The sequence below is a fragment of the Periophthalmus magnuspinnatus genome, chromosome 11 (genome assembly GCF_009829125.3).
Source record: "Periophthalmus magnuspinnatus isolate fPerMag1 chromosome 11, fPerMag1.2.pri, whole genome shotgun sequence".
Lineage (NCBI taxonomy): Eukaryota > Metazoa > Chordata > Actinopteri > Gobiiformes > Gobiidae > Periophthalmus > Periophthalmus magnuspinnatus.
The window spans coordinates 11534781-11662117 of NC_047136.2; the positions used below are offsets into that span (position 1 = coordinate 11534781).

The 127337-nt window shown below is 39.2% G+C and overlaps 8 protein-coding genes, 1 long non-coding RNA gene and 1 other non-coding gene across 13 annotated transcripts; 3 read left to right on the forward strand and 7 right to left on the reverse strand.

The window, feature by feature from the left end:
- The first annotated feature begins 3660 nt into the window (after nucleotides 1-3660).
- On the forward strand, nucleotides 3661-28560 carry LOC117378521 (small conductance calcium-activated potassium channel protein 1-like). Of its 3 annotated transcripts, XM_055225462.1 has the most exons (11): nucleotides 3661-3852; nucleotides 4886-5088; nucleotides 15909-16723; nucleotides 19312-19407; nucleotides 22933-23220; nucleotides 23953-24074; nucleotides 24611-24752; nucleotides 25561-25671; nucleotides 26228-26355; nucleotides 27544-27613; nucleotides 27724-28560. In XM_055225462.1, exons 3-11 carry the CDS (start codon nucleotides 15926-15928, stop codon nucleotides 27952-27954), a joined length of 1986 nt encoding a protein of 661 aa, XP_055081437.1. In that variant the 5' UTR covers nucleotides 3661-3852; nucleotides 4886-5088; nucleotides 15909-15925; the 3' UTR covers nucleotides 27955-28560. The 3 variants fall into 3 exon arrangements, with proteins under 3 accessions (XP_055081437.1, XP_033831025.2, XP_055081436.1); XM_033975134.2 differs by lacking the exon at nucleotides 4886-5088 and having other exon boundaries at nucleotides 3833-3852; nucleotides 27724-28137; XM_055225461.1 differs by lacking the exons at nucleotides 3661-3852; nucleotides 4886-5088 and adding an exon at nucleotides 14754-14827.
- A 323-nt stretch (nucleotides 28561-28883) lies between these two features.
- rps27.1 (ribosomal protein S27, isoform 1) lies at nucleotides 28884-31219 on the reverse strand. Its single transcript, XM_033975433.2, has 4 exons — nucleotides 31120-31219; nucleotides 30437-30545; nucleotides 29904-30014; nucleotides 28884-29081 (listed from the first exon to the last, which is right to left on the reverse strand). The coding sequence occupies exons 1-4, from the start codon at nucleotides 31123-31125 to the stop codon at nucleotides 29053-29055; spliced, it is 255 nt and encodes an 84-aa protein (XP_033831324.1). The 5' UTR covers nucleotides 31126-31219; the 3' UTR covers nucleotides 28884-29052.
- On the reverse strand, nucleotides 29310-29439 carry LOC117379170 (small nucleolar RNA SNORA35). The gene has a single exon (XR_004542052.1). It is a non-coding gene; the product is annotated as a small nucleolar RNA SNORA35 (small nucleolar RNA).
- Nucleotides 31220-37479: 6260 nt separating the features above from the next.
- On the forward strand, nucleotides 37480-38278 carry pacrg (PARK2 co-regulated). Its single transcript, XM_033975455.2, has one exon. It carries the CDS (start codon nucleotides 37480-37482, stop codon nucleotides 38164-38166), a length of 687 nt encoding a protein of 228 aa, XP_033831346.1. The 3' UTR covers nucleotides 38167-38278.
- Nucleotides 38279-38373: 95 nt separating this feature from the next.
- On the reverse strand, nucleotides 38374-86617 carry ash1l (ash1 (absent, small, or homeotic)-like (Drosophila)). Of its 2 annotated transcripts, XM_033975372.2 has the most exons (26): nucleotides 86318-86617; nucleotides 85362-85452; nucleotides 81962-82668; nucleotides 76624-80854; nucleotides 68230-68842; nucleotides 67153-67326; nucleotides 64650-64744; nucleotides 63874-63947; nucleotides 63665-63710; nucleotides 63392-63500; nucleotides 61133-61339; nucleotides 60850-60996; nucleotides 49380-49488; nucleotides 49137-49286; nucleotides 48667-48734; nucleotides 48384-48550; nucleotides 47772-47924; nucleotides 47210-47264; nucleotides 46142-46274; nucleotides 45104-45355; nucleotides 44441-44527; nucleotides 44241-44331; nucleotides 43878-44016; nucleotides 43151-43323; nucleotides 41693-41859; nucleotides 38374-41303 (listed from the first exon to the last, which is right to left on the reverse strand). In XM_033975372.2, exons 3-26 carry the CDS (start codon nucleotides 82520-82522, stop codon nucleotides 40824-40826), a joined length of 8481 nt encoding a protein of 2826 aa, XP_033831263.1. In that variant the 5' UTR covers nucleotides 82523-82668; nucleotides 85362-85452; nucleotides 86318-86617; the 3' UTR covers nucleotides 38374-40823. The 2 variants fall into 2 exon arrangements, with proteins under 2 accessions (XP_033831263.1, XP_055081435.1); XM_055225460.1 differs by lacking the exon at nucleotides 86318-86617 and having other exon boundaries at nucleotides 85362-85468.
- A 1678-nt stretch (nucleotides 86618-88295) lies between these two features.
- On the reverse strand, nucleotides 88296-93905 carry rnf115b (ring finger protein 115b). Its single transcript, XM_033975801.2, has 9 exons — nucleotides 93752-93905; nucleotides 91246-91304; nucleotides 91112-91169; nucleotides 90652-90875; nucleotides 89867-89941; nucleotides 89706-89790; nucleotides 89511-89604; nucleotides 88642-88757; nucleotides 88296-88452 (listed from the first exon to the last, which is right to left on the reverse strand). Exons 1-9 carry the CDS (start codon nucleotides 93824-93826, stop codon nucleotides 88315-88317), a joined length of 924 nt encoding a protein of 307 aa, XP_033831692.1. The 5' UTR covers nucleotides 93827-93905; the 3' UTR covers nucleotides 88296-88314.
- A 1588-nt stretch (nucleotides 93906-95493) lies between these two features.
- LOC117378772 (uncharacterized) lies at nucleotides 95494-96984 on the reverse strand. The gene is made up of 5 exons (XR_004542020.2): nucleotides 96915-96984; nucleotides 96754-96838; nucleotides 96559-96652; nucleotides 95731-95846; nucleotides 95494-95540 (listed from the first exon to the last, which is right to left on the reverse strand). It is a non-coding gene; the product is annotated as an uncharacterized LOC117378772 (long non-coding RNA).
- Nucleotides 96985-100010: 3026 nt separating this feature from the next.
- On the reverse strand, nucleotides 100011-104919 carry scamp3 (secretory carrier membrane protein 3). Its single transcript, XM_033975439.2, has 9 exons — nucleotides 104529-104919; nucleotides 104262-104345; nucleotides 103559-103678; nucleotides 103063-103183; nucleotides 102815-102943; nucleotides 101920-102079; nucleotides 101745-101846; nucleotides 101560-101677; nucleotides 100011-100299 (listed from the first exon to the last, which is right to left on the reverse strand). The coding sequence occupies exons 1-9, from the start codon at nucleotides 104547-104549 to the stop codon at nucleotides 100138-100140; spliced, it is 1017 nt and encodes a 338-aa protein (XP_033831330.1). The 5' UTR covers nucleotides 104550-104919; the 3' UTR covers nucleotides 100011-100137.
- Nucleotides 104920-110077: 5158 nt separating this feature from the next.
- On the reverse strand, nucleotides 110078-120446 carry crabp2b (cellular retinoic acid binding protein 2, b). Its single transcript, XM_033975088.2, has 4 exons — nucleotides 120239-120446; nucleotides 116686-116864; nucleotides 112166-112282; nucleotides 110078-111472 (listed from the first exon to the last, which is right to left on the reverse strand). Exons 1-4 carry the CDS (start codon nucleotides 120318-120320, stop codon nucleotides 111422-111424), a joined length of 429 nt encoding a protein of 142 aa, XP_033830979.1. The 5' UTR covers nucleotides 120321-120446; the 3' UTR covers nucleotides 110078-111421.
- A 3541-nt stretch (nucleotides 120447-123987) lies between these two features.
- mrps21 (mitochondrial ribosomal protein S21) lies at nucleotides 123988-125239 on the forward strand. Its single transcript, XM_033975089.2, has 2 exons — nucleotides 123988-124105; nucleotides 124912-125239. The coding sequence occupies exons 1-2, from the start codon at nucleotides 124023-124025 to the stop codon at nucleotides 125090-125092; spliced, it is 264 nt and encodes an 87-aa protein (XP_033830980.1). The 5' UTR covers nucleotides 123988-124022; the 3' UTR covers nucleotides 125093-125239.
- Nucleotides 125240-127337: the final 2098 nt, after the last annotated feature.

Here is a 127337-nt window from a genome sequence, read left to right on the forward strand (position 1 = left end):
GATCTAGAAGAGAACACTGTAGTTTTTTTCTGCACATTCTGATGGTGTGGTGATAGTATTATTGATAATTGCATTCTTTCACATTCTCCCAAACAAAATCACATAATGTAAATATTTTACTAAATGATTTCTTTATTTTAACAGCAAACTCTCTCACTTTCAAGAGCCTGCAGTTAACAATTCAATGCAGAAACAATATTACACACTACAATAAGACAAATTAACTCCTTATGTACTTTACTTGTAAGATCTATGAAGAAGCAAGAGAGAATTCTTTTTTCAGGGTATTTTTGAAGTATAAAAATACCTCTAATTAATAATAAATGGAAGGCAGATTCATTTAATGCCATACTGTGAAACATTCCATGCAAAGAAATAACATCTCCATGGAGACAAATAGCGGACCCTCTACCTTAGAAGTTACATAGTGTACCTTTTATTAATGACAACATTTCACTAGTTCACTAAATAGGTTCATTTCAACCTGATAAATTACTTCATAAACTAATTTGAAGTTTTAATTAACTTCATGCTTTGGATTATATATTAAATATAACTATTTATCTATGGTTTGATTCAAAATAAAATCCAATTAAACTGTTTTCCCTGAATGGCTTCACTGAGCAGCATCTCTAGAGTGTCTCATGTTTTCCTCAAAAACTGTGCAGTTCTTTGATTAAAAGATTAATATTATTTGCAAACCACATGCTGTGAAAAGTGACTCTGTTAGCTTAATAATTAAAATTCTGCACTTGTATCACGAGAAACAATTCATGGGTTTGAAATTGATGAAATAATAGCACCGCTGCCACAGCAATCAACAGTTCAAAACAAAATATTATATCTTTTGAATGGTGAAATGTCCTCAAAATGTCACTATTACTGTAACAGGAGCTGCAGCAATAATAAATCCTCTGCCTCAATCTAACTCTAACCTCTACATCCTCCTCGCTCAGATCTGAGATCAGGGCCATATTTTACAATGCAGTTCTAGCCAGCATAGTGAGATAATGGCATGGCAGCCTGGTATGGCTCCCTTACAGCCCAGTGCAAAGCCAAACTGCTCAGATTTGTAACTACAGCTCTAAAGCTGACAAAGAAACCTGTCCAAAAGCCTCTACAATCCATATATCAGGAAGTTCTAGTCAGTCAGGCCAAGATTTTGTGTGCCGCATCTCATGTTATATTTTCAGAATATGAAACGTTACCCTCTGAAAGGTGCTACAGAGCCAGCAGATACAAGTGCAATTGCTTCAAGCAGTCCTTCATTCTCACTTCAATCTCCCTCCTCAACAAGCAAACAAGCCTGGTCGGGTCCCTGGTCCCTTCACTTCCCTCCTAGGGTAATGGGGAGACCCTCAGCTTTGGATCCACTACACTAGACCCCCTCAGCCCTCCCAGTGGGGATGGTTCTGGGTGCTGTGGATGGTGCTGTGGGGGGGTGCTGTGGGTGGTGCTGTGGAGGGTGTTGTGGGGGAAACTGTCTAGCTCCTTCAGACCAACACGCTCCCAATAATAACCTCCATCTACCAGCTCCGCCCTCACAGACCTTACATCTAGGTTACCAGTGCATATGCCACTTTACTTTACTGTTTTATATTCTGTCCTGATGAATTTTATAAACTGCACTCATTGTACAAGTAACTGCAATGTATTCATTTCTATTTTTATTCTGTTATCTATATTGTATCAGTCTGTTTGATGTCTATGCACCTTGAAATTCCTGCCCAAGACAAATTTCTCCTGCTGGGGCAATAAAGTTTACCTTATCTCTCACACTTGCACACCACATTAAAATTGGGACTAAACTCTGAACAAAACCTAGATTAGACAAGGACCAAACCAGGATCAAACCATTTCAAGTGTGAATACAGTCTATGTAACTACATACTGCTTCTTCACTACATCCTCAATCTTTTTTTTTGTCTTCTTCTAAGGCTCCTGAACAAACCAGCATCCTTTTATCCAGATATCCACTCTTTCTCTGCTCGGTGCATGTTTAAGGTATTAGTATCACAGTCTTATTACCAAATATTTTCCTTAAATAATAAGGATCTGATAAGCCTGTTGTGCAAAGATTCTCTATTTCAAAAAATTACTGCAAAATTTACACTGCATGAAGCTCACCATGGAGATGTTATTTCATGGCTGAGAATGTTCCATGTTATAGTATTGCATTAAACTTGTATATCTCCATGGAGACAAGCAGGTGGTGTGTACCAAAAAATAAGGCATTTCAGCCCCAGGGACTTTGTGAAAGTCTTCAATATTATAGTGAGATTTCTTGATCATATTATGGCCTGGACTGTTACATATTTGGTACATGACATTCATTTGTGAGGCTGTTCACAGTCTTTGACCTATCTCCCTCTCTCTCTCGTTAGCTTGTCGCATGTGGCACTTACCTGACAGCTGCAGTGGTCACGGCTACGCACTGGTGACATTGAGTCTAATGTGTGTGTTTGGCTTAAGGTGGATCTTTGTCAGGGCCAAGGGGAAGACGTGTGTGTGACCAGGTGAGGAGGCATGTACTACCTACAGGGAACAAATAGCACAGGTTAGAAGACAGATAAAAAATATAAATATACACATTATTTTAAGATGTGGGTCAGTAAATGTTAGCAAAATCCAAACTAACATGAATCATTTGACTTTTCATTCAAGCTAGGCATTATGTTTATATCAGATGCCCCCCCAAAAGCTGAATCTTGTACTTAACCTGGCTTGGAGCTGGGGAATGTAAATTAACAAATAATAGCACAATTTTAATCATTTTGTAGCTCCACTTAGAATGCTTAAAAAACAAATATATTAAAAGATAAGACCTGCTGCTTAAACATAAAAATGGAAACATTGAAACAAGTAGTCTATTAACCCTTCTACTATCTTTAAAATAATGTAGGCTTTGTTTGTAACTGAAAATCTTGACCACCATATTTTTTTTCCTTCGCAAAAAATATGCATGCGTGCATCTTAATTTATTACAGTAAATTGATGTTGAAAGCTGTGCATTCAATTAATAACTAGATCTATAATATGATCCATCACTGGGCCAAGTAGGCAATTTGTGGTCCATTTGTAAGAGGTCTCGTGAGTTTCCGGGACATTCATGTTTCTGCATCGAGTTTAATTGAGAAAATGCTTGTCTGCAGGAGTCCCACGGCGAATGTGCACAGTTAAACTCGACTTCTCATTTGTCCTCACGAAATGCTGACGCAAAGACAGTGGCAGCGCACAAGACGTAGGTACGAGGAGAGAGAGAGAGATAGAGGGCAAGGGAGGGAGAGTGAGAGTTGGACTGTATAATAGATTACCCTATTACTCGTGCTGCCCTTCGGTATAAGAACCAGCAAACTGCCAGACATCCACAGGAGTGCTCCCCCCCGAGATGTGCATTCATGGTCGGGTGCGCACACGCCACACAGCGGCCCTCGGAGGCGCCAAGAAGGATGACCCAGTCACCGGATACACCAAGGAAAAGCCACGGCCAATGGATCACTATGAAATTGCTTCCCATCTATGGAAAAACACACACTTTGAGTCAATACTGAAAATATATATATACTTAAAAATGGGAAACTGTATGTGCGTGACGGTAATTGCGCCAATATCTGTCGCGTGGAGCGGAAAACTATCATAAAATGGGGCGCACTGAGGCGTGGGTGACATCTGGTGGTTGGCTCCAGTAACTGCAGTTTGTAATGACAGGCAACAGCACTGGGATTTTGGTTTTAGTGAGGCAAGTTTGTGGGTTAATTAACGAGAAATGAAGAGCAGCGATATGCAATCCTGAGCGGGACACGCAGACTGCGAAATTTAGATAATTAGAAAGCAACAGTGAAGCTACGGGCGGTGAGTGCATTTATCAGGAGGCCTAGCGGATAATAAGGCACTGAGGAAAATGGATTAAAAAGATTATGACTGTACGCTAAACGACACAAACCGACATTTTATCATCGAAATTAATCGTCTACTAAAAAGATTGTGTACTCTCAAAATGATTAGGCCTAATTGTACTTAGTTTCAGTAGTTTACGTTACTTAGCACGCGACCTTTGACCTACCTGCTCCACTTCCGCCATTAAATATTCGTTAATCAACAATTAGAAAAAGTTAAGTTTGAGTTTGGCACTGAATGAAAGGTGATCAATATAGATTTTGTTTGATAATCAGCTTTCTCCGAAGTAAGAAATAATTGAATTTGTAATGACCAGCCGGAAACCACAAGTAGAATGTCCAGACCCATAGCAGAGTAATGCTTTGTGACAAGGAGAATAATGTACAGGCCCACAGGTTTAAGGGCCATTAAAAACCCAATTGTGTGTGTCTGACAAAGGATGTGCTTCCAGTTCAACAATTACAGTACTTACTTTTTAAAATTTGAAATGGTTTGCTCTCTGCTGTGGTGAAAATTGTGCTGTGAGCTAGGAATGGACAATATTGACAAAAATTTAAATCTATATATGTTTTTTTTTTTTAAATTCTCGATAATGATATTCAGACAGTATTTTAACAGTGCATCAGGAAAATATGCCTGTAAATGTCTTGGTTGAGGATCGAGAAGGATTGCAAGAAACGTGAATGGACCATAAAATTAAGTGCCAAAATATCAATTTGTATCCTTGTCTGTAAGATTACACTTGATGTGTCTGCTCATTTTATTTTTACTCAGCAGTTTTTTGTTGTAATTTTTAATAGATAGACAATAGATATTGTTGCATATCTTCAAAACAATTATCATATTACATTTTTTTTTATATAATGCACACCTCCATGTTGAGCTGAAACAAAAGCCATAGTTCTCATTGTAATAGTTAGGCCTATTTTTTTTGCTGTATTCACTTAATGAACAAAAGCAACAAGTAACAAATGCATTTTCTCCACAGGGTGCCATTTGAGATCAGTGCAGCTCAGTGTAGAGCCGCTGCTCCCCCACATGAAGAGGAGTCAGTTACAAAGAGGAGGGCCTGGGGAAGAAAGAAGCTGTTCTGGGGAACAGCTTTAAATTTCTCCAGAGGAACTGGAGTTTTTTGTGAGGAGAAACTGAGCATCTGGAACAGCCGCATGTCTAGATAAGTGTTTCATTTAGGTAACATTTTCTTTCCCTTTTCTCACATTGTTAGTCAACTTCACACATAATAATTTAAAGATTACTGAAAGAACCCTCAAAGGTGCACTTTGTAACTTTTCAGGTGGATAGTCTGCTACCTGCTTCTTTCCCTGGAAATTTTACTACTTTCCTGGAATGTTCCTGTAGTATGACATTAAAACTCTGTTGCTATAGAGACAGCAGGTAATGCCAACAGGCCAAATTAGAGGTTACATCTGTTGAGAGACAGCTTTACTCACAGTAACAATTTCTGTTTTTGTTCTTTTTCTTTATGCACAACAGATAAGTGTAATGCCATGCTGCATACCCTCCACCAGGAAAGTTACATAGTGCAACTTTAAAATTATATTGCTGTACCATATTTAAACACTAAAAGTATCTGATTAGTTGAAGATCTTAACTTTTCTTTTCATTCGTAGATTTTTGATTTCATAATCATGCTTTTCCTCCCTCTTCTTACTTGCTTTTTCCTCTGTGTCACCTCTAATTGCTGAACTGCTGTAATGGCCCTGGCCTGAGCTGGCAGACTGAGCTAAAGCCCTCCATGTTAAACGCTGAATGCCACAGTTGGACAGCAGCAGTCATCAGGACTCTGTTTAATTACTGCCCTGATTGGATTAGGCTGCTTCCACGCTGACACACGTCCCCTCCACTCACTGGCCTGCCTATTGACCCACGCCCATTCATCCACTCAGCACAGAGACAGAAGGACTAGATAGTTTTAATGTACTTAAGCAAAGATGAGCAGAGAATTGGTGGAAACAACTGATTCTCAGTTATAAAGAAATGCTTTAGGGATGGTCTAATTATATGGATTTTTTAAGATGATAAGATATGAAAAAAGACGCGATATTCAACCTAGTTTGTTTTGGAGTATATTATATAGATGTTTTAATACACTTTTTGTCAGAATGGAATACTAGCTAAATTATTAGTCAGTAAACTAAAATACATTTCAGTCAAATTGAATACTTTTTGTTGCTGTAATATAGTTATTCTGTTATTATACCAGTATACCAATGCCAATACCATTACTATACCAAAATCAATCTTTTGCAATACATCGGGCGGCCCTCCAGAAGCAATATCAGTATTTTAAAACCCATGGCAAGACTCGCAAACTGAGGTAAATCTGTAGTTAAGATCACAAATCATGATATATCAGAAAATTTTACTAAAATCATTATGAACCCGCTACCTATACTGGTATCAATATATTGCCCATTTCTAAATGCTTTATCCTGTATATCAGTGTGAGGGGTCAGTGGAGACATGGGGGTAAGCACTCTTGCCTCACAGCCAGAAGCTTTTGGGTTGGATTCTTAGATTGGAAAGGCTGGGTCTCTGTATGAAGTTTAATGTACTCCACATGTCTATGGGTAGATTAAATAGTAACATAAGTAAAATAAGGCATTTATGGTTTTACCGTATTTTCCGCACTATAAGGCGCATCGAAATATAAGGCGCACCTTCAGTGAATGGCCTATTTTAAAACAAATTTCATATATAGGGCGTACCGCATTATAAGGCGCATAGAATAGAAACTACTGTAGTAGCTGGGGTTGTGTTACGCATCCACGAGATGGAGCTGCGCTGAAGGGAATGTCAATAAAACAGTCAGATAAGTCAGTCAAACTTTATTAATAGAATAAAAAAAACGTTCTGAAAACTTTGTTCACTCACAAAACAAGTATAGTAACTCTCAAAATAGTGCAACGCAATAACAATAACTCAACGTTGTTCAAACGTTAATGTCCATATTCACAATATCTCCCAGCCTTGTTTAGTTGTAAACACGTGAAAGAAACACGTAAAGCTCACTTTTTCAGTTCATTCCTCATTCACGAATCCGTCGAGTTCTTCCTCTTCAGTGTCTGAGTTGAACAGTTGGGTGAGCTCATTCAAAGTGCCCGATTCCGTCTCGTCAAAATCGCCATTATCCGTGTCGCTGCTGTTGTCTAACAGTTCAGTGACAATTCCTGCCTTCGTGAAACTCGGACCACAGTTGAGACTGATATCTCAGCCCAGGCATCCGCAATCCATTGGCAGATTGTGGCGTATGTCGCCCGGCGCTGTCTCCCCGTTATCCCTATAGCATCGGATCCTATCGTCGCCGTTAGACTCGCGGTTGCGGACTTTCCAGCAGCGTAACTCTGCGCCCAGTCTGCTCTCATGTAAATTCAAACAGCGTCTCAAAGCGGAGGCACGGGGCTATCTAAATATTTTACCATCATTACGGTAATCAGCCTCCGTTGTCCCTCGAAGGTGACGAATGAGAGCGTGGGGCTGCGGGGATTTTCACTCATTTATTCGATGCGTAAAAGAAAAAATACGGATGGATGTGTAAAATAGAAGTACCGTATTTTCCGCACTATAAGGCGCACCTAAAAGCCTTTAATTTTCTCAAAAACCCACAGTGCGCCTTATAATCCGATGCGCCTTATATATGGATCAATATTGGTCAATTATGACACCCGTAGTCAGGAGGCGTCTCCGAAGTAATAGCGGTAATAACCCTTTAAGGACTGAGCACACTATGGGCCAGTATAGCTCACCTAGACCTACACTTTTATTATTTTTTAGCCATAAAAATCATGTTAAACGAAGTATCAGAATTTACTGCATTTTTTCACACAACTACTTCTATTTTACACATCCATCCGTATTTTTTTTCTTTTACGCATGGAATAAAGGACAACAGAGGCAGATTACCGTAATGACGGTAAAATATTTAATAGCCCCATGTCTCCGCTTTGAGACGCCGTTTGAATTTACATGAGAGCACGACCGGGCGCGGAGTTACGCTGCTGGAAAGTCCACAACCGCGAGTCTAACGGCGACGATAGGATCCGACGCTATAGGGATAACGGGGAGACGGGGAGACAGCGCCGGGCGACATACGCCACAATCTGCCAATGGATTGCGGATGCCTGGGCTGATATATCAGTCTCAACTGTGGTTCGAGCTTTCACGAAGGCAGGAATTGTCACTGAACTGTTAGACAACAGCAGCGACACGGATAATGGCGATTTTGACGAGACGGAATCGGGCACTTTGAATGAGCTCGACCAACTGTTCAACTAAAGACACTGAAGAGGAAGAACTCGACGGATTCGTGAATGAGGAATGAACTGAAAAAGTGAGCTTTACGTGTTTCTTTCACGTGTTTACAACTAAACAAGGCTGGGAGATATTGTGAATATGGACATTAACGTTTGAACAACGTTGAGTTATTGTTATTGCGTTGCACTATTTCGAGAGTTACTATATTGTGATGCATTAACTTGTTTTGTGAGTGAACAAAGTTTTCAGAACGTTTTTTTTTATTCTATTAATAAAGTTTGACTGACTTATCTGACTGTTTTGTTGACATTCCCTTTAGCGCAGCTCCATCTCGTGGATGCGTAACACAACCCCAGATACTACAGTAGTTTATATTCTATGCGCCTTACAATGCGGTGCGCCCTATATATGAAATTTGTTTTAAAATAGGCCATTCATTGAAGGTGCGCCTTATATTCCGATGCGCCTTATAGTGCGGAAAATACGGTAGTTGTGTGAAAAAATGCAGTAAATTCTGATACTTCGTTTAACATGATTTTTATGGCTAAAAAATAATAAAAGTGTAGGTCTAGGTGAGCTATACTGGCCCATAGTGTGCTCAGTCCTTAAAGGGTTATTACCGCTATTACTTCGGAGATGCCTCCTGACTACGGGTGTCATAATTGACCAATATTGATCCATATATAAGGCACATCGGATTATAAGGCGCACTGTGGGTTTTTGAGAAAATTAAAGGCTTTTAGGTGCACTTTATAGTGCGGAAAATACGGTAATTTAAATTAACTTGTTGTGTCAGAAAGTAAAATAAAAATTCTTAATAATGTGATATTGCAAATACTTCACACCCATACTGCATATCACCACTGTTTCCAATATTGTTTAGCCTTATACAATTGTAGTGAAATTTGATGATATTGTGTACTCAATACACAATACTTACTTTTTATTCTCAAGTAAAAAACTTATACTTACTGACTTTTACCCCTGCACTTGTACTCTTTGTTGAGCTCAAATTGAGTGTTAAGTTTGCTGATTTTCTAAAGTCTGTTCTGTGCAGTAACAGTTTATGATGTGAAGTGTTGAAAGCCATCAACATTTTAGGGCTTATACACTTATTATGGTCAAAATTTGGCAAGGAGGTGTCAAGATCAATATCTCACATGCTTTTACACTGAATATGAAAGTAGAAGATAAAACTTGATGTAAAGTTGCAAGCTGTCACAAAATAGCCTGGTCTGGATGCCAAATAACTTTACGTCAGTGCACACCAAGTATCACAATTAAGATGCACTTGGCAGAATCATATGTTTGGACTAATTTTATAATGGAGTTAGGGACAAACTGTTCTGGCATACCACCCGTCAGCTCAAACTGCATTTTATTTTGCTGAAGTCAAAACTTGACAAATTCATTATCACAAACTTTTGGCTTCCAGATAAAGTTTAGCATAAACTTCAAGGTTAGAAGTGTGGTATTCTTAAAGTTTGTCCAAAAAATGCTAATGCTAAAATGCTAATTGATACTGAAATTAGTATATAAAATAGATACTCATTTAGGCTAAGGTTATTGATATGATAAGTAAGTTAGTAAGTAGCGTATTGGCCTTTAGTCGTTTAGTAGATTAATCGTTGATGGTGCCGTAGTCAACCAAATTTATCTCAGTTGACTAATTATTTTATTTATGGACGAGGTATTTATATGGGACAACAGCAGAAATTTTAAGTGAGTCAAGTCTTTATATAATATTATAAATACATAGTTTCCTTGTACTTTTTCTGTATACATTGTTGCTCCCATGCAAAATATATGGTCAGATCATATTAGTTTTTGCACCTCCCTCTTCCTCTTTAGTCGACAGATCGGCAGGACATTCAATGCAGTTCAATTCAATTTTAATTATATAGCACACTTAAAATATAAGCTGCCCAAAGTGCTTCACACAAACAACAATAAACAAGCAGATATACATGAAATACAACACATAGGCAAAGAACAGTAAAATAATAATAAAACACCAAGGTATCCTGTCTGGCTGGAACCACATGCTAAGAAGAAGTACACGTCTTTAGTCGACCAAGAATAAATTTCATTGACTCCTGCTCTAGTAGTAAGTAACTTTATTTATATAGCACATTCACAGATAAAATCACAAAGTGGGTAGTGAGATTAATCGTTTTAGAATAGTCTTGGTTTATTAGAACTTAACTAAGACTACAATAGTTACAGTAGTTTTTCAAAATCTGTCAATGTATTTTATTCACTGTCTTTGGAAGTTAGGGTTGAATTTTGATTTGTAGTTCACCCTGACAACCAACACGCTACAAAACTACATAATTTACAATAACAAAATCATATTCATTTGTACATATTGTTAATAGAGGGTAATGATGCTATCCTAGTCTAACTACGCAATGGATATCTTGGCCAGTGGTTGTCGACATACAGATTGACAATATATTCAAGAATGTTTTACACAAATATCAGTATTCAGTGAGCAGTGATGATTTTTCTTTCAATGATTCATCCCATAGTGGAAGCTGTAGAAAGCTAAAATGTAATCTGTTTTTCCAAATAGACACAGTGGGGCTTGTTAGATTGAATTATATTGAACAGAAAGGAAAAAACTCTCCAGTGCTGGCAAACAAAACAATTGGCAAACAGCAATTGCCTGTGATCCAAGATGTAACAGACAAGAGATAAAATATAAGTATCTGAACAGACAGATCCTACTATTATGCTAATTTGAACTCCTGAACTCATATGGCCTATGTTTGCTATGTAACGGGCAAGTCAAAGGCATTGGTCAAACAGGACTGATCTGGTATATGGTGAGTTAATACCACAACCAAGGCAGTACTAGTCCCTTTGCCTGGGATCCAGAATACACACTTCTTCAATACTTCACGATTTCTGCAGAATCAATGATTAAAGCAGTAAACTCTGTTAATCTGAGGTGAGAGACGTGTGATTTTGTTTGTAAATGATGAGTGGCCAATGAGCTCCTTCGTTTTACAAATGTCACTGACAAAAAACAAAACTAATCTGATTGCAACAATCATGTTTGATTCAGGCTCGATACACGACAGTGGGAGTGGTGACCAGACTGATAACCCTATGTATAAATAATAAATAGAAATTTTTAGAAATAGAAATTGCCAAGTAGCTCCTATCTTCAATAGGTAAATACATTTTTGCCCTCACCTGTACATGGGCTCTAATATCCCTATATTTTATACTAAAAACTAATTATTCTTGGTGCATTGACCTCTAGTTGTTGTTTTTTACTCATATATCTCAAAATAATCTAGAATTACTTGAACCCTTTGCTATACAATTTTCATCTCAAGCCTCCAGGTGAATTGACCCAAATAATCAAACTATGGCAAAAGTTGTTTTTTTTTTTTTTACTAGAAGTTTGAAATGTTCTACTTTCACAATGCCAAAAAGTTAGATCCAGATCTTAAAGGTTTGAAGGTAAATAAACTCATTTGAATAATTCACTGTACTGATCACCAGTTTAGGGCCCACAATGCAATTATTACAAAATGTGACCCTCAATAAAGTTACTCAGCATCTCATTTCCACATTGCACTGTCTGCAGTCAGTGTAACCCTAAATTTCATCAATCTCCCATTTTTATTTCAGGCACTTATAAATGTCTACCACCGCTTATCTTGTTTATTTCCTAAGGTTTATTCAAATTAACTGACAGAAAATATACAGCATAATAGTCACCTCTGGCTTGTATCGTATAAAATTGACTTAGCACAGTGTTTCCCCCTTTGAGAAAAACACTTTATCTTTTAATAAATGCCTCCATGTAGCTGAGACGCCTGCAATTAATATCACTACCACAAGATGAACTGGCAGAAAGACTTGCTCCTAGCTTATAAGCGCCATTTGCCAGCCCACTGCAATTAGTACGCTGAAAATATCCCCCGGTTTAATTTCAGCTTCTTAGCCGTCAACGGGATGATTTGCAATAGAAAAGACTAATTGCGAGACAGGGCTGGCTCGGGCCCCACATGCATAAGAAGAATTGACATACTTAGACTACTTGCTACTGCCATGGTAGGATTTACTGGGTCTGGCGCAGTGCGTGAATTAATTTGAAGTCTTGCAGATGTGCATATATCCGGGTGACGTTGGGGTATTAAAAGGGGACAACATAATTTAAGGAAGCCGCAGTGATATAGGGGAAGATGGTTGCTGCTGCAGAGATGGATCTAAGCCAAAGAAGCTATAACTAAATATTGTACAGTACATGCATTTTGAGGACCGGACACTATGAGTTTGTGTTAATAGGATTATGGGTGGATTGGTTATTTTAAAATGGGAAGTAATCCAATTTGAAAGATGTCATTTTGGCCTAGGGCTACAGCAGGCGTGAGGAATTCATAGCGTTTTGGACCAGAAAGATTGATAGGGTTGAGATGGGCTGCTTTAAATAAAGACACATGTCCTCTCTGTAGTACTATGTACATATCTTGCCCTCTTTTTGCCATGTAAAAGTTAAACGGTTCCACTTTTAAATAACTACAACTTAATTAGCGTTAATAAAGACTGAATGAACAGAGACTTAATAACAAAATCAGGCTTAGTCATTACTTAGTTAAGCGATCAGGGTTAAATTGTTTATAAAGTAGTTACTAAGTCTGAATTAATCTTTTTTGATTAATTAAATTTGTTCATTAAGAATTAAGCCTTTGGTCATGCTTCATTAAGGCTAATCAAAGTGTTGTTATTATGTGTACTACTGTGTCAGTTAAAGCTATATTTACTAAACTCAAACCCCAGCTGAACCTATCCTATTGTAGCCATAGTATCTGGCAACCCAAAATGATCAGGTCATTCAGCTTTCTGATTGGATCATTGGCTTGGGAACCATAACAAAAATGTAAGCAAACTACTTTAAGTTATAGTTATAGTTGTACCTATTTGTCTGTCAATGCTCTTTGACCAACATGTATCCCACCAAAGACCCTTATTTGCAGGAATAGGTTACAGCGTGGTTTCAGTCAACAATATTGAATACAGATGGGGGCAGCTAAAATCAGTATTGTTAAAATGCAGATTTTTGTTGTAATACAGTGAGTTCTAGGATGAAGTCACCAATAGAAATTATCCAGTTCAACATTTGTGAATGACCTTTTTAGATATTATTATTAAAATATGAAACATTAACCTTGCTTCCCATCTGGAAATATGACATCAACCAACAATATTGACGATACAGGACTCTCATTATGGCCAAGACTCAGTTGAGGTTTATACATTTATTCATTATGCTTGTTGGTACTTAATGAGCAGTTGACATGCTGACAATTTAGTTTGACATCTTTTGTTAACATTTGGAGTTAACATTTAATTAAACTAAAGGAAATATACACTTTTGGATAGATAAATTTAAAAACTGTCTGTTGTAAAATAGTGAGTACTTCCTGCAGTTTTACGTAAACGCTCCATAATTTTGTTCCTGTTGATATGACCCCCAGCGACCCGGCCGGCTCTCGACATCTGTATTTACCAGTTTGTGTTAAAAGCTAAAATCCTCCTCTCTTCCCTCACTCTCCTCCCTCAGTTCCTTTCACAACATCTGTCCCAAACCAGGGTCTATTACTCTGCCACAAAAAACACATGGACATCAAATTCTCACACCCGTACCCCATTGTTCCTCTCTCGATGTCTTCCCATAGACATCTTCAGATTAGATAATGCCTTCTTCTTTATCCTGCTACAACCGCCCCCCTAGTCCCCTTCTACCCCCCTCTCTTGTCCCGTCGAATCCTATTCCATTTACTTTCTGAGCTCTATTATCTGCACACCCATCTGTCGCCCGGATTTAGATAAATAATGATACCGCTCAATGTCATTGTTATGACTTTAAACCTTAATACTTAGAGACGCACTGTTTGGCCCATATTGTTTGGTTAACAGGTTTTGATTTTTCCATATCACATATCCTCTTCATTATTAATCTGACAAACTAATCTCTGGAATTGATATCAAACATTGTGCTATTCATATTATATTCCCAGTTCTTGTTACCCAGTTGAGGAAAAACTGCATTGATTGATACAAATTGTAAGTGACATCTTCCTCAGACTTATTTGGGCCACCCGCTTGCATCTGCCAATCCTTTAGCTAAAAAAAACTCCGAACAGATGAGTGGGTCTTGGACTTTGGCTCTATGCAACATCTGTAACTTAGAGTATTTGCCGTCATTAAGCCGTGAAGCTTTAAGGAGGACGGAGACAGATATGAAAGACATGTCTGACAGAGCACGAAGAGGCAAAACAACGGCAGAAAATACTGGAAAACGCATAGGCTCTCCACTGGTCTGCACAATGCCGTCATAGGCGTAACCTTGAACTTGTGGGAGGAGCTTAAAGACGCTGTTAATGGACTGATTCTGGTTCATCACACAGAGACTGACTTTGGAGTGTAATCTTTTTTTATTTTTGCCCCGTAGGCTTGAACATTATTTTTGTCATTTGTGGAATTTTTTTGGAAGTTTTGCAAAAGGATTTGACTTGGAGCATCTCCGCGAGGCAGATGTGACCTTCCTAACCACTGGAGGACTGAGCAGAGATTTGAACTGGGTTATTTGGATTATAACGTTTATGTGATTTTGTTTCAGACAGGATACTTGAGGGTAGGAATTCAACTATTTTTACTTAACTGAAAGTATAAATATAGTCTCATCTTAAGTTCTGACACTATGAAGAACTATGCACTATGAACTCAATTCAATTTAATATTTTAAATCGGCCTTAAGTGAGAATGGGAGGGGTTAGACAAGTATCTCATTGCTCATGAAGTTAATCTGGATGTGCAGGCTAAGTATTGTGCTGCTAGAGAAATTTGTGCATATTTTAAAAGTTTATATTCTGAAATAGAAAAAAGAGGTACGGTTATTGCTACAATAATTTTATCAAAGTATGTTTTAGTTTGTCAGAAACTCAGATAAGAGTCTTTACTACTGATATTCTCTAGATCTCACTCATTCACCTTTTCATTATGGGATTAGTGGTAGCTGGGTTGTATCCAATAGTTGTGAACTGCAACTCCATAAATACAGTCACAAGTCCTACTTTTTTGCTGGCCCCAAACCTGGATAAATGTACAGTCTCATTAAGGGCATCATAGCCTGATTTTAGTTCTGCTCTATGTAGATGCTCTATGGAGGGTCTGGTCGGTTACTTGCTTTTGTCCATGGAAATGTTCTTGCTTTGCCTGTTCCACAGCATGATATTAAACTTATTTCTTCATGGAGACAAGAAGATAACGCCACTAGGCAAAGCTGTTAGCTCGTTTGCTACCAGTGGAGACAATAGGCTATGTTACTTCCAGTAAAAGCTTTTAGAGGCCAGGTTCTGTGGTATTGTGCTTCAAACATTACAAGTACAGTTGCAGGTTTGTTGCAGTAGGGTCACAATTTCATTTGTTTTGTGAAAAATTGCATTTGCCCCTCCCCTCTGCTTCGGGACTGGTTCAGCAAAAACACATAAGAGGAAAGCAAATCTATTATGGAGCAATAACAGGCACTCTTTATTCAGAATTCATGGAGAAAGCTAGATGGCTTGCCAGGCTATACGCGTCATAAATCCTAGAACCTAAAATTTAACATCAAAACCACTGCACAATATATAGGAGATGTCAACAACCCAAGTGCTGTCTTATACTTTTTATTATGTGCTTGATCTAAGGTCTCCTTTTTCTCCATAATTCAACAGGTGAATAGTCTATTGCCATGGAGCACTCTCCCTCTCTGAACCTGTCTGGCCCTGACGGTGAGGAAGCAGAGGACCCACTACGCCCTCTACTGCCCCCGAGAATAATACTACAACCTCAAGCCTGCTCTTCCCAATGTGGCATCCATCATACAGTCCAACCTCCACTTGATCCTACTGTGTGGATGGACAGGACCCAAGTTATGGCCACTACACCCCTTTACAATGGACATCTGTATTTACCATCATCCCCCCACCCGAGTAAGAAAATAAGAGGCAAAGACAAGAAGCATGACAGGAGATCAAAAAGTGTTAGCCACAAAAGTAAAAATAAAAACACAATTAGTGGACATAGGCTGCAAGAAAGGGTAACTTCTTTTACAGATGTCCCACTATCGCAGACTGGGTCACCGTACATGGGACACTGCAGGCCGCTCATGGAACCTAAAGATGGTGAGAGCCGAGTTTGTAGCATTTCTGAAAACGTTGAAATGCATGAACGCCAGACGCTGCCGGAAATCATCATCACAAGCAAAGATGATGAACCGCAAGAGGAGGCACAACATCCACCCCAGGAAGTGAAGACCCTACTGCCTATAGGCCAACGACCCAAACCAAACCCGCTCAATCTCAGCTCGAAAACGAAAGCCAATGACGACCCATACTGGAGGACCCATAACATTGGGTGGAGGTTGGTGCGGAGGAGGAGCCTGTTTTTGAGGCGACAGAGGCTGAATGACTGTGCTCTGGCTGTGGGGATATTTGGGGTGGTGCTGATGGTGATGGAAACCGAACTGTCCTGGAGCGTCTACAGCAAGGTTAGTTCACAGTTTTGGGATCTTGGTGATCTAGATTAGAATGAAAATTGGCACCTTTGCTATAATTGGGCAAATTTACACTGCAGTTACAGATGGTTGTATGCACTGTCCCTATTATATAAATAAATACAAAAATATATAAATAAATCCCTGCCTCAAGTGGAGGAGTTCAAGTATCTTAACATTGACAGGTGGATCGGTGCAGCATCCGTAGGGATGCGGTCGCTGCATCGGACTGTTGAGGATCTAAGTTGAAAGATTTAATTTTACAGGTCAATCTACATCCCACCTATGGTTATGAGCTCTGCAGGGTGGCTGAGCACTCCCTTAAAGATAGGGTGAGGAGCTCAGTCACATGTTGAGAGGAGCCAGTTGAGGTGGCTCAGGCATTTATGCCAGATGTCTCCTGGACGCCTCCCTGGAAAGGGAGGACACGCTGGAGGGACTATGTCTCTCGGCTTGCCTGGGAATGCTTCGGGATTCCCCCAGAAGAGGTGGTGGAAGTGTGTGTGGAGAGGGAAGTCTGGACCTCACTGTTGAAACCGCTGCCTCCGTGACCCAGCCCTGGATAAAGCGGAAGAAAATGAATGGATGCGTGGATATGTTCCTACTGTCTATTTAAAGTCTGTAATGACTAACTTCTCCTTTTTGTTACTGTCCCATATAAATCCTTACAATCTACATAAAACTGTTAGATGACTTAAGGCTGTCAGCCCTTCTTGAGTCACTTGTGTTAAGTTGTGTCGAATTCCCTGTTTTATTAGAATTAACTCAATAGGAGGTCCAAAATTAGGCTCTTTATAACTTGGTGCTTTGGTATATTTACACTATAAATACTGATGGTCATTGATATGCACTGTTCCATTATATGAATAAACAACACACTGACTCAACTACACAAAATTTCCACTACACTACTTCTACTGTCTGTTTCAAATCAGGAAGCCTGAAGCCTGTTTTTCGGTCAGTGTGTGATTCAAATTGCTTTTATCAGTTACTTTTCTTCATACACAGATAAGCCACTATTTTTGTTTTGACAAAATAAGTTATTTATATGGACTAAGAAAAGACTCTTTACTGTCTAGAATACTTTAGATTTTTACATGTTAAGCTTGTAGAAGGTCCCAGTGAAGCATGTGAAAATGATAAAACATAACCCCCTTTATTATGAACATGGTGCTAACAGATTCACTTGTTTCATAGTCGGGTTAATGTAAGTGTTGATATCAGGACAGTATTTAGTTTTTAGTTCTTAGAAATGATTTCTAAAACTTGCCTCAATTATAAAGAACATCCACTCTTCTCCAAGTTATATAATATAAATATAGCATTATTTTTTGCACCATCCTCTGATTGATTTTGGTTTTAAATAACCTAGAGTTTGCCCTGCTGTCTCAGTCCTGACATTTCAGTGAAGGAAATAAAGATCTAATTTGTTATGAATGAAAAACAGACCTGAATTATGAAGGTCTTCTTCTCCTTCTTCTCATCGTTCAGTTTTTCTTTTTTTTTTTTTCCTCAAGTGTTGTCAGTGTGTGTAAATGGCTGCTGTAATTTTCCATAAAACATCTGTTCTCTCAACTGCCAGCTGTTTCTCTGAAGAGGCTGATGATTTGGGATAATTACTCCTTTTTAGTGAGACAAATATGGACGCACAAGAGGGTATTGAAATCACAAGAGGTTTTTGTCTCATTTTTTATGGCAATCCTATTCAGGGATTTTAACTTCCGGTACATTTTGACGACTATATAAAATTTTGTTTCAAATTGTTAATCGTTATAACAACTGTTCTAATTTCAAATCATTCTGAAACCCATGGATAACTGTCACAAGCCAGACTAGTTTAATTCCAAAGCCCTGTTAAATGAAGTTGGTTACATATGGAAGCCCAGGTTCTATGTGCTTCTGCAAACTTGGAAAGGAAAAGTCAAAAGGAAAAAAATATACCTACAACTTCTCTCAAATTATCAAACAAACACAACAGTTTCCTATCTAGTATATAGAAACTCACAAAAGTATAGACCTATTAAAGAAAAGTGCAATTCCAATGCTATGAATTTGTATACAAGTTAACAATATTAAAGTGAACAAAATAACAGATTTTGGTCTTTGCTAATAATAAAGGTCTATGTGATACAAAAATCAATCAGTCTTGAACAATACCAATTTTAATTAGAGCCATTTGATACAAAACTTATCCAATATCTATCTTCAGTCTGAACTCTATGTGCGATGATTGGCTGTAGACTGCTCATTTAAAAAGACCCAAGCTGATCTAAGCTGACTAACAATTAGAAATGACTGAATCTTGATTAAAATTGTATTAATTACACAGCCGTAATACTATACATCCAATTTACGCTTTAAAATGACCCACTAAAGGAGATCATGGACTCCATATCTAGTTTTCTGTACAAAGATTAAATTATCATTCCTTTTATACATGCCTTCTGTATCTATAACTTCCACAAACAAATTATATAATGCAGCTTTTCCGTTTACAATATGTCACTGACCCTTTAAGTATTATTGCATATTAGATTATGGTGTTATTCTGTGCAGTAATGTATCTATACTTTGTTTGGCAGAGCTCTTTGTACTCTCTGGCCCTGAAGTCCATCATCAGCATCACCACAGTTATTCTGGTGGGGCTCATCATCGCATACCACTGCTGTGAAGTTCAGGTAAAAGTGTAGTTTTGCATAATACTGCATCAGATGGTGGATTAGGGCTTAAGGACCGTGTATGAAAGAACTGACTCCCAAAATGTTTCCAGACTTGATGTCCATTTATCATAATACTGAAATTCCCAACTCGATTTTGATGCTACAGAAAAGGCTCAATATAGGCCTGCCATTATAACAAACTTTGAAGTGTGATATATTGTTGAAGAAAATACAGCAGGAAAATTAAGAAAAGTTGCCGACTAGTACAAAGAAAAAGTATATATGATAAATATTGACTCCTAAAAACAATTGTTCTATTATATTATTATTATATATTGGACAGTAAGGCAATATAGCAATTATTGTGAAAGGGCTAGACTAAAGACCAGGAATGGGACAAGATCTCGTACCAAAGGATCTCGCAGGGTAAAATAGGCACGACCGGTGTGATTCCAGCTTTCACAAATGAATACTGTCATTGTGTCCTTGGGCAAGACACTTAACCCACCTCACCCCCAGTGTCTGCGTACATTGGTGTATGAAAGTGTGTGTGGAGTGTTAAAAGCACTCTGAAGGTGGAATATATATAAAAATGTGACGATTTAACAAAAGCAGCATTAGAATGACAGAAAAAAGTGTGAAAGAAATTAAATTAAAAATAGTGAAGCCACATTAAACTGAATCGCACAACTGTAAAACATTTTTTACCTTTTTTGACAAAATAAAAGTGTTGTATTTATTATTTCCATATGGTCCTATACCAGACCATTCAAAAACTATGCCAGGGTTCAACTGATACCTCAAATCAGTATGTATAGTTTTTATATCAGTTTACGAGTTTGACCAACTATAAAATGCATGCCTAAGTTTGATCTCATTTGTCTCAGTTTTAAAATGTCCAAAATAACGTGGATTTAATTGGAAAATGTATTCAGATCCTAATGAACATTTCTTTCTTTAAATTCTTTGCATACCTCCTAATTTGTTCTGCATATCCCCAGGTGTACGTGCACCAGAGTTTGGGAGCCACTGGTGTAGGAAAACATAAAACTGTTAACTTGAATGTGAATTGTGAATTTGCCTCCAATATAAATGATCAAGTTCAGAATTCTTGGACTATTTTAATTTTTGTGATGGTTAACAGTTAATCTGATCTTGAAAACAAATCAGCTTAACTATGAAGCCCACCTAGGCATCGATTGAGTCTGTTGATCAGTCAAAGATAGAGGAAAAGCTACTTAAAGTAGGCCATTTATCAAGATCAGGCTTAATTATATTTTCCAAGGCTTGTCCGAGTTGACCTTGTCCAGTCAGTTCAATACAGTGCCACGGTTTGGTTACAATTCATTGGACCTTGGACCTGTTGTAGCCACTCCTCCAGTTTGGGGGTCACTGCCCCGAGTGCTCCAATGACCGCAAGTACCACTGATGCTTTCACTTTCCAGGCCTTCTCCAGCTCTTCTTTGAGCCCTTGGTATTTCTCTAGTTTCTCATGTTCCTTTTTCTTGATGTTCCCATCATTTGGTACTGCAATGTCCACCACTACGGCTTTGCTCTGTTCTTTATCAACCACCACAATGTCTGGTTGGTTCGCCATCAACATTCTGTCTGTATCTGGAAGTTCCACAGGATCTTGGCTCGATCGTTCTCCAGTCCGTACTCTGCACAGATGTTTCTGTACACTGTGCCCGCCACTTGGTTATGCCGCTCCATGTATGCTTTCCCTGCCAGCATCTTACACCTTGCAGTTATGTGTTGGATTGTCTCAGGGGTCTCTTTACTACACCAGACAAGACCCAAGGTGTAGACTGTGCAGAGCTGGGCCTCTGTTGCTCTAATGCTCAAGGCCTGCTCTTGTACAGCCAGCAGAAGTGTCTCTGTGCTGTACATCAAGCCATCTATCTCAAGGAATTTTTGATATCAGCCACTTCAGTTATGTTCCGGTGGTACATCCCATGCAGGGGCTTATCCTCTCATGATGTTACCTCCAGCACCTCTTCCTCTCCACTGTCTGAGGCATTCGTTGAGCACATCATCTGTTGGGGCCTTGTCCTTGATGTACTTATGGATCTTGGATGTTTCATCCTGGACAGTGGCTCTCACACCCACTAGTCCTCGGCCTCCTTCCTTACGGCTCAAGGTCAATCCTGTCTTTTCATCTTTTATCTTTGATTTCCTGAAAGTAAACTATGTAGACTCTTTATCATTGAAATTTAACAAAATACAAAAAAACAAAAACAAAAATATTGAAAAAAAAATCTTCCTCCAAAGTCCGACATCTGCTCCAAACCGCATGCTTTTACTGACAGACAGGCTGTGGACCTCTTCATGCAAAAAAAGAAAAAAGAAAAAAGCAATACCAGAATCTTGATTAAAATGTAATTAATTGCACAGCCCTACGTTTTAGGGTCAAATCATGCTGCATGAATAAATTGTATGAAAATGTATTGTGAGCACGTCTGTCTCAGTCTGATTAATGGTATTAAATTGCCCATTAAAGGGGCTTTTGGGTGGATTTTTATCATGACAAAGCCAATGTCTAAGGAGCATTTAAGAGCTGCAGCGTAATTCTCATTAATCATCCCACAACCCCCTCAGTGTCCATTATAAAACACATATCTCATATATTCTCTTACATTACATACACACTAGTGTGGTAGATTAAAACATGACAGTATTTATCTATTAAAGTAAAGGACTGAAGATGGTGGTTCAATTCCCTCTAACAGTAGGCTTATTGCACACTGTCATTGTGTCCTTGAGCAAGCCTCTTCACCGACTGCCCACACTGCCTGTGGTAGTTGTCTATCATTGTCTTCAGATGCGCTCACTCTTGCACATTCACCTTATCAAAAGTAAGACAAAACCAGGACTAAAACTGAAACTAAACCTGGACTAGACCAGGACTAAATAAGGACTAGAAGAGGACCAAACCAAGTCTACATTAGGACTGAAAGGATAAAATTAGGGCCAAATAGGAACAAGTGTGAATGTACCCTTATTTGATTGTTTTGGATCACAGTCTATTGGACCAAAATGACTGCCACATCCCTGCTAGTCTGCCCCAGGACAGGAGTAGTATCATAAATGTTTGATGTTAAAACTTTTGAAATTTGCTGAGTGTAAAATGGAAATATCTATCTATATATCTATATCTATATATCTATCTATGTATGTATATGTATATGTGTGTATATATATATATATATATATATATATATATATATATATATATATATATATATATATATATATATATATATATATATATATATATATATATATATATATATATATATATATATATATCAACGCTTTTTCCCATCCATTTGTCTAATTGGTTAACCTCTGTAAGGCTCTGAATGAGTGACGGGTGGATTTAACCAATCACAGTGAAGTGGGAATCAGATGCCTTTATTTACCTCTTAAAGACAAAAGAAAAATACAAAGTCTGCATGATTGTCTGATTCCATGAAAATTGTGATACACATTTTTTTCCATATCATCCACCACTATTTTAAGTCATACCTGGTCTGTCTGTAGTTATACGTCCACGATATCGGAGCGGAGGACTGGCGTATCGCTATGACAACAGAACGTGTGACCCTCATTGTGTTGGAGCTGGTTGCCGTGGCGATCCATCCGTACCCTGTTGGTCTGGCTGCGTACTTCCAGCAGAACAAGCCTCAGCCATCGCTCTCTGAGACGGAGCTGGAGATCGTGTTGGCACTGCCCATGTTCCTGCGGCTGTACCTTTTAGGGCGTGCCATGATGCTCCACAGTCGCCTCTTCACCGACACAGCGTCACGGAGCATCGGGGCCCTTAACAAGGTGACTGCACACAAACATGGACTCAGGAGGCATCAAACCCACTAACAAAGACCCAAAATACAGATGGACCAATTACATTAACTAAATGACTAACCCACTAACAAACTATTTAAGTCAACTACGTATAGTGTTCAATTTGGTATTCTGTACTGTGGTATTCTGTGTTAGATTATGTTGGGGAAGAATTTTTTTAGATTTTTTTTTTACAGTCTCCTGACAAAATTCACTTCAACATAATAAATAGTTCACTTAGAGCATATTGCTGTACACAAGGCATTTGATTTGATCACACACTGAATATAGTTATACATTTAAAGTCATATCAGCTGAAGATCTTGTCTGCTCTCTAAACCATTTATGCAGCTTCCTGTGTTTGTGTGTGCCTTTAGGTGGGCCGAGAGGTCTGTAGACAAGTCACTATTGAGGTGTGACCATTGCTGCGCTGAGTCCCGATCCTCAAAGCTTTAGCTCTCCTTCGCTTCTGCGCTTGCCCTGATAATACTTCCCCCCACGATAATCCCCCCACCCCCCATTCAAAACTCCATTCAAAAGTGACAAAAAACGACCTCCATGTGTCCTGCCAATGCAAAACCCGCTGTCCTTGCTTTGAGCTAGATTAGGAACATCCTTTATCTGCTTTTTGTTATATAATTGTAATCAGATTGGTGCTTTCCAAAATAGACCCCCTATGTTGAAATTGTGAAATATTAAATGGAAGTTTGTCCTTTCCAGATTCACTTCAACACAAGGTTTGTGGGGAAAACACTGATGACGAATTATCCCGGGACAGTGCTCATGATCTTCAGCGTCTCTCTGTGGATAGTGGCAGCCTGGGGTTTGCACGTCTGTGAGAGGTATGGGGCTATAATGGCCATACAAAGTGAGATTTGAGCCAAAGCTTTTTAACATATTGTTTGTTTGTATATGATATGGCTATTGGCTAATTACACTTGTCTCAATTAAACACAGCAATGTAATATTAAGTAACATTACCTTGTAAGTTTGTTCATTGTTAGAACAAAATTGAATTAAAATATTGGTTAGTGGTTGGTGGTTAGATTTGCAGTTCAGCACAATGCACTTTTTAAAAATATACATGCAAAATTTACTTCAACCCATGTGATTATAGTTTGCCTCACCTTTATATTCTCAAAGTTATATTTTGAGTGATTCTATGAATATTCAAGTAATCCTGTATTGTACTGAATTGAAGTACTCATAAATGTTCTTTTTTCACCTACCCCCTGTCTCTGCCCAAAGTACTGTTTTTAAAAAATAACTATCAGTCATCAATTGCAGCCTTGTCAGAAACCCATCTGTATAGTATTAGTTAGAGTATTAGAGTACAAAAATGTGGCTTTGGTTAGAGTTGTTTACTGGCCTCTTGCAGACATCATAACTACCGGGACTTGAGCAGTAACTACATGGAGGCACTGTGGATGGTGTCTGTCACTTTTCTGTCGATCGGATACGGAGACGTGGTGCCGCACACATACTGCGGCCGGAGCATCTGTCTGCTCACTGGGATCATGGTAAAAACTACAAATACTGTTGCCTTAATCACTATTGTGTTTCTATATTTTGGTCCTGTATATTTTATTATGCTAAATCTACTTTTTAAACCATGTTATAACATTATTTCCCTCACCAAAACTTGTTTAGGATAATTCTGCATTTTAGGCTGTCTCCTCATTTTCTGTTTTCAGTTTTTCAAGGTAAAACATTAGGAGTCATTCTGAACATGTCTGTGCTCTAATACCCTACTCTGAAAAGCATATTAACTTTAGAGCTATTATTTTACCATCTTTTGAAATGCTTTACTCCTTAGAGCACTAACAGCGGCCATAGTCTTGCACCCTCTGCTAGTGATGTAATCTGTAAGACATGAATTTTCAAGACTATCATTAAGCCTGAATACCAATAGGACTTAAAGATGCACTATGTAACTTCTTGGTGGGGGGTCCGTCACCAAGGAGATGATATTGTGTGATCAACAGTATAGCATTAAACGTGTCTATCTTACATTTTTTTTGTTTACACCAGGTTTTTATTGGTAAGAAAATACCTTAATTATCTCACCATTCATCACTCTTGTTGCCTCTCCACATGACCTGTAACTTGGCCTTGACCTGTTTATATCCATGGAGATAGATAAGTTTAATGCTATTTTGTGGAAAACTTCAGTGACATCTTCATGAAAGCAAGATGGTGGCAGAGTAGAGCACGAACCTTTAAACCACACTACCAAGTAACATATCAGAAGATGAAAAGTCTAAACTAGGACTAGGTCTCTTATAGACCATAAATGATGATGTAACTGTGCTTGTCCCGTGTGCACAGGGGGCGGGCTGCACGGTGCTGGTGGTTGCGGTGGTTGCCAGGAAACTGGAGTTGACTCGAGCCGAAAAACATGTCCACAACTTCATGATGGACTCCCACATCACCAAAAGGGTAAAGGTCGCCATGGGTCAGACAGGGCACTGTAATGTACCAAAGTTTACTTATATAATATAAAGTAGTGGTATGTAGTTTTATAAAAACACAGAGACTAGAATTGACCTTTAACATGATGATAGTAAATAATAGTTTACACATTTTTATCTCTACTCATTTTGAGCTTTGAAAATGTAGACAGACTAATGTGTGAATGGACACAATTCCAGATATGTTTTTGAGGAGGTAACAGTATTATAACATGGCTTAAAGCTCACAAGAATCAATTTAGCATAATATACGACCTTTAACCTTCAAAAAGTAAACAAAAGTCAAAGTTTATTTAAGTTCATGAAGTCAGGTTTGATTATGTGTTGGCTACTATCTGACTGCTATCTTGCTTCAATCTTCACAATTAGACATAAAATCACTTAAGCATTACCACTGCATCTTGAGCTCGATATATTTTCTAATATTAATGCTTGAATCGATGAAGTTGTCCAGTAAATAACTCTTGGCTCTTGAAAATAAACATAAAATATCTCCCGTGTGTCGAACTGTGTGTTTGTCGTAGATAAAAATTGCTGCGGCAAATGTGCTGAGGGAGACTTGGCTGATCTACAAACATGCAAAGCTCAAGAGTCAAAAAGACCAGACCCGAGTCCGAGATCACCAGAGAAAACTGCTGCTCGCCATCCACCAGTAAGACCCCCCTGCACCCAGAAATCACAGAGGAATATGACAGCTATATAAGACAAACCTAGAGCCTAATTTAATCTCTTAAAAGGTGCATTATGTAACTTTTCTGGTGAAAGGTCCAGCCTCATGTCTTAATGGAGATATTGTTGCTTTGCCTGGAATATTCCACAGTACTGCTTTAAATTTATTTCTATCCTTATGGGGGAAAATAAGTGACACTACTACAGGTGGATCCAAGCACATGGTGGATCACTCACCAGCACAGTAACTAATGCACTTTTGATAAATTAATTTACCCTAAACCCTTCAATCACCATAAAATGTGAGAGAATGAATGAATGAAATATACTTAATAATCAGCTCAGAATTTCCCACATGTCTGAGAGGAATTATTTAACACTAGTGGAGGTTAGACTCGAAAATGTATGAATTTTTCAATAGAGACCTAAGGACCCAAGGATTTATAATGTCCTTTACAGACTTGACTACTTTCACAAAACAGTGGCCCAACTTAAATTTACTTCTGCGGCCACAGCTGCCCTGGGTCTGACTGAGGGAAATGTGCCAGTGCTGAATGTATTCATCATTTAATTTGTGTTATAATTTCATAAACCTGGTTGAATACTCTTCAAATGACTAGTCACCACTGCTTTTAGTCTTTGCAGTTTCATTTAAAGTTAAACTATGTAACATTTCTTGTAGAGGGTGTGTCATCTGCTTGTCTCCATGGAAGTTATTACTTTTCTTGGAATGCTCGACAGTATGGCATTAAACATATCTATCGAGAAGTGGATGACGTCACAGAGCACAGAAGTTACTGGTTAGATCTGTGGAGAAGAGACCCCTTCACAGCAGAATGCAAGTTTTTAAAAGGTTTCAATCAATAAACCACATATATAATATAATCGAATAAAGACAAGAAAATGCCATACTGTGGAGCATTTCAGGCAAGTCAATGGCATCTCAATGGACACAAGCAAGTGGCAGACCCTCCATCAGAAAAGTTACATGGTATACCTTTAACACAGTGTTTATTATTGTTATGTAGGAAACCCCTTTACTTCAATACAGTGGGAAATGTTAAATTGGTTTGGTCTGTTATGGTATAAACCATATAAAATGATACATTTTTTATGACGAGGCTTTAACTACCAAAACCAAACGTGTGTGTTAAGTAAATTGTTTGTGTAGACTTCGAAGGGTGAAAATGGAAAAGCGGTGTCTGGCTGATCAGGGAAATTCTCTGGTTGATATAATGAAGGTAAGAGAGGCAAGTGTATCCACATTCTTTTCTGACAGTGTTACAAACCACAGCGGCATCTAATATTTATGATCTGGTCTTCTCTTTTACACTACATTCACAACACGCAGATGCAGACTTTGATGTACGACGTGTTAGCGGAGGTCCAGGGCTGCCGAGAGGACATGGACAATCATATCCTAAGTTTGGAGAAGAACGTGGAGGAGCTTCGGGAGGGTTTTAGGATCCTCATGCCCCTCCTCTCCAGCACTCTGTCTACCCAAAATTCCTCCATCAGACACTTGCTCCGAGAGAGAGAGGGCAGAATGGAGGAGACGGGGGGAGGCCAAGGGGACAGGTAGAAGAGGAGGTGGGCAAACAGACTGGAACAAGTGCAGTGACGAGGAGATTCTCTGAGATTCAGCATGAACTGCTGTTTGACAGGCTGTACACAAATCTGTATTAAAGTAGCAATAATAGGATTTATTTTATTTTATGACCCACAAAAAACAACCAAAGCTTTTTTCTGAATTGTTTTACACGTGTTTAAGGTCAGTTTCATTGGTTTATGTAATTAAATTACGTAAGCCGTCAAGTTTAGTCACTGTACTGCAGCGCGGTGGCCTTGACCACTGTGATGACTTTGCACGAGTAGCTTTACCATTTGAAATGTAGTGCCCGCTTTTGAGTTTAAATATTCTATTACTGTGGATAAGATGTAAGCTTTCAGTTACCCATTTTAGTTGAACATCGTATTAAGTAAAAGACTGGAGTGGAGATTGCAAAGTCAATGATATGGTATATGGTTACATGTATGATGTACCGGTATAATCTGGAGAATGCTTTTACTATAGCATAGACCGTCTCAATCTGCAAATACTATTATCCCCACTTAGCATTTTGTAGAATACATTTCATTGTCAATAACAGCACACCCGCTTATTTCTAATAAAGAGCTTTTTGTATGAGACTGGTGATCAATATAACAAATAAAAGGCGTTTCTCAGATTGCATTAGAACTCCCATAACTAAACATTAAAGTAAAAAGGTGGCAAACGTTTGGAATGGTTTATATATGTTGAATGTATTTGACAAACAAAGCTTTAATCTAAATGCAACTAATTGCAATCAATTAATTTGGCATAATCAAAGTAATTTTCTAATAAGGTCATGTTCATTGCAAGTCTAAAGGAAATCTGTCTCATACCATCATTCTATATCTACTATCATGGCTGGACATATTAACAAATAAAATTTTAAAAAGAGTCTTAAAAAGCAGGCCAAGCAAATGTTATTTAGCGAAAACAACATTTTATTAGAGAGAAAGGGTCGGAGGGTGGAATTACAGCTGACATTTTGCATAAACTGTTACAATTCATACAGTCTTCAGATCTGTCTCCTGATGCTTTTGCTGATATCCACCGGTCCATCCCCCTCTCTCGGCCACTGGGGGAGGGAAACTAGTGCTGCTTCCTCCTGAATGAGCACCCTGTTGAGAGAAAAGGACCCAACATGAGAGCTGACAAAGAGCGGCTTACTGTACAGAAATACTGCAACACTGCACATTGTCCCTGCTGATGGTGAAGTCATTACATGTGACAAATGAGGGCTACATCTCTTCCCCTTTAAATCACATTACACTGCAGCCTTAAGAGCGGACAGAGCAGCTTGTACAGCACATAAAACTACAACTTTAACTGTCAGGATTTTGAGTTAGGTTTGTTCTCAGCCTTCGAAAGGGGGGAGCCAATGGTTTAGCTCAACCCTTCTGCAAACTGAGGTCGCTCTGGCACTGAGATGAGATTGGAAAACCACAAACAAGGAAGTCCAGCCAATTTTCAGTGCTCTTAGAAAAGTGCCATTTGGCTACATCCCATGATCTTTTATTTGATTGCATGCTGCCATAATTCAAACCAATATCTGAAGATGATTACATAATTCACTACCACTCTGAAATTCTTGGAACCAGATAACAATTATCCAAATGTCTCCAATTGTAGATCTTACAAGCCATCAAAGATACAGCAATTTCACAGTCTGGTAAGCATAAGGAGTCAACGCAAGCCAAAATCCATTTTTGTATATATTTAGTGAGCCACTAGTCCAATAAATAATGTTAACTAGAAGCAAATCTGGTAGAATATTTTGGCTCATTTGTAATTTTTACTTTTAAAGTCTGTAAAACTACAAAAAAAGAATTCAGTAGCCCTAGATGGCCCTGAAATGCTTTATATGCATAATTCAAGACTAATCTTTGTGTGATTGCAACAGCAAAAGTATTGGGTGAATGACAGTTTTCCAAAATACTGACCCTCTGTAAGACGGGCTTTGCCTCCAGTTGGCTGACACAGGACGGTGGAGCAGCCCACACAAAGCACGACTGTCTGAGCATGGCTGAACACCGTTGTGATCTTGTAGCATCCTGGAAAACAATAGAAACCTCCAAGTCAGTAACTACAAAACCACATCACCCTCCTTAAGGCTCCACTATGTACGCTGTCTGGTGGATGGTCCGTCATCTATTGGTTTCATTGAAATGTTCTTGCTGTGCATGGAATGTCCCACAGTATGACATTAAACATATCCATCTCCACAGAAACAAGGAGGTAACATCACTAGTTACAAATGAGGTCTGAATCTGCAACCCCAGTGAGAATGCATTTTTTTCAATCCATCTTAAAACAATAAACACACATGTAATTGATCAAATGCAAGATGGAAACACTTAATGTCATCCCGGGAATGTACCTCACTATGCCATTAACATCTCAGGGTGGCTCCCACTAGAAGGTTATAAAATTGGCCTTTAAGTGACAATGGCATCAGACGGTAATAGATACGCACCTGGGCATTTAACATCCATAAAATAAGAGTTAGGGCTCTGAACAAGACGCTTCTTCTTGTGCCTCCTCTTCTCCTCCTCAGGGGATGGGTGCAACAAGTCTTTTGCGAGCTGCGCAACAAAGAAAACGACAAAAATGAACACAACGACCAACAGCTAGTGGGTAACAATTTCTAAACACGATCAAATCAAACAAACGCAACATTTATCTCACAATCTGATCGCAATCAATAGCCCTATGATCTGTACATTTTTCATTATAGCTCTGAAGCTGCTTGATGTACTGGTCTGCAGCGTGGCCTACTTCCCTGGCTTAGATAATTAACCCCAGTGTGTTACTCATCTTTGCACAAATCACTGGAATTATAAACAATCAGAACATGGTGTGAATAAATGTTAAAATTATAGCAAGTGATGATAATATAACGATTGCTGTTTTGTTAAGTGATTAGCCTCGTCGAAACTAGCTCCATGTTTGCGGTGTGCGCGCAGCCATCTTGTCTCACAATGCGCCCAAACGTGGTGCGCATTTTTGGACAAAATCTGGCACGGGGACTCATTAAAACCGCCTAAAACCCACACCAGCAGGGTCGCTAACTTTTAACGTAACTATTAAGCCGTCTATAACACCTCGGCTGTTTTATTCCGTGAGAATAACATGATGTGGCGGCCTCCTGGTACTCACTGGCATGTTGGCGAGGAAATAGCCGCTGCCGAAAAGGAGGCATTACCGGAAGCGCGGGGTTGATATGGAGGGACGCTTTGAGCAGGGACCGGATGTGACGTCTGCGTTTGTAGGGACAACACTCCACCCATACAGTCAGAAGAATATTCAATAAACCTTTATAAATGTACTAAGTGAACATGTTTATAGTTATATATATATATATATATATATATATATATATATATATATATATATATATATATATATATATATATATATATATATATATATATATATATATATATATATATATATATATATATATATATATATATATATATATAAACAACCTGCAGACTTATTATTTAGACGTGCCAATTTTGAGTAAATGTCCGAATCAATGACTGCTACTTTTTAACAGCAGATGGCAGCATAATCTTGTGTATAATAGATTTACTATTTACATTTTATTTTAATTAATACATTTTATGATCAAATTTACAGTTTGACAGTCACTTAGTTGCATCAGAGGGTACAAAAAGCCTGATGATACTTAACAAAAATTGGATAACAAAACAAATGTAGCAATATAGCATCATAAAAAGTGTAAATAAATAACATTTAATGACAAAATACTTATGCTTAGTTGTTTGTGTTCCTCCTAATGGCTGGTCTGTCACAGGTCTGTTGTTCGGGTCTCTAACATGCAGGGCTTGGTTTATTTTGTTGAATAGTTCACAGTCTAGAGAAAAGTAATTACTCTAAAGGAGCAAGATGAGGAGATAATTATTCCATCTTTGGTTTGTGACATCAAGGGCAGTTTTTTAACATGTAACAGTGTAATAATGAAACATACATTTAAACACAGATGCAGCAGTCCTCCCTCTGTCTGCTGCTCCAGAGAGGTAAAGAACAGAGGCAGTGATTTCTCTGTTATTACATTGTCTATAAACAGACACAAACATGTTTATAAGTTTGTAAATCATTGTAAACAAAATAATAAACTAAATTTGTGTTGCTTTATATTAAAATGTCATTCAAGCACCCTACAACAACATTAAGACTCATTCAACCTCAGATGTCAGTTACAAGTTATCTGTTATTTAAAAGTTCATTCTGTAGTTTTTCTGCTGAAGTCCACTGCCTGCTTGTTTCCATGGAGATGTTACTGCATTGCCTGGAATGTTCCATAGTATATCATAACATTTATATGTCTTGCATATATTCAACAGATGTTTTTATTGCTCAAATATACAGTGAAAACACACCAGGTAAAGCAATAACATCTCCATGAAGACAAGCACTTAGTGGGTCCTCCACCATAAATGTTACACAGTGCAGCTTTGAAGGTCCTATATTACACAGAATGGCTCATGTGAGCTTTAAGCCATGTTATAATGCCTCCTAATTATAATGCCTATAATTACCTCCTCAAAAACATACCAGGAATTGTGTTTTGTTTCATTCACACATTTATTATTAGTCTGCATCTCCAAGGCTAAAAATGCTGTGTTCCACCTTGTGAAGTCATGTGGTAGATTTCAAGTTAACAGCTGCCTATTACCTCTTTGTTCAATAGAGATTGGCAATTCCAAGTCTGAAATAATCTAAATGGTTCTAGTGAAGGCGTATATAGTTTAAAAACACAGTGGAGCTCTTCTTGTATTACCACAAGACATCACAAGGTGGAACGGAGTGTTTTCAGTTTGAGAGAAGACCTCAGCCTAATTATGCAGGGTTTGTGTGTTAAACATGTGTGAATTAAACAAAATACAACTCAGGTATGTTTGTGATGAGGAAACAACATTCGAGCATATATCAGAAAATAGATTAATATGGGCTCTTTAAGACAGACACAACACAAACTTACATAACAACCTCTTAACATGTTGGATATTTTTAGAGCCAGATTTCTGAAGTGCCAAACAGAGGTAGAACAGAGTTGAATTTCCAGGCAAAAACATTCGTCCGTCTTTGTAATGTGCCAAAGGATCCAGCAGGGGGTTCACTATCTCCACTTCAGGCTTTCACTAGATTAAAAAGGTAGTGTAACATAACATTAGACTTGAAAACTGTATTCAAACTCAAAGGTTAATGTTTGTGACAAACAAACCTCAACCAGTGCATTAGAAAGTGTACAAATTAACATACAGTCAATACAATATCAATTATGTTTTGAGCACATTTTGTACAGCTAAATATAGATATAGATACAAATATTATTACTTTGGTGGATTTTGGGGCACACTTCCTTTTTCTGATTTCTGCTCTTTTTTAAACAGTTTCCTGTGAAATAAAAACAGCATCATGATTGGAAATAAAGGTCAAGATTGTGTTTACTATAACAGTTAATATGGCAGTTACTTTTGGCGTTTCCTTTAGGGTCTGGTTTGACTGGTGTGCTGGCCTCTTCATCGAGATCTGACCAAAGTTCTGACACAGTACAACATCAATGACATACTATTTTATAATTTGCATAAATGTATGTGTGATTATAGTATCAACTGGTAATAAAGCATCAGAAAGTCTTATCAATACTTTTACCAATAGGGGCTTTCAATCATGGAAAATAATAATAATGATGATGATGAATAATGAAATAATAATGATTATATGGGTCATACTTGAAAGCAGTATTATATTAAGCAATCAGTCAAAAGTTAACCTAGAAGAAGACTTACTATAATTGTTTTTATGATTTATCTTCCTATCTTCCTATGATTTATCTTCTAAAAGGCTGGGTAGATTAGATGGGTATGGCCTTACAATTAAGAACAGATTACCAATGTCTGTTAGTGATTGGAGCAATAATTGTAATCACGATTAAAATTTGATTGACTGAACAGCCAAAATGACCAATGTTATAACGAGTCTTCATGAGAGGAAACTCCCCCAGAATCTGAAACAATGTTCACCTCATTTTACTTCATAAAGTTACATGTTATAATGTTATGTAATAATGTTAAAGATTAATGGGATCTAAAACAGCTTAACCAGAGTTACAAGAGCATTTCTACAACTTAAAAGCTCTAATGTAAATGGATAGCTTGGACAAATGAGCGGCCCCTGAGTCTCCGATCTGATTGTTGGTCAATGAGAGGTAGATTAGGGCACGGTTCAGACACAGGTCCTGTGTACAAGAACAACGTTACATTACAAAATAATTAGTGTTAGCAGTAGTATGTTCAGTAGGGGCAAAGTCATAAGTACAAGTTGACAGAACATTTGACAAATCTAAAATAGAGATCATATTTTTCTCCAAAACACAACAAATAAGTAGTGATGTGAATTTTTCATTTTTTTAATACTTTAATAACTTTTAGCTTTGTTATATTCTCTGTTTACTGGTACAATAATATATTTATGTACAGTGCAGCAACACAGCTGCATATTGTCATGATGTTGCTCATAAAAAAAATAAAAATAAAATATCCAATCTCAAACAATTAGTTGTCCTTTTTAAGTGTTGTTGCTACCATTGTGTTACAAATTAGAACTGTCATATAGTTATATAAAAATATATTCTAATGATGGTTTAGATCCATGTTTTTAGAGCAGAATAATTACTTTGTAGTACTTCGCTCAGCTAAAACTGTTGAATGGTAATGCACTAATATTTTTACTTGCATTTTAGACTTTACTTGAGCAAGATACGCAGCCTCTGCATTCTCAGTACAGTTAAAGGCAAGGTTAAAAAAGAGGAGGTTTGTGTTAGCTGTTTTGGCTGTTGATAACGCAGAGCCAATCAGACGCGTACGCCCCTTCATCCCCAATTTGGTTATTTCTCAGGAACAGGCTGATGCTGAATATTGCACACATGAATTAGGGAGACATGGGATACTTTAAAGGGCCCATATTATGCTATTTTCTGATCTATGTTATAATTATATTTCCTCCTCAGAGTTGTGTTTCATTTCATTCATGCATGTTTAACACACAAACCCTGCATATTGATTTTTTTTTTCAGACAGCAAACACTGTTCCACCTTGTGATGTCATGTGGCGATACAGGAAATGCTCCACTGTGTTTTTAAATACCACACACATTCACTAGAATCATTTGAATCTAGTGAATGTGTGTGGTATTCACTAGATAGAATCAATTGCCTATCTCTACTAAACTAAAGGCAACAGGTAACTATTAACTTGAAAACTACCTCTATGTGACATCACAAGGTGGAACAGAACATTTTGAGCTTTGGAGATGTAGACAGACTAATAACAAAGGGTTACTCAAACATGAGTGAATGAAACAAAACACAACTCCAGGTATGTTTTTGATGATGAACAGCATTATAACATGGCTAAAAGCTCAAAAGAGTTATCTTTTCATAATACAGGTCCTTTAAAGTGTTGTAAAATGACTAAAAACAACTGAACTGAATTTTAACTTACATACTTTTCTCAAAGAGAAGAATGTGGTAGCTATGATTTGGGAGTGGGTTGCCATCGAAATACACAATTCCATCACAAGGAGTAATGGCAGAGTAAAGATTGGTAAGTAATCCAACATCATTTAAGCTAGTAGGCTAATGGATGGATAAATAAAAGTAGTTCTGCTTTAATTGGCTATGCATTATTAACTATTATTCAAGTTTATGAACCCAGTAATAAACATTAACAAAAAAATAAGTCATACAATATGTTTCATGTTTCAGAACCTCATACTATAAGAACACTGTCCATGAGTTACTGTAACATCATTGTTTTTTGTTTTTGTTTTTACCTCATTTGACCTAACACCTGTCAGCCATCATTGAGAAGACTCTTCATGAAAGAGTTGAAATTTTGTGTGAAAAGTACACGATATCTAACCTTAGACTGCAGTCCAGCAAAAGCACATTCAAAGTGATGTTACCATTTCATCAGTCAGTCTGGCTTGCCTAAAACTATCAAAACTGAAATTGACAAAAGAGATCAAAACACAAAGTAAATGTACAATTCAATAATAAACTCTCTCCCACTTGCTAGATGCTCTGAAGTCAGCTCAGATATTGAAGCATTTTATTCAGTTTTCCAAATCTGCTAATCTACTTCATCCTGTGTGTATCACAAACATACATTTTGCAGTTTTTGTTGTGAATTAAACTAATTAGTGATCATTTTAACATTTCTTACCATTTATCCTAAGGCCCTTGCAGCTGAGCAGGCTTTTGTTCTACAAATCAACAGAGTGTTCGATTGTTCCTCTATGAACAGGCAATAGTTTTCAGTTACATGTTACATGTTATTTTTTACCAATTCTGATTGAACAAACAGCCTGAACTTTCTTAAATGTACCACTCAGTGACAGATGACGGACAGCATAAACTTAACATGGAGGTTTAAGATATGTGTCACTATTTTCCTCGAGAATTGCTTCACAGTTTCTCAGCATATTCAGATAATCGCAAATTAGTAAACCTCACACAGTAATACACCATTTTCTCCCTACTCTCCCTTGTCAGTAATTAATTTGTAATGTTTGACTGAGTTTAGGTTGTTAGGGATTTTACCTGCTGCCTGTCCCCCTTCAGTTTTTGTGGTTTTGCAATGGACAGGTGGTATGTTCTTTATACCCAGGAGAGGGTAGAGTTTGGGGAAATCCACCTGGACATTAGCTGTGAAATGATAGACATCTGTAACATAAAAGCTTGAGCTTTAACTGAACACACAAAACACCACCTGTCCCACAGACTAAACAGCATGATCCTGTTACTTACCAAAGGTCTGGCAGCCTATTGACCACAACAAAGAATCCAGCAGTAATTGTAATCTATACTAGGAATAAAATACAATATAATGACCTACCAAGTGGCAACACTGGCATAAAGCTGCTAATGAATCATTTTACTATCAACCAAGAAATGACCTCCACCTTTCTTAAACATAGAACACATACAACCCACCCAACAATATCTGAGAAATCATTTGGTTTAGTATCTGTTCCTTACAACAGAGCTAATAATGTGTTAACCAGCTAGCCTAACTGTTAGCATATATATATTAGATTAGTGTCCACGTGCACGTCCAAACACCTGTTCATATTACACGTGCAGGTCTCGAGGCGTCCTCATTTGCAGCATTTTCTTCGTCATACTTATTTTTATTTATTATTTATTTGTATTTTTTTGTAGTTCATAAAAAAATTATTTAAATGAGCATGAGCATAAAAGTATTGCTGTACATTTTACACATTAAAATACAAGGATCAGGTCTAGATTTGAGACTTTTGCGTGAGGTGACGCAAGCTTTCAAGAAGCTGCCGTCTTTACGTGTCACCATGGCAACCACACACGCCGCAGTTTGTTGTGGCTAGCAAACGGGAGGCAAGTTCTCATTAACTGCTTTTTGGCAGTTTTTATGCAGTTATTGGGTTATTTGTGAATATTTTCAGACATGCCGAAGAAAAAGGCAGACCTTAAAACGCTGGGATTCACAATGAAGGCTCAAATGAAAAACTCCGTGGTGATTGGACCTACCGCGGCTGGGGCTTTCCAGGAGAGACCGTCCAAACCGACCCTTTTCCGCAAATTCTACGAGCGAGGCGAGTTCCCCATGGCGCTGAAACACGACACCAAAGGCAATGGCATCGCGTGGAAAGTAGAGATCGAAAAGCTGGATTACCACCACTACCTGCCGCTGTTTTTCGACGGGCTATGCGAGACGACGCACCCATACGAGTTCTTTGCTCAGCGGGGGATCCATGATATGTTGGAGCACGGGGGTCCTAAAATTCAACCAGTAATCCCGCAGCTCATCATCCCAATCCGGAATGCTCTGAACACGAGAAACCCCCGGGTCATCTGTACCACCCTAAAGGTCATTCAACACCTGGTCATGTCCGGAGAGATGGTAGGGGAGTCTCTAGTGCCGTATTATCGACAGATATTACCTATTTTCAACATCTTCAAGAGGATGAACATAAACTCCGGAGATGGTATCGACTACAGCCAGCAGAAAAGGCAGAACGTGGGAGACCTGATCCAGGAGACTCTGGAGGTACTGGAGCGCTACGGAGGAGAAGAGGCCTTCATCAACATCAAGTACATGGTGCCCACCTACGAGTCCTGCATGGTCAACTAAAGGCTACTCTCAAGCTGCACAGACTAATACAAAGATTATATCAGATCTATAATTGATTGCATTTGGGGGATGTTATCTAAGCATAAAACATATCTTTATTTTGAAAGATGCTCAAAACAAATAAAACTATACATGGCCTGAACAAAATAGTAAGTTGTATTTTGTAAAAAAAAAATAAAAAAAAATTACAAACAGCACCATGTCGAATCACAATTATGTAGTGCTTTTATTAAAAAACAAACAAACAAAAACAAATATAAAACAAAAAGTAAAAACCAACAGCATTTGCATGACTTAAGAATCATAATTACAAACAAGTGGAAGAAGATTCTGACAAACTGTACACATCACAAAATCTGCCAGTCTGCCATTTACAATGCTTGCATCTTATTTTGTGATTGTCTAAAAATAACTAAACAAATCACACAAAATTCACAAATACAAGTACAAGCATTATACAATGACCGCTATCACAAAACCGTTTCCTATTTGAAAGAAAAACAAATAAACATGATATCGGGCTGACAGCTTCACTTTTGTTTCTGTCAACGTTCAAAAATATTATAACATTTTTATGTTGTTTGTTTTTTTAGTGTTCAACACTTTGCAGCAAAAACAAGGAGTAAATTTCTCCTTAAAGTTATATTATTAACAATATTCAGTGACAAAGGTGTCTTTGTGGAGCCACTGTCCAATGCCTTCTGTCAGACATTCGATCATGCACTACATAGAGAAATTTCATTTATAGGCAACAAAAGCTTCAGTTTGTGTCTAACGACAATAAGAGATTTAAGGACATTAAAAAAGTAATTTCCTCCAAGCTTAAGTGTCTTCATGAGAGTAATACAAACGGAACAAATAATATTATCATTATTATAATAGTCATAATACATTTAGGGCCTGTACAGTACAATAATAAACAAATCCATTTGGAGATATTGCTTTTGGAGACACATTGTAAAGTGTTATTTACAAACATTGGCACTGTACAGCTTCCTGTTTCGCTCTGTCTCCTTCTGTCAGTTTAATGGGACTCTCAGGATGTCCCTTTTAGAAGAGGCATTTTGGGGAACGATGAAATCTCATCAAATATCACAATTTAAAACATTCTCCATGGCAACCAGGACATAGTTTAAAGATAAAGAAGGAAAATCCACCCCTCCCTCCCAATATACAGCATATCCCCTCCCTATCAGAGTATAAGAAAATATGACCATCACGATACATTTCATGTTAACTATTGTTTTCATAATTTTCTTAAAACTGTTAATTGCCATCGAGCCCTTAATTTTTTTTGTTTTTTAAAAAGGTATATTTTGAATAAAGAAGCACAGTCAGTGTGCACACTCACAGAAGGCAGTGGGCTCGGCAGTAAGGCGTAGTCGAGGTCCCCTGCTTTATTTGAGCTGGTGAAAGTGTTACTGAAGCAGAGGCGGACTGACGGCCTTACAAAGGTATTACAAAATTAAACCTTAACAAGACACTTTGACAAAAAGCGCAAAAGCTCCAAAAGGCCCCCTCCTCCCCTTCATTACTAAACAAACCCACCCCGGTTTCAGATCCCTAATGAGTTACAGTAAAAGAGAAAAGGATAATAGACTTTAACTTGTTTTCAGACTGCATCATCCAATACTGAGAGTTAGTGTGTTCCATTATAGATACATTACACAGAGCTCCACAACTTCCTCTGTACCAAAAGTGCAGTTCTCCAACTTCCTGTTAACTCCACGTGTGAGCAGTGCCTGAACACACAGCTCCACTTGCATTTGTCCTATGCCTTTCCTCCTGGCCCCCACCCTTTCTCACATGTGGTCATTGCAGCAAAATCCCACAAGGGGGAGTTATTCTCTAGCCTTCTCATTATCAGACAACGTCCCCCAACCCATACTTGACTCAGTCCTAATTTCTATCCAAACTAAGTTTGCGATGTCCAAAACAGGATGTAAGTGCATGGGTTATGTTTCCTATGGTCGTTACATTGTTTTGCATCATAAATAAGTAATAAGTCTTGGTCAGCTTTGTCAGCAATTGCCATGAAGTCAGCATTTCCACACCCTTTTAGAGTGAAGATGGCAGCCTAAGAGATGAGCTCAGAAGAGGTCCCCAGTGACACATTGTGGTTGCTAACGGTCAGTCGGCTAACAAGTCTCTCCACTACATTTGCTGCCCTTTGCTCAAAAAGTGTAGGTAGGTAGCTAATTATTTTCTGCCCCCAAGCCTCCCTAGTCCAAGTGCCCATGGTAAACTCAAAGAGGGCAAGTCGGCAACCAGAAGACTCTACAAATCTACCATTAATAACAACTAGACAATCTTCTCCCCATGTTGTCCATTTGTCATCTTTTATCAATACACTTAGCAGCTGCTCTAGCCTTACATATATGTGTTTTAGTTTGTGCTAAAAGGTGAAGGAGTTAAGTGTTAAAATGCACTGCATAGGTTCGGTAAAAGTTTGGGTAATATTGTTTCTAATAAAAACGCCTGAAAAAAAAAATACAGCTGTCTATGTATGTATACTTATTAAAAGCCTTAGCAGCAGGACTGTAAATGTGACAGTTCAAATGAAGCATGGAGAGATCAGAAAACACGGGTAAAAGACTGAAATGAAACGATCAAAACATCTTTCCCTGCCTTTTGACATAACAATGATTCATAGACCCTCATTCGTCAGCGGGTCGACTTTGCTTGGCCCCCTCGCCGCTTTTGTTTGGTGTCCTGTGAAGCAGATCTAGTAAAATCTTATTGAGTCTCTCCCTCTGTGCCTCCCTGCGGCCCAGAGCGGGGTGAGGCAGTGGCGAGGACGTAGACGACAACGGCAGTTCCAACATGTCGCCCAAACGTCCCGCCAAACTCTCCTCCATGTCCCGCCTCTTTTCAGGCTCTGCCCCCTCCTCTTCATCCTCCCCAGTGTGGTCGCCCTTTTTCTGTTTTCGTGATTTGCTGCCGGACAGGAGCTGAGGAGGGTGGTCCGGAGGGGGCGTGTCTATGTCCAGGTCCTCCGTGCCTCTGCTGTCCTCGTTCAGGAAGTCCCGCTCGCACGAAGAGGAGGCGTCGTCCTCACATCCCTCGCCTTTCGGACGCTCGCTCTTCCAGGCGGATCGGCCCCCGTTCCTCTTGTAATTGTCGGGGACGTAGTGAGGCTGCAACAAGGGACAAAATATATCAGAAATACAGTTCAGGGATTCAGGTAAAGGCCCTCTTAATCCAGAAAGAAGAAAATAAATTACACTGTAAAGATATCACTATCTTTTTATTATTTTCCTGTTAAAAAGCACAAATGTTCATGATAAAATAAGTTGTTCTTGGATTGAAAAAGTTGTGTTTAAAAAGTAAATACTTTTAGTAAAAAACTGGCCCCATACTGCAATGTGGATAATACAAGTGTAATAATGGGTATTAGTTCACTTGGTTCAAATGTGATATTTCTGCAGTTGGCACAACTTCATAGTGGCTACCGTACAATGTACAATTAGTTGTAATACTACCTTCAGTCTCATAATATCTAGTGTTGAAAATAAATGCCCCTCACCGAGAAGTCTCTCTTGGGCGTCAGCCGCTTGGGGAAGTGGTTGAAGGCGTATGGCTTGGTGCAGACTGGGTAACGGTTTCTGTGAATCTTGTAGAACAGATGAGCAGATTTGTCCAAGCGGTAGTCACAAATGTATACGTCCTGCTCCTTCACTCCTTTGGGACGTCCTATAGGCAGAAACAATGGTCCGTAAATTATTATTGTAGACTGGATAGTGTCACCATACTAAAATTTCAAACTCGAGTCTATTCCTCACTATCGAAATCAATACTGATTCTGATACCACAGTGACAATTAAAAGCATTCTTTCTTTAGACAATAGAATGTGATTTTCAACATTAAATGTTCGTATTTGTTTTATATTCCCATGTGGCCTTATATCTGTGTAATCCCTCATTCGTCCAGGTAGGTTCCATAGTGTTTTTTTGATCATTATTTATAACTTATACTTGTTTTAATACAGCTGAAGACCATCCTAAAGCTATTCATGAGGTTCACTTCTGTCCTGTTGATATGACTTTTCTAGTATCAGTGCTTGCTCAAATAAGTACCTAGTTTTGCTACTAGTTTTACTATTGACTAGTATCTGACAATCATAAGACTGGGTGCAATTCTCTTTCTCAAACTGTGGCACCATCATCACTGGTTGGATATGGTTTCTTCTGATAGCACTAAGTGGAGCTGCACCATTAATTGCTATTGAATAGAAATCGCAATTTGAATGGACACAGTTGGCAAACTGCAAAGGAAGCAACTTTTGAAGTACCATAATTTCCTCCACTAACAACTAAATGTCTTATTCTGCATAAAAACAGCTAACTCTGTAATTTAGATCTGTACAAACATGTTCTGAAAGATGATTTTTGTTTTGTCAGTTCATACTTCAGTCCTTTTGTCAATTCTTCTGGAGGTGTTTAAAATGTGAACTTGGAACAGAATCCTTTTATTAAAACATGAATCACAAATCTAATCAAAGAATGAATTTTTCCTTTTATGATCATGGTCCTGTTGATAGTTCAAAAATGTCAATTCACAATGAAATCACATAATTGAAATCTGCTGCTTGGTACAGTGAAATTTCACTATGAATTGTTGGGGCCTATCAGTTTTCTATTAGATCAATATTGCAAATTACAATGAAAAAAATGTAAAAATAAGGATCTACACATGTTATAGTTTACTACTAAAAGAAAAAAGGCTAACATATATTTTCTGTCTTGGGTCAGGCATACCATTAATCTGGATTATCAATGGTTATGAACACTCCTAGCTTGTCCTGATTTAGTCCAGACTTGGTTTAGCCATTTTAAAAAATGTAGTCCTCATTAACTGTTTGACTGGATGTAGTTAACTTTTAACTTGTGTCCTGTGTTGAGTCTCATATTGCCCTTAGAAATTATATTGAATACTTGTTTCTGTGTTTTAATAATTAGTAAACAGCAGTGGACTTGGCCTAACCTTTGCAGTAGGTGTAGAGGTCAAGGACGCAGCAGGGTCCCACCACAGCCTCCAGAGGGATGATCTCGTACAGAGGCATCCGGAACAACTCGTTTTGATAAAAGCGCCGTGACGGAGAGTGGTGTGTCTCGTGTGGACGGAAATAATGATGACCGAAGGCAAACCGCTCACCCCTTAAAAAAGACAAGACCAGGTGTTACTTACTTCTAAGGTGAAGGTACAATTTCAATCAAAGGAAACTTATTAACTGTGATTTGGTACGTCAAAAGGTGAAAAGAGCCTAAAGCTAAAGTCTTTTGAGGCATTGTTCAAGACAATAAGTCTCTCACTGGAGTTACAGATTTTATTACATTGTAAATTACAGCAAAGTGCCACTAAGTATAGCTTTGAATGCACAAAAGAAAGTAAAAGTTGAAAGCTGAAAAGTTGGTCAAAGACATGTTTTAATAAACATTATTGTTCAGTGAATGCACATGTTTCACAATGTCAAATGATAATTGTGAAAGCATTTTCTCCACAAAAAATCAGACTTTATTTTTTTCTTTGGCTGCACAAACTAAAAACAAATGTACTGTGTAATGTAATGTACAATGTGTAATGTATTTAGATCAATTATCAAATGTTGTATGGTTAGTAAAAAATATGGTATAGTTTTAATATCAATGAATCATATAGAATATAGAATTTACGCAGGTGAATCCATAGTTATTGCAGATAATAGACTCACTTGTCATTCTTCCAGAGCTTCTCGATCCTGAAGATGTCGAGTTTGTCCCGGTTGACGTGGGTGAGCTGACGATAGGACTGTCGAACCGGCTGGCCTTCAGGACTCCTCCTGCTGTCCCGCATCAGGTACACACAGTCCCCTGAAAGACACAAGACACAACACAGACACAACTTTAACACAAGTACGAGCTCCACTGTCCGCAAAAATAAGGGCTGCAGTTGACTAAAGAAGGTCTTCCTCCATAAAATTCTATCAGACCATGTGTAAAATAAATGAGTACTTCCTCAGCTTATTATGAACTTAAATATTACAGTAATGTCCCTAACAGAATTACAGAGGTTTTGGTGGAGGTTTCGCTTGTACCTTGGTGTAGCAGCAGCTCATCCCTGAGAAGGCAGATATAGTAGATGGAGCCGGCCTGAGCGTAACTGGGCTGTGGGATCATGGGAACCTCCTGTAACCATGACAACGCAAACAGTTCAATTAGGAAAATAGCATTCAATACATCAATGGGCCTCTGTACTGTGTTATAGCTGTAAGTAATGTAAGTTTGAGAGTCATACATTGTCCACAGGCCGAGGGTCACACTGCTCACATAAGTAGTGCTCCACCTCAGTCTCCAGACGCATACAGTCAAAATGCTGCCAGACCTGACATTACAAGAGAACAGGTTAGTTACACCTTATCATGTTGTAAACTGAGAAAATAAAAGTGTGTTAACATAATTTTACATGGTCAGTAATGTGCAAAAGAAAGTTCTTCTTGGTTAAGTCTTTTTAAAAATACTATTATTATAAACTTGCTATCACCCTATGTCAATATAACCAGTATTGCTGCACTACCACTACTTAGAGCAATACAGTAAAAAATGCTTTTCTGTTTAATGCACCACAAATGCACATTTTCCCCCACTCGTTCCTTCTAATAGTTAGCCTCTGTCATGCTGTTATGTGAGTGACAGATGGATTTAACCAATCACAGTGAAAAGTAAACTTTCAAAAGGAGCAGATTAAGTTACCTCATAATGGTGTATGAAAACATACTAACTGCATGAATCGTGCTAAAATCGCAATCATGATCTAGGCCCTAAAATATAATATATTTTTTTGTGTATTGCCAACCCCTAACCACTACTACCACTGTCACGACTAATTTAATAAAAATGTGCCTTTGAAGCCACCTCTTATCTCTAACCACTCCTCTTATACAGCCTACAGACTCCTCACCATGCACTTCTCACACTGGATCATGAGGCCCTCATCCTTGTACATGCCACAGATGCAGCGGATCACGTCATCATCTTTGTCGTGGGACTCGGGGTGCTGTTCTCTCTCCAAAGAGTCGGAGCTGTCCGCTTCACTCACTGTCTCGCCCACGATCTCATCGATCTGAACCGCCGCCTCGTTTCGGGCACTAAAATACGCTTTACGTAGCCGGCACACATCCCGCCCCACTGATGACTTCCTGCCATAGTATTTCTGAAAAAGCACAACAAAACAAGAAACCTTTTTGTTTTTTTATCAATATGTAGCAGTCTTTTGGTTAATTTTTTGTTCATATTTGTTATTTACATTAAAATAATCTTCTGGGAAAAATAGTAGATACAAGAGGATCATGCCTGACAGAAAGGTGTTGAACGTCCAAAAACAATTACACCAATAAACTGCATCAACTACCAAACATAATCAGTGTGTAAAATTTTCCAAACACCGAGGGGCACAGCCAGAGTCAGTGATAGAAAGACCTATTTACCAAAAGTTAGAGGCCTCAACTTCTACTCCCCTTTTCACATGAATTTAATTTAGATACACACTTCAAACTTGTGGCTGCTGCAAAGAGCTTCTTCAAGAGGTTCCAAGTGCCACTTATTTAATCCCTTCACCTAAACAGATGTAAATCTATGGGGTTTATGTTGAGGGTGCCAAAGTCTACTCTAGAAATTGGCAGCTTGGTATTGGAAATGGATACGAAGTTTAATCCTAGTCTGAATCTGGTTTAGTTCTATAGATGTGGGGGTGGATGTGGGTAAATAGATGCATATTTTAAGACTTAATTTGTGGTATTGGTAAAGGTCAAGTTGAAAATCAGTACTAATTTGATCCTCAGTAGTTAACACCCAATTGACAACTACTCTTATAAAAAAAAAAACATGGTAATAAATTTACTATTGCTCATTCAAATTACACCTTTTCTGCAGTTGAATCAAGACTGGATCATCTCTTGTAATGACATAAAACTAAAGTGGATCAGTGTAGAAGTCGTACCTCAGCGTTGCGGAACACTTTGAGCATGTCCGCGTCGAAGGCCTCCACCGTTTTGTAGTGTCCCGTGAGGATCTGTTTCTCGATGGTGCTCAGATCCAGAGGGTCAGACACCTTCTCATAGTACTGGCTGTTCCTGTAGAGCAATAAAACAACGTTCATTACTAGGAATTCACAATAAAACAGTATGTAATGGACCAACTGAGTTTTCTTCAAATATCACCAAAAGCTGCATCATGGGACTGCATGTAGCTCTCAAATGTAAGTTGTGGTAGTCCATTAAATGATACCTTAATTATTCAAGCAAAGTGTAGGCTAAAACAGCATGGGGATGGGACATAAAGTTTGATTTATTATTGTTTGTGACAACGTTAAATATTGACCAATTTAAAATAGTTTGGTCAGTGCACAAAGTAAAACCCTTAGAGAAGCACCATATAACTTTTCTGGAGGGGGAGCACCTGCTTGTCTCCATGGTGATACCGTTGCTTTGTCTGGAGTATTCCAATGTTTGATTAAGCTTTCTTCCTGTGAGCCTATTTACACTCTCCACAGAGCTGACCTGTAAGTCGGCTTGGTGGTGCAACCCGCTACTGTGGAACATTCCAGGCAAAGGAATGGTGGTGGTAGACCTACCATTAGAAAAGTTACATGAAGCACCTCTAAACTTCCGAAAACATAACATTTTATTCAAGAATTCACTATGTAAAAAGACTATATAAGGCAGTGTTGTTGGCCACTGGCGTCCCCTCCTCTCAGATTGAATTCTGCACCATATTTCTTTGTGTTTAAGGCTAATCTAATGTGTGAATGAGTGTGACCACTGAGCTGCTGCTGCCATAGAGACATAATGAGCAGTAATTGTGTTGACTCCAATAGATTAGCACCAAAACTGGAAACAAATCAAAGTGGCACAGACTGTCACGGCTGAATTGTGAGGCTGCAGATAAAGCTGTTACTCTCTGTGGATGTTGTACACTGATGGTTGAGATAACGCAGCACTAAGCCTGTCTGCTAACACTCAAACATTATGAATGAGTTCTAAACATGCGGGTATAAGGGACGTGTTACCTTTTTCGAGACGGAAGGTTCACCAGCGGAGCAGCAAGCGTCTGGCCAGAAGAATCTAAAAGATAAGCATATTCAATCAATATTAGAACAAAGTACAATGTAGAGTAAAGGTGACAATAGCAGAAATATTGTTTCCATAAAACAGGTTCATCTTGATCAGTCACTGTGGGAATTTACCAATGAGCTGAGAATAGAATGGACTAAAGTTATTTAAACATAATATACTGGACAACAAAGCTGGCTTTTCAGAGAAACATTTTTAATCAATTTATTTAGTTTTGTGTAATTGTGTAATTCTGTCAAAGTATAACTTAAATTTACAATGTCCAAGAAAAAACAAACTTACAAAGTGTATCAGAGTATTCATCCATGATTGTATTCATGGGTTTCTATTGAAGAATGTCAGTAATATTTTGTTTTGAAATGCTAAAACAGAAACGATTGAGTCCTAATTTTACATCGTTCTGAAACCCATGGATAGCGACATTAAGTTATTGCATATCTCTTGGTTTATTGTTTGTCTAAAATGCTGTGTAAAGACATCTTTGAATACAGTGCTGACCTTTGTAGCTGGTGATCATGTCACAGATCTCCTTAAAGATGTGGGCGAGGCGGGCGGTGCGTGTGACCTCTGTGTTTTCCTCGGCTGCGGCAAGTCTCCGTGTCCGAACCGACCGAGACGTCTGCAACGCTGAAAACTGAGTCAGGAACACGTCTGGACAAAGAAATCAACATAAGAGCAATGTATGAGGCTTTTTAGAATGAATGCATATTGATAATCAACGGTCCAATGTCCAAGGAATGGCAAGGTTAACCTTTGTTTTGTTTTTTTTTGTTTTTTTAATTTACAGTGAATTGTGATTATTGCAAAATGACAAGAGATTTCATTATTAATTATGACACAAAAGTATGTCAACAAAAATGGTCAATTCCTGCATTAGCTCAACAGCTAACAGACAATCCCAGGGTTAAATGGGACTTTTATTTATAACAAAAGGATTTACAACTCGCTTCTGAAGTCCAAGAATCAAAGGTGACATTCCATTCAAGCCATTAAACCCTACTTTGTTCATAGTTTTCAAGTCATAAATTTTATTGAATTGTATTTTCTTGTCAAAAAGAGTCCCATCAGCCCTGCATTACCTAAAAGTGTCAGTGAATATTTTGTACCCACCTGACTTGATGTTGCCGTCGTCACGGATGACACTGCCCCAGCGAGCGTACATGGACAGACTACTGGGGTCTCGCTCTCGCTCGCCCTCACGTTTCAACAGTTCCTGTTTCTCTCTCATTTTTTCCCAGTTTCTCAGGAGGAAAACTCGATGCTTCAGCACAAAGTTTCTACAAAATGTTTAAATTCAGTTTCATTAGTTTCATCTTTGGTGGGAACTATTCTCTTTACATAAGAATCACACGGTTTTGACGTATTTGTTTTGCTTATTTAAGGTTTGGTGTACCTTTCCCTGTTGGACATTGGCTTCATGAGGTGAGGGTAACATTTGCTGCTGTCACTGGACTCTTCTTCCTAAAGACAAAAAAACAGGTATAGACTTGAGACAATCTCTATTTATATAACATTTACAACCACAAATGAGAGAATACAATAGTAAATACCTACCTAGTAACAAATAATGTCACTAATGTCTGGTATATCCCATTTTCAATTATTTGATTTACCAGTAATGTTTAGAAACCTCACTGAAAAAAATTGTTATTAAATGCTTTAACTCAACTCCCAACTTTCCCCGAAAAGGTACCTAGAAGGAGGGGGCAGGACTTCCTAGAAACTACTGTAGAGTGTGGACACTGTGCAAGTTTCACAACATCTATTACTCATGTCTGGAACATCTTATTCCCAGGAATTCATTCAGATGAAAAGGGGCCCAAATGTTTGAAAATAAACAAGCTTGAATCACAAATAACTTACCCTCTTTTTGAGCTGATGTTTGGATTTCCGTTTCTCCTTTAGTCGTCCCAGTCGCCTTGCTCCTCCTGTTTTTCCTGGGAGCCCATTGATTCTCTGGCTCTTTCCCCCAATGATGCCCCGGCAGCTTTCAGAACCACACTTACATACTTGCTGTAAGTCAAAACATAAAATATATAACAACTTACAATTACAACCACGTAAAATATACTAAAATACAATATGTTGGAGTAGTTTGTTGTGCACCTGTTCCTCTGTGTTGAATGAATGGAAGTTGTAGTCATAGGTGAGCTCTGTACCACTGGTGATGTCTTTGAGGGCAAAGAGACCAATCCGGTACACACCATTCACAGACCTACAAGAGTAAAATAAGTTGTTAAAGATGGTTATGGTAATACAAGTTGTAGGTCCATGCAGTTACTTTCAGTGACATTCTGGTGTTAAAAATAGACAAATTAAATAAAATATGTTTTTTGTATTGGGAAGTCTGGAAGCATTTGCTGAACAAAGATATTCATCAAGGGTATGACTCTATCCTGCAATAGTAGATACATGATACCTATTTAAAATATATTTGACAAATAAAAAAAACAACCAATTACAGCTTAAAAGCTTAAAATGGCACAATTTATTTGACCATGTATTCCGCAACAGTAGACAATTCTTTATTGAGCCCCACAGAGCCCCATGTGTTGTTATTTACCTTTTTGGAAATGATCAACTATTAATTGTGAAGCTGTCTTGTTAACAAACCAACCAATGCATGTGTCGCAAATATAGATTAGAATTGAATGGCCCATGTATTGTGCATGTAGTGGCCCATTTTAAACAACGACTTTTGACCCTTGGGGAAGCAACTGAACTTTCTTGCGTAACATCCCATAAGGCAAAGGCACAGAGGGTGTCAAATTCACACCTCACAGTAAAATAGTGCACAAAAATGTTTCACAGCAACGTCCCAGCAGCAGAATGTAACAACAGCTTATAACGAAAGGTCAGTACATACTGTGCACTCAGATTCACTGCCTATAAATGTTTGTATTAAAAACAGAATTTAATTAAAAAAGAAATAAAAAACAAGGTGCCCCAGTTTTTGGTTGCGCTACTGGCCACTTTTCAACACGTGGTAATAAGTGATTTGTCCTACTCCATCGAATCTCAGCGCTGGCTTTTCACTATTGTTCTAAGAATAAAGCACACTGCTCTATGTGCCAGGCTCTTGATAATTTATTCCTCTTATAGGGTGAAAAAGCTGGTTCAGCGCATTGTCTGGAGGCGCTACAGCTGTATCCAAGGCCGGGCCACATGTAATCGTTCTTCTGTGACAAGATGGATGAGTCGTCAGGCTTTGTGCAGAAAATCCTCGCTCCTTGCAGCGTCTTTCATTTCAAACACACGAGACACGACCACTGGCCTACATTATGAGCGTGTCTTTGTGAAGGGCTCAAGAGCCTCTGTTCCATGGTCAACTCATTCAAGTCAATAGTTACATAGATGACCATCAGAAGCCTTCGATATAAACACAGAGCAACCATTTCAATAAGTGGTCAACAAAAGAAAACCAAGAACACAGCAAATAAATCAGCCAATCTTACCTAAAACGCAACCTGACACACAACAGAGCAGAAAAGAACAAGCATTAAACCTGCCTGTTGAATTACGCGTATCATTGACTGCGACAGAGCCAAGAATTAGGGCTGGGGAAAAAAAAAGAATATTCGGGCACACGCATGTAGCGTTCTTATGAATAAATCTGTACTTACTTATGAACATTTTTGGCATTCAAAAAACTTTTTCTTAACTGAAAATGTTCTTCTGGACAACAAATCCTAAGAACAGCCAGGAATTCTGCTGTTTTAGAAAATTATTACTCTGACAATGAAACAAAAAAATTCAAATTCCTTCATGATTGTAAATTATATATTTACTTAAATTATGTCTTATAAAAATATTACTATGTGATCCAATTACATTTATAAGGAGTTTTATAGAGCATGTAGTTCATTTGGTCTAATAGACTTTATACGAGCTGCTGTTTTGCTGTCCCAGCCCCAGTGCTCTTCATATGGGCAACAACACCACGCTGGACTCAACACCCCCATGACCCCCCCAATTTACTGTGAGTTTGCTTATGGTGAAAAACGTGACAAATATGATGAAACTGCTAGCTTTTTTCAACAAGTTGATGACTTTAATATGCTCCCACATATTCATGAGTGTGTTCAAACGCTGCTGAAGCGGTAAAACAGCGGTAGTCAGTAGGTGCTCTACCTAACTTCCTCGTTCTCTCTCCCTTGTGCTTTTACATGTTATAATGCCAAGTCCATATTGGCCAATGGCCATATATGGAAGTTTAGATGCCTTTCCTTAGTAAATACATATTAATTTTCATGTAAAAACAATGTAAATGGGTGACGTGCTGTTCGTATTTGGATGCTGGTGAATAAGGCACAGCTCTCATTTAGAAGACATTTGTCTGCTTAAGAACGCATAATGAATCTAATGCAGAGATCTCTCAGCATCTTGTTAAAAGTGAAAGTTATGAACATTTTTTAAGAAAACATTCATGAATGAGGCCCAGTCTAAAATGTTCCCTTATTGAAAAAATGACAGGTATAGCTAGTACAACTGGTAAATCCTTTTATTACTAATTCTATATTTTATTCATATTATCTTGGATGTATTATATGCTCATTTTGATTTTTCCCAGGGTTTTTAGTAGGGCTGGGCAATATGGCCAAAAAACAAAATCTTTATAATTTTCTGCACACACTGGACAATTACGATATTAATTGAAGTCAGCGGGGAGTGCTAATCTTTCAAATAGGAGAAGGTCTTTACATTTTCTTTCTTATCATATTGTATTATTTTAAGAAATTGTAAATTTAAAAACAAAAATTTATCAAATTCATTTAATTACCCAATCCTAGTTTTTAAAAGTAGCATGTGGTGCACTTAATTTATAACCAAGGCATTTCCTAGTGCAGCATAATCATTGAACCTTAACAATTACTAATTTTATACTCAAGTCTCTTTTTTCTCAACAATAACTCTTTTACCAGTTTAATTAACTTTTATGTGTTCATTCTACACTGGGCAGAGACAGGCTGACTTGGCTGACTCCACGGCTGTGCTAGATTAAACCACACTGAGACAACAATCCCTCAGGAAAGGAGTAAATAGTTTTGGCTTAATGTGAGGCCTTTAAGCCATTCAAGTCTGTGAGTTGGCAGAAAGTGGCTGAGGTGATGTCATCAGATTACTGCTGCACAACCACATTAATACGAGTGAGGTTTAGTGGTAAGGTTTTCTCTTTTCCAGTGGGAACACCTGCTGCACGTGCATTAAAAGTCACACAATAATGAAACTATAGAAATTAAAGAGTAAGGCTGTACAACATGTTGTGTTAATATTGACATTGCAAATGGAGTCGTCAAAGTATCGAAACACCAATATTAGTTAATACTAAACTACAGCGTATATGTTCATTTGAACAAGTATCTATACTAATAAATACATAAACACCTGTCTGAACAGTTTTAGGATGATCACAGTACTATAATTGCGTTGAAAATGACATTCCATTAAAATAAAAGCATTTTGAAAATGATCACAGTATTGAAATCTGTATGAGTATCGGCCATACTTACTATCGAAATCAAGTGAAATTGAAATGAAGTAATTGTGACAGCAGTAATAACAAAGTTTTTGATGCAACAATCAATATAGCAAGAAAGTAAATACAGTATACAGTTGCAAAACAAAGTTTTCCATTTTACAGAGGTGTACTGTTTTTGGAAAGTAGAATGGACAAAAAGGCATTCATTTATGATTTTCCTTAGGAATTTCTAGGTGCAGCCAGGGGCCGGAGTGGGTCCAGTTCAGGGACCACAGGATTTCATCTCTGCTGTTTGCAAATGATGTTGTTCTGATAGCTTCATTGAGCCAGGACCTACAGCAGGCACTGGGGTTGTTTGCAGCTGAGGGTGAAGCGGCTGGGATGAGAATCAGGTTCTACAAATCCAAGCCCATGTTTCTCAACTGAAAAAAGGCGGCTTGCCCTCTCTCCGGGTGGGTGGAGAAGTGGAGTTCAAGTATCTCGGGGTCTTGTTCACGAGTGAGGGGGAGGATGGAGCTTGACATCAACAGGCGGATCAGTGCAGCATTTGCAGTGATGTGGTCGCTGCATCCGACTGTTCTCGATTTACCGGTCAGTCGACGTTCCTACCCTCACCTGTGGTCATGAGCTTTAGGTAATGACCGAAAGGACAAAATAGCGGATACAAGTGGTCGAAATGAGTTTCCTCCGCAGGGTGGCTGAGCGCTCCCTTAGAGATAGAGTGAGGAGCTCAGTCACACGGGAAGAGCTTGGAGTCGAGCCGGTGGTCCTCCACGTTGATAGGAGCCAGCTGAGGTGGCTTGGCCATCTGGACACCTCCCTAGGGAGGTGTTCCGGGCATGTCCCACCAGGAGGCACACTGGAGGGACTATGTCTCTCGGCTGGCCTGGGAAAGCCTTGGGGTCCGACTGGAGAAGCTAGAGGACGTGTCTGGGGTGAGGGAAGTCTGTGAGTTTCTGCTTAGATTGCTGCCCCCACGACCCAGCCCCGGAGAAGTGGAATAAAATGGATGGCTGGATGGTCCTACATTAGAACTTGGGTTGCAGGAGCATAGCACCAAATTCTGGGCCCTGGGGACAAACTTGCTGGGACCAAAATCTTGTTTTATTTATTCCAGCATTTTTTTTCATTCACTATTAATAATACAGCCCCACAACATCCAGAGACTTAAGAAACTCAGGACAGATCTCATCCACCCCCAGAGTGTTGCCACCAAAAATCTTGCCAATCACCTCAGTGACTTCAGCCTGGGTGATGGATAAGTGTGCCTCAAAGTCCCCAGCCTCTGTTTCCTCCTCAGAAAATGTGATGGTAGGATTGAGGAGATCCTCAAAGTCCCCAGTTGAGGTCAGCAGCAGCACTAAGTGTTGGTGAGGCACTGCTTCCTCCTCTTAAGGTGTTGGATGATTTGCTAGAATTTCTTTGAAGCCGACAGATAGTCCACCTCCATGGCCTTCCCAGAATTCCTCCGAATCCTGGGTTTTTGCCTCTGTGCGTCTGCTGCCAATAAGGCTTGACAGGACTCCTCCTTCAGCTTGACATCTCTAACTTCCAGCATTCAACGCTAGGCTTGGGTATATATGGACACCCTTGTGCTTAAACATGGTGTTATGGACAAACTGGATGAGTTTCAAGCTCTATAAACGTATTTTCTTCTGAGATGTTTAATTCAGGGGCATGTGTGAGCCTCAGCTTCCACAACACATGCTGATCATTGAGACGGACCCTGTTTAATGTTGGACTATTTATCACAAAGACGCTGTTTGCTGAATCCATACATAGGCTTAAGTCTTCAAATAATGTCATAATTATTTGAGGTTAAATATGACTTAACTCAATTCTTGAGGAAAGATATAGCTTTTCTCCTGTCGTGGGCTGTCAGATCATCAGATCCCTGATGTGTTTGAGTAAGTGCCAAGTGGCTACACAGCACGTGTGGGTCAAACCATTTATATCTCATCTCATCAGACGTCAAGTATAATTGTATTTAGTGGAAATAAATATATCTTACCAGCACTTTACACAACCACAATGCATGTAATTACAACTTAAGTATATTAAAGTGTAGAAAAATGCAACTGAGAAAATAATTATTACATGCCTTTGAGGCCCCCTCCCTGCCATGTGCCCCGGGGAAAGGGTACCCTTTGCCCCTCCCAGTCCAACACCTCTGTTGGGTTGGTCTTGATTTTGTCTTAGTTATGTTTTTATTTTTGACCCAGTTTGACTAGTAAAAGAGGGCATGTACATTTTATACATTTTTGTTTTCATTTGACTGAACTTGTGCCAAAAAGTATATTAAAATATTGCAATAGAAAACATAGTTACTGAATATCACATATTTTTCTCATATGGTGCAGCCCTACTTGAGAGTCACAAAAAACAACCACATAGCCCTCCAAAAACAGGTAGCAATAAAAAAAAGTAATAACCGTAATCTATTAAGGTTTCAATTACGCTGCTCACTGTGCACAAGGGAATGAAGCACAATATAAAGAGGCATACAGAACAGCATGGTAGTTTTGGTTTTGTTTGTTCATATAAAAACTAATGGATATGGGATTCCCAGTTGTTTCACGCTGTAATCATCTGATATTTTGTAAACAAATATTTCAAATCATTCCAAAAAGTAAGATAAAATTCTGGAGGGATGCCATCCCAACAGGGGATTTACCCTGTTTCATGCTACTTAGAGCAGCGTGGAGCTCGTTCAATGAAATTGTACTGTTGAGGTTTATATTTTCCTTTTGAGATAAGGAGGTTAAAGTTAAACCATGAAGGAAATTTTTGCATCCTACTTCATTTAAATCAATTGTGGATGACAATAACGTTTGATGGAAGGAACCAATTTCATTGCTTATACCACTGGGATCTGGTTCTTTGTTATTTTTGATTATTTATTTTCGGACGTGATTGTGCTTTGAGCATTTATTTAGTTTCATGGCAACAAGTGATTGTTTCTGGTACCACTAAAGTAATAATTTTGTCAAGCTCTATGAATGCCAAATTCTGCTCTAGCTCAGAGAAATGTGTATAATTTTAATTTAAAAACCTCAATGATATTTGCTCTGTTACAATAAAATCCAATTGAAAGAAATAGTGGCATTACAAATGCAACCCTAAAATACATCTACAGGTCAAGTTCAGGAGCAGAATTTAAAATAAAAAATGGTTTTATTTGATTTCTGATATAATCATAATATAAAAATTTAAGTAACCTAGCATTAAGGTGCCATCTAATGGCTCTTATTGGTATGTTGTTGAGTGGTAATTTGGCAATGATCATGTATTGGTCTGATAAAGAATTTGGAATGATTCCCATTATTATTACTATTATTATTAGTTATTTATTTTGTATTATTTATTTCTACAGAGGATAGAGGCCAATCTATGAGTTTGAAATCAAACTAGTGCCTTTCAATAAAGGTCCATTCTTGTGTCCATTCATTGTCAACACTGCGCTTTATTCAGTTCCATTGAATAAGCTTTTCATGCACAGTTTGAACTGTTGGCCCTGGCTGCTAGATGGTGCATGGAAGAGAGAGCTCTCCAATTAGCGATGTGTCGCACTGGGGACGCTTTGTCTAGTCTGCTCCTCCTGAGTCCTGAAGACAGATGTGACAACAGAGCTTTAGTCGGGGCTTTGAAGAGAAGGGTCAGGTCCTGCTCCACCTCCAGTGTGCTTTGCTTAGAGTTATGTAGCCACTGCACTGGTGAACACCTTAGGGCACTTGCAAATGATACTGAAGGCCTGTTCATTGCACCTATGCCAACATGCCACTTGCTATACAGTATGAACTGGCAGGTGATCATTTTATACAAGCCCTGTTGCCGTCTGATCTGTGTATATGAACCCTCCTGGCTCACCCTAGCTCACTACAAGAAGCACAGGACCTGCCTACAGGCCAGCAGCTCTGGCAGTTCCTGTTTAAGTTTAAACACAGCTTCTCCATGTTGGAAGATGATGTGGACCGGAGTGATCGCATCAAACGCAGCATTGTACCTGGAGATGCATCGCCCATCTGGATGAGACCACAGCAGCTTCCACTGGCAAGACAAGCAACTGCTGACAAAGCACTGAAGGAAATCCAAAAGGCAGAACTTTATGAAGTTCTGGCAGTTCTGTGTGGATTTTAGGCCTCTCAGTAACGTGACCAAGAAGGATCCTTACCCACTTCCACATGTTGACAAGGCCCTAGATTCTGATACTGGCCGGTCCACTTGCTCCATATGCCTGTCCAAAGGCCACCTTCACCACCTCTAAGGGACTATGGCAGTTTAAAGTCCTACTTTTCAGCCTTTGCAATGGCCCTGCAACCTTTGAGAGACTAATAGACAAAGTTCTGGCTGGCATTCCCAGTTAGGATTACATTGTCTACTTGGACAACATATTGGTACATGGAGCCTCCTTTGCATCTGCATTATGTTCACCCAGATGGGTTCTGGATTAAGGCATCTGAATTCAAACTCCACCCTCAGAATTGCTGCTTCATGAGGCGCAAGATCTCTTTCCTGGGCCACAAGATAGGGGAGGATGAAGTGAGCACCATGGACGGTAAAATGCAAACAGTCAAAGACTGGCCTGTTCCTACTTCTCACCGTCTCACATCTTAAAACATTTCCTGGGTCTGGCCTCATATTATTGGAGATTTGTGAAGGGCTTCTCTTGCACTAGAGTACCCATTTTCCGGGGGAGTCTTTTGTGTGGTCAAAGGAGTGCTACACAGCATTTGAGGCAATGCACATGTGAATCCCCCTGAGAGGACTCTCACCTCCACATCCCAACCTCTTCTTCATCTTCGACACTGATGCCATCCATGTTGGCTCAGTTGCTGTGCTTTCACAGTTAACTACTGAGGGAGAGAGAATGGTGGCTTATTACAGCAGAACATTCAACAAGGCAGAGAATTGCTGCTGTGTCATCAGATGAGAGCTTCTTGCTGTGGTCAGTGCTATATGCCATTTCAAGTACTACCTGGGGGGCCTTCACTTCATTGCAATTCCCTTCTGTTTGTTCTTAGCTGCCCACATTATCACATGCACTCCCTCCATCAATCACATCACACCGATCCTACAACACCTCCACTGGCTCCTCATCACACACTGCATCCAATACAAAATCCTGATCCTCACAATCAAAGTCCTCTACAACCCTGCACCTCCATGTCTCTCTGATCGTCTCCACGGAGGAAGCTGGCCACACTCGCCAGCTCCCTCCGCTCTTCCTACTCTCTCCAGCTCTCTGTTCCCTCTGCCCGCTTCGTCACCAAGGGGAGCAGAGTCTTCAGCCACTCTGCTCCTCAGCTGGAACACCCTCCCTTCTGACCTCTACCCATATATCAAATGCAAACTCAAAACTCATCTCTTTCAACCGGCTTATTCACACCACCATATCAACAGACCGTAACAGCACTGTCCTGCATTAACTGCATGCTTTTACTGTATATTTTTAACACTTTAGTACTTGTTTATTATTTTAAGATGACCTTGAGTGTCCAGAAAAGTGTCTAATAAATAAAATGTATTATTATTTATTATTATAACGAGGATGGAAAGACCCACGAACAGGGGAGGTGAGATGGCAGATTGTAGTTCTGTGGTCACTACGAGAGACTGTTCTTGCTGTCTGTCATGGATCTATGGACATTTTGGGGGGACAAAGACACTCATCCTTCTGCGGCATGGATCCTACTGGGGCCAACAGAGAAGGGATGTGGAGGACTACTGCCGCCACTGTGACCATTGCACATCGCACAATGGGCCCAACAACAGGTCTCGTGCCCTCCTCCAGCAGTTTTGAGCTGGTTGCCTCATGGAAAGGGTGGAGATAAATGTTCTAGGTCCTTTCCCTTTGATAGAGAAGAATAACTGCTATTTCCTCACTGTGATGCACTACTTTAGTAAATGGCCAGAAGCGTACAGCTTCCCGAATCAGGAAGCAGAAACTATAGTGAATGCTTTAGTGGAAGGCATGTTCGGTAGGTTTGTGGCCTCAGAAGCAATACACACAGACCAAGGGTGAGACTTTCAGCCATGCATTTTTGCAGCTATGTGTAAAAAGCTATGCTCCTACAAGACACGCACAACCTACATCCACAAAGTGATGGGCACGTTGAAAGGCGGGTCAAACATCTGTCATTTGTCCTCATGGCTTACAGATCTGGCGTGGGTTACAGCCTACAGTAGCCCTTGTGTTCAGAAAATCTGTATGTTTCCTTACACCGGAACACTACAATACCAAGAAAGCAAAACAATATTAGGCTTTCTAATTACCAAATTTAAAGAGGGTGAAATGCCACTTCTTGCACTATTACATTATCAAGTGGTACAGATAAGTTGTGTTTTGTTTCTGTAATTTTTTTTTATTTTTTTTTATCCATGTTGTATGTGTGATCTTAAAGCACTATGCTGTTCTTACCTCTGCCTACTGTCTCTATCCACACTCCCTACTCTCTACCAATCAGTAAGAAAATCTAGCATGCTCCTATTTAATCATCAGAAACTATATTGTACGAGCTATAGTGAGCTCATACACTGCTGTCATAAAGATTAACAACAGTTTATTAAAAACTATGGCCGACCAATATGAATTTTTGGGGGCTAATACAATAACAATATAAAAAGCTTTGGGGCAGCTGATAGCCGATATAAGAGCAGATACATTTAGTGATGTAAAAATTCACTATAAATCTCCAACTGATTATAAAAAGTAAGTTTGGTTCTATTACATTTCAAATTGGGTTTATTCAAGCTACATATACTGCTATTCTGGATCTTTATAGTCATATTAAGACGATAGGCCTAATGGTATTTTTGAACACTCTTTTCAACACACTAGCCTACCATTGAAGTAAACATCCTGATATAGGAGTGATTAGCCAAAATGCATGCGCGTAGCGGTAATTAAATATGAGTAATATAAATACCGACCATTCACACCTCTATTTTCAACTCCTTTACATATCAGTGCAGTTCTACTAACATGTGAGTGAACAGGCTATGTTTACATGTTTACATCTGGTAGCATGCGGGTAACTAAGCACTAACCAATGTGCAAGAAAGAAAAGTGGCGTCAATACAGACACGTTGGCAACACTCACTGCTCAGATAGGCTGCTCTCAGATCCCAAGTCTTCACAAATAAGATTCCTTTTAATCCTGACTCGAAACGATTGTCTGTACAAACAATGCATGTCCTGTGTATATGGCAACAATCCTCTCTCTTCTTTACATAAAAATAAGCCTTATTTTGTTGCTGGTGTGATCTGCACTTAAGTTAACTTTTATTTTAAAGTTAGTACTTCAGTTCAGAGAGTTTTAAATGCAGTGCTGGCTCTCAGTCACAGCCATGAATGGAGAGCAGCAGAGCACACTGGTGTAAACAGGACCATGTGACTCTAGGGCTGCATTCAGGGGCAGCACAGACCAATACAAACTACTCCACAGATAAAAATGATACGGCACCACATATTAGGACATTTATCTGTCAATAAATTGGATTAAATTGCTATAATATAGAGAGCCTAAACCTTATAACGAGGTATAACATGCTTATGTGGATTATCGGCCCATATCAGTTAGATTTTGGCCAATAGCTGGAATTTCTCCAAGTGCCTATATTGGCCAATAATATTAGCCAACCAATATTTGGACAGACTCTATTAAAAATGGCAACCAAAAGCACCAGACTTTAAAAATCACTGACATTTAACTAGATACAATACAGATACTAATGCATAGTTTTCTAAAGACAACTAATTATATCAAGACCAAACTAAAAGAAGCAACACTACAATAAACCAGGCCTACTGCCGAACTAAATTAAACCTGGTCCAAAAAAGATTCTTCAGTACCACCACCAAAAGTTCATAACATGTACCGGTCCCACAGTTTGAGAAACACTGATCTAGAAAACTGTATATTGTCAAGTGCACTAATTGTGAAAATAGACTCTCTCCATCAAATCTGGCTCTCAAATGTTGGCTCCCAGTCGAACATAAAGGGCTGAGCCAAACCTGGACGTTGGTAGGATCCCAACAGCACCATGGCAGAAGCATTAGGAGGAGGCTGGTTTAAATCTGTTTGAAATGGCACTCACCATTTCTGCATCTCACAGTTGGGTTCACAGCTGTGGTTGATGAAGCGCGCCTCGTTGCCCATTCGGTAGCTGTCGATGACCATCCCACTGTCCAGGTTCAGACAGTAGTGACCACTGTGCGAGAAGTACTGCTCCATCATACGGCTCCTGCAATGATATTATTTTAGACTTCAAGATGTACGTATGTGTGTATGTATGTTGTATGTAAGTTTAGAATGCTGTGATGTCATGTGAGCACAACCTATTGTCCACTCAAATCATCATTGGGCACAATTGGTCTCACCTGAATTCGTGTTCACTGACCACCTCCCCCAGGTACTCAATGATGAACTGCCCCGAGCGAAGGGACTCTTTGGTGCGGATGCCCCAGCCTTTGCCCTCCGCCCTGAAGCGTTCTAAACACTGGACCCACTCGTGCCTCTGGATGTGCTGGTTATCACACTGGTCACCGCAGGGACAGGTGCTGGGAGAGCACTCAGCAAAACTCATCCTGGGAACAGACAGTCAATTTAACCGTTAATAATAATTCATAATGGATAATTTTATACTCATGGGTTTTATAGCTTCCAGTTTATAGGGAACATCTTAATAATTTTTCACCCTACAAAAGTCTGAATATGTTCCTTTGAATTGTTAATTACTAAGGCAACAGTCCTAATTTTTCACCTCCACTAAGCCATTGATAGCACTTACCGTAAATTTCGGATTATAAGCCGCTACTTTTTTTCCACGCTTTGAACCCTGCGGCTTTTACAGCAGTGCGGCTTATATATGGAATTTTACTGGATAACGGCCCCTGGGGGGCGCTCTCTAGCTGTAAACGTAAAAGTGAGACAGACGTGGGGAAAGATTCTGCTCTGAAGAATTCACTAGTTTTGATTTTGAACGATCATTTTGCGCATCATGAAATGGATATGATGCAGTTTTTAAGATAAAGAAACAGAAAGGAAACAGAGCAGGGGTCGGCCTTTAACACGCAAAGAGCCATTTGGACCCACTTTCCACATAAAATAAAACACTGGGAGCCGCAAATACTTTTTGACATCTAAAATGAAGATAACACTGTATAATAACAATAATGTAACGGAATAATGTAGGTTTTACTTTCACGGACAAGCCTTCTACACGTGGCAGATAAATATGGCAAAAACAACTTAAGTGCATTAAAAAAATACAACTCACCAAACCGCTGCATCATGCATCGCGCTGATTATGTGATTATGTCTACTCTACTCCGCAGTTTCTTTAAAAAAACAACAACAAAAAAACTCGTAGCGTATCGTTTAATCCCAGGTGCTTATTCTCCATGTGCCAAAGCAGTTTTGAAGGTTTCATTGCCTTATTTGCTTTTCCCGTATGTTACACAGAGCGGACTCTGCGTGAGAGTCACCTGTAGCGACAAACCCAGATTTTAAGTAGGCATTGTCTGTTAAATTTATCTTTCTTTTTCTTGGAGGTCGTAGTCTCTTCTTCTGGCTCCTCAGTTGTCCTTTTCCCCTTTGTTAAAAAGATCTCCAAAGACTTTTGTTTTGGCTCATTTTCACTCGCTTGTGGCTCTACTTTTGTGCGTCGTGTCTGATGTGTTATACGTGATACGTCACCGCGGAGACAAGAGCAGATAATAAACTTGCTACTACATCAAATAGATTTCTGTGGCGATTTCCAGCAGGATTTTCATGATACATCTACGGACGAGCTTATTAGCGTGTCATTAGGGACGGGCCAAAGTTGCTCCTGACCCCTGTGCGCACAGCGTCTGAAAATCAGGGCTCTTTACGCAGGACTGTGAGCTGTGTCTGTGTTAGTTCCCAAGCCACGCAGAGCCGCAGTATGAGGCGGAAAGAGGCGCATACAGCTCCAGAGCCGCGAGTTGCCGACCCCTGAAATAGAGCCACTGCACCTGAGCTCGACATCAATGAATCCAACTCGGTCAATGTAAAAAGACGACAAAAGTTTTCAGAGGAAATAAAAGCAGATTTTCCATGTTGGTGCAGCTTTATTTTCTAAACCTGCAGATGTGTTCATCCCGTGTTGTTGTCGTGTTGGTGCCAATTTTCAGGCACAGTTTAAAAAAAAGCGTGTCGGTGCACCGTCTTTCTGTGTAAATGTCTCATGTTACAATATGAAAACCTGCGGCTTTTATTCAGGTGCGGCTTATATATGTACAAAATTGATTTTCTCTTCAAATTTAGCTGGTGCGGCTTATATCAAGGTGCGCTCTGTAGTCCGAAATTTACGGTATTCAAAAGTTGGTGGATAATGCATTTTAGATGTTAAATCCTAGTATTACTGCATTTTTCATTCCATCTTTATACTCAGTGGTGATAATCTACTTCTATAGATTCAGCTGCCCTGGGTTGGACTGACAGAGATGTGGCTGCCAATCTGTGTCAAGGGCCTCTCCAACCATCACTCCTACATCGCACATAGTACATACATAGTACATAGTAAAGGTGGATTAAGTGTCTTGCCCCGGGACACAACAACAAGTATGCATAGTCTGAGCTGAACTGGCAACATAGTTTTAGTGATGTTTCTTTACCTGTTTAGGCAGTCGTCCAGGCAACCCTTTTCCTTTGCCTCTTCAGGGGCTCTGCAGTTACATGTTGTTGTTTCATAACCAGAAAGCGGTTTCACATCCACATACACATCTACAAAGCAAAAAGCAGAGGTTTACTGTTTACGTCAAAAAATAAAGATTTTGTTCATTATCGTTAACAAAAGCTGGCAGCAGAACTGAGAAACAGACATAATGAAATAATTTAAGATGATCAGAACATATTGGTCCAATCAAAAGAGTAAAAGCAGAACTCACTTGATCTGAGTTTTTTGTAAAGGGGGACATCGGGTCTCTTGTGAAGCTATAATGCACAAAAGAACAATAAAGAATGAATAATTAAATACAAAGAAACAGCTGTTTAATCAAAAAAGACTCTTGGTGAACTATTTTAAAGCCTCTCTTCTGACTTAAACCTAAAAAAGCTGCAATACCATGTACTCATAATTAATTATGAGACAAATTACCTGATCGTGTTTCCACAGCCATAAGATGTCGTAAGGCAACTGGAAATCAATTCGCTTCTGTCTCAAATACTTCCCTGAAATCACAAAAACAAAGAAAGGCCATTTATTTAGAGAGAATTAATAGCACAAAAGAAAACATTCACAAAGTTCTGCCTCTGTGGAGCGGGATACGGATCAAGTACCATGATTCTCAGACTTTTTGAAATGATTTGGCTTTGAAAGTATAATTTTCCAACAACAAAACAAGCTTAAACCAGGACTAATACAAGTGCCAAACAGTTCAAAATCTAGTCTTAACTGGGGAACAAAATACAATGGAAATAATCTTGAAAATGCATTGTGAGGAATGATCTAGTTATAGATTCTCATTAACTTAAACCAACAAAAATATACAGAAACAACTTAGGGACACTTCTTAAGAATTGAACACAAAACAAAATAATGGAGGGCCACAGGGCAAAAGTGCCCAAACCTAACAGGTGCATTGCAAGTTTGATAACTCAAGGTCTACTTTTTGAGACTATACCCTGTCAGGTTTACTAGTACAATTATTATTAGCAACTACTATCTCAATAAATCCATATTTTTGCATAGCTTTTTTGGCATGGGTTAATTACATAGGTCACACAGTTTCCCACAACCCATAACTCAGGACTATTTGTAACTTGTCCAGAGCATGTTTCTTTGAGAAGATTTGCCTAAACTACTTCTGTATTTAGCATGGTAAACCTAGGCTCAAGGCACATGCAAAATCACATGTTTTATAATCTACTGACCGACATGTATAGGGGCAGGGAACAGGCCATATTCGTGTTCACCAGGTATGTACTCCAACTTCTCCTTCTTCAGTTGCAGGAGCTGACTTTTGGGGCTGCAATGGAGAAATCAAATAAAATGTATTAAAATGTAAATTAAGACGCAGTGCAGTATACTGAATAGCAAAGTTAATTTGATAGCAATATCGGCAAACGCAATATCCATATCCCAAGTAACCAAGTTAAGAACAATAATGCTAGTTTTTCATTTATGAAAGCCTTCTATATAAAAGTCTGAAATACAAATTTGTTGAAAAGAAAAATAAGTTCAGATTGTTGGGTCATTTCCATAATTTAGCTCTCTTGTTTTGAATAGTTCTGATTTTTAAAAAGCAAAATGTAGTAACTTGTCAACTTGTAACTTTTTTTTTTTTTAATCTGGCTCAATTTGCCTTCACATGGTTTTCAAACAATAACCGTTTCATTACATTAGAAATAGAAATAGGTTTCACTTAAAATTCAGGAAATGAGAAACATAAATTACAAGATAAATTACACTTAATAGCTCCAAATTGTATACCGCAGTATGATCAATCACATGCACAAGGGCTCAAGTGACTGCAGTAACCACATTTTGCATTTTAATGCGTAATTTTAATATTCAACTATGAAGAGGAAAAGGCGCCTCCATCCTTTTAAAAAAGACATGTTGTTGTCGGGCGGTGGAAGGAATACTTTGAGGATCTCCTCAATCCCACTGTCACGTCTTCTGAGGAGGAAGCAGAAACTGGGGACCCAGAGGCGGACTCGTCCATCACCCTGGCTGAAATCGCTGAGGTGGTTGGCAAGCTCCTCGGTGGCAAGGCTCCGGGGGTGGACGAGATCCGTCCTGAGTACCTCAAGTCTCTGGATGTTGTGGGGCTGTCTTGGCTGACACGTTTCTGCAACATCGCGTGGCGGTCGGGGACAGTACCTGTGGAATGGCAGACCGGGGTGGTGGTCCCTCTGTATAAGAAGGGGGACCGGAGGGTGTGTTCCAATTACAGGGGAATCACACTCCTCAGCCTTCCCGGTAAGGTCTATTCCAGGGTACTGGAGAGGAGAATCCGACCGATAGTCGAACCTCGGATTCAGGAGGAGCAGTGTGGTTTTCGTCCTGGTCGTGGAACACTGGACCAGCTCTATACTCTCCATCGGGTCCTCGAGGGCTCATGGGAGTATGCCCAACCAGTCCACATGTGTTTGGTGGATCTGGAGAAGGCCGTGTCCCTCGTGGTGTCCTTTGGGGGGTGCTCTGGGAGTATGGGGTCCGGGGCTCTTTGCTAAGGGCTGTCCGGTCCCTGTATGACCGGAGCAGGAGCTGTGTTCGCATTGCCGGCAGTAAGTCAGACCTGTTCCCAGTGCATGTTGGACTCCGCCAGGGCTGCCCTTTGTCACCGGTTCTGTTCATTATATTTATGGACAGAATTTCTAGGCACAGCCAGGGGCCGGAGGGGGCCTGGTTTGGGAACCACAGGATTTCATCTCTGCTGTTTGCAAATGATGTTGTCCTGATGGCTTCTTCGAGCCAGGACCTGCAGCAGGCACTGGGGCGGTTTGCAGCCGAGTGTGAAGCGGCTGGGATGAGAATCAGCTCCTCCAAATCCGAGGCCATGGTTCTCGACCGGAAAAAGGTGGTTTGCTCTCTCCGGGTGGGTGGTGAGTCTCTGCCCCAAGTGGAGGAGTTCAAGTATCTCGGGGTCTTGTTCACGAGTGAGGGAAGGATGGAGCGGGAGATTGACAGGCGGATCGGTGCAGCGTCTGCAGTGATGCGGTCGCTGTATAGGTCCGTTGTGGTAAAGAAGGAGCTGAGCCGGAAGACGCCTCCCTAGGGAGGTGTTCTGGGCATGTCCCACCGGGAGGAGGCCCCGGGGAAGACCCAGGACACGCTGGAGGGACTATGTCTCTCGGCTGGCCTGGGAACGCCTTGGGGTCCCACCGGAGGAGCTGGAGGACGTGTCCGGGGTGAGGGAAGTCTGGGAGTCCCTGCTTAGACTGCTGCCCCCGCGACCCGGCCCCGGATAAGCGGAAGAAAATGGATGGATGGATGGATGGATGTTGTTGCTAAAGCTAAACACTAGCACATCCTATCAGTCAGAGGGCTCAAGCAGACGGGGTTTGACCGTGAGTGTTACTTACTGGAGGAGCCCCAGACTTGAATGCAAATCCACTCATCGGACAGCACTCAAACCACATGAAGTTTGGTTCAGCACTCAATGTGTGCTGCCTGCGGAGATGACAAATGTCCACAAACACTCCATGCATGCGTGTTGCCTTTAGCTATTTTTCAACTACAACCCCAATTTACATATATTATTTATGGGCCTATGTGCTCTACCACATACACCGCACACCGTGCTGCTCAAGCACGTAAAATTATCGCAAGAGAAATTTTTTAACAGCAACGACCTGATGTATAAGTTAATCTTATATCATATAGCAATACATCCAGAGTAAGTTATTCCGGTTTATTTTCAACACTTACTCCTCTGTTTTATAGACATCGGAGTAGAGTCCTGCCTTCTGAAACTTCTTCTTTGGGGGCCTCGCAGGTCTCTTCTCGCGTTGGCTTGGAACGGGGATGGAAGGAGCCTGCTCTCTTGGGACAGTTCCTGGGCGTTCGGGGGAGCCTTGGCCATCTGGCTTGTCTTCCACTGGGCTAAAAATAAAACGGTGACAAAAGGACTTATTATATGGTTCAGTGTAAAGTACATTACACGTCAGCACTTTTGGTAAAATAGAATGGCATCAATAAGGAGATATAGGTTGTTTTAATGTAAAAAATGGTCAAAAATGGTTTGGTTAAAATATGAAAATACAAGTATATATTTTTGAATTTTAAACATATGGAGAAGACAGACAGTGTTTTAAATGTGGTAACATCGCAACTAATTTACTCTGGCAGCATTATAATTATCTGGAATCAAAAATTTAAAAATCATTTAATTGATACCTTTGCCGTTGATGTAGTCAACATTTTCTGGGGGTGTGATACGAACTGTAGGCACTGCTCTGTCTGAGGCTTGTTAGACTTTTATCTAAGCTTTAATTTAACAAAATCTGACCAGAAAGAACTGACTTAACTGGAACTACAACAGGTGATCTGATTTGTGCAGTTAAAGAAGTCACTCTCAAATAACATTACAGTCACACGATGTTTTTCAGTTAATCACGCTCATCTTTTTGTGTAAAATCAAACACCTAAACAAGACCATGAATGCTCATATTGATCACAGGCTCCTGAAAATTTGTCATTTATATCCATATTATATAGTTTCTCAAGTTTTCATGTCTTAAAACTTTTTTGGCAGTGTTTGCTAATGTGTGCATTGTGTCACCATGTTAACTATTGAACATTCTATATTACATAGAGATGCATGTATAATCCCACCAGTGTAATGTCGCTGCAAAGTATCAATCATTCTTTTTCATTATTCTTGATATGGTGTATAATAAATGTCAGAAATGGTCAAATATAAATGCGTAAATGTATTTTAAACAACTTAAGTTTAGTGCAATTATTTTCAATGCAAATAAACATGTATGACTAATAACCATTCACCTTGGATGTTGCTGGCCCCCTTCCGGAGTGGGCCAGGTTTTCGCTGTTCCAGATTTGGACGTTACACTCTTGTCTCTTTCCATTCGCTCCCCACTATCCGCAACCTCCCCCTCCTCCTCTTCCTCCTCCTCATCCTCCTCTTCATCCCAGTGTTTTCTCTTTTGACTTTTCCTGCGCTGACCCTGAACCACACATTCAATGGCATTTTTGACTGAGTCTCCTTCCCATCCTCTGCCTCCTCCTGATGCCCTCTCCGGTACTCTATCCCGCTGTCTGTTTTGACTTAGCTCCAATAGATCCAGAGGCGGAGATGGAGAGGGTGGAGGGGAGGGTAGCGGGTGTTTTCTGGGGCGTCCCGGGCCCCTCTTCTTGACCACGTTGTTCCCCGTTCGCGCCTGTCGTTGGAGCTTCTTGGCACGGAGGATTTTGTTGACGTGATGCAGGCTGCGCTTGGCAGACTTGTCACGATGGGACAGGAGGTGGGGCAGGGCGGAGCTCAAGTCTGGGGATGCTGCAGAGCCGTGCGAGTGGAACAGAGAGGTTTGGTGAAGCCTGGAGAAAGCCCCTTCAGGACCCTCAGACAAGCCCCCTCTTCCCTGAAGTGATGATGTTCCTGCCAAAAATAGAGCAAAGAATTAGCAACTTTTGACCAAATAACTAATCCATTTGAAAAATCTGTATAACTTAAAGGTGCACTATGTGACTTTTCTGGTGAAGAGTCTGCTACCTGCTTGTCTCCATGAAGATGCTAATACCTGGAATGTTCCACAGTAAGATATTAAACTTCTATCATTTAGCAGTATCTACCATGGAGACAAGCAAGTAACACCACCAGGCTAAGCTACAAGTCAGATCTATGGAGTGGTCACCCCAATCACAGTAAAAATGAATCATCGCCCTCATCACCATGCACACATCTCTTCCACGTCCCTACCCCTAAATCGTGTCCAGCCCCATATGTGACTGCCAGGCATGCCATTCTCCCTTACTGACAGCCGCCCAGGCCATTATCTGCTCTTCACCCTAAGTGTGACAAGTGATACTGGTGTGGTCCAGGGCATTGAACCAGCAACCTTGTACATAATACCCAAGGTTCCTATGCTGTAATTTACTTTTTTGATTGAATAATATTTTATTGCGCATGAAACTAGGTTATTTTGACCAAATTTCAAGGCTTTTGAATGAAAATCCAAGTTTTGCAAAAAAAAAAAAACAGGTTCCGCCTTGTATGGCCGACTTCCTGTAGGGTTTAGACGATATACGATAATATCTTTAAACACAATAAAAAAAGGTCCACAATTTATCATCCGTGGCATTTAGTAAAAATCATCATCATTGCACATGATTATGTTCGCCTTTACTGCACCAGACTGCCTCATGTTTCAGATTTCAATACCATGTTTAGATATTAGTTCTGGTGTTTGCTCACAAGGGGGCCCTCTATCATAGCAATGAAACTTGTTAGTGTCTGTGCCTATTCTGAATTGGGGATGGTTCTTCATCACTGTCAGTCACTGTCATGGCTAGTGGTCAGGCAGTGGATCTGGATCCCAATGACAGCACGCATTTATATCGTCCACTCAAGAAGGTGAAGTTGGATGTGTGGAATTATTATGGATTTGAAAAACAAGACCAACAAGACGAGCCACTAATCTGCAGAGCCTGCCGAAAAAAATACAGCTTTGAGGGAAAACACCAACAACTTACCGTAAATTTCGGACTACAGAGCGCACCTGAATATAAGCCGCACCAGCTAAATTTGAAGAGAAAATCAATTTTGTACATATATAAGCCGCACCTGAATATAAGCCGCAGGTTTTCATATTGTAACATGAGATATTTACACAGAAAGACGGTGCACCGACGCGCTTTTTTTTAAACTGTGCCTGAAAATTGGCACCAACACGACATCAACACGGGATGAACACATCTGCAGGTTCCAGAGCCGCATGCGCCTCTTTCAGCCTCATACTGCGGCTCTGCGTGGCTTGGGAAAATAAATTTTAAGTATTTAATTGAAGTGTATTTTATTTGTGTTAGCTCTTTTTTGTTGTAGTTTAAATTGGAAGATTATTAAAATAAAATTATATTTTCTTATTTTTCATTGCTCAAAATAAGCGTCACACTCGCAGAACAATGTTCAAAACAAACACCGCTCACGTCACACAGACACAGCTCACAGTCCTGCGTAAAGAGCCCTGATTTTCAGACGCTGTGCGCACAGGGGTCAGGAGCAACGTTCGCCCGTCCCTAATGACACACTAATAAGCTCGTCCGTAGATGTATCATGAAAATCCTGCTGGAAATCGCCACAGAAATCTATTTCATGTAGTAGCAAGTTTATTATCTGCTCTTGTCTCCGCGATGACGTATCATGTATAACACATCAGACACGTCGCCCTAAAGTAGAGCCACAAGTGAGTGAAAATGAGCCAAAACAAAAGTCTTTGGAGAGCTTTTAACAAAAGGGAAAAGGACAACTGAGGAGCCGGAAGAGGAGACCACGACCTCCAAGAAAAAGAAATATAAATTTAACAGACAATACCTACTTAAAATTTGGGTTTGTCACTACAGGTAACTCACGTGCAGAGTCCGCTCTGCGTAATATGCGGGAAAAGCAAATGAGGCAATGAAACCTTCAAAACTGCTCTGGCACATGGAGAATAAGCACCTGGGATTAAACGATACGCTTCTAGAGTTTTGTTTTTTGTTGTTTTTTTTTAAAGAAACTGCGGAGCAGAGTAGACATAATCACATAATCAGCGCAGGGCTCACACTGATGCAGCAGTTTGGTGAGTTGTATTTTTTTATGCACTTAAGTTATTTTTGCCATATTTATCTGCCACGTGTAGAAGGCTTGTCCGTGAAAATAAAACCTACATTATTCCGTTACATTATTATTATTATACAGTGTTATCTTCATTTTAGATGTCAAAAAGTATTTGCGGCTCCCAGTGTTTTATTTTACATGGAAAGTGGGTCCAAATGGCTCTTTGCGTGTTACAGGCCGACCCCTGCTCTATTTCCTTCTTTATCTTAAAAACTGCATCATATCCATTTCATGATGCGCAAAATGATTGTTCAAAATCAAAACTAGTGAATTCTTCAGAGCAGAATCTTTCCCCATGTCTGTCTCACTTTTACGTTTACAGCTAGAGAGCGCCCCCCAGGGGCCGTTATCCACTAAAAAAACATAAATAAGCCGGACTGCTGTATAGGCCGCAGGGTTCAAAGCGTGGAAAAAAAGTAGCGGCTTATAATCCGAAATTTACGGTACATGCACATTTGCGAAACAACCATCCTACATTGACAAACTTGAGCCAAAAATATCCATCGTACGTAACATAACATGTGAAATAAACTATTGAATGTAGTTTGTGTTAGTTTGGATTTGTATGAACACTAGCGACTCTGCTATCGCTAGGTTAGCCCTAGCTGAACAGCATTTTGCACAGCTGATTGCACAGCTTGCTAGCAGTGGCGCATGGTTTACTGAATACCTATAACCTCCTAGGATCTGGTGTCCACATGTGGAAAACACATTTTGGGTTGTCTAGGTCACAATACAATTTTTTTCTCTACAAGGTCCTGGTGTCCACATATGAGGACATTAAACTGCCTTTGATAATTATCGTTATAGTATTGTGTACTAAGTTTCATTTTCACATGAAAAAGGACTCTCAAAGCCGTAATGTATGTTGATTTTTGTGTGGGTGACACGGAGCCATTTGAAAATATTTTTTACTTCAAAATAAATAATTTTTGAATTTTGGGTGGAATAAAATTGACATTGCATTAATTAGAGCTCAAAAAGCAAAAGAAGAAACAAATGAACAAAATAATAACTTTTTTTTTTTAGCAAAAACAATACATCATATATCTGTATAATGATATAGTAGTTCCTTCCACTGACTACCATTCATTTTAGCAGTTATAAATATTGCACATGCCTGTGGCATGGGTGCTTGGATTCTCCTTGATGCCAGGAGTGTGTTACATACTTTTAATGCTGGGGGTAATAGACAGGACGAATCATCAAGGCAGTTGACGAATACACTCATTGCGATATTATCATATTCATTCATAATTGCGTGTTCAGTGTTGCGAAATAGAATAGGCTTAATAATATTCCAATGTAAAAAAAACAATGTTTACTTTTTTAAATAATAAACTTTACATCTTCATAAAGTACTTGCGTATTCCTGCGTCATGGTGAGGGTCCCTGGACTCCACATCCTCCTTACAATCCTAATATATCCTTTGCCAACTTCTGGCACTTGGGACTAATAATAAGAAACTGATCAGGTACAATGCCCCTCACCAGTTACTTAGTTACTGGCTCAGGTCAATGCCATACTGCGAATATAACGGATGGAAACACAGGGAAATATTGTATAGTTGTTTGTAGTAAGTGAAGCCAGCGTATTCTATACTTTATGGCAACTTTCTGTTTCGTCAATTTGTAAATTACTAGCCCTACAATTAAGTTCTAATAGTCACCCAGAACATTTTCAAAGACATAGAAATAAAATGAGTCATAAACACAGTGTAACCTACATAAAAGATAAACATTATAAATTCCATCATAATATCAATTACCGAGTAAAAGGTCTTTATAAATGACTACAAATAGCCTTTATAGTAAGCAGCTGTTGTGCACATTGCTTCCTGATCCTTGCCACCCCCTTTTTATTTCCTCACAGCATGTATCTCACTACACACTTGTCTTGGATGCCAGTCTGGACCCCACCCTTTGGCCTGCACAGGCCCCAGAGTCCAGTCTGTGACCGCGGGTTGACCCCCAGTCCTGGGCTATAATCCGGGATTACCCTGACTCCGATTGACGGGACCTTGCAGCCTCAAAGGACCTTAGAGCAAGCTTTCTCACTCACACACAAGGATATAAACATCAAGCCAGTCTGACAATGTGAAACCTCACTAGAGTTAGGCGATCCATTTTTTATCCATTTTTTTTATATCGTCATACGTCCCCTAATTATAGCACAATAGACAGTGTTATCACCTATCCATCTAAGCCAAATCTGCTCAAAATTAAAGTTAAATTCCTTCATTAAATAGCATATACACTGTGTGTAAAATAGATAAAGTAACACTAATTTATTAAGAGGCAATGTGAATTTAGCTGATTTAAATGCAAAATACATACACTGCCACTTTGCTTTGCTCATTTTTTTCCTTTTTTACTATTTTAAACTTCAAATCACAAATAAATGTGACAAACTGTGACAGTAAATAACATTGGGAGGTTTGATTGTGAAACTTGATGCACAAATACAAATCCTCTTTCGCGGGACGCACAAAGCTCTGCCTGTGTCATGGCCACACGGACACACACACAACCAAGCTAACACTGTATTTTAGTTTTAAATAAATAAAGATAATAAAGACTGATATTACTGGGGCTCTTTGGCTTTGCATTTAAGACATCAAACACACGATTTGATAACAGGGAAGCCCTACTTCAGTTTGTGCCAAATGGACAGGACAGACACGCCTTTTTCAGACACAAGCAAAAGAAATGACGGATATACAGTGTTCCCTCATTTATTGCGGAGGTTACGTTCCAAAAATAATGCGCAATAGGCAAAATCCGTGAAATAGAAAGCTTTATTTTTTACCGTTATTCTATATGTTTTAAGGCTGTAAAATCCCTTACCACACACTTTATACACTTTTCTGAGACAGGCATTAACGTTTTCTCACATTTCTCTCTTGTTTAAATACTCTAAAAGTTCAAACTTCCATAGATTTAAAAAAATAAGCACAGTATTATAGAATGAAACAAAATACTATATTGTACCGTAAATAAAAATTACAGCTTTTAGAAATACTGTAACAAATTAAATTTTAATGATCAACCTATGAAGTTGGACACATAAGAAATGATTAAAAGTGACTTGCGCATATTTCACAATTCCTCTGAAGAAATGTTCTTTTTCCTGGAGTCACTGATCGGCAAAGCTAAAGCAGACTCAATCCTTACGATGATCTTGTTGCGGGCAGTTACAATCCTTTTTCCATCCTTGTTAAAACTTATTGCTGCTATTGTCCTTATGTTATTTTCCTCCTTCTTTATGTGATGAACCGAAGATTAATTTATTCTGTAATGGTGTCCTACAGCTGCGTAACTTCTAGCTTCCCTCAGCATGTCCAGAAGGCCAAATTTTTCCTCGACCTTTTTGGGTGTGACTGCAGGTGCATTTGTTGTTGTACAACGTTTCATCAACATTGTCAACATTTTGTCGGGAGAATACTTGCAAACATACAGCACTTCAGAGTCACACTGTGATAGAATATTTATGTAAATTTGGCTGAACACATTCTGTACTGTGCAAGCGACATGGCACTTCCCTTAGCCAATCAAGGAGCAGAACCCAAACTGCGTTCATGCACTGTAAAAAAAAAAAAAAAGCATGCAAAATCGCACTAAAAAAACATCTGCGAAACAGCGAGACTGCAAACGGTGAACAATTCCAATAATTTTCATCTGTGCCACTAATAGATTCAAACATTTAAGAGCTAAATCAAAGCTTCAGTTCTGAAGAAGCGAGTTTGATGAGCAGCGAAACATCTTCACTCAAAAACTTTTTCTCCAGTTCACAGCATTCAATTTTTTGTTTACTATGGATCACACCTTGACAACTGATGTTTTACACAGACATCAGCCTCTAATGACAGCAAATACACACATTAAATCAAATACAGCCTGGGCTTATGGCTAGGCTGATCGCATTATAACAGAGAAATGGTGGTAATGTTTTATCAATGGGCTGCTGTTGATGCGTGTGCACATCTCAATGCATGAATATAAAACGTGTTCGAGCACAGGAAAATATTATGTGTATTTTGCATATTTGAGCAGTTTATTAAGTTGGTTCATGATGCATGAGTTCATAAAGTCAGAATCTATCCACATGCTGAGTCTAGCTCCACACGGTCCACATAGCTTCATATGGAGTAAATTATTGGCTACAGTGTTATATATAAACATTGCACAATCTAATCTGACCTAATGTAGTAGTAGTACTGTACATATCACCAGGAGAAATCCATCAATAAGAAGAGAAACACACTAAAGCATGCACTTACACATTTACAAAGTGCTGCTTCTGTCCAGAATATTTGAAATCCTATTCATGGGTTGCAGGACCAATCCAGCACCGTTCCCATAGCAATTAACAATTCAAAACAAAAGTCCTCAAGATATAACATCTATAAACAGGAAGCTGAAACACATGAATAAAAACCTCTAGTCCCTAAACCGGGTGCATACAAAGTAGTAGCCCTTGCTTTTGTGGCTTTGGGGGAGAAGGCTCTAAATATAGAAAGTTTGCAAAAAACACCCACTTTTACATAGGATAAAGAGCTTTGCCATTCACAGTGTGACAGCCTGTCTAATACATTACATATGCTTTCTCTAGCCAAGGCCATAATCACCAGTAAGAGCTACCAAATGTCTTCTAGTGTGAATGCGGCATCTGTTGTTGAGTGACGCAAAAAACATAGACATCCAGTGATTTTCCTTGTTCAAACAAAGCGACAGCTGAACGCGCTGGAGTTTCAACTAGCCACAACTGAGAAGGGTACAAAGTTGCAGGGAAACCGCGACATTTCATAGCAGCACTCACAAAAGATTTATATGCTTTTGAAACAATGCAAGCTTTAAAGATAAGACTGGAGTGCACAGATTGTGGTGTAGAATTAAGCCCATCTAGTAAGTCATAGAGCTAATGGATAGCTTAGAACTGCTATAAATAGGCATAAGCAATCATGTCCAACAGAAGTAGTTAATTGACCAGGAACTATTTTAGGAATGAGAATTTGGTGCAATTGATCCCTACAGCTATCATCATCAAAGGACTGTCTCAAAGAGTATCAAAGGCTTTACATGAGACAGGTACAATATGATAACACCACTTTCTACAAACAGGAAAATAGGCATTACGCAACAAAGCTGTGTTAAATATCGCAAAGAAATAAATAATCTCACTACCTCCCAAATTAGGGATCAGAATTTTCAAAATTTTTCACTGGTCAGAAATTGTGAATGTGACTGATTTGATGAAATGGCTGTGCAACATTTCTGGTGGAGGGTCTGCCAACAGCTTGTCTCGATGGAGATGTTATTTATTTGCCTAAATGTTTAACAATATGGCATTTAACTTCTCTCCATTGAGACAAGTAGGTGATGCCACAAGGGCAAGTTAAACATCAGGTCTGTGAATGTATGAATGTATATTTTTCAAGGTATTTTTGGATAAATGCAAGAAAGATTACTTTAATTCCATACTGTAGAACATTCTAGACAAAACACCTCACCAGAGAAGTTACATAATGTAAATGTGAATGTTTTGTGAAAATAAAATGTCTTACCTCGCTCTCTCCTCTCTGCTGAAGTAGAGCGCTCTTTCCTTATGGCCCGATCCAGGCGTGAAAAGGTGCCCTCTCCTTCGATCTTCCTGCTCTTGCTGCTCTTCAAATTATTGCGGGATAGGGCTGAGGTGAACAGGTTTGTGAGGTTTGGGGAGTCGTTTTCAGGCTCCTCTGAAGGCGACAGCGGCTCGTCATCTTCACTGTCCGAGCACCCCACCTGCTCTTCTGCCCCTGGATCCGAGAAGGGATTTTGGGTTGATGCCGTGTGACCTCTTGATAACTTTGCATAGTCCACCTCACAGTTGGTGCCCATTCTGAACCAGGACTCTCCGGAGTGATGTCCTTTTGAGCTGCTTCCCAAAGTAAGTCTAGATGGGCCCAAACATGACACAGACCCCTCCTTTCGCTTGTACCGGTCTGCAGATGATGAAGAAGATGAAGATGGGGAGTTGCCAGAGGTACCCTGCTTACTAGTATTACCGCTAGGTGCGTCACGACCAAAGCGGCACCGTTGTAAAGACTCCGCCATGCTTAAACTGCTACCCCCCTTCGCTGACAGTCCACTGTCCGCACTAGATCTACCCACAGACCCTCCACGTGCTCCTTCCTCTCTATCTTCCTCACCGCATCGTTCTCTATGTTTATGTCTATGCTTATGCTTATGGTGCCAGTTGAATGAAAGCTCAGAAGACATTGGGGGGAACAAGACAGGTGACCTCCCACTCCCCAAGTATTCCTGCCTTAGTAACTTGTGTTTCTTCTTGTGAAATTTCGACGGGTTTAACAGGAGATGTGAAGGGTGGTGCATGTAAGAAGAGGAGGAAGGGGGGAAGGTGGGTGTGTGGTGGTGCGACGCTGACGAATGGGCTGACTGATGATGCGGGTGGGAGAAGAGACTAGCAGGAGGGAAGCCTCTGTAGTAGCCCAAACTGAGAGGGCTGGAGGAGTATGGCATGCCATATGAAGGGTGGTAGAATCCTCCGCTTGAGAGAGGAAATCCAAGCCCAGGAACATACGGGACTTCTGACATTGAGTCTCGGAGTTTGGGAGGTCTGCCCCGCTTCTTCTTCATATCTGGTTTACGGATATAGTGCAGTGGGTCACAGGAATACGCTGGATGGGAGTAATAACTACCAAAATTAACCCTGAAGATCGTAGGTAGAAGATCTCTATGGATGTAATGATGAGGTGGTGGGCCAGCGGCTCCTAAACCGGTTCTACTACCAAGCCCAGGGAGTCTACTTGGCCCAGCTAGACCTAATCCACTGCCAAATCTGAACCCTGTGGTGCGATGTGCTATCCGTATCTCACTTAGCCTAATTACAATTTCCTCCAAATCTGCCAAAAAGTCTGGATCATGCCGTCGGGAGCGCAGCTGTAGGTACTTCTTCTTGCGTTTCCGTTTCTGTTTTCGGAGTTTGTCGTAACCAGGGCAACCATGATGACTGCGGCGCTTGCATTTGTGCTTGTGCTTTTCTTTGTGCCCCAATAGTGAGGAGGTGGGGGCTGCTGGGTGAGGTCTTCTGGGATCAGGTGAGGTTCTTGATCCATGGGGGGATGGCGAGGGTGAGGGGTGCTCCATAAGTACAGCAGAATGTCTCCGCCTGCCCCTGGAGTTGAGTCCCACTCCTGGACCCATAGTTGTACTAATCACCCCTGGCATTAGCAACCCACCTCCAAGACCAGGTGCCAGGCCAAGCCCACCTAAGCTGCTTCCAGTCTTCTCTCCCCTATCTGAGGTGCTGTTGTTGTCTGTTCCTATTCCACTGTCACTGGGCACAGTCTCTTCGCTGTGAGATTCACTGACAGGTGATGGGGTGGCCTCTTTCAGTTCGTTGAGGGGAGCAGGCGAAGTGGGATGTAGGGGCCTGGGAGGGGAGAGCTTGTGGTAATGGTAATGTTGCCTGTAATGATGGTGGTGATGGTGATATCCGCGACAGGAGGACTTTTTCTGTGAAGCCGAGGCCAGTGATGACGAAAGCAGGCCTGGGTTGCGTGGATTTGGGGCAGAGAAAGTTGGTGGAGGGAAGGAGAAGGAGCTGTGTCCATGGTGGGAGCTAGAGTAGAGGGATTGGCTGCCAAAGTGCACTGAACCAGGTTCCACAAAGCTGGCATCGCTATGAGGGCTGTGGCCACCGCTGGACTGGGAGAGAGAGGGGGAGGGGAACACCTCTGAAGAGTGATGGTGCGACTGGGACTGATGGTTATGATACAGACTGGTGCTAGGGGGCAGGAAAGGCTCAGAACTGGGACTGGTGGAATTAGGGGTTGTTTTAGGTTTCCGTCCTCTTCTCTTGCCCATGTATATTGTGCCCTTTTTGCTCACATTGATCTGTGGGCCAAGTTTCCCCCCAAAAGAAGCAGCAAGGTCTTCCACAGTGTTGGCCACAGGGGCAGCTTTGGGGGGCTCCTCAGTCCTGGGGCCAAGAAGGATCTGACTGAGCAAGCGCTTCCTTTTGACACTCTTCATTTTATTAATTTTGCCTATGATGGTTTTCATGATGAGCTGTCCATTCCCTCTGTTGTGAAACCTCTCTCCTGCTTCTGGGGCCAGCGTGGGGGGCTGGCCTTCTTGCGGTAGAGTGGGGGGCAGGCGCTTGGGTCGCCCTCGTTTTCTAGGTATGGGCTGAGGGGGGTTCAGGTCTACCTCTGGGTGAAGGACAGGGGGATCCTGCTCCTCCTTGGACTTCAGGAAAGATGGGAAAACTTTAGAGGGAGCAAACTTATTTGGGGGTCTCCCTCGAGAGGGGGCATCTAGTGTTGGCATTTTAGACTTTGGTCTACCACGTTTTCTGGGCTGCTGAGAGAAAAGGCCTGACATGTCACTCTGAGACATAGAAGTGGACCTAACCTTATTTGGGTTGGGAGGCCGACCCACTGGTCGTTTAACAGGTAGCGGAGACTCTGCACTTGGAGATGAATGCCGGCTGCTTTTGTCCTGATCCAATGAGCTCCGGTGGCTGCTCTCACTGTCAGTTTTGTTGCGTGATTTTCTGCCCCTGCGTTTCTTCAGGGGTTTGCTGTCCTGCTCTGAGGGCGAGTCTATGGAGGAGTCTGCAGAGTCGTCCCTGAGGGGTGTGGTGGGTCCCTCGTCATCGTCTGGCTCTAGAGAAGGTGCCCTCTGTCTCACAGACTCAGGGGGGCTGCTGTTTCGGCCTGGTCTCCCACTGTCTCGATTGGGACTACGTTTACTGGGACTAGAGCTCTTCCCTCGTTCAGCCTGAAGTGACTGATGACTGGCTCCTTTCTCTTTTCCCTCTGGTTTTCCTGAGGCTGTTGAAGGTGGACATTTGGTGAGGTCTCTGGGGCAGTCTTTTTCATGTTCTTTTGCATTTGTTCCCTCGGTCACAGGCGGACTGTCCCGCCCGTGTTGACCTTGAGATGAGGCTGGGCTGAGGTGACTCACAGTCCTCTGCTCTGTGGTGGGGGTGCAGGGTGAAATGGTACTGGACGATGAAGGGGTCCTATGTGGAGATGAGTGAGCTGAACGAGACTTAGAGCTGCCACTTTCACTCTTGCTCTCCTTTGAAATGGCCGAGAGTCGATTGTTAGTGAAGCTCAGAGCCGGGCTGTTGCTGCGGCTGCTGCTGTTGCTACTGTTGTTGTTACTACTTGTTTTCACAATCCCATCACTCTCCTCTTTCCTGTGAGCTGGAACAGGAGATGAACTATCCATGTTATCCTTGCTTTTTGACCCATATGGCCTACCAGGAGGCCGAGATACAGGAGGGGGCGGTGAGAGGTGAACCATTCGTGAGTATGTGTTTCTGTTGGCTAATGCCCGATCTCGCTGTTTCGCTGTGGGTGCCATAAAGCCTGAGCTGGGGACCGGAGGAGCAGGAGGAGCAGGAGGAGAGGAGTCCGGCTTTGCAGGTTTGACAGGTTTGGGGGTCTTAGTAGGTGGGCGTGTTGCTATGAGTTGAGCTAACTTTTCAGTCACTGTAGGTGCTCCCCAGTTTTGTCCATTTTTGTCCTCACTGGCTTTCGGAGTTGCGCTATATGTATACTGAGGAGGCTTTACACTATCAAAGTTGGGCTCTTTAGATGAATTAACAAGTGGAGAAGGTGAAGATGTCCGTGCATTTGATTGTGAAGTGGAGTTTTTCTTCCCGGTTGAATGTGTTTTGCTGTCCGGAGGAGGCCGATGGAGATTCAGAGGTCGTTCTGATGTGGTGTTGGCTGACTTTGAGTCTGACTTTGAATCAGACTTGCCATCCGTCTTTGGTGTCCCCTGGAAACAAAACAAGACATAAAAAAGTTACTACAAATGTAAATACACACACTGTAAAACACTGTTCAAGTAAAGACAATATAATCTACACAACAAAAAAGAAAAAAAACAACATAAACAAAAAATACTTAATTGTTTACACTTCATTACAAAAATGTGAAATGAACATTAATAATATTAATTTATTATTTCGTAATAACTAAATTCAAAATTGTTGTCCAAGAGCAATACAGCACAGGATTGGAAGGCTATCACTAACACCAGTTTATTGATAGGAGACTGCCCATTGTTGAGTAGTGGGCATGTACAGAGGAGGAGCTTTCCACACTCAATAACACTTATCCGGGTCAGTCGGGGGACAGGGAGAGAGGTCAGCAGAGCAGAAGGGGGAGAGGAAGTGGCCATAGAGAGACAGGACAGACACGGGGGCAGGAGACACAATGAAATCTAAAGGACAATTTATGTTCATCTTTTGACCAGTCCAATAACCTACTATTTGCTTGGGCTTCCCCACTAACCAATGACACTGCTGTACCTCAGGCATTGATAGTTAGAGAGACACAAGTCAAGTGGAAACACTGAAAAATCATTTTCAAAATTCCAATTTTATTCTTACTATAAAATATAACTTCTTAATTTGATTTGACGAATTTAGAAGAAGATTTGAAGAACTCATGCAGCTCAATTGATTTTTTTTTTCTTCAGACAAGCAGTGCGATTGCAATTAGATTTTAAATTTATATTTTAATAATAGGATTCCGTTCAAACTTCACATTTCAAACACATCCAGGAGAATTGACCAAAAGAATGATATATTATGAACTAATAGAAGAGTCACATTTTAGATCTAATCTACAAGGTAAGCAGTTTGTATGCTTGTAAGACAGGATATTTTGTTGTTTGTTAAGGAAATTATGGTATTTAAAAAATTTCATCCATTCAAACTGCAATTTCAATTCAATCAAATTAATCTTGCAGCCATACTTGGAATTGCACCTGCTTCAGTTTAAATCACCTCTCTGAACCTATTAAACAGTAACATACAAATAGTGCTTGAAAAAAAGCATGACCATATAGATTTAAAAAACGCTGTATACTTAGAGGTACCTTTTTAGTTGGAGCATTCCCGTTGACTTGGGCAGGTGCAGGAGTGTTGGTGGTGGCAGGTGAAGGTACGGAGGGGGGGGGCGTAGGCGCTTTAGCTGCTGCTGGGGTCGAAGAGGAGACCGTTTTATTAACTGAAGATGTTTTGTTGTTGTTGTTGACAGAGGGGCTCTTCTCTCGCTTCTCCTTGTCCTTGGGCTGAGTTACAGGGGTCTTGGTTTGGCTCTCTCCATCTCCTGTAGCTGAGGCCGTACTTTTGGATTTTGAGTTACCTCCACTGCGCGGTGTGTGTCGGACTGTCGCCCTGAAAGCTGGTCGGCAAACATAATTTTCCAGACTTTTTGGGGGCTTCTTCATGCGTTTGGCTTGGAGGCCAATTTTGAGTTTGAGATTGCCATCGGACAAGCCACTTTCTTTGACAGAAAAAGACGGGTCGTCCCCTGTCCCACCTGCTCCAGTTGCACCTGTTCCACCATCTTTGTTTTTCTCCTCGTCTTCTTCCTTCTTACCACCTCCTCCCTCCTTCTCTCGCTCCCCGGCTGGAGAAGCACTTGCCCCTTGCATTTTTTGATCCACTGAAAGGTTGCTGTGGAGTCCCAGGGAGAGGATAGGGTGGAAGTTTGTTGTGGAGTTTAGAGGGTTGGGAGGGGAGAGGAGGAGAGGGGTAAATCTGAGTTGACTTCTCTCAGCCCTTGGTCTCCGTCCTTCAACTGTCAGAGAGAAAAACAAGAAAGAAGAAAATTGATATTAGTTACAGTCCCACAGAAGAAATAAAACCCTGGGTTTATAAATAGCAGACAATATAAAGGGTCTGACAGTCAGGGAGAAAGGAAAGGGCAACATTTTTATAATCTGTTTTGTTAGAGGGCGTCTTTCATCCCATCTAGGTGAATTTTTATGACGTGTTTGTCCTCGTGGCTATAACAATCTGTAACCTATTTATCCAAGGTCGTTTCACCTGAGTAAAGTCTCCTCCGCTTAAAGGACTATAGGGCTGCACCAGCTCAGATTTAATAGTTAAAGTCATGTTTGTCCCAAGAGACCGGAAACTCGAATTTCAAGTTGTCTTCAGTTATTTCAGAAGAAGAAGCAAGTGCTTTTGCTTTATATTAGCACAGGAGCAGCTAAAGCCACCTATGTTTCCTAATTGTGGTCCTTAGAGGACAGCCCACTTCAATGAAGCTGTCTACGGTGCCCAATGGCCTCTGAGTGATTTAATGGGGATTCGCCCGAAGCAGGTGCTTTCTCTGAGTGAAGTCATTTGGAGGCAATTCAGAAGTGTGACCTCAGCACATTGAGCCCAGAGGGACGGGACAGAGAATCTGACCGCCTTTCTCTGCCCGAGCCACCGTAAGAGAGAGAGTGATGGAGCGGCAAAATGCAGCAGCAGCATCTCCTCTATGGCTTACATTAGCAAAAAGCATTAGAATGCTCATAATGGGGGCGCAGTCAAATGTCTTCATGTAAAAATCATTAGTAGAAAGATTTTGTTTTTTAAAACCTTCAAAACAACTTTGTTCATGAGACCGGAAACACTGTTCTGGCAAAACCACACACATCATATTTGGATTCGGGACAGTTTTTCTCTGTTTACTTCAATTACAAACTCCACCTCCCCAAATATAAGACTCCCCTTTACTGCACATACCACACTCAAATCACACCTTGCTCTTTTCCTCAACACTTAATCAATTTCTGTATTTGCACATTTCTCTTAAAGCCTTTTTATCCTCCTCCTCATTTGCTTCACAAACTTGGAAAGCGGTAGTAACAACTCATGGCTGTGTTGCTCCTGCCATAATCAAAAACACATTTCGCCCACCACCAGCAGAAGACTGTTCCCAGTGTCCTTCCTCTGCTCAGTGACAAATGCTCTCCCCATTCTTTCATTGGAAACACTCATACGAGCAGCCAAAAATAAGCTTGTGTAGTTAACACAAGGAGGACACTGTCTGAGAAAGTCAAAACATTACTCTAACCTCCAATGATACGGTAAACCACCTCAATTACTGCAATTACACTTACGGTACACTATCTGATGCCAAGTCAAATCAGTTTTATGGTATTATAGCGAAAACTGAAACTTCGGTGGCAGCTCTTACTAGTGCGTTGCTTTATAGTTAGGGAATGACTCATATGTCAAACACTAATAAATTATGCTCTTGCTTTGGCCCTGTCCAGTCTTTCAAGCCATAAAACTTCAATTCACTTTCTAAGGTTACACAAAAGTGATGACGATTTATCTGTTATTGTAAAAGTAAATTATCAGGTGAACATTTCAAAGGCTCCACACAAAAATGCAATAAAACTATTCTTTCTTTGCTTAAGTAAAAGTCTGTTTATGTATTTGTACTCACACAACTAACTAAAAGTGAATTATGTTGTCAATATCTATAACACTATTGCAACTGATGATGCATTCTTGTACTAATGCATTAATGAATTTCAATTGTTTTGTTTCAGTTTACGTAAAATCGCAGTGTGAGATATTTCTACAATAAGCCAACATGAAAGACAACAGTTAAAATACCATACTTTCAGTTCACATGATTATTCAAGCCTAAAACAATGTGTTTGAGGGAGTGGGCCAGAAGGGTGTGAACCTAATCAAAGCAAATACCTGAAATACCACTTAAAAAGTCTCAATCAATAATCAAGAATCTCGAAATAGCCCAACCAGGCACAGGCAGAGACGTAGTAAACAACTTCCCGCGCCCCCTCCTATTTTTTCATGCTGCTCTCCCTCCTCTGCTGCACTTTTGCACACGTTGTTCATAACTGCTTATTTCCCCTTGGCCAGAGCAATTGTGTCCTGCCCCTCCACCACCTCCTCCCACATTATCCACACGAGGAGGACTGGCTTCTACCGACAGAGGCTTCCCTGTCATCCCCAATGCTTTCTCTGCTCTTAAGATATTAGCTCATTTGCGTGTACAGGGGCATCAAAGCAGCAGACAAATTCTTTTACTACAGCTACCATTAGTGAAATCTCCCAGAGGAGGCTATAAACGCTAAAGACATCTGTAATGGCGCTAATGGTTTGGGTCTAGTCTTGCATAGTCTGACGGGAATGACAGGTGTCAGTCTCAGTGCTGGTAAAATACGTTTATAAGGCGTTTGATTGACTCTAAGTGTCAAAATAAACAGTTGGCGCTTTCGTTTTTGCACACTGGCTGTTAGGGGCATGTGCAAAATCTCAAACGATCTGGTTTCACTATTCATCATCATCACTCAGCAAATTTATCCACCTTTGGTCACTTCCTAAACACACATATACCCAAAAAGCTTGAGTTTGCAAGCAGATGAGAAGAAACAAACTAGTCTAGTGTAAACATTTGTCTTGGGCCACTTATGTCAACACAAAACAATGATTTTTCAGGATGATTCAGTCAGATGCACTCACCTTTATAACTGATAGAAAACGGTGTTCACATTATTTGGCCGTGTCTTGAAAGCGTGCATCAACGTGGTGGCCACATTTTCCTCCAAAAAGGCTAATTAGAGAAGAAACACAGCTGTCAGATTGCGACCTCCAAAAGGCTTGAAATACAAACAAAATTAGCGTTAAAATAATAGCCACGTGCGATAAATATTATTATAGCCTATGGACAAAACGTGTTCTGTGCGTTTGCTGGTTTATAATACAATAATAATCACAGACAAAGCCAAAAAAAAACAATTCAAAAATCAATGCAAACCGCGCTCGACTTCGTAAATATTGATTAACCTTGCTAGCGCCAATAGACAAACTTGCAATGGCATGGACCAGATCGCTTATAAAAACATCTTCTAGGGGTAATACGGGGATAATAACACATAACAGACTTAATGCATATAATAGAGAAACCAATACATGTGTAATAAAGCGCATATATTAAGGAAGACGTGTGCTTACTTAGTATTAAACTAGTGGCTACCGTGTGTCCTATAATAGACACGCTACCTACTTTGTATCAATGGCAGTGGCAATGGCTAACTAGCCATCAATCAGCACCCGTTTGGGCGATTTTAGGTTAAAAATCACAATCTTTGATGTGATTTCTCTTGCACCCCGCTTCAAAATGAGATAAAACGGAAGGGGTAGACAGTATGGATTGTACAAACTTGTGTAAAATGCCTCAACTCAACACGAGTGATGTTCATAATCTTACATCTTTCTCGCAGGCACTCGTGTTACTACATCACAGCAACGACGCGGCTAATGCTAGTGAGCTAAAACATGAAATTTATCCAAACGTGACTCTTTAGACAATATGCGATTAATACGGGGTGGTTGTAGGCGTAAAATGTGTAACTGTTAATCCACGGGTATGAAATAACTGAAGCATAGCCGTGTAGGTTATTAAAAAAAACACTCACTGTCAACAAAATGGCGGCTGCGTTGAATCAACACAGACCCGAAATGGATCTCCTTCTATATCTCGCTCCTCGATGCAATAATCCTGTATCTTTATTAGCGATTTGTATCCGTAATAAATCCACAAATGGTCCAAAAATCCCGCTCGGACACGGCGTTAGCTGGGCCTGGTTCTGTCAGTCGCGCAGGCACAGTCGTCTCTGGTTAATCGGGCCTCCATGTCTGCTCCAGCCCGTATGTGTCAGTACGTACAGCAGCAGCACGGGCATTCAGGCAGTCCCACAGCCGAGGAGGGAGGGGAGGGAAGCAGAGGAGGAGAGAGCAAATGTCGGGCGGGCGATCGGAGCGTTTACAGGGGCGAGCACAGAGTTTTTAAGGGGGGCAGCATTAAAGGTGCACTATGTTGTACCTAACTTTTCTGGTTGCGGGTGCGCCACCTGCTTGTCGTTACCTGGGTGTTCCACAGTATGGCATTTAACTTGTCTTAACTCCATGGAGATGCCACCAAGATGCCAAGTTATAGGTCAGACCTGTGGAGAGGATATCCCACGCATAGTAACCGTTTATAAATAACATATAACCAAAGTATTATCCAATGTACATTCCCCATATGTAACTTTTCTAGCGGAGGAATAGCTTATGCCACCTGCGTGCCTCCATGGAAATGTTATGCATTGCCTGTATTCCACGGTATGGCATTACATGTAACTATTTTGTAGTCTATTTATCCAATTATAGGATTATTTATTTAAAAAATAACAGGCTTTTTGAGGAGGAGGCGGAGGATGCTTCTCCACAGACCTTGTCATACTGTGGAACATTTGAGGCAAAGCATGGAGATGGATGGAGATGAGCTATATGAAAACAAATAATCCTCTTTACAGCCTTATCAAATCAATTTAATATTATAATTATAGGCATTGTGGATGACATATTCCAGATTTTATGAAAATTGTGGTTGTCATGTTACTAGCAGAAATAAGTCTGTTATGATATTTTAGAAATGTTTAAAGTAAAATAAGTAGTATAAAATATGACTGAATGCCAAAATTTGATTTTGTCAATACAATACCAGACTTCCTCTTCCTACACTGCCCTTTATGGTCATTGACAAAAATGAAGGAGGAAAGCTGAGGAGCAAATGTTGGTCAGTCACGTGGTTTCTGTGGTTGCCCTCCTCAGTCATTGACAAAAATGTCTGTGTTTCATTATTTCGCTATTTTCGGTGGCAGTGGAAACCAACTGTTTTTGCAGCAACCCAAGATGGGTGTGTTTTTCTGGTGTACAACAGTCAACTGTCAAAAGTGGTGATGCCTCAGCTGAAACTGGTGTCCACAGGCCATGACTGTAAAAACAAAACCATGCCCCATTTGCAACAGGGCCTTTAGGGGCAGTAACAGCTGAGAAATCTTTTTGATTTCAAGTTAATAAAAATGTGAAATGATGGAAAATTTGTGTAAAATAAAACTTCACATCCATTTAGGCTTGGCTAGAGGCTCCATACTATAGCTTGAGAATGGAGCTAAGGAGTTGATATTCAGTTAAAAAAAAAAAAAAAAAGAAAAAAAAAGAGCAAGAGCAGTTTTCACATTTTATTTTATTATAGCCTACTGAAAATGAAGTAATTATTTCTTCATACTGTTGTAAATTGCAATAAAGGTTGAGTAAGTTCAAATTAGTTTAAAGAAGGTGCAGAAGTGACTCCTGTTATGAGCTTCATCACAACAGTCATGTTCTATTGGCTTGGTAGTTGTGAGTTTAGACTGTATTGGCCTGTGCCAATGTGTAAGAAACAAGTGTACATAGCCCAGCATTTGCATATCCACAGGTAGCCCAGTTCATAACAGTGGCATCACACTGAAGTCCTTAAGAAGGCAGAGCAACTGTTCATTTTGCATCGCAGTAAAAGAGTGAGATCCTGGGCAGTTGAAGTCCAAAATTGTTTGTAAATATATAAATATATATCTATATAATCAAGTATTTATGTCAGATGCAAAGTTCATTGGCACATTGCTCTGGCCTGATCCTCTAGTTCCTCAGATTCTTCGGGTGATGTGTCTGAACGTAAGGACAGAGAGGACGAAAGGCAGTGGTCCACACCGCTAAGGCTTTTGCGACATACGGGGCAGGTATCGTGCTGCGAATAGGGTACAGTTATGTGAAAGTTAAAGAAAGGTCAGGGTTAAGCACATACATGAAAAGACAGTGCAGCTTTATGTGTTAGTTTGTATGTTTTACACAGTTATTAAGGCAGGATGTGTGACACTCCATTAAAAGTTTCATGACCTTTAAACCTGACCCCACTAAGCACACAGCCCCTCCTCACCAGCTTCAGCCACGGCACTATACAGTCACTATGGAAGTAATGCAGACATGGCAGTTGCCTGACCCATTCACCCACAGAATACTCCTCCCTGCAGACTGGGCACTCTAGTCGGCTGTCTGCAAACAAACAATGGAAAAAAGTGCACCAAATGAGTTACTCTAAATACATAATTAAGGTGCATATGCTTCATGCTTCATGCTTCTTTAATTATTACTTGGTTTACTTGGTAAATATTTATCATAGTTTTACATCAGTTAAGTGACAATTTGTGGTAAAAATTTGCACTGAGTTCTAAAACGTTATCTCTACCTTTTTCAACACAGAAAATTCCATCGAAAATGCAGGGACAATTTATGTACAAGGAATTTCAATTTTTCTGGCAGTTTAAACCTTCATTTTGTTGTAATTTATTTAAGTCTAATCATAACTATTGCAATTTGACCAGTTTTAGTCCTTTACATTTACATTATGGCTGCTAGGTAACAGTAATGGAACTACTTTTACCTATGTCATATTTGCTGCCAATGTCCAACCAGAAAGTAAAACTGTAAACTTCACTAAAACTAAAAAAAAACAAAACTGAAAAATAAAGGCATCTTAAATATGTTTTAATGAAATGAGTAACCTATTTGTCATATTCACTTTAAGCTGTTATGAGAGGAATAGTTTGTTCGGCTCCACTCTATAAGGTGTGTGAAGTTATGTCAACAATATATTAAGTCCATTAACTTAATGTACCTCCACCTCAATTATTGGTGGTGGTAGGATACTTGTGAAGCCGCATTAGCATTGAGACAGACTGAGGGAGATCAGGCTGTCATTGTGCTGCCACACAAAAAACTGATACTTCTAATTATGCTAAACATCACCTGTATGTTCTTTAGAGATGCAGACTGTTGGGAGGGATGAAATTGAATCCTTGTCTGCTGGAGGTGGTCCTGCATTATCAAATCGTCCTAACAGCTACAAGGGACACAACAAAATTAAGGTGTGATAAGGTAAGGAAATTAACTGGTGACAATAAACTATTCATAATAAATAATCCAAACACTGGAAGGACTTACATCTGTAATAACAGCATCTAACCCTCTTTGGCCCCATGCATAGTCTCCCGGGTTTGAATGCAATTGAAGGGCTCTCCACCTGTCCCTTTGAGGTGAACAGTTAGGAGGTCAGTAACTGGGGTTATACAAAAATCTGCAGAAACAGTAAAAGATATACTTACCTGTTAGATGGTGTAGCAGCAGCAGCACTGTCACTGGTAATGTTGAAAAGACCAGCAAAGAACTGCTGCAGTACTCTTGAAAAAGAATATAAAGGCAGATTAGTAAAGGTGCACACAGAACGTCTGGTAGAGAATCCACTATGTCTGGTATGTTCAGTACATTAAATGTAGCTATTTCAGATGATGCCAGTATATCACGTAACTGGACAAATCTATAACACATCCCCGGAGAGGTGACCCCACTCAAAGAAAGAATGCATGTTCTTTATAGATCTATATGTTTGTACTGATAAAAAGGTGTGATTAAGAAAAAAATGAATATCATCTTAATGTCTTACTGTAGTGTGGAATATTGTGGCAAAGCAATATCATCTTCCTGACAATATAGTGGCAGACCCTCCACCCGAGAATGTACATATGCACCTTTAAGATATGAGCGTCATTTCAAGATGAATAAATCTAGTTCTGAACCACAGTAAAGACGCTTGTTTTACTAAGTTGTAGTCACCCACCTTACTCCTGCATGGTGATGAATCAAGTGCACTTAAGGTTAAAGTATAGGGCCTACTTTATTGATCCCCATGATGAAATTTGTGCTATGCATATGACTCATCCTTTAGTGCTGCTGGGGAAACCTGGCAGGAGCAGTGGGCAGTTGCCAGACAGTGCTGCACCCGGGGACCCATCTCCAGATCTGAAGCTCGGTTTGGTCTGGACTAAATTAGCTGGAGGATTTTTGTCTATTGTTAATAAGGGAGTGACGGAAACCCTTCATGAACACTCACCCCTCATCCTCTGGGCTTTCCTCAGACAGTGATGATGACGATGATGATGATGGCCCCTGATCATTTAAAGTTTGTGATTCCCTGGGCTCGAGTGGGTCAGAGATCAAGGAGATGGAGGAGAGAGAGGAGCTGTTTGCGGAGGAGGCCTCACTGTCATCGTGCTCTGACTCTGAGGAGGGATTTGAGAGCAGGGCCGCGCGCTCCATAAACAGCATCTGCCATAACTACACACATGAAGACTAAGGTTAGAACCAGACAAATGAGAACAGCAAATGATATGGAATAACTCTGTAGTATAATACAATACTGGCATAGTTACTGTGACATAGGTGTGACTACATTTGTTTGCATTGTTTTAGTTGAGTCACGTTGTACAGATAAATAGTAAAGAGCAAATATTAAACAGTAAAATAAGTACATTTACATTGACATTCTCAGTCACACTCCTATGACAACATACCTCTGAGAATATTGAGTTTGGCTCTGATCTTTGCGAAGATGTATTGTTCTGCAATAAACTGTTCAAAAGTATGGATCACATTTCAATTAAAGTAGGCTAACGCATGCAAATTTTCTAATAACACTGACTTGTACCTGGAGTTTTCTTCCACTTCTTCAATAAAACCTGAATCACATTTAGGGCAGACCAAGTCCTAAACAGAAAATACAGAATGAAAATTTTTGTTAACACATTATCTAGATTTTACTAGTTTTTCTCAATACAATAATCCCAATAGATTATTCTATTTTAAAATAAAGCAGTGTATGAACAGCACTTGCTCTATAAATGGTTGCCATGAATAATTTCCCTGGGAATGACCCCATGCACCTCAGCATCTAGTTGAGCACTCCTGAGCAGAACACCAACCATGCTCCAATCCAATTCAGTTTCAATTACAATTTATTTATATAGCATATTTAAAACAACTTCAGCTGACCAAAAGTGCTCCAAATAAAAGTCACAAAAACATACAGATAGCACAAACATAGGAATAGTACAATAAAACACAAAGATATATTGTCTAGTAATAAGTGCTAGGGAGAAGAGTGGCTTTGCAGTCTAGTTTTAAAAGTATGTTAAAGACTGAGAGGATCTGACAGGCAGACAGAGGCCGTTCTATAGTCTGGGTGCTGCCACAGAAAAGGCTCTGTCACCTCTGGTCTTGAGGCTCGCTTTTGGAACAGGCAGCCAGAGCTGGTCAGGGCTTCAGTGCTCCTGGATGGAGTATAGGGCTGCAGTAACTCCCTCAAATAAAGAGGACCCATAGAGTGCGGACATTTAAACACAATCAATAACATTTTGAATGCACCCAGAAACAAAATAGGGAGCCAGTTCAGGTTGCACAACACAGGCTCATCACTTAGTTTTTTGTCAGCAGACGAGCTGCAGCATTAAGGACATTCTGTACGCGTCACATACAAAAAATTACAATAGTCCAGATGCAATTACAAATGCATGGATTGGTTGTTTCAAAATCTGCATGTGAATGGTAGAGCTAGATGCCTCAGTGCTAATGTAGAACCCTGGGGCACACTATACTCTAAGGGAAACATAGAGGAGGAGTACTGTCTTAGGTTCACAGAAAAACCTCCTGCCTGACGGATAGGATCAACACCAACAGAGTGCTGTACCCTTAATGCCCACATGTGTCTTAGGCAGGACATAAGGATGCTGTGATCGACCGTGTCAAAGGCAGGTGATAAGTCTAAAAGCCTAAAAGTCTAAAAGCAAAAGAACTCAAGAAGACTCAGAAGAACTCAAATCTTATAAAAGAGCTATTTCAGAACTGTTCTTTGATTTAAACCCAGACTGGAATTTTTTTTTTTTTACCAATTTTGTTCATATTAAGGTAAGCCACAGTTGGTCATGTGCAACCTTCTCTAAAACCTTTGACAAAAAGGCAATTTTTAGATGAAGTCTAAATTTAGAAAGATTACAGTTCACAACATTAGTAATATAAGGTCTAATAGAATCAAAAACATCCTTAAGCACACAACTTTGAATAATATCAACTGGACAGAAGGAAGGCTTTAGTTGTTTTTTCAAGTTGCAGAGACACTGGCTCAAAACACTCAAAGATTGAATTTCAGACTGTTGGAACAACAAGGTCCACAACAGAGGGGAGTGTCAGTCTACAAGCAGAGATTTTTTCTCTAAAAAAATTATTATTTAGTCAGTCTGATCAAAAATGTCAATTGCACTATAGCTTTATTATGAATGAGGATGCTGGTTCAACACAAGGCAAGGGCTATCATCGCCGCTTGAAGCTTTAATACAGCTTTATTCTCATAACATTACGACTTTTTCTGGCTTCGAGTTTATTGTCATTAAATCACGACTTTAATGTTAAAATGTTACAAAATGTTATTTTTTCAATGTGACCCTTATAACCGTAAAAATATATAGGGCTAATATATAAAGATATACTGTTGCTAAGGCTTTAAAATCAAGGGGAAAAGCCACACTTGGTAAGATACCCGAACAGCATGTATATAGTGCCTGTCCCCATGCTCTGATACACGTGAGCTGTGTTCAACCCATGCGTGCAGCTGCTGTCAAACCACCAGCCGCACATTACATTGCACAGTGCGCTCCCTTCTGGCCTGTCACTAGAAATGAATAATTCAACAGGTTGCTTAACATCATAGGGAATATTAGATCATCAATTAGTGGAGAGGAAAAGACGCTTGTTTACGCTTCTCAGGAATGCTACACGGTTTGGTACAAGCTGTGACGGCCAGGCGCGCTAAAGTTACGTCTACCACACAGACAACTGGCCACTCAAGTCAACAGGGGTGTTTCTAAAAATGGCAACGTGAATCAAATGGCTTACTCTCACACACCCTCTAGTCTAATGTAAGAACATGGTGCATGCTATGGCTATGCACAAAAAGGAACAGTTTTCATTAAAGCACTATTTAACTCTTTAGCAAACTGTCAAATCCAATTGGAGTAACTGGGATATGTTTAGGCTTTTATACCAGTGACACTTCAGTGAAACTAGGCCATGTTTCTATTAGACTAGTCCCTTCTGCATTTGTCACGCAGATTCTGGCCAAACTAAGTGGCCGTTTTAATGGGAAAAGCAAAATTACTCACCGGGAGATTTGGGGTTGTTTCACTTTTACAAATGTAGCAGAAAAAGCGTAGTGGTGGGACGGCAGCCTCCGCCATCTTCACGGTGAAAAGCGCCCGGGACTGACGTCGGGGTGCTGTCCATAAAAGTCCCCGGCTGCAGCGGTTACTCACGGCCAAGACGCTTCAAATAGGCTCAAGTAACTGTTAGCGCAAAACAGAAAGTGTATCTAGTCTAATGCGTTCAAGAAGATTCATTTTAACGTTATTTCTTATTGATGAAGTAACTCTGACAGTTGTTCATAACATTATACTGTTTTGCCTTAATTGTGCTTCAAAAGTGGAAAAAGTTACAAACCTTTCAGTGTTGTTGTCAAAATTTGCACATCATGGATCTTGTTGCTATGGTTGTTACCTAGCAACAAAGAGATTACCTGACCTTTCTGACACATGTAGGATAATGTATTATGAATTCAATATTGGTTCAGATATAACAGAATCATGATCTGAGCCTGTTTTGCACTCTCCTGTTGGCTTTTGTTAGGCGTGTTCTGTCAAAATGACGACTGGATTCGATCAGTTCAAATCTCAAAAGTTTATTCCCCTGACAGTTACAATCTAATACAGGACCCGGGGTCATATGATCTATCCCTCGTGTGTGCAGCAGGCGGTCTGTCTGCTTTTCCCTGGCCCCGTAACATAAAAATGTAACATGAAACATGAATATGCAAATATTATGTTGAGTAGGTTGTCGCCCAGGTTCCTCCCTCCGGCCTCGCTCATCTCTCCAGGCTGCACCAGTCTATTTTCCGGCCTTGAGTCTCATCCGACCGCCCTGTCCCTGTAAAGGAGCGCCTACACAACCCCAACAGTTTCCCTCAATTCATATCACACAATGTTGCCTTTAATATAGTTTCAGTATTATTACAAGATGCTCCACTCTAGTATAAACATAGTGGCTGTCAGGCGACATGATTCACCTCCTACAATGTTGCCTTAACTCGGTTAAAGGAGTTTCTGCAAAGCACCAACTGTCTCCCATAATTCACGTTTTACAATGTTGCCTTTAACCTAATTTCAGTGTTAGTAGATGTTATTCAATTTTTAGTATGGTGCTTGTTAGACAACCTCCAAAAAGATACAACATTCAAAGAATATATAAATTCAGTATAAAATGGTGATTACATAATAATATTCAAAACTTATATGATTTCAGTATCAAAAGATATATATGTATATGTGATGGCCCTAAGAAACTTTATTCAATCAATATGCATTCCATATTTTTGATATATGTATTTGTAATGCAACTCAGAAGCTTTATTACTTGACATACCCTTCACTTTTCAAGTTTCACTTTTTGCATATAATATTTTTTTTATCATTACTGGAGGGGAGCTGGACAACTAGGTAATTAAGCATTCCTTCTACCATAGAAGTAGTTCATAATAGTAGGCCTATGTTGTCATTAACTATTAATGCTATATACAGAGAGACCTACATAGTGAGATTGTAATCTACTTCACCAGATACAAATACATGGGACACACCCATTAATGTTTGGATCAATACTTTTAATTTTCTAATGCATTTAAAGTAGGGTAAGGCCAAAAAAAAAAAAAAAATTGGCACACAACTTTTTTTTTCTTATTTCAGCAACTATTATTTCCTACAACAACAACACCACATTGCTCTGGCCTGATCCTCTAGTTCCTCAGATTCTTCGGGTGATGTGTCTGAACGTAAGGACAGAGAGGACAAAAGCAGTGGTCCACACCGCTAAGGCTTTTGCGACATACGGGCAGGTATCGTGCTGCGAATAGGGGTACAGTTATGTGAAAGTTAAAGAAAGGTCAGGGTTAAGCACATACATGAAAAGACAGTGCAGCTTTATGTGTTAGTTTGTATGTTTTACACAGTTATTAAGGCAGGATGTGTGACACTCCATTAAAAGTTTCATGACCTTTAAACCTGACCCCACTAAGCACACAGCCCCTCCTCACCAGCTTCAGCCATGGCACTATACAGTCACTATGGAAGTAATGCAGACATGGCAGTTGCCTGACCCATTCACCCACAGAATACTCCTCCCTGCAGACTGAGCACTCTAGTCGGCTGTCTGCAAACACACAATGGAAAAAAGTGCACCAAATGACTTACTCTAAATACATAATTAAGGTGCATATGCTTCATGCTTCTTTAATTATTACTTGGTATTACTTAAGTGACAATTTGTGGTAAAAATTTGCACTGAATTGTAAACGTTATCTCTACCTTTTCAACACAGAAAATTCCATCCAAAATGCAGGGACAATTTATGTACAAGGAATTTAAATTTTTCTGGCAGTTTAAACCTTCATTCTGTTGTAATTTATTTAAGTCTAATCATAACTATTGCAATTTGACCAGTTTTAGTCCTTTACATTTACATTATGGCTGCTAGGTAACAGTAATGGAACTACTTTTACCTATGTCATATTTGCTGCCAATGACCAACCAGAAAGTAAAACTGTAAACTTCACTAAAACAAAAAAAAAAACAACCGAAAAATAAAACATCTTAAATATGTTTTAATGAAATAAGTAACCTATTTGTCATATTCACTTTAAGCTGTTATGAGAGGAATAGTGTGTTCGGCTCCACTCTATAAGGTGTGTGAAGTTATGTCAACAATATATTAAGTCCATTAACTTAATGTACCTCCACCTCAATTATTGGTGGTGGTAGGATACTTCTGTAGCCGCATTAGCCTTGAGACAGACTGAGGGAGATCAGGCTGTCATTGTGCTGCCACACAAAAAACTGATACTTCTAATTATGCTAAACATCACCTGTATGTTCTTTAGAGATGCAGACTGTTGGGAGGGATGAAATTGAATCCTTGTCTGCTGGAGGTGGTCCTGCATTATCAAATCGTCCTAACAGCTACAAGGGACACAACAAAATTAAGGTGTCATAAGGTAAGGAAATTAACTGGTGACAATAAACTATTCATAATAAATAATCCAAACACTGGAAGGACTTACATCTGTAATAACAGCATCTAACCCTCTTTGGCCCCATGCATAGACTCCCGGGTTTGAATGCAATTGAAGGGCTCTCCACCTGTCCCTTTGTGGTGAACAGTTAGGAGGTCAGTAACTGGGGTTATACACAAATCTGCAGAAACAGTAAAAGATATACTTACCTGCTAGATGGTGTAGCAGCAGCAGCACTGTCACTGGTAATGTTGAAATGACCATCCAATAACTGCTCCAGTACTCTTGAAAAAGAATATAAAGTCAGATTAGTAAAGGTGCACACGGAACGTCTGGTAGAGAATCCACTATGTTTGGCATGTTCAGTACATTAAATGTAGCTATTTCAGATGATGCCAGTATATCACGTAACTGGACAAATCTATAACACATCCCCGGAGAGGTGACCCCACTCAAAGAAAGAATGCATGTTCTTTATAGATCTACATGTTTGTACTGATAAAAAAGTGTGATGAAGAAAAAAATGAATATCATCTTAATGTCTTACTGTAGTGTGGAATATTATGGCAAAGCAATATCATCTTCCTGACAATATAGTGGCAGACCCTCCACCCGAGAATGTACGTATAGTGCACCTTTAAGATATGAGCATCATTTCAAGATGAATAAATCTTCTGAACCACAGTAAAGACGCTTGTTGTAATAAACTAAGTTGTAGTCACCAACCTTACCCCTGCATGGTGATGAATCAAGTGCACTTAAGGTTCAAGTATAGGGGCCTACTTTATTGATCCCCATTGATGAAATTTGTACTATGCATATGACTCATCCTTTAATGCTGCTGGGCAAACTGACAGGAGCACGTGGGCAGTTGCCAGACAGTGCTGCACCCGGGGACCCATCTCCAGATCTGAAGCTCAGTTTGGTTCTGACTAAATTAGCTGGAGGATTTTTGTCTATTGCATGCAAATTTTCTAATAACACTGACTTGTACCTGGGAGTTTTCTTCCACTTCTTCGAATAAACCCTGAATCACATTTAGGGCAGACCAAGTCCTAAACAGAAAAATACAGAATGAAAATTTTTTGTTAACAACATTATCTAGATTTTATCTAGTTTTTCCTCAATACAATAATCCCAATAGATTATTCTATTTTAAAATAAGCAGTGTATGAACAGCACTTGCTCTATATAATGGTTTGCCATGAATAATTTCCCTGGGAATGACCCCATGCACCTCAGCTCTAGTTGAGCACTCCTGAGCAGAACACCGACCATGCTCCAATCCAATTCAGTTTCAATTACAATTTATTTATATAGCAAAATGACTCACCGGGAGATTTGGGGTTGTTTCATTTTTACATATGTAGCAGAAAAAGCGTAGTGGTGGGACGGCAGCCTCCGCCATCTTCACGGTGAAAAGCGTGACTGACGTCCAGGGCTAAAAGTCCCCGGTTACTCGGCGGTTACTCGGCGGTTACTCACGGCCAAGACGCTTCAAATAGGCTCAAGTAACTGTTAGCGCAAAACAGAAAGTGCATCTAGTCTAATGCGTTCAAGATTCATTGTAACGTTATTTCTTATTGATGAAGTAACTCTGACAGTTGTTCATAACATTATACTGTTTTGCCTTAATTGTGCTTCAAAAGTGGAAAAAGTTACAAACTTTTCAGTGTTGTCAAAATTTGCACATCATGGATCTTGTTGCTATGGTTGTTACCTAGCAACAAAGAGATTACCTGACCTTTCTGACACATGTAGGATAATGTACTATGAAGTCAATATTGGTTCAGATATAACAGAATCATGAGCTGAGCCTGTTTTGCACTCTCCTGTTGGCTTTTCAAGTTTCACTTTTTGCATATAATATTTTTTTTATCATTACTGGAGGGGAGCTGGACAACTAGGTAATTAAGCATTCCTTCTACCATAGAAGTAGTTCATAATAGTAGGCCTATGTTGTCATTAACTATTAATGCTATATACAGAGAGACCTACATAGTGAGATTGTAATCTACTTCACCAGATACAGACCTGCTGCATGGTGCACCCTGCTTGGACAATACACCATTTTTTTAAGCAGCAGAAAAAATATATCTTGCTTTAATGTTCAAGAGATAGCCTATGCTAATTTATTTAAGAATATAAAGACAGCCTCAGAGAACCAGTGTTGACATAAGTAAACAAAATACCATCAGTGTATGAAATACATGGGACACACCCATTAATGTCAATACTTTTATAGCAATGAAGCAGATGGTGAGTTTACATATGAAGCCCCTGCTATGCATTTATAGTAGGGAAAGGCCAAAAAAAAAAAAAAATTAAACACAGTATGTCATGAGGTAAGCATGTCATTACATTTTATTAAAACCAAAATAGTGGCTTTTAATTATAACTACATACCAACAAAACAGTGAAATTTTAACCAAAACAGCACATATCACAGTTTAAGAGGATTTGGCAACAAGGGAGAATATGCCAGACATTCACTTAGGAAAAGATTAACAAAACAGCTTCTAGTAAACTTGAACTAGCCTTATCATCAAGTGTCAAATGTTAGGTTGGCTTTTTAAATATTTACAGCTTTATATATAATCTTCAAAAAAAAAGAAAAATATTACAAAATTATAAGGTTAGCACTCGATCACTTGGCACACAACTTTTTGTGATATAACAAAACAAAACTTTTTTTTTTCTTATTTCAGCAACTATTATTTCCTACTATTTTTTTTTTTTAATAACCCTCCCCTTAAATTTTCTGATTGGCCATATAGCTCCACATCCTGTACATCTCCAGCATTACCCATCCAAATTGTTTTCACTATTGTGACAATAAATATTTATGCTCCTTCTTTAGATTCAATACTTAAAACATACTTTATGGGTGTACAATATTTCAGAAACAAAAACAAATTCATATTCCAGGATATTCCAGTTATAGTTTTGTCTAAACAATAGTTTTTCTTTAACAGATATTGAGTGGAAAAACAGGCTTATCACTTTTAGCTAAGCTTAATTTGTCAAAAATTGGCAAAATATTACACATGTTGTTCTGCCATATTCATAAGTTTAACTCAATAACAACAAGACCCTCATCACTCTCTGACATTTGGCAATACACTGTAGCTATTGATGGGTTAGAGCTTCCTGATAATAATTAACATTTTGGGGGCTTTTGACCATTCTAATGGGCTCTAATAGTACAGTATTTTGAATTGTTAATTGCTATGGCAAAGGTGCTTTCATCATTTTAACACCCAAGAATAGCTACACAGTCCATCCTTCACTTTTTTTGCACTTACTGAGCTCAAGACAGTTTTTCCCCTTTCAAATTGTTGACACTAGTGTTAAAATAAATAAAGTTAGAGTTCCATTGGCCATTTTTTTTTAAAGCTGTCCTCCTACCCAAACATCAGACCTCTTCTCCATCTACCGGGGTGCAGTGAACGCCCCCTGGGCAGCGTTGGTGGCAGCACTGGCAGCGGCCGTGGCAGCAGCTTGACGGACGGCCTGATTGGACATGACCCCAGTGGCGAATTCAGCCTGAGCCTTCTGAAAACTGGCATCAGTCTGCCGGTACAAGCTGTGGATCTTAAATAGAAAAAGAAGAGATATGATACATGCGGTTAATCATAATCCTATTATCCACATTGTATGTTGGGTGAAACGGATAGCCATAACTTGATAACACATGGGCTTTTGTTACGGATTGAACGTTGACATGCAAAGACATCAAATACTATCACTATCATTACTATATCAACTTATCCCTCCTAAATGATAGATGGAACAATCATTTGTGGGGGTGAATATTTATCGTGGGTACATCTTTTGTACTAGTCGGGAAACTTTTTGTTATTATGTCCAATGATTACATTTGAGACTTGAAGAAAGTAGAATAAACTATCTCAACCTCATTATAGTTACAACGTAACTACTAGAAGTGTTTCAACTTAACTATTTATTTATGGCAGTTTTACAAAATGTACAATATTGCTACTTTATAAATTAGAGGTTTTTAGGGATTATTGTGTCAGTGGTATAAATTACTTTGAAAACTGTAGTTTATCTTCTACATTTTCTTCAGCAATATAATCACTGTTGTGACAGACTAGTAAATATAACGCACCAGGAGTAGGGTAGGGCAAGATTTCCATAAATAATACCAACTTTTAATAACTACCATTTACAAAAATACTCAAATTTATTCTAAACCATATGCTTTTACTGAAAGGAGATTCAAATCTGATAATACTTCTGATTAGATCTGGAAATTTTATCAAAATGAATCAATCGCATTAAGCCCATTTTCTCATGACTCACAATGCCTCGCAATAAGTAGGCATTTGCATAATGGTTTGGGACAGACATAAGAAGAATAACCTGGCCTCCCTTTTAGCTGCATTTTACTCTTTCTAATCCCATATGCGTAAAAATTCTATGCCATGTGAACTAGCAGAAACCTTATCAAACAAGATTGCTTTACTTTCATTAGATCATGATAATAGACAATCTACAACTACTATACTACTACATTGCTGCTATCATTAGTGTGATTACTATTACTAATACTGTTATGATAAGCAGTGTAGTGCATAAATATTGATTTAAAAATTACATATTATATTATATACATATTATTATTTAGTGTACAATTCTAACCATAGAACTACTACCTCAAGTTCCACATTGGACTAGTTCCCAGTTTATCTCAATTCAATGCAGGTCATACAAGAATTAAGCTTACGTTTTACACTCTAACCGCATTTGACTATAGGCACATGTCTTTGATGCTAGAGCAGCGTTACCTCACAGTATGTATAGTGCAATCAGCTTGAAAACATTACTTACCCTCTTTAACAGAAAAATTCCCATCACAGCCTGAGCGTTGAAGAGAAGGGCATTGATAATCATGATAACGCCAACTCCTATATTTGCCCTCATACCGACCAAACTCACAATCCAACCACTGAGGAGAAACAAAAAAGTGAATTTAAGTCACTTCACCAATTTTATTTATGTTTTACCAATTGTACCTGAATCCAGATCCAGGAATCCCAATGGCCTCGATAACAGACATCCCACAATGAGCAAAGAAAACAAAAAAGAAGAAAAAGAAGTTGACTGAACTGTCACTCCTGCAACAAACAACAGCATTAGTGTTATAATATTTACTTACAATAATATGAATTGTTAAGTAGTTTTACCCACCTAAAAGCTTTGTATACAGGTCGGTACCAGCAAATGAACGAACATGGCGTGAAAAGGAGAGCCCAGAGGATGGCAAGGCCGAAACCAACTCCAGAGTCCGAACTCACACAAAATGCAGCAAGAGACGAAATCAGGTTTAGCAGAAGATTACCTGTGCAAACTGACACAAGAAATATCAAATATCAATAGATTGAACTAAAGATAAAAATAGTCATTTTAATTGACTAGGAGTAACTAGTAACTATTACTCATTGATATGGGTACATAGTATGGTTATTTGGCTCCACTGTAGTTTCTTCCTACTTCCTAATTACTTAATTTTTTTTTTTAATTAAGCCGTCAGGTCAAAAGAATTAGATCTGGATTGCTCTGACCCATTTTACCCTCCCATTTGTCTGTAGAAACCTAACAGCTACATGTGCTGCTGAATAAAACTGAGTACAAGATTCACATATGCTTCACATTAGGTGTCAGGTATCAAGTCATGAGGGATTACAATATAATCCAAAGAAATTGGCCAATTCTGTTGTAATAGGTTACCTGGGAACTAAGGCATTAAATTAGCCTTTAAAATATTCCATACTCATTATGATTGTCCGGAATTATTTCAGGACAGAAGATTTACTGGACATCCCAAGCTCTATTTCACAGTGGAGTGTCATGAGTCTTGAACAAATATTACAGATTTCAGCTCAGCAAAACCCCTTGCTTTGTCGGTTTGATTTGTAAAACCCTTATTTCTAACTATGGCAAATTGTTCTAAATATTATAGAAGCTATGTCCATTTAATTGGAGAGCATAATAATAATAATAATTATATAATAATTATATAATAATAGTAAAGTAGTATTGTAGAATGCCATGTATCATCATAGAAACATATCAAGATACTCACACATCCAGAAGTAATACATGATGGTGACAATGCGTTGGAATCTCTGGCTAATCTCAACATTGATGTCCATGTAAAAGCATGGTCCTACGGGGCAAAAGGCGGGAAGAGGAGGCCAGTTCTTCTGTCGGTCTGAGAAAACACAAATACTTAATATGTGTTATAGTTATTATATTTATTAATTAGACTGTTTTTGCAGAAATAGATATGACATTTAGTTTAAAGGTCTATTGTAATTTTGTCCCGCTTACCGGCTCCAGGTCCAAGGCTGTGTGCCTGGAGCTCCCGTTCCCTCCTCTCTAGTTCTTTGGCCTTTTTCTCTAACTCTTCCTGTTTCTTTAGGAGCTCTGCCGTTGTTGCGTTTACAGCGGTCTAAAAAAGACAACGAGTCAGCAGGTTTATTGACATGATTTATTTGGCTTTTTATTTGATAGGGTTGTTAGTTTAAATTTTGGCATGCAGGAGACAGAATATACAGGTTGCATGGGGGCCGGGGAACAACAAAAGCATGTTAAATCTACTACTTTTAGAAATAAAATCCACCATTCAGAGAAGCAAAGCAATTAGTATTAAGCTATTATCATGAGTAAGATGCATCTTTTTTCAATAATGTACAATAAAGCAAAAATAATTTTCCCTTTTCTCTCTGGGGGTCATCTCAGCAAGTAATTAGAATCCAACTGCAGTACAGAAGTAATACGTATGTATAGATACTTTCAGGGTGAACAGTTTCCTAATATATGGTACCTGGTTGTTGTAGGAGCCATAGTTGCGAGGTGGCTCGGTGGGTGTGGTCCTTGCAGGGGGTGTTGTGGCAGGGACAGGTTGAGGGGCAGCAGGCGGAGTGGCTTCATATGGAGGTGGAGGCTGAAAATATTGAAAACAGATTAATACTTTTCTCTGTAAAGTGCCTGTTTTTTAAGTAAATGGCAGGAGGGTGTGATTATTACCCCATAAACAGTACTTTAACCACTGAGAAAACCCATGGAAATAACCCAGTCTAACAATCTGTATGCAAACAATTTGGTTTATGATGAAGGTCAACATACATTAGTGAAGCATGTTTTTGTGGTACATGGGAGGAAAGAGAAATGTAAGGTTATGGGTTAAAGTACGTACAATCATCACAACATCACCTTAAACTCAGTGGCAGTTCACATGATACTAAAACATGAAGATTAACAGGTTTTACACACAGAAGGTAAACCAACTAGATCCCCATATTTGCACTGCAAAGGGATTCTCTACATGCTTTGCTGTGATTCAGGCATTCAATCTTGATTTGTCTATATGATTTGGACTAACATCTGATAAAGATTTCTTTTATGTATACGTCAGGACCCCAATATTGCAGCAGTTGATTTTAGTAGCTTATATAACTCGAAATTATGTAAAATAATAATAATAATAATAATAATAATAATAATAATAATAATAATAACTGTTTTACCCCAGGAGTTCCATTATCAAACGGGTTGTACAGGTCCAATGTGGCATATCCAGTGCTGCTGCTATGTTGGACCACTGCAGGGTCCTAAAAACAAAACAAAATGGTGTTATTTGTTATTTACTGTAAGCTAAACAAACATTAGAGATTTAATCATATCTACAAGTGGGCGAGAAAAGGCCTAACCCGTCACATGAGCTACAACATGCCAGCCATTAAAGCGTGACCATATCGTTAACTCGCATTGTACAGGCATTTACAGTACATTACCTGGAAAGGGTTGTCATCCATCGGCTTTGTAAATCTGGATATAAAATGAAAACGCTTTAGTTGTGTTTAGAGGAGTCGTCACCGGTTGCTGATCGTGCTAAAGTTGGCAAAAGGGTAAACAGCTGGCTCCTGTCTGCCGTCCTGATCAAATGCTGCGTTGGTTCCAAGCCAACCCGTTAAGGCTCCAGAGCGGTGTGAGTAGTAAGCTAAGTTTAAGACAATTTCTAGGTATTTTTAAGGCACGTACAAAGCTAACTGTTTCACTGCTAGCTATGGGAGATCGCAAACTAGCCTGTAGGCGTACGTAATGTTACCACATTAAGATATATCGCTGATGTTTTCGGGCGCAGAAATGAGAACAGGAAGTAAGAGCGAAACCACGTGGTCATGTGACAGCTGCAGCACGTGAGGCGTAAAGAGGCGTGGTCCAGTTTCGATAACCTGTGTCATTTTATGTGTCACAAATGCAATTTTGTGGTTCTAAATCAGACCAAATTTTAATGATTTTATTTTATACTTTTTACATGATATGTGGGTGGTAGTCCTACATGAATATACATATGGTGTGGTTAGTTAGTCACTCTTTATTTGAAGCGACACTATACAGAGCATTAGAGCTAGTTTTAAAATCACAGGTAAAACTATTGGACTGTTAACGCAGTGGTGAAATTAAAAGAGCTATTATAAATCAATCTATCAAAAAGTTTAATTAGCAAATCTACTTCTATGCTATGTTACGGTTTACAAGAAAGTAGCCTGCTAAATTTGTCCTTTCAGCGTTCAATAATGGCAGTAATCTTATTGTCCAGCAGGTGTCACCCTTGTGTCATCAAGTTGTCTCCATTTGTTTATCCCATTCCAGTGGGCTGAAACATGTCTTTGAGTATCCATAATAAAGATACATTTATATCCTATTTATTTCACAATCACGTCAATATATTGTTAGGGTAACCCATTTATACATCACATAGTAAACAGTGGCTGACTTTCAAGTTGTTTTGCTTTGATACTCATGCTTTCACAGACTTGCTTTAAAGGTGCACTGTGTAGCTTTTCTTCACCAGCTTGTCTCCACTGAGATGTTATAAGTTGGTTTACCTGGCATGTTCCACAGTATTACATTGACCTCTATCTTGTATTCAGTTACAGGTGTTTTTATTCCTTCAGACCTGAAACTCGCCAGGTGATGTCTCCTGCTTATCTCCATATATAAGTTTAAAGCTATACTGTGTAACATTCAAGGCATTGTAATAACATCTTCAGGCAAATTGCAGACTCTTCACCAGAAAAGGTCCATATAGTGCACCTTTAAAATACATTTAAATAAACAGGGTTTGCATACTCTAATGTCCTTGATATGTCCTACATTTATGTCACTTTAGTGGTTACAGGTTGTCCCCAGAGTCACATGGGGTCACATGGGTGAAAGCAGTCACATGATTACACTACAAACAGGGTCAGAGTGTCTGACACAGGAGCAAGCACTTACCTCTCAGTCTCACTCACAAACAAGCCCTCCCCTGCCAACACCTATTAAAGCCATTAACCCCAAGTTTGAAGACCACAGGAGAAGTGGAATATGCTTTGTGGTGGCAAATAAACCAGGGTGATTAGTACTCATCAAGAACTTTCTAATAAAATTAGTACTGCAGACACCATCATTTTCCATTTGAAAACACCAGATTTTGTGCATTATTTTATGTTTTTATTACTTCAAAGAATAAATGAGATGTTACACCTAGACTCTTACTTGAGTAATAGTTGCCCCTATACTTTTTACTCTTACTAGAGTAATCTCTTTGACCACATAGTACTTGTACTTATTATTTTGAAGTGAATGTACACTATTTTTCCTGTGCAAAAACACATTTTGTTTTATCTTTATTTATTTGTTTGTTTTTATCAAACAACAGGCAGAATAGGTAAATGGTCTTATTGTCTTCACCCATAAACCTGAGGGTTGTTTGTTCAAACCTCTCACCCAAGCTCATAATGGAATTTGTTGTGTCTCTTGGAAAGACCCTGCCAAATCCTAGTGACTGGATCTATACAATTTATACAATTTTTTTTTAACATTATAACACAGAGATAAAATAAGATATAAAGTAGGCTATACTGAACCTCACTGTAAGCCATCTTGGATTTCCAACCCACCCAGACCTAAATTTGTGTTATGTAAGCCTTAGATTTTTACAATATGAGCTTTTCCAAACTTGGTTGTAAATGTATGAAAACAGACTTTAGTTCACAGCTGGGTCATCATGTGACATATGAGTGTACATATAAACATAGCACTTAAAGGTATATTATGTAACGAAATCAGATACATTTATACTATACAGTACTGTGGAATATATAACCAAAGGAATAATATCTCCAAGAAAACCAAGGAGGAGGGGGGAAGGTGGCCATTCTAGCTAAGTAAGAGTCAGGTTTGTGAAGATGCAAACCTGTTCAAAGTAATGATGCAAGTCTTTCAGTTCAATGATCACAACTAAAATGACTACAAATTTTCATAAGTCCGCTTCAGTTTAATCCATTGGTATTATTTCAAAGAAATGGAAAAGAGTGACTATTGAAATAAAAATTATTATGTGGTTTCATCTTCATTTACTGACAACCGTCATCTGTTTAATCCTTTCTTTCTAAGTGGCATATGTCAGCTGATTCTATGATTCACCATTTCCTGTGATGTGATTGGTCCAAAAGACTCTTCTCTTAAATCAAAACTTGTGGCTCGAGGCCCTATAAAAACCACAGCATTCCTCCTGGTCCGACGGTAAGCAACATGAAGGCCCAATGACATCACCATCCCAGGAATGAGCTGGCACAGATCGCACTGTGGAAAGTGGGTGCTAACAAGGAGGACAATTTAGGCAGTTTCCTATGAGCCGCCAATAAGTCAAAGAGTTCATTCAGACGGATTAGACCAAAAGATTATGGACAATGTGGAATCAAATAGGCAGAGTAAAGTAAAAATCTATTATTACATTCAAATATCTTGGTTTTATGTTACTGCTTTATTTAGACAGTCTATTGACAACAACTCGAGGGGCAGAAGAGAAAATGTACAGGACTACTTAAGTTGTATTATTGTAAATATGAATTCATTATTTGAGTCAACAAATCCATTCATTATATTGATAGACGTAAGAAAGAGAAAGTAGAAGTAGCTGGCTGGTCAAGCAAAAGAAAGGGTACAATCACTTGGTTGGCTGGACCTAATTAAGCAAAACCAATTTTTGGCCCCCCCCCCCCCCCCCCCCCCCCCCCCCCCCCCCCCCCCCCCCCCCCCCCCCCCCCCCCCCCCCCCCAACCAAATAAGTTAACTGCCAATGTGACATAACTTTAACCACAACCACAAACCACTTGCATACAAGACAATCATTACTGAAAGCCAGAGGAATGTTGAAATTGTTCTAGTATTTACTTTTAACAATAACGTGGCCTACATTGGCCTAAATTAGTGGAATTGTATAAACTAATTTGTTCAACATGGTACAGTTTTGTTTTCTTTTTTGTTTCTCAAATGTACAAACTTCTTGTTGTGAATAAACTGTGAGTGTTCGACAGACGAATTTCTGGAAAAAAACATCTTAAACCAGCGCTGAACCCTGCTCTTCAGGAAGTGGCTATAAAGGGAGAAGGCAAAAAGCCAGTTTTCACAGAAGTGGGGACGGGACGAGAGGTGGAGAGGTACTCAGAATACGCCAAAGTACTCGAGCTCGAGTGGAGGTAAAGTGGTCAACTAAATTATCATTTGAATGAAAGAACTTGAAAGTTCCATTTACTTAAAGTATTAAAACCACTGCTACTACAACATCCACTCCCATTCCCATTAGGAGTCTACAGCCCCTTTTTGTGCATATTTGAATTTGGATTTTTTTTAAATGCCAGGTGCCCTTTATGATTACACTTATATTGGCTAGAGACTGAGAAACATCTGCTGCTACAACTAATTATGGGTTTCAGTTTCCTGCTTATCAGTGCCATTTTGAGGACTTAATATTTCAAAAGATGTGTTTTGAAATGTTAATTGTTATGGCAACCCAAAACATGCACAATAGGTAAAGATCTGGAGAAGGGTCTCCTGGCGCCGCACTGGCACCCACTGCTACTGACAGGTTGCCCCAGCAGCATTACCTATGTGGACAATAAAGTACCTTAACTTTTATCATTCTGAAACCACTGAATTGCTATAACAACTATTAACTACCACTATAATATACTAACACTATTACTTATTAAATATCTGTACCTCCTTTTAAATAGGCTACAAATTATAACTGCCATCAAACAAACAGAATTCAATAAAAGTGCATGTTTCCAAGGGAGGCTGCGTTTACACCACATATCACATCAAATACAGTCTGTACCCAGAACTAAACCTGGATTGTAACAGGACCAACCCTAATGTACATCATGACCAAACCAGGGATTAAACCAGGATGAAACAAGTATGAGCTCTGCCTAAAGTAAAGCCTATGATTTGGTCAGTGTTTATTATAAATTCTTAAAGTAGCCAAAGCATTACTTTGAGTTATATTGGGGCTGATAATGAAAATTGCTTTACTTTTGATCTTCCATGTTTTCATTTCAAGCCAAATTACAGTGATATCGGCAGCCAACATTAAAGGGCGTGAGACATCCATCTGGAAAAGACCCTTCAATCGTGACAAATTCCAACTCTCCACTCCCAATTTCCTTCCAACATTTGCCAAAATGTCTCTCCAAAGTGGATTTTGAGAGATATGTATTGTCCACAGACTAATTGAGATCATATTGTGGTGAGCTGTAGTGACGCAGGCAAGCTCAGAATGGACACAATGGAGCGAAGGGTGTGGAATAACCAGGAGAATATGAAGAGTGAACAGTGATGTAAAGTGATACGTAACGTGGCAACAGGGGAATGGGCTGAGCAACAGGATAGAATATGAACTCAGTCAATATAAGTCAATACTGTCTGCAAGAAGGTGCACTATGTAACTGCTTGACTCCATTTTAGTATTTTGCTTGGAATGTTTCACAATATGGCATTAAACTTTTCTATCTCCATGCAAGGAAGTTGATGGCACCACCAGGTCCAGCTGCAGGTCAGGAGAGGAGAGACAGCTCACAGGCAAAATTCATATTTTTCAATGTACCAAATTTTGCAATATCACCTACAACTGAGTAAATGCAAGACAGATAGCGCAAAGCACTAAAATCTCCATGGTGACAAGCAGGTGGCAGAACCTCCACCAGAAAAGTGCATCTTTAAACTGCATCTTCAGATCTTGAACCAGATTTTATAGGTTAACCTTATGGCAGTGATTATGGGTAAGGTTAGGATCAGTGTTTAGAGAATGTATGTATGTATGTATGCATGCATGCATGCATGCATGCATGTATGTATGTATGTATGTATGTATGTATGTATGTATGTATGTATGTATGTATGACTGTACCCTGTCTGTGGCCTAGTTACTAAAAAGAACATGTGTGAATGTAGTGAATTTTGCATATACACAAAAAGGGGAATAAACCTCAGACTCATACATTTAACTGACATTATTATAAAAAATGTTTATTAACAAAAGGAATGTAATGGACATTAACAACAGTGTAATAAGTAAAACTCAAATTAACCAAGACAAAAGTGGCATTGTCATTAGTCAGTGCAAAGTTCAAACTAGATCTGGAGCAGGTTTCACTGAAGTATCTTGGACCAGTCTATTTTGTATGAACCTTGTTTTTGCCATCTCGCCCTAGACGTTCATGTAGCTAGTAGACAGGCAGGAAATTAAGTAGTGAGAGGCAATGGACTTGAGCAGGCAATAAACCAGAGTGCATTAAGTTATAATAAAAATGACCACCTATAAATCACTGATTACTGAGGTATGCCAGCTGTAAATAAATGTACTTTTATACAAAATAAATTGGTCACAGCAAATAAGGGGAGACAATACAGGCAAAACCCTTTTTTTTTTTTGTTTTGTTTAGTTTGGCCTCTTAGCCTACAAATTTGACAACAAGAAAATTGTCCACTCTGCATCAAAAGATGTTTTAATGTTTAATTGAATCAACTTGCGTCCAACTTCAAAGGCGGTCGGTTTTCTCAAAATGCATTTTTCCCTCATAGGGACATATGGATCACAGTAGCACCCACATACACCAAGCTTTATAGTCTTGTAATTAACAAAATTTTGACGAGACGTACAGAAGGATTTTTTGATAACTAATTCCAAGGCTGATTTATAAAAGTTTAAACTCCAAAAATTTGACACAATTTGAATTTTTAAAGATTTTCTTTAATTTTCTTTCTAATATATAAACAAAATGAAGCAAGAAATTGAAACCTGGCTGTATCTATGTCCCAAAAATGGTCAATTTTCGCCATTCTTACATATAAAATGCCTTATTCTTTACATTAAAACAACACATGATGAAAAACTATAATACATTTTTTCTTACAATTATATTAGTAAACTACAGCAGATTTTTTTTCTTATTCACCTGCAGTGTCTCGCCTTATTAAGGTTATCTTCTCTAGCAGTATTTTGTCATTTTAAAATTAGAGGTGAATGATAACATGAATGAATCAACAGTGATGATAATCAAACTTGCCTTTAAATATGGTAGTTGATGCTCAAGCATTGCACAAAAATGAAAAATAAAAGTAAGTGTTCAGGTGTACAAAATATTGATTAAAAGATTTTAGATTTGACAGTTATCTTATAGACGTGTGATATACACCTCTATTTAAATCTATTGTATATTTAAAATGATTCCTGATCTTCCTTAATAGATTGGTCTGAGACTCTTCGGACCTGAACACAGGACTGGTCGATGGGAGACTGAAGAGGAAAAGAGCAAATGTGAAGTATTGTATGAGCAGCACTTTGTAATTTCCTTCATTCCCGCTCATAAACTCTGGTGCAGACCACGTCCCCCGCAGTCATCGTCTGAAAGGAACCAGCAACAAAAACTCAACTTTTGAACCTCAACAGGAAATGCACTGGTCCAGAACATAGAGGTGGGCAGCGATAAACTTATGTTATGTTTGGTTTAGTCTTTTTTGATAATAAAAGTTTACCACATCATAGTTTGTAATAGTGTATTTGTGATAACATTAATTTACTTGTTTGCCCAGCAAGACCAGTTATATATGATTTTATAGCTGGTTAGAAATATATAAACTGTTTTTTTCTGTTACACCACTACTACATTAGAAATTAACTACTACATTCAGATAGACTTTTTCTTTTGAGTCTCTGTGCTGTAGCAGTATTGCTTAAATGTGTTTCTGGGGGATGACCAGGAATACTCCACAATATGGCATTAAACTAAATCTCATTGGAAACAAGTGAGGCCACCAGGCAAAGTAACAGTTTAGATCTGTGGAAAGGTGACCACACTCACAGTAAAAACATTCAAGGCATTAAACAACACTTAAAATTATATAAATGCAAGATATCCCTTGTTCAGTGCAATACAGTAGAACATTCCAGACAATTTAATACCTGTTTTTAGGCAAGTCATACAATGCCCGTTTAATTTATATCTTTGAAGTAACAGTAATCATACACCATACATTAAGAATACATCTGTTTTCTGATCTACCCACCTCCTCACATGAACTCTCTATTCATAATTACCAGGATGAGTTCCCCGTCGTTGGTCAGTTCTCTGGTCCAGGAGGTCTTGGGTCCATCGCCCTTCTGTAGAGTCTGTTCACAGCTGATTTTCTGATCCGTTTCCCACTTCGGAAAACTCTGCAGGAATCCATTACAGAAACATGTCAGACCAGCGCACAGCCGACCCAGGGTCACAACATTCCTACAGTTCATTGTCAAAAGCTGTGCCCATCATTGAGCTCATAAAAGTGCACCCCAGGCCTGCTCCTCTTGGGACCTATTGTGTAAAAAGGCTGGGTGTATTGTGTTGGAGGGGCAAAAAGTGAACTGGAGGTTAGAGCAACATGTGTAACGTTCAGGGATTTGGAAACACAAAACAACTTACAGTTGAAACCAAAAGTTTACATACACTATATAAAAAGACACATACACTTTTTTTCTCACTGTCTGACATTAAATCAGACTAAACTTTTCCTGTTGTAGGTCAATTAGGATTACCAAAATAATTTCTATTTGCTAAATGCCAGAATAATGAGAGGAGGATTTTTCATTACTTTCTTCAAAGTCAGAAGTTTACATACAGTTAGATTACTATGACTTTAAACAATTTGGGGAAACTCGGAAGATGATGTCATGCGTTTGGAAGCTTCTGATTGGTTTATTGACAACATCTGAGATAATTAGAAACACACCTGTGGATGTATTTGAAGGCACGACTTTAACACACTGCTTCTTTGTGTAACATCATGGGAAAGTCAAAAGAAATCAGCCAAGATATCAGGAAGAGAACTGTGCACAAATCTGGTTCATCTTTGGGTGCAATTTCCAGATGCCTGAAGGTGCCACATCTGTTCAAACAATTATACACAAGTACAAACACCATGGGAATGTCCAGCCATCACACCACTCAGGAAGGAGACAGGTTTTGTGTTTGAGAGATGAACGTGCTTTGGTCCGAAATGTGCATATCAACCCAAGAACAAAAGCAAAAGACCTTGTGAAGATGCTGACTGAAGCTGGTGTATGAGTGTGTCATTATCCACAGTGAAGTGAGTCCTGTACCGACATGGGCTAAAAAGTCGCTCTGCCAGAAAGAAGCTATTACTCCAAAGGAAACATAAAAAAGCCAGATTACAGTTTGCAAATGCACACAGGGACAAATACCTTAATTTTTGGAGACATGTCCTATGGTCTGATGAAAATTACTAAAACTTGAACTGTTTGGCCATAATGAGCATTGAGGAAGCTTACATCCCTGAGAACACCATCCCAACTATGAAATAGGGGGGTGGCAGCATCATGTTGTGGGGCTGTTTTGCTGCAGGAAAGACTGGTGCACTTCACAAAATAGATGGTATCATGAGGAAAGAACATAATGTGGAAATATTGAAGCAACATCTCAAGACATCAGCCAAGAGCTTAAAGCTTGGGCGCAAAGGGGTCTTTCAAATGGAAAATGACCCGAAGCATAGAACCAAACTGGTAACAAAGTTAATGTTTTGGATTGGCCAATCGCAAAGCCCTGATCTCAATCCTATTGAAAATGTGTAGGCTGAAAAGGCACGAGTGAGCAAGGCAGTCTACAAACTTGGTTCAGTTACTCCAGTTCTGCATATACAGTCCCTGACAAAAGTCTTGACGCTTATCCACTTTGTAGAAACAAAAGCTTATAACCTGACTTTAAATTAATCGATTGGTCTTAGAAATGTCTCATATGAAAGCTAAAACCCTCCCAAATTATGCTCAATATACTAAAATAAATTTGCTTCACTGAAAAAAGATTGATAATTTAATGAACACAGAAAGGTCAGATTTTGGCAAGGCAAAAGTCGCCTTGTCATATGATGCACCCAATCCTAGATTGCAGCCTCAACTGTGATCAGTTACTGATCAATCGTATAGTGGGTGTGTATAAAAAGAACCCCAGCACACCAGACCTTCACATCAACTCCAACTTGACCTCTGACAACATGGCTAAGATCCACCCAGACACCAAAGCGTTAATTATCGAGAGGCTGAAGACCAGATCCACTGCTGAGGTGGCTGACACCTTCAATGTGTCTCAGCGTCAAGTACAAAGAATAAGAAAAAGATCTGAAAAGACTGGAGATGTTTTTAACAAGCCCAGGTCCGGCAGACCCCGCAAGACAACTGCTCGGGAGGACCGTTTGTTGATTTGAAAATCCAAGGCCAGCCCATTCTCCACTGCAGCAGAGCTCCACCAGGCCTGGTCACCTCAAGTCCCTGTGTCAACCAGAACAGTTTGTAGAATTCTGTCTCGAAATGGCCTCCATGGTCGAATCAGTGCACAGAAACCAGCACTAAACAAAAGGCAATTAAAAAACCGTGTGGCATTTGCCAAGCCCCACAGCCTGCTAAAAGGATGGACACTGGAAAAGTGGCAGAAGGTGGATTTCTCAGATGAATCCTCGGTTGAATTACATCACAGCCACCGCAAATATTGCAGGAGTCCTACTGGAGCCCGCATGGATCCAAGATTCACCCAGAAAACAGTTAAGTTTGGTGGCCAAAAAAATCATGGTCTGGGGTTACATCCAGTATGGGGGTGTGCGAGACATTTGCAGGGTGGAAGGCAATATCAATAGCCTAAAATATCAAGAAGTATTAGCTACCTCTTACATTCCCAACCATAAAAGGGCTCAAATTTTGCAGCAGGATGGTGCTCCATCGCATACTTCTATCTCTACATCAAAGTTCCTCAAGGTGAAGAAGATCAAGGTGCTCCAGGACTGGCCAGCCCAGTCACCAGACATGAACATCATTGAGCATGTCTAGGGTAGAATGAAAGAGGAAGGATGGAAGGCAAAACCAAATAATCTTGATGAACTCTGGGAGGCATGTAAGACTGCTTTCTCTGCTATTCCTGATGACTTCATCAACAAATTGTATGACTCATTGTCGAACCGCATGGATGCAGTCCTTCAAGCTCATGGAAGTCATACAAGATATTAAATATGGATCTCACAGCACCACTACTTAATTCACTGACATTATGCAACATATTTTTGTATTTGAAGTAAATTATTTGTTAAATTTTCTGTAGGCAACAAAACTTTTGTCTTGCCAAAATCTGACCTTTCTGTGTTCATTAAATGATCAGTCTTTCTTCAGTGAAGCAAATTTATTTTAGTATATTGAGCATAATTTGGGAGGGTTTTAGCTTTCATATGAGACATTTCTAAGACCAATCGATTAATTTAAAGTCAGGTTGTAAGCTTTTGTTTCTACAAAATGGATAAGAGACAAGACTTTTGTCAGGGACTGTATGGTTTTTAAATGGTCTATGTAAATTTCTTGTTTCAACTGTATGTCTGAAGCAATAAACAGCTCTAATTGAAAAGAATGCAATTTAATGCCATACGGTGGAACAATAGGCAAAGCAAAAACATCATGAGAAGAGCAGGTGGAGGACACTAGACCCGAAAAGTTACCTTTAAGTTAACCATTGTTGCCATATCATTTGACAGACATAGGAGATGGATGCACTATACCAGTGGTAACATACATTCACCAGTTTTGCTTCAGTCCACTAATCTGCATATTAAAACCTGGGTTTTATTCTCTTTTTGAAGTTACTCTCACAATTTATCTAAGCTAAGGACTAGTACAATTGTTCCTCTGGCTAGTGATATCTTGCCATCCGCATATATGTTGATGGTAGAATTTCAGTAAAGCTCTTTCCTAGATAGGTTTGCTTCCTCTAAAGTGCATGAGTTTTAGTATATTATTATTGTTGTTATTGTTAAGTGCAGTTAGTATTTTACCATCAAAACATATAGTTTACTGTAACGCTAAAGCTAACAATTTCTAGTTAGTATCTAATTACAGAATAACCAAGTAACAAAAAAAAAAATTCTCACACCACATAAATGCAGCATTAGACATCCTCCCCCCACTCCCATTGGCCTGTTTTGGCTACATATCAACACACAACACACTAAACTGATATATGATCATGGTAACTGTAGGTATCAAGAATGAAGACCTGGCCTCTACATTATCACCACCCAAATAATTTCCATGTGTTTGTGGCTTTACAATGTTACTGCTCCATCCATAGCTATGTTTGGCTTTCACAGAAGCAGTGATTCTTACAATTTTAACAACAATACCACAAAATCAGACCTTAATAAATATTACACAAGAAGTAAACAGGACTAAACTAGAACTGAACTACAATAAAACCAGAACTAAATCTGGACTAAATTAATTGCCTTCATAAAGCAACATAAAACAACCAAAACTTACAAAAGTGCTCAGCAAAAATGGCATAATCAGAATTGGAACTACCAACACAAAACTGATACAAAATCAGGAATAACCAGGACTAAATCAGGAATAAATTAGAACTTAACCAGGAATTAACCAGGACACAACCAGGGCAAAACCAGAACTAAACTAAGACTAAACCAAAACTAAACCAGGTCTAAACTACTAATAAACCAGAACTAACCCAGGACTAACCCAAGATGTAACCCGGAGTATACCAGTGCTAAACCAGGACTACACCAGGTGAGTACCGTGCAGGGACGCCCGTCTACTGTGGCCTCGGTGAAGGACTGTCCCACAGTGAAAGAGACGTTTGTGGTGCGGACGCTGGTGGAGGTTTTGATGGACAGAGTCTCGTCCTGTTGAGTGATCTCCACAGCCGGACTGGAGGCCGCTGTCACCGCGATCTTACGCAGAAACACATTCACACCTGAAATAGAGAAAGAGGGATGCACACAATACAAATACAATAATGACTCATTTAAATAATTTTATGATCAAGTAAAAGTGTGTTATGGCAATGTGTTTCAAGGATCAACAAAGTGTTCAGAAATGTTCAGTTCAACCAGTTCAGAAATGTCCAGACTGAGTCCTGGACTAAACCCAGGAGTCCTGGGTATTTCCAGGTTCAGACTTGATTCAAACTCTGATTTAGACCTGGTTTACACCTGTTGGAGTCTTGGTTTAGACCTGATTTAGATCGAGTTTTCTCCTGGGTGTTTTAATGTTAGTTTAGATCTTGTTTAGTCCTTTTATTCACAGTTAACACTTTTATTATCAGAATTATGAGATGTATAATGCACATCTGTATTATAACCCCCTATCACTACTACTAATCCCTACCACTACTACTACTACTACTACTACTACCTACTACCAAACTCTACATGTCCCTAACCTGGCATTGACCTTTCATATTCAAACAGGAACCTCTCTTGCCTCTGTATAAAGACACTGTGAGTTCAGATGGTGATGAGTGGAAAAAATGTAACAGCTTTAGCAGCTTCAATTGAAAACATTTACATTGGTTTTGCTTGAGTTTCTAAAGTTTCCACAGACAGCACAAATTTTCCCCCAGAGAGATGTTTATTTGGACATTTTAACTTTGGCTCCTCATTCATAGTATCGGCTTTTTATTCCATGTATCTTTTAATGCTTAGCTAGTATTTGTTATTGCCAATGACTTTACAGCTCAGCAGTTCAACTGTTTTCTCATAGACTCTTGAATCTCTGTCTGTAAAGGCGTTCCCATTTGGACTAAATCATAAACAGGCTTGGTCTAAATTCAGTAAAGCAAGTATTTCCAGCAATTATATGTGATGTAAAATGAATACAGCTGGCATCGGTACAATTTGATATTCCTTACATTTATTACTTAAATAGCCATTGTCTATTCTACTGTTTCATGTGGTTACAATGTTTCAATGTATACTTTTTTGCCTCACAGCCAAGAGGTTATAAGTTCAATACTTGGACTGATCAACACACTGCATGCACTCTAGCACTCTAGTTTTCTCTCACCTAACTAACTGAAATATGTTCACTTAAGCCCCTAGTTTCAAGGAAATACTTTCTCATCTTCAAATGGACAGACTTCTAATTAGACAGTTAAAAAACCCAAACTTTTTATTTTTAAAAACGGTTGCTCCATACACCAATTTCTCATTTTCTGATGTATCAAATTATCCTAAGAGCATGATTACATCTCTTATATAAACCATATTATTGACAATTACAGATTGGATGTCTGATACATAATGGTTGGTACGCGAGACTCTGCTACCTGTTAAACTTTCTTGTTAGACTGTCTTTTTGGCCAACGGATTTGTGCCAAAACAGGATGATGTCTCAAACCTCATTCATCTCTAGTTTATGAACTAAAGCAGCCATAAAGTCCTGTTTTAAGCCGTGCAGCGGGTCAGGGGGCCCTATGGGGGTGGGGAAAAGCCAGGGTTACCAATGGATTTTTGAACAGGTTTTATTGGGAAAGGCTGCAGACCCACTTCACTGAAAGCTATAATGAAATGAATAGGTTTGACCAGTCACCAGGCAAAGGTCTTTTGGGTTATATTGCAGCATAAGCAAGGCGGGTGAAGTGTCTTGCCCAAGGAAACAAGAACAGTTTGTCCAGTCAGCGGTGAACCAGTTTGGTTTCAATACAAGCCCCTTTTATCTTGGGACTGCTACTGTTACAACTATCTACTACACTAATACGAACATGTGCTTAAGATCTAAAATTAATAAATTAAAACTATTGCTACCTATTTATCAAAAAATCATGTCTTAAATTCATCTTTAGGTAAAGTAGGCACACAGCCCTGTTTAAGGCTGCAGAGGGTGAGGGAGGAAAACCAGGCGAGCTGTGGGGCCCATGTCAAGGCTTAGTTCCGTTTACACTGACTCTAATTACAACCGCATGAGGACCCTGCTTCAGATGAGACCAATCTTCATTCCTCCACGGCCTGTTTGTCTTCAGATTTTTAATGGATGCCACTGGCTGCCCCCGCTCTGACCTTCCAACATATACCAAAGTCTCATAAATGAAGAGTAGACCTATAAGTACATATACAGGTCACGTCAAAATAAAGTCCAAGCCTATGAGGTTAGTTACAAGACTTGGGGACCACACTATCACTAATGCCGACCTTTGGTTTGAATGGATTAGCAAGTCTTATGCCACTGACAGAGTGATTGGCGGCTCATTACACAAGCTATACATTTTTTCAACACTTCAAATACTTCAACATGTGTGCACCATTTTTGAACAGTGCATATTTCTTTCATAACTGTTTTTTACGCACACTGAAGCCTTAGGTTTGAAGACAAGCCAATTTCAGTGGCTTAGAAAAGCCTATGGAGTCATCAGTATTGATGACAAGGTAAATCCTGTATTTGTGGAGACCTGTCTCGCCAAAACTGGTAAAGTGTAACCAGCATCCTGTGCACGGAAAGGATAGATTAAAAAAAATAAAAAATTATGAGATTTTTGGCAAGCAAATTTACTTAAGATATATTACATTATTTTTTCACATCATGCATTTTGATCAAAGTTATTTAATTTAATAGAGAAAATAGCTTGAAATCTAATCAATAATCCTCCCTATAATCCATGTAATTGAATTTATGTTGCAATTTATGTTGTAGCTGTCAACCTTTAAACATATTGAAGAATATGCAAAATCCTATTCAAATTTATGATAACAAAGCTATTACTGCATTACATATCTACACCAGTCTCTTGTATTTTGCCAAATTACATGGAGAAGCACTCGTTTGTATAAAAATTGGCTTCATATGTACTTGTCACTCAGACTAACATGGAGGAGCAAGGTGAACTGGTTGCACTGTCTCCATGCAAAAGTAGCTATTGTTCTCTATGCCAAGAAACCATCCCAGCAAAGTAGAGCTTATTGAGTTTAATAATTTTGATCCTTGCACATTATGCAATCCCTTTCTTGCATCAACATTGGTATCTATTGTTCAGACTTGCAAAGAAACATCATTATTTTATTCCAACATGGTAGTTTATTCACACTACAAGAACTAAATCTTTAAATTGTTAAAATGAAAACTACTAATTGTCATGAAAAACAATCGCACATATTGTACTACAATAACTGCTTTCAATAAATATGTGGTCAGTCAAAATACAACATAGTCAGTAAACTGCAATGCTTCTTGGTGAAGGAATTTACAAAAGATATTTTGGCAAATCAATTCTAGGCTTTTCTTTTTTCATGTTTAAATGCGTACAACATAAGCTACCAAGTTAAATAAATGCATCGCTCTAATTGTTTTACTCACTGAGTGCTTTTAAAAGTTCCTCAAAGTTTTCCGAAGACTTCATTTTCCATTTGCCTGAAAAGTCTGCATACTTCTTCTCCATTTCTGTGCAGCTGCTGTGTACTTAATGTTGCTTGTTGTTGTGTTTGGTCTGGCTAGTCCTGGTCTGTCCCTCTCCTGTAGACCGGCTCTTGCTTTTCTCTCTTCATCTATGCTTTCATTCATTGGCTTGCTTGGATGTGATGCACAGGGGAGAGAGGGGTGGTGAGAGGGGACTCAGGGAGGGACTTTCCCCCCCCAGTGACGAGCTGCCTCTGCCTCCGTCTCAGCGCGGTGGTGAAAAATTTGAATACCAGCTGAAAAAATGCATTTTCCAGTAAGCGGTTTGATGTTGAAGATAAAGTGATAATTAATTTCTGTTTTCATAACGGTAAATCTTAGTCTTTCTTTTAGGGTTTTCTCTTGTCATTTTCATTGTAAATCTTATGTTACATGTGTGTTGATTTGGTTTATTATTTATGTCAGATGCCCTACCAAATGCAAGTGCAACTCTATTGAATTAGCAAAGTGTGGGACAAGCAAAAAGGCTAATCATAATTATGCATTGGATTTATACAACACCTTTCAAGACACCAAAAGTGCTTTACAGTGCATCATACATTCACTCGACAAATGGTGATGGTAAGCTACTACTATAGCCAGAGCTGCCCTGGGGCAGAAGCGACAGAAGCTAGGCTGCCAATCTACATCATCGGCCCCTACAGCCAGCACCAATCCCTCATTCACACACCACATAGATAATAGGCACGGTGGTTGAAGTGACTTGCATAAGGACACAACAACAGTATGCACTAGTTCCACTGCTGCCTCACTAGTGCACCTGGTATTTCCAATGAAGACTGGGCATTTCCAATGACCAGAATATTGCCTTTTCTTTAATAATAGCAACTAAAACACGTGTGCTCTCTGTAAAGTAATCAGAATATAATCCTTCCTGATCACTACCTTAAAACACTACACACTTGGGAACAACTATAATTAATAACCTTTAAGATGGTTTTGGTTACCTGTTGATACCCTGCAAATGATTGCATAAAAAGTCTCTTTTGGCATCTTCACCTAAATAGATTGGAACATTTTATTAACCTTCATTGTACTGAATCTCTTCTTAAAAATGTTACATCTCAACCATATTAAGGGGTACAAGATTATAACCTATAACAGATGTTTGGTATGTGAAATCAGATAGTGTATTAAAGTGTTGGAGAGCGGAGGTGGGGCAGGTAATGACAGACTCGCAGATAATGCTGGCAGCTGGAGGTATCAGTCCTGACACTGAGCAGAGCCTGGTTTAAAGCTGCAGTATTGTATCAGTGACATGTAATAGGCTCATATCTAAAGTGGGCAGATGTGGTTCATGTCCAGAGGATTAAGCACAATAGATCCAGCTGTTCAGAAGAGGTAAAATGCGCACTTTTAAACTCAATCAGTCTTAAAGTGAGCGTTTTTATTTTGCCTATGTGTCTTATTGGCTCAAATTAAATTAATTCAAACAATAGTTGTACAATGGAAATGATAAAGGCCTATCAAATAGGAATTATGTGTTTTGGTTAGTACGATATCTTGTGTTTTTTTTTCAAGCACTCCTGAGTGCAACAGATGATGACAATTGGCATATTAAAGTAAATAAAGGGCCCATATTACTCAATACTCTGATTTAACTTATGTTGTTGTTAAAATGTGTTTAAGCATGAAAACATGTTTCTTCCCTCAAACAGTAAACACTCTGTTCCACCTTGTCATGTGGTAATACAGGAAGTGCTCCACTGTGTTTTTAAACTCCATACACTTTCACTAGAATCATTTGGATAATTTCAGCCCTGGAATTGCCCTGTAACCCTGTTAACTTAAAAACTACAGCTTCATGAAATCACAAGGTGGAACAGAGCATTTTGAGCTTTGGAGATATAGACAGACTAATAATAAAGGGTTACTCAAACTTGAGTGAATGAAATAAAACACAACTCTAGGTATGTTTTTGAGAAGGTAAGAACATTATAACATGGCTTAAAGCTCATAAGAGTCAATTTTAGGTAATGCAGGACCTTTAAGGGTGGCTTAAGGCTTATTATACAGTAGGCATTGCATACATCAAATGGCCAAGGACCATTTGGGTTATACGAGCACGTATCAAGAGATAGTTGAAAGTGAAATTGATTTCTATTTGAATATGAAATATTCTTTGCAGTACATTTAAATTCCTCCTGAATATTTTGTTGGATTATTTTGGATATTATTAGCTACACTTGAGTAAACCAGCGTTATAATAAATTATTACCACTACACAAGTTAGGGGGTAATTGTCAGACAAATCTTAAGGAGTCCTCAAGATGAAAAATTATGGGATCTCCAGCAGTAACTAGATATTATATCATGAGGTTCCTCCATAGTTCATACTGTACAAGTGTAACTGTGTAACATTTCTGACGATGGGTTTGCCACCTTGTTTCCATGGAGATGGTATTGCTTTACCTGGGATGCTCCACAGCATGGTATTTATTATGATTATTTAATTGCTGCAAAACATACATTCTTCACTTTGAGCAGGATTACCTCATACAGATCTGACATGTAACTTGGCCTGGTGGCGCCACCTGCTTGTTTCTATGTAGTTGAGGTTCATGCTACTGTAGAACATTCTATCAAAGCAAGAAGATCTCCATGGAGACAAGCAAAACTGTGAAACATACAGGCTATAAAATATAATTCTACAAACGCAATCTAAACGTTGAATAACACTGGCTTCGATTTACTTACCTCTCTGCTTCTTCTTACCTTCTGTCTGTATTTGCAGTAAACAGTGCCAACAAGACATCAACAGGCCTGGATCCGAGAAGATGGCCCTGGAAACATGATGCAGTGGATTCACCAAACAAAGGGAGCTGTGATGATGTTATCTGCATTCCTCCCTCTGGCACCATACACAAGAAGATACTGTAAACTATAGGGTTACTGTAACATGGGAATTAAACTCTCCAGGTTAAGTTTTATACAAAGGAAACAAATAAATGCACATTTAAATGCAAATTAGTGGTGTGATGCATACAGGGATTCACCGCTAGTTGACCTCAGTTAGATGCTTGTTACAACCCCAACCAAAGATCAGAAAAAGTACATAATAGATTTGATGAAAGAAGACCACTGGACACCAACGCACCTGTTTCACAAATGTGCTTCAGGCCATAAGATAAAATTACTTTGTCAGTACAACAATATAAAGCTATTTGTAAAATGTAGACAAGCAACTGTGAATAAGGTTAATGTAGGTTTTTTTTAACCTTTTCAAGTCCACCTGTCCTAGGGATATATTTACTCTTCTCAAATGAAATGAACACAATTTAGACTACTGTAAACTACAACATATTTCTACATATTAAATTGTAAGTAGCCACTGGTATTTTGTTTGTGTAGGTTTAATCTTCAGAGCAGAGCCAGACAGTTAGTTAGCTAATTGTGTTGACAATATTGCATTTTTTGCAACTTTACAATTTCCACTACTGACAGATAGACTTATTTTATCCTAGTTAGATGAGTGATCATTATGGATTAACCTACCTGGCACTGAAGACATAATAAAGCCATGTGACTGCTAATGTGTGGTGCAGAAATATCTACAATTTGACTACCTATGTATTTTTGCAAAAAATGCGACATCTAGCGTTTACTTCCAGTTTCACTTTGTGGCGGAACATTCCTTCTTCGTTGTTTCCAGACGGTCGTCATTTTGGTGAGCACCAGGTCCATCATGGCGAGACATCTCCGCTTCATCGCTCGGACAGTGATGGTCCAAGATGGGAATGTGGACGCTGCATACAAGACTTTAACCAGGTCAGAGACTGTGAGTCATAGGCAAATATGTTTTATACTGGTTTATTGAATGTGTATTGCATTTTTAAGGCCTAACACTGTACTGTCCTGTGAATGTCATAACACTGCGCATGCGTCCTTCATGGTTTGGGTCGTGAACGCAGCAGTTTCTCTCGCATTTTTGTCAGAATCAGACTTTTATTGCCATCGTTTGTGAACACAGTTCACAAACTAGGAACTTACTTCGGTGATAAAGTGCAACATAAAACACAATGAATAAATACAAATACAAATAAGGGCATGCACAAAGTTAAAAAAGATATGCTTAAAAAATAAAATACTAGCATCAATCATATTACACAGAAGACCATTAGACATTGTCCAATTTCAAAACTATCATTATATAGTTACTAAATGCACCATTCAAAGTAAACAATTATTTAAATGCTGGGAAGTAAGTTAGAAATCTTTGCATAATAGAATCAGACATTTTTATTGTCATTATCAAACTGAGAAAGTGCTTTGGTGATAATGTGCAATGTAACACAAAGAATAGAAATGGTAAAATACAAACTATAATAAAAGGCATGTTTGAATAAAAATAGATTGCAATATGGACAGAATAATGTAAATGCCTAACTAGGTGTGCAAATATTTATTAGATATAGTATTTTTGAAGTGGGTTGTTTTATATGTTGATCAATATTCTTATAAGGTCAAAATTCTTATAAAAATGCCAAATGAATCCTTTATGCCAAATGTAACTTAAAGGATTCTCTCATGTTAAATACATGTAAACAAGTGGACATTATTGTTGTTTTCTTCAGGGTCCTGAATCAAGATGGAATTATTGACACAGTGAAGAGGAAGCGTTACTACGAGAAGCCATGTCGAGAACGAATCCGGAAAAACTTTGAGAACTGCAGGAGAATCTACCACTCTGAAATGGCCCGGAAAATTGCCTTCATCTCCCGGACAAACAGAGAGGACCCTTGGCTTGGCTGCTGATCATATGGAGTATATTGAAGAAAGAAACATTTTATGAAAAGACACATTAGTAAGCGAAGGAAACTGCAAGAAGTGTGAACTGGGGAATATGGTCAATACATTGTTATGATACTGTATGTGCAGTTATATAAACATTGATTGGCTAAATACAGTTATTACATGTTTTTTCTTTAATGGATCACATAAATTACTTAAACAAACTTAAAGGTGTACATTTCCAATTACAGTTGCGATAATTGGGAAAAAAAAATCCTTGTATCCAGACAAGAGTAATAGTAACATGATGAGTGTAATTAAAGTAGTTCTTAGATTGTGCGGGAGCCTGTAGTCCTGTATCAGTTATAAGGTATTTTATAAAAAATGTCAAACAGAAAACACACACACAAACACACAAATGTTTATGTTTAAGGTACATTGCCCCACTATATCCATGCACGCCACAAAAACTGCACATAAACATTGGTTGTTTTGTCTGCCTCAGAAAAGCACATACAGGCCTGTAGAATGTTGTGACGAGGTTTTATTTTTTTTCCTGTGAAGTTTGATCAGATTGTTGCCATAATTCATTTAGAAATTGTTCTTATTTATAGTTGCCTGTTCAATCATCTTGGCTTAATAATTGTGACATGAATGATGCTAGCCATGTGTTTTGTAATGGTGATAACTGAGCTTTGCAACTGGACTTGGGACAAAGTTAAACATTTACTGCCCACTTACTGGATGCGAAGGTTATCAGGTCGTTTTGGTCTCCTGTCTGCAGTATGAGGACAGAGAGTGCTACCAGTGACCTATATCTTATTGGAGGACTTTAACTTATTTAGAAAACAAAGTATCCTAATTTTTGAAAACTTTGAAACTTTGAAAGTTTTATGCACCTGTTGTCATGTGGCTAGTATCCAGCAGTATACATGTACCGAAAATATATATTCAGAAAAATTATTTTGAGCACAGTTACTATTTCATTTGGTGGTATTCAGAATACAGTAAATTTCTCAAAATCAAAGAAATATATTGTGATATTTGATTGCAAAATTAGGCATCAGGCTGCACAGTATTAGTGAGAAAAATCAATTTTAATGCAGGTGTGCAATAGTCTGTATATATTTAGTGTGTTTTTGCCAGCACACACACTGGGTGTGGTAAGATCTGTAGCAGAATTATGTGTCAGGTTCAACATTTCCTTTGTTTGTTAAATGAACTGCAAACACATGGAACTAGAAAAAGTTAGATAGTTGGAACACACAAAAACCCCCAACATATTTTAAAGGGCCTTTATTACTCTATTTTCTAATTTATGTTATAATTTTGTTTCCTCATCAAAAACATACCTGGTATTGTGTTTTGCTTGATTCACACATATTTAACACACAAATCCTGCATATTTAGGCAGAGTTCTTCTTGAACAGAAAACACACCTTGTGATGTCATGTCATACAGGAAGTCGCCCACTGTGTTTTTACACTCCATACACCTTCACTACAATCATTTGGATTATTTCAGTCCTGGAATTGCTAATCTCTACTGAACTAAAGATGAAAGGTAGCTGTTAACTTGAAAACTACCAGTTCTTGACATTACAAGGTGGACCAGAGCATTTTGAGCTTTGGAGATGTAGACAGACTAATAATTCAGGGTTACGCAAACATGTGAATGAAACAAAACACAACTTCAGATATATTGTTGATGAGGTAACAACATTATAACATGACTTAGAGCTCACAAGAGTAAATTTTGTGTAATAGAGGACCTTTGATTACATGCACTACAGCTCAATAGATCAACGTGGTACCACTGCATGCTTGCCACTATAGAGATCCATCTTACCTTTGCTCTTTTCTGAAATAAATTTACAGCGAGATGATAGATTTAATATGAAGATGCATGGTGCTTTATTCTGTAACTGAGCGGGTCCAAAATGACTGGCTTTCAGTGTCAGTTGATTGTGCTTAAAGACTCAAATAGCTCAGTGGTAATCCACCAGTAACATAGACAACAAAAAACAGTTATGCCACTGTTTAAAATATATAAACCTCAGGCAAACAACCAATGAACAAATGGTGCTTTTAAATCTGTGTTGCATCAACAGAAGTTAATTACAACTGTTGAACACAAATCTCACAGTGAAAGTGAAAGCCTATTTTAGAATTTGGATAATTTGTTTCAATTTTTTATTTATATAATTTTCCCTCTCTGTAATCATCCTGTCTAAACATGCCTAGTCTGTTGTACCACATTACTGGACAGA

Excerpts from the sequence above, each read along its gene's own strand:
- LOC117378521 (XM_055225462.1), top strand. The coding sequence starts at position 15,926 with ATGGAGCACTCTCCCTCTCTGAACCTGTCTGGCCCTGACGGTGAGGAA. Across the intron at positions 24,075-24,610 it reads GGTTTGCACGTCTGTGAGAG|ACATCATAACTACCGGGACT; the intron begins GTATGGGGCTAT and ends GGCCTCTTGCAG. Across the intron at positions 26,356-27,543 it reads CTGCTGCTCGCCATCCACCA|ACTTCGAAGGGTGAAAATGG; the intron begins GTAAGACCCCCC and ends TTGTTTGTGTAG.
- rps27.1 (XM_033975433.2), bottom strand. Across the intron at positions 30,015-30,436 it reads TATGGATGTTAAATGCCCAG|GATGCTACAAGATCACAACG; the intron begins GTGCGTATCTAT and ends ATTGTTTTCCAG. Across the intron at positions 29,082-29,903 it reads CAAAGCCCGTCTTACAGAGG|GGTGCTCATTCAGGAGGAAG; the intron begins GTCAGTATTTTG and ends TTCTCTCAACAG.
- pacrg (XM_033975455.2), top strand. The coding sequence starts at position 37,480 with ATGCCGAAGAAAAAGGCAGACCTTAAAACGCTGGGATTCACAATGAAG.
- ash1l (XM_033975372.2), bottom strand. The coding sequence starts at position 82,522 with ATGCAAGGGGCAAGTGCTTCTCCAGCCGGGGAGCGAGAGAAGGAGGGA. Across the intron at positions 46,275-47,209 it reads AACCTTCCGTCTCGAAAAAG|GAACAGCCAGTACTATGAGA; the intron begins GTAACACGTCCC and ends ATTGCTCTACAG. Across the intron at positions 44,528-45,103 it reads TCCAGTGTGAGAAGTGCATG|GTCTGGCAGCATTTTGACTG; the intron begins GTGAGGAGTCTG and ends TTGTAATGTCAG.
- rnf115b (XM_033975801.2), bottom strand. The coding sequence starts at position 93,826 with ATGGCGGAGGCTGCCGTCCCACCACTACGCTTTTTCTGCTACATTTGT. Across the intron at positions 91,305-93,751 it reads AAACAACCCCAAATCTCCCG|GACTTGGTCTGCCCTAAATG; the intron begins GTGAGTAATTTT and ends TTTTCTGTTTAG. Across the intron at positions 89,605-89,705 it reads TAGATGCTGTTATTACAGAT|CTGTTAGGACGATTTGATAA; the intron begins GTAAGTCCTTCC and ends TGTCCCTTGTAG.
- scamp3 (XM_033975439.2), bottom strand. The coding sequence starts at position 104,549 with ATGGATGACAACCCTTTCCAG. Across the intron at positions 103,184-103,558 it reads ATGGCTCCTACAACAACCAG|ACCGCTGTAAACGCAACAAC; the intron begins GTACCATATATT and ends TGTCTTTTTTAG. Across the intron at positions 100,300-101,559 it reads GAATTTTTCTGTTAAAGAGG|ATCCACAGCTTGTACCGGCA; the intron begins GTAAGTAATGTT and ends TTTCTATTTAAG.
- crabp2b (XM_033975088.2), bottom strand. The coding sequence starts at position 120,320 with ATGGAGAAGAAGTATGCAGACTTTTCAGGCAAATGGAAAATGAAGTCT. Across the intron at positions 112,283-116,685 it reads TAGACGGGCGTCCCTGCACG|AGTTTTCCGAAGTGGGAAAC; the intron begins GTACTCACCTGG and ends GGATTCCTGCAG. Across the intron at positions 111,473-112,165 it reads ACGACGGGGAACTCATCCTG|ACGATGACTGCGGGGGACGT; the intron begins GTAATTATGAAT and ends GGTTCCTTTCAG.
- mrps21 (XM_033975089.2), top strand. The coding sequence starts at position 124,023 with ATGGCGAGACATCTCCGCTTCATCGCTCGGACAGTGATGGTCCAAGAT. Across the intron at positions 124,106-124,911 it reads GCATACAAGACTTTAACCAG|GGTCCTGAATCAAGATGGAA; the intron begins GTCAGAGACTGT and ends TGTTTTCTTCAG.